This window comes from Rhamphochromis sp. 'chilingali' (assembly GCF_963969265.1).
Source record: "Rhamphochromis sp. 'chilingali' genome assembly, chromosome: 7".
Lineage (NCBI taxonomy): Eukaryota > Metazoa > Chordata > Actinopteri > Cichliformes > Cichlidae > Rhamphochromis > Rhamphochromis sp. 'chilingali'.
The window spans coordinates 28,239,736-28,352,129 of NC_137934.1; the positions used below are offsets into that span (position 1 = coordinate 28,239,736).

The window sequence follows — 112,394 nt, forward strand, 5'->3', positions numbered from 1 at the left end:
TTTTAAAGTTAGCTGCAGCACTCCCTTACGGTAAGATGATTGAGTGGCTCCAAGTTTTTCCTGTGTCTCTTGCCTGTAGCTCCCCTCTAAAAGCAATCTTGCATCTACATATATTTGCTTATCTGAGTGTAGAACCTAAGAGCATGTTCTGATTTTCCTTCACTCCAAACTTGAGAAAAGAGCTGTCCTCCCAGTTAAGGACACTATGAAGAGATACCAGTATCACTTTATGCACACTTATATTACAATGAGCATAAAGAATGTAGTTACATAACACCTGTCATAATGCACCAGGAACCAACACTGCTCTTGTTTTCCAATTAGTGAATTTCCTGGAAAGTTTCTTAAAGGTCATCTGGATCCGGTCTTTTATCAGTTCCCAGAGTCAGAACCAGACACGGAGAAGCTGCATTCAGCTTTTATGCTCCTTATATCTGGAACAAACTCCCAGAAAGCCTCAGATCAGCTGAAACACTCAGTTTATTTAAATCCAGGTTGAAGACTCACCTGTTCTCAGCTGCATTTGAATAAAGCACCAAATCCACACTTTTAAGCTTAAATTTCAAAACTTACACTAACTACTGATCTTATCTATTTCTGATTTTATCTGCTTTGATTTTATATACTGTTTTGTTTGTTTGTTAAGCTTAAATTTCAAAACTTACATTAACTACTGATTTTATCTACTGTTCTGATTTTATCTGTTTTGATTTGATATACTGTTTTGTTTGTTTGTTTGTTTGTTAAGTGGGTTTAGAGCTCTGGGTAGCTCCCCAGCTGGGTCTAGACTGGGTCTAGAGAGTATTTTAAATTCAGGGAATTTAAAATAGAAAGTAGCTCGTCCACAGAAGGACTGGTAGCTCCCCTTACGATGAGGGTTCAGATCGCGCGAACAGGTGTGGGATTAGAGCTCTGGGTAGCTCCCCAACTGGGTCTAGACTGGGTCTAGAGAGTATTTTAAATTCAGGGAATTTAAAATAGAAAGTAGCTCGTCCACAGAAGGACTGGTAGCTCCCCTTACGATAAGGGTTCAGATCGCGCGAACAGGTGTGAAATGTGTGTGTTTAGTTAGTTTGTTTGTTTGCTTGTTTTATTCAATTTTAAATCATGCTTTTTATTTGTTTTTGTTTCTAATGTCTCTGTAAAGCACTTTGAATCACCTTGTTGTTGAATTGTGCTATACAAATAAATTTGCCTTGCCTTGCCTTGCCTTAAATGTTTTCCCTTTGTGAATAATATTTCTTAATGCAGAATTCCTTGTATTCTGGGGCCTCTGGATGTCTGTGGCCTGGATCTCCTCCATACCTGCTTCATGCCCTGGGGGACGGGGCTATGGCTCCCCTCACTCCCTAGCAGATCGTTACATGGAGAAACCTTTGGAATACAAGCATGCTGATCCACACAGACGCGAACTACACCTTTCTTGGCTGCTGCCTTAAAGCACATTGTGCGCTGTCTATCTTGCATGCTGCACAATAGCGTTTAATATTTAGTATCTACTGTTATCTACTGCTAGCTAGTTTATTGTGATGGTGCTGTATTTATTATGTTGCTCTTCTTTTTTTTTTTGCGTTCTCTTCTGTTTTTTTTTTCTCCATACAGGTGATCCAGGTGTTTTGTTTGTTTTTCTTTCTTTCTTTCCCCCTTTCTCACCGTCTCTTCTCCCCTCTGTTTTTCTTTCTCTCCCTCTCTTTCTTTCATTCTTTCTCCCTGTCCTATCCCCCAGTCATGTCTGTCCCATTTGTAACAACCGAAAATAAAATAAATATATAATTATAATAAAGGTCAATCAAATGGACCAATATGGCAAGGCCATGATGATCCACTTGGTAAAATAAATCCGCTTGGAATCTTTCTTGGTCTTAAGACAACAATTCTGATGGCTAAAGATCCAAACGGGACACAAAAAAAAGAAAAAAAATGTGTTAATTGATTAATTTTGGATAATGTTTATGAGCTTTGATGGGACCCATGAGAATGTTTTTGTATAATAGTATTTTGAATGAAATTCATTATAAGATGATTATAATATGTTATGATTTGTTTGGTTATTGGTTTATTGATTGTTGTATAAAATATGGCATTATTTGACTTTGTTATTTATGGATTTATTGATTTTGTTTTATCATGGCAGTCGAACGCTGTTTAAATTTAATATTGAATGATAATTTATGTTTTTGACCTTGTTTAGGTCAGGTTTTCTTTTTCTTCCGCGATCACAGCCCTGATCAGCGCGGAATGGCGAGCCACCCGGCCACCGTTGCATTGCGGTAGGAATCGTGAACCTATGGACTGAGTTTGACTGTTGACACATGACCTATCACAGGTCCATGGAACTAAACTAAATCTCATACTGGACTAAACCTCATCCCACCTCCGTTTTGGAACCTAATAAGCTGTTTTGTATTGTCAACATTATTTTTGTTTATATATATATAATATATATATATAATATATATATATAATATATATATATAATATATATATATATATATATATATATATATATATATATATATATATATATATATATATATATATATATATATATAATATATATATATATATATATATATATATATATATATAATATATATATATATATATATATATATATATTATATATATATATATAATATATATAATATATATATATATATATATATATATATATATAATATATATATATATATATATATAATATATATATATATATATATATATATATATATATATATATATATATATATATATATATATAATATATATATATATATATATATATATATATATATATATATATATATATATATATAAGGGGTGCAACGATACACAAAATTCACGGTTCGGTTCGGTTCGATACTTTGGTGTCACGGTTCAATATTTTTTCGATAAAAAAAAAATGTTCCTGACTTTTTTATTTGTCATTTATTAAAATTATAAATATATATTTTAACTCAAAAGTACAGTTTTTAAATTTAACCCTAACCCTTGTGCGTGTTTTTTATTTTGACAGCGAATGCGCACCTGCGGACCACTTATGTGCAGCCCTGGTTATTTAGCTCGTCATATTGCAGCCACAGAAATTCTTTTGTCCATGAAACCATAAAGCTGCACTTTCTTTTTGCCTTATAGTCTGATTTGTCATAACTTTTCCGTTTTGTGGTAAGCTTTTCTTTGGCTGTCACTTCTTCACCCTGACCTGTCTTATTTGGCTCAGCAGAACTAAAATATATATCCTGCTGCTTTTACACACGCACTCACATAACGCTCAGCGATTCTCTGCGCGATCAACCTCTCACATGTTTAAGCTTGCTGCGGGGGATTTCACTTGTCATGTTTGCGTAGTAAGCTAACGATTGATAAGACGATGTCAGAGGAATTGGTGCACAAATTATCATCACTCACAGATCAGTGCTGCAAAAGAATGCAAAAGCACTGACATATATTTTTCCTTCCTACAATAGCCCGACGGGCAGGGTAGAGATAGATTTTGGTAGCCCGACTGGAAATATCGCTAGCCCCGGGACGTTGGGGTAGCGATATTGCGAGCCCTGTATCTGATTGAGGAATCACTCATCTTTGGAAAAGAGAGTTTATTACAGAGAAATGGCTCTTTCCAAAGTAAAAGCTATACTATACGCTTCTTCTGGGCTATATTCTCAGCAGCATATTAAACATATCAGGTCCCCATAAGGAGAATCATGTGCTAACGGCTGTCTAAATGACTCGGGTAAAGTTTGTAGCATGCCTGCTTGTTGTTTTTGTCTGCTTCCACTTGTCTTTGCACTAGGATGATGTCGGCGTAAATGTGCAGTCATATTCGTTGTGTTCCCACTAGTGCTTTCAGGTTAATCTCGTTGAAATGACCTTAACGCCACAACACGGCAAATCTCCGTTAACGAGCTACCCCTGATCGCCAGGTGCTCTTGGGCGTGCATGGGGCTGGACAGCCAACACGTTAACGAGCTAACTGCGCTAACACACTAGCTCCCACCCATGTAATTGAGCATTGCATGGCACATCCAACATACTGTTTTACTTTAGTCCATGACGCGCTTACCTTCAGGGTCATATGTCACATGAAAACCAAAATAATTCCAAACGCCAGATCTGAATGAGGGTGGGGGAGGTTCAATTTGCCATGTTGCAAGGAGAGCTTAACTTCTGTCTCGCTAGCTTGCCCTGCGTTCTTCCTTCTGACAATGCTGTCTGTGTTAAGCGCTCAGTGGATCTGCGCTCGACAGTGCAGCCTAGGCGGAGTAGTCGAACGCAGATTCACTGAGTGCTCAACACAGACAGCATCGTCAGAAGGAAAGTTGATAAAATAAATTACAAATTTTGTATTGTTCGATACATATGCGTACCGAACCGAAAGCACTGTATCGAATGGTTAAATATATATACGAATATCGTTGCACCCCTAATATATATATATATATATATATATATATGTATATATATATATGTATATGAAGAAAAATCCGCTTCCCATTTTGTAATAGGAAGTGATATTGATTCATCTGTTTTAGAAAACATTCTGTATAGTTTTGACAGTAATTTGGGGGTTATAAGAGCAAGAAATTGTACCACACTTGGTGGTGTTTGTAAATCAACTTAACCAGGTTTATATTTCTTTTTTTTTACTATGGATTTAATTTGTTGATATTCTAATAATCTTTTTCTGTTGATCCCATATTGTGTCATCTAAGAAGGTATGTTTTAGCCATCCTGAGATAAACTGAAGCTGTTGGCTAGGAAGTAGTGTTGAAACTATATCCTGGGTAGGGTGAACGGTCCCCTCAATGGTCTTCTCATAGGGGATTTCTGAATCGCTCTTTGTCTGGTCCCTTACCCAGGGCCAATTTGCCATGGGAGACCCTACCAAGGGGGCAAAAGCCCCCTGCCAACATAGCCCCTGTGATCCCTGGGACACACAAACCCCTTCACCATGATAAGCTTTATTTAAAAAATGTGATTTATTTACAAAACTACTGGTTTAAAATAACATAAAACAAAAATTGCAGTTAAAAATAACAGTTAATAACATGACAGCAAATGAGAGGGGCTATGATTGTGCTTGCCTTTCAAACACAAAGACAGGATTGTATTTTTTTCCTGTGTTTTAGGTCCTTCACACCTTTCAAGAGCAACTAATATTAAATTGTATGTTCTATGAATGTTTTAGGGAGTCTGCCCCTAAGTCACCAGACACTTTGTCAGAGCTTGCATCACTGAATTTTCCTTCTCCAGATTCAGAAGAGTTCCACCTCCTTTGTGGCCTATTGCTAATGACCTTTTCTTTGTTGAAGCCATCCATCCATCAGCTGCTGACCTCTCTCCAGCGGAGTCTCCTTTTTGGTTTCCATAATGTTTAAATTATCAAATGATTACTATTAAATCACGTTCTTTTGAATTCTTTTGGCGAAAGAGAAAGACTGAACTCAGAGTGGTAAAGCTCAAAAAAATCTTTATTTTTTACATTTCTGGAAATGGAGACAGAACACACATGCTCAGGTCTGAATTTTCTGCAGCTTGTGTCTGGTTTCCTGTGCAGCTCTGCACTAAACTTCCCCTTTCTTTACTTCCCCTTTCTAAAGTCTGTTGCCAGATCGACCTGTCACCCTCTGACCTAGTTGTTTCTTATGCCTCTATTACAAAGTACAAAAGGCAATATAATCAGAAAATAAGCATTAAAAATATATATTTATATCGTAACATTACATAAAGTTTTATGTACTTAATTTTAAAAAGGGGGAAGTCATTCAAATTCTGAAGTAAAAAAAGCTAAATGAACATTCTCCAAGTGTGGTGATTTCATATTTATTTATCTGGGATGTTGAAAGACTTTTCTGTTTGGTTGCAAACCTGCCTAAATTCATATTAGTTATTACTTCCATTACAACAATTAATTTTGGTTCTTGTGACATGATATGTACTACTATGTGATCGATAAGCATTTAGGAAGCTTATTTCCAATCTTATCAACCACTCCAAGCCCTTTATAAAAAGAAACAAATAGTTAGTGCCTGTTAGAACCACTAAAGATCCGAGGACAACATAACTGAAACCTGATAACTAGAAACAGAGATTATATTCGTTTAAAAAGAATATATAATTCAACACATCCCCCTTCCTTTTCAATTATCAAAGTATGTATATCTATGAGGGAAATGTACTGGTAGTTAGAAAAGCCAGCAAAAAACATTAACTTTCTTAATAATGAAATATTGTTGAATAGTGTGAAATATATCACTTCATTAAAGAAACTTTGAAATATCTTATAGGTACGGTAATTCATGTAGAAAAACAATTGGTTGCATTAATAGTTTTATTAGGGTGAAGAGAGTAAAAGTCTACATTTAGGGGAAACCAGAGTATCTCATCTTAAATAACATATGGTTAATATATTCTGCAATTTTATAAATGTTAAAAGTGGGGCCATGTGTTACCATCAATATGATTGAGAAAATTCAAGAAAATAGTGACAGTCGGGACAATCATAACATTATACAAAACAAATATACTGCCATAGCTTTCTTTATTCCCCTTGCCATCAATGGGATATTTCCAAAGCAAAAAAACTAATCCCATCATACTGTCTGTTGAAAACTTTATCATGGTCATAGTTGTAATCCTTTGGCTTTTTTTTGGTGTAATTACAGTTACTAGTTTAAGAAATACTGTCATTGAATCACATATAACAAAAATCCCAAGTAACTAGTTTGGTTGTCTATTTCTGTATGTATATTTCTGTTCCTATTATTGCACACTATTACATTTTTTCAAGACATTTGCATAATGAGTTTAATAAATAGATAAATATATTTGTGGGTAAATATTAAATAGATATTACACTTTATAAGTCACAAGGGTAATTGTTTGTTAAATAGTTATCCATGCTAAGGTTTACCCAGACCCTTTTTCTTACATCTGAAGTGAATGGAACTTAAATCCCAACTAAACAGGAAAAGAAGAAGTAAACAGTAACATAAAAAAATCATCCTTTCACAGTTGTAGTGTTTTTATGGTTTCCATCCATGATTCACCATTTAATAGATGGTAAAGACAAAGAGTGCCACTAATAGAGGGATTACATTAATTCTGACAGAGGATGCGTGACTTGTTGTCGTCGTGGATGTTATAGCTGTTGAAGGCATTTTAGTGGTTGTTGTTGCGGCTGTTGTCATGGTTGGAGCAGCTGTTGGTGGTGGTGGAGCAGCAGTTATTGTTGTTGTAGCAGCAGTTGTTGTGGTTGGAGCAACTGTTGTTGTTGTTGTAGCAGCAGTTGTAGTTGTTCGAGCAGTTGTTGTTGTTGTTGTAGCAGCTGTTGTTGTGGTTGATGCCACGGTAGTTGTGATTGGAGCAGTTGTTGTTTTGGTTGAAGTAGCTGTTGTTGTTGTTGTTGTTGTTGTTGGAGATGCAGCTGATGTTGTTGTTGTTGCCACTGTAGTTGTAATTGGAGCAGCTGTTGTCGTGGTTGTTGCCACGGTAGTTGTAATTGGAGCAGTTGTTGTTTTGGTTGAAGTAGCTGTTGTTGTTGTTGTTGTTGTTGGAGCAGCAGTTGTAGTGATTGGAGCAGCTGTTGTTGTGGTTGTAGCAGCTGTTGTTGTTGTTGTTGTTGTTGCCACTGTAGTTGTGATTGGAGCAGCTGTTGTCGTGGTTGGTGCCACAGTTGTTGTGGTTGGAGCAGCTGTTGTTGTGGTTGGAACGGTTGTTGTTTGAGCAGCAGTTATAGTTGTTGGAACAAGTGTTGTTGTGATTGGAGTAGCAGTTGTAGTGGTTTGTGCAGAAGTTGTAGTTGTTGGTGCCACAGTTGTTGTTGTTGGTGCCACAGTTGTTGTGGTTGGTGCCACAGTTGTTGTGGTTGGAGTAGCTGTTGTTGTGGTTGTAGCAGCTGTTGTTGTGGTTGGAGCAGCTGTTGTTGTGGTTTGAGCAGCTGTTGTTGTTGTTGAAGCAACAGTTGTTGGAGCAGCAGTTGTTGTTGTTCGAGCAGCTGTTGTTGTGGTTGGTGCCACAGATGTTGTGGTTGTTGCCACAGTTGTTGTGGTTGGAGCAGCAGTTGTTGTGGTTGGAGCTGCAGTTGTAGTGGTTGGAGCAGCAGTTGTAGTGGTTGGAGCAGCTGTTGTTGTTGTTTGAGCAGCTGTGGTTGTTGTTGGAGCAGCAGTTGTACTGGTTGGAGCAGCTGTTGTTGTTGTTGGAGCAGCTGTTGTTGTGGTTGGTGCCACACTTGTTGTGGTTGTAGCAGCTGTTGTTGTGGTTGGTGCCACAGTTGTTGTGGTTAGAGCAGCTGTTGTGGTTAGAGCAGCTGTTGTTGTTGTTGTTGGAGCAGCTGTGGTGGTTGTTGGCGCAGCAGTTGTAGTGGTTGGAGCAACTGTTGTTGTTGTTGGAGCAGCTGTTGTTGTGGTTGGAGGAGCAGTTGTTGTTGGAGCAGCAGTTGTGGTTGTAGCAGCTGTTGTTGTGGTTGGTGCCACAGTTGTTGTGGTTGGAGCAGCTGTTGTTGTGGTTGGAGTAGCTCTTGTTGTGGTTGGAGCAGCAGTTGTTGTGGTTGGAGCAGCTGTGGTTGTTGTGGTTGTTGCCACTGTAGTTGTGGTCTGAGCAGCTGTTGTTGTGGTTGGAGCGGCTGTGGTTGTTGTTGGAGCAGCAGTTGTAGTGGTTGGAGCAGCTGTTGTTGTGGTTCGAGCAGCAGTTGTTGTGGTTGGAGCGGCTGTGGTTGTGGTTGGAGCAGCAGTTGTTGTGGTTTGAGCAGCAGGTGTTGTTGTTGAAGCAACTGTTGTTGGAGCAGCAGTTGTTGTTGTTGGAGCAGCAGTTGTTGTGGTTGGAGCAGCTGTTGTTGTGGTTAGAGCGGCAGTTGTTGTGGTTGTTGCCGCAGTTGTAGTGGTTGGAGCAGCTGTTGTTGTGCTTGGAGCAGCTGTTGTTGTGGTTGGAGCAGCTGTGGTTGTTGTTGGAGCGACAGTTGCTGTGGTTGGAGCGCCTGTTGTTGTGGTTGGAGCAGCTGTTGTTGTGGTTGGAGCGGCTGTTGTTGTGGTTGGAGCAGTTGTTGTTGTTGGAGCAGCAGTTGTTGTGGTTGGAGCAACTGTTGTAGTGGTTGGAGCAACTGTTGTTGTGGTCGGAGCTGCAGTTGTTGTGGTTGGAGCGCCAGTTGTTGTGGTTGGAGCAGCTGTTGTTGTGGTTGGAGCAGCAGTTGTTGTTGTTGGAGCAGCAGTTGCAGTGGTTGGAGCAGCTGTGGTTGTGGTTGGAGCAGCTGTGGTTGTTATTGGAGCTGCAGTTGTAGTGGTTGGAGCAGCAGTTTTTGTGGTTGGAGCAGCAGTTGTTGTGGTTGGAGCAACTGTTGTTGTGGTTGGAGCAGCTGTTGTTGTTGTGGTTGTTGCCACTGTAGTTGTGGTTGGAGCAGCGGTGGTTGTGGTTGGTGCTGGAGTGGTCGAGGGTGAATTACAGGTTTGTCCTGTTGTTATCGTACCAATGCTCTTCATGAAAGGTAGAGATTTCAAGCTTGAGGCAGCTGCACACAGGTTTGTAGATGCACATCCGTAAGCTGGGAAAGTGCTGGTGCTGTCGGTCACTGCAGATGAAAAATGTTTGTCATGATGTCATTACATATCATATTTAAAGCATTAGTTAAGACATCTTAAAAATAATTTTTCTGATATCTAGTGTTAAATCCTCCCAATTCTTTTATTCTTTGGGCTGAAGGAAGGACAATACTCGGTGTATAAATGTTCAATCAACAATGTTTTATTCCATACAATTCAACATGAGCACAAACCATCCGGATGGGGAGACATGCATGCAGAGGGGCACAGCAAATCTCAAAATGGTGGAGCGTTACCCAAAGCTTTTATAGCCTCTGTTGACCCCCACCTAGTCTCAAAAAGCCTAAACTTACATACCCTCTAACTCTCAGTGAGCCTGTATTATGACCTTGGCTCCCTGTCTTTCTGACATAGAGAAAGGTGGGGGTAGAACTTCTGTGGAATGTGGTCTGTCTCCTCCACTATCAGAAAACAAGGCCTTCTGCACACAATATTCTCTTCTTAACTCAGCAGTATGACATGCAATGAAACAGTGTAAATCATTCACAGTAAATCAACAGTATAGGATAATATAGACATATCTAATAAATCTAATGATTTTCACAATTTCTTAATCCAGAGGTATAATGCAAATTAAAACTACATACTAATTATACTCTCTATAATATGGAGTAGGGTGTGGCTTACAGTAGTATAATGATTCACACAGTTCGATTATAGGGATAGGATAACATATGATAAAATAAGAATCTTACACCAGTAATATTCATTATTATGTTGGTTTAGTGCCTTTTGGTAAGTCATAAGTCATGGTAAATGGTAAAACAACTGATACATTTATTGTTGTCTTCTACTTTAATAAAGCCCCCAATTTAATTTTTCCAACAAGTCATATTTACCAGTTCAGACACACATTTACTTTTCCCTGCTCCAGTCTGTTGTCCCAAAATGTTTTAAGAGGGCCACCAGCATCCCTGTCCCAAGAAAAACTAATGTGAACTATCACCCAGTAGCCCTCACATCCATTGTGTGAGTGTTTTGAGCGCATAGTTAAAGCTCACATCACACCTTTACTCCCTGCTTCACTCGACCCCCTCCGTTTGCCTACAGGCCAAACAGATCTACAGACAACGCAATTGCATTCCACACTGCCCTCTCGCATTTGGACCAGAAAAACACATATGTGCGGATGCTGTTCATAGACTATAGCTCTGCCTTCAACACCATCATACCATCCAGACTCATCATGAAACTCCGTGACCTGAACATCAGCTCCTCCCTGTGCAGCTGGATCCTGGACTTCCTGACAGACAGACCTCAGGTGGTTCGGATCAGCAGCATCACCTAATCCACACTCACACTCAGCACAGATGCCTCCCAGGGATGCGTGCTTAGCCCCCTGCTTACACCCTGTTCACCCACGACTGTACACCAACACACAGCTCCAACACCATCATCAAATTTGCAGACGACACCACCATCATTGGCTGCATTTCTGATGGAGATGAGACAGCATACAGGGCAGGGGTGAGAGCCCTGACATCATGGTGCCATGACAACAACCTCCTGCTTAATGTCAGCAAAAACAAGGAGCTCATTGTGGATTACAGGAGACTACAGAGAAGAAGGCACACGCCCATTCACATCGAAGGAGCAGAGGTGGAAAGAGTCAGCTTCTTCAGATTCCTAGGCATCTACATTTGCAAGGATCTGAGTTGGTCACACCATGTTGGTGTGATCACAAAAGCAGCAAGACAGCAGCGCTTCTTCCTCCGGCGCCTGAGAAGATTTGGCATGAACTCCAGAATACTTACAAACCTCTACTGATGCACCATTGAAAGTATTCTGACCAGCTGCATCACCACCTGGTATGGCAGATGTAACGCTCCCGACCGCAAAGCTCTGCTGAGGGTGGGGAGATCAGCACAGCGCATCACCAGGACTGAGCTGCATGCTTTGCAGGATCTAAATAGATAGCCCTGCATGAAGAAGACGCAGCGGATACTCTCTGATCCCAAGCACCCCAGCCTTTTCACACTCCTGCTGTCCGGCAGATGGTTCAGAAGCATTCAGAACCGCACTAGCAGACACAGGGATAGTATTTACCCACAAGCCATCAGGCTTTTGAACTGCTGACATTCTTACACCAGCTGTCGTCATGGTGTAAGGCCAATAACCTCCTCCTCAACACTTCAAAAACCAAAGAACTCATAATAGACTTCAGAAGGAAAAAGGCAGAGACCCAACCACTATTCATTAATAGGGACTGTGTAGAAAGGGTGGCAAGCTTCCGCTTCCTGGGAGTCAACATAGAGGAGAACCTTTCCTGGAGTGCGAACACCTCCGAGCTGCTGAGAAAGGCCCAACAGAGACTGTACTTCCAGAGAATTCTCAGGAGGAATAACATCATACAGAGATTGCTGGTGTCCTTCTACAGAGCCACCATTGAGAGTGTTCTAACCTATTGCATATGCATCTGGTACACTAGCTGCACAGTGGCTCAGAGGAAAGCACTCCAAGGGATCATTAACACTGCCCAAAAGATCACTGGCTGCCCTCTCCCCACACTGGAAGATTTACACCCGCTGTCTTAAAAAAGCCCAAAACATCATAAAAGTTACCTCACATCCTGGCCACTCCCTGTTTGAACTGTTGCCCTCAGGCAGACGGTACAGAGCAATCAGTGTAAGGACTAATAGGCTCAAACAGCTTTTATCCAACTGCAATAACACGTCTGAATACTGCTACAAAAAACTGTCCATCACGCCACTCTTGTATTAATCTGTGCGCTGACTGAAGCATGTATGTGGGAATGTATGTGAATGTTTGTTGATACTTCTTATTAGTACTTTAAGCATTCTATTTATTTTATTATTGAATTTTATTGTTTTATTTATATTTTGATATTGTTAGGGTTGATGCATTGATTGGGAACCATTTTTAATTTTATTGTACCTGTGACAATGACAATAAAGATTCTGATATCTGACCATTACACACTCCCTACAATTACTAGACTTTACACACTGCCACTTTATATCCTCACTGCATACTTTTTGCACAACTCTAAATACGAAACTGTAAATTCTGAACAACTGTCTCAAATTCTGTTAATATTAATACTTTAGTTTTTTGTTATTTGTTATCTTTATTATTATCATTATTATTATTATTGCTGTTGTTGTGGTTATTTTCTTTTAAAATATAACTGCAGACTTATATATGTTCATATAAAGCTGAGGAGCACGAGCCAAAGAATTTCACTACAGGTAAATGTGGCTACACTGTTTATATGTACATGACAATAAAACTTGAAACTCAGACAGCAGTTTTACAGTTAGCCTTTTTTGTGCTCTCTAACTGTTGTGCGCAACACTTATAATGCATGAGGTTAATTTGATGTTCAGAATCTTTCATGTTGACATGTGAATTCTAACCAAAAAATGTATAAGAAGACAAACATGCCTGTGTAGTAGCCTGTGACAATCCAAACATGTACTCAGAGTATTATAATTAAAATGGTTTCCTTTTTTATGCACTAACACTCCTGTCACAGCAATTATTATTAAATATATTCTGTTACATTTTATTTAGAGCTTCTTATTATTTTTTAGTCAAAAGAAAATCATGAAGCTACACTGTAGATCAACTGTAGAGTTGTGGGCATTGACCATCATTATTGGTTTGCAAATGGTTAGGGAAATGCTTTGTACCTATCTTCAATATCTTTCACATAAAGAGTAATCTAAAATCTGTTTGTGTTCTGTTTGCTGAAACTCAAAATCTCACTGCAGTGACCCGAGAACACCACTAAAGGGTGTAGTTGTTTGTTTAACATTTCTAATGCCACTGGTAAACATTTTTTAATCAGAGAGAAGAACAGAGCCTGATTTTCAGTCAATTTTTATAGTGACTTTCACGTTTATGAAAACATGTAGTTACAATTTCAGAAGCCACTGTGATTCCCTTTTAGTGAATAGTGTACCTACACTGGGTGTTCTATTTTCGTGCGGGGAATACTTGTTAACTAATACATATATATAATTTCATGAACTAATTATCAAATCCTGACCTTCATCTTCAAAGATTTAAGGTACAAAATAAAATGTCTTACACATACTGATGAAATGCTTCATAATGTTGCCACTGACTAATTTTTTTTTAAAAAGAATATGTTTTGAATTTATTTTAGGTATAAAAGCCAATTTAAAGATGATCTTTGTTAAAGTATATATGATGAAGACTCACTCATTGATTGAAAGCATTGGTCCTCCACTCCCTGACACTGTATTGGAGTGTCGCACAGAGGGGTGGAACAAATGTTACATAGTCGGCCATTACTTGACTGAGGAGCAGGAGCTGTAAAAGAAAAGAGCATCATTTCATTTCAGAACTGAGAACATTTCAGCAAATATCAGAATATTGTTTCTTATTGCGTCTTTAATAAAACACTTATAGATTTGTACTTACCATCCAGAGTTTGTGAGTTGCAGTTATCTGTGTTGCAGCACGTGGCAGATGCAAGAGCACTTTGAACACCCATGTTAATTGAAAATATCTGAGAGCTCGTAACTGGACACAGGGAGGAAGATGCACATGCCTTGTAGATTTGTGTTGCCGTATTTCCAGATGAAGTAGCTGCAAATTCAAAGTGTATTTTATTAATGTTGATGGAAAGTACACATAATTTCAAAGTCATTGAAATTTACTGAAGTTTATTACATAATATTTGATTTGATATACCTTTAGTCCCACAAGGGGAAATTTCATAATATGAAGAGAAGATTACCTAAAATAGTAGCTGTAACACACATGGTCTCTGAAGAACATGGAAGTAGTGCTGTGCTTGAACACGTCTGATCTGTGCAGGTTTGACACTCAAGGGCTCCAGCTGCAATCAGGAGAGAAACAATAAAAGGATTGAAGTTATAATGAAAAATGAAAGGTTTTAAAATACCCCAGTATACTGGCATAATTAAAGAATCGTTATCTCTTTGATTTCTTTACACTGTTACACAGATTGATAAAATGCAGTTAATCTCTTTAACATGTGTGTGTGTATAAATATTTTTAATAAAGTCGACGTGAAACACTACATTAAAGTTAATTTAAGGTTAATCTATTAAGGGTAATTTACACCATGGAGGCCTGCTCTAAAAACCTTCCAACATTTAACAGTTTGTGAAACTATATTTAAAATGTTATAATTTTTATGGCATGTGTAGCACCACCTAGTGTGAGAAAAGAATCTGACCACTAGATGCGATCAGCAATATGAAATCTTAAGGTGGACTTTAACTGCCAGTTATCTCTGGGTTAAACCTGTTTTCCCAATCACAAACAGTTCACGTGATAACAGGTTGTGACATCCACATCACAAACTGAACAAAGTGTTAAGCCATCCATCAAGATGTCCACACTGAAAGAAATGTCCACTTCCCAGTTTTGCTCAGCATGAAGTAGAACTTATCCACTCAGTGAAATGATTTGGCGTAAGTAAAAGATTTCCACATCAGTTTGCCAAACAGATTCAGAAACAGAATTTATAAACTAAAACAAAATGTATGGCATATCTTTCTCAGAGCCTCTTGGGTTTTTTTGGTTTGGTTTTTTTTTTGTTTGCTTGTTTGCTTTTTAATTGGGTGTATCACACTCATTGATCGGTTTTCTCTACATATATGCTGACAGATATTTGGTTTCCTGATAATGCTTTGAGAGAAAACTTAGTTATGTTTGTGGTGTGATGCTCATGTAGTTACCTAATCTTGTAAACTGTTTGAATGTTCTTGGAAAAGGACATTTAATATCTATATAAAATAAACTTTAAGGTTTTATTTTTCTTTTATTGTAAAATTTAGACTTTAAATGTTTAAATTAAATCCTGAATGATAAGGAAAAGAGCAGTTACCTGTGCTGGAGAGTGCCCAAAGGACAATTAGAGCAGTCAGCTTCATTGTGATGAACAGGTCAGTTCTGCAGATTAGTTTCCTTGGACTGTGATACTAAATCTCAGGAGCACTCCCACAATTTATATACTGAACAGGTGAGCTCAGGATTGGGTGTGTTTACATTTTTACAGCATGAACATTCAGACATTCATCTCCTCTTTTGTCAAATCATTCTGCTAACGCACTTTACCACACCCTGTGTTCAATTGTGCATTTAAACAAAAAGGGTACGCAACAGCTTTTTAATTTCTAAATATAAATGAATGAGTACGATTTCCTATGATGCGTCACTGAGCCTTCATTTTCTCTTTTGCAATGTAAATTTTATTTTTATTTTCCGTGTTTTGCATTTCTTTATTCACTAAATTAATATGAGTCCATGATTACTTTTCATAGTTGTAAAAACCTGTAGAGTAAGGAATGAATAGTCATGGTGAGATCTTTTCTACATCACACTACATGAAATATTGCACAGCATTATTTTAGAAATCCCTCAACACCTTTTGAAGATTTAATGTACATTTATGTACAGTTTAACATACAGATGTATTTATTCCTCACTACTGTTTTCTAAAGGCTTAGTACAGCAAACAAAGTTTTGGCTATAATGGCACTAGCCATGGATGCTTGTCTGTCCCGCTGTAGTTAGTGTAAACCCATAATCAATGCAAGTTTTTCACTGGAGCTACAAACAGTCAAAGCTTATATGCAAACACACATCCTATGTCTATAACTTACAGAGACAGTGTGAAATCAAGTTTCAATTATGCTCTTAATTTATCATGATGCTTTTCCCCCCTCATGATTAAATGCACTGCTATTCTTGTTGTTGTGATGCGACACCATTGTTTCAAGCATTTTGACTTTATAGAGCCACTGTGATCTGCAAATTATAATGCAGATGTAATATCACTGGACTCATGGCTCACTTGTACTTTTGTTGTTCCTGCTACACGTTATGTGTCTGTGAGCGCGAGGAGGGAGAAAAAGGTACGAGCTGTCGTCGAGGAAAAACGGGAGCTGGAAGCATGTAAATATAATAATAACCACTGCAGCCAAGAAGAGTGCCTGACGAGCCCAGTTGTAAGTAAGCTGTTAAGACTCGACTGTACACCGTGTTCGTGTTTTCCTCTGAAACAATAAGCTCCGTTGCAGCAGTCTTTCAACGCCTCTCTCTGTCTCTCGCAAGAAAAGTTGACCCAGACAACAAAGTAAAGCTATTTTTCGGCTACGAGCCGACAGGGACCCCGCCGTATTAGTCAGAGGTCCCTTTACTACAGTTCGGAGTCGCGGACCTTCAGTAATACTAATAAATCACACAGCAATAGGACATTCATGTTGTTGTAAAAAGCATGATAATATATTAAGAAATCCAAAGTATTCAGAATACGTTACTGTCATTGAGTAACGTAACTGAATACGTTACAGAATACATTTTGGGGCATGTATTCTGTATTCTGTAATGGAATACATTTTAAAAGTAACCTTCCCAACACTGTATATTAGGAAAAACTCTGAAACTGCTCCACCAGCATCAACTCACGCACTGCTGCAAAATTGGTATTCTTGATACGGACATGTGGACACTGTTCAATCATATGAAGTGCAGATGTTTTGAAACTGTGATTCAAAACAGCCATCTTACCATGACTAATTGAGGCTTTGTTCATATGGGAACCTGGATGACCTTCAGGCCTATGAAAAATGACCTGGTGCTGTCAGCATGTAGCTGGCCACTGAACCCTTTCATGCTGAAAATGAAAATGCAGGACAGAAAACATGATAAAACCAAACAATTAGACAAAAACTAAACAAACCACAAATAGAAAATGGTGCATAAAGAAGATGTGTGTCTGAGTGTGTGCGTGTATGTGATACTCAATCATGTGTGATAAAAAGCATCCTATTATTAAGATATGAAAAGAGGTTGTCAATGCTTTCAATTCAATTACAGCAGGTGAGGCAAATTCAGAGACAACACTGTGTTAAAAACAGTCCTCTGGCCACTAACTAAATTCTTTGAATTCTTTCACACTTGCTCAGCTGGAAATGCAACTGAGTTAGAGCTTCATTGGTGCTTCATGATCATTCTTGAAACCTTGTACTAAGGTTATACCCGTGTCAAAGCCTGAAACAATAAATGCTAAAGTTTGAATTATTATTTTAGGTGTAAAATGAAGATATTAGGAGAAAAATCAAGAAATCAGAACGCACACACCACATTTTAGGGCCACAATATGACACTTTCTGATTTTCTATTTATTTTTAAATGTTTTATTACTAAAAGATGATGAAAACAATGGTGTGTGAGAACACAGTGATATTTTTAAATGGTAAGCAAAGTTAAATTGCCCACATAGTCTACGCTTAATTCAAACTGTGTAAATAACTGTTGCAAAAGTGCCTTTATTTCTTTTTTGTGCATTATAATGTATAGTCTGATATCTTGTGCAGTGTAAAAACAGATCGTTTAGTGCCCCCTTCTGGCAGATCTACGTACGTACACGTAGATGGAGACGACAGCTTTTGGCCAATGGTGTGCCGCTCGACGTCACCGCTGCAGCGTGCTGGTAATGAAAGGCCAACAACACCCCCTCAAACAGTGAGTAAACAGAGGCTTCTGTGGCGTGAGAGACGGGACTGACGGCGCACGAAGCTCGTAGTAGCTTTGACCTCATACCAGAAACTCTTCTGTTCACCTGTTAGTTCCTCTTCCGCCTCGTAGGGTGGAGTTGTTGCTACCTGGATTCTGACAGCAGACAGAATAACTATATTTGGATTCAGTAATGCTGTTTCAGTCTGAAGTGTTTTTTATCGACATTACAGTAAGTTTGTCTTTGATAACGCTAATTGAATCAGACATTTTGGCTACTTTGCTGACGTATCGCACAAGCTTGGCTTTGGTTTGGAAGTAGTACCTGCTCTTCGGGTGCTTGACGGGAAATTTAAGCTTTCATGTAAAATTACACGCTTTCTCAGCCTAGTTTTCATTTGTTAGTAGTTTTCATAATTTTCACTTTGGGGGGACTCTACGTCAGTTGTAGGCTATATTTCCATGCCAACAGGAGCTAAAACATTAAAGCGTTTTCTTTTTGTTCTTTTCTTTTTCCTGTTAAAGAAGATAAATAAAAACCTCTAGAGTCATACGTTTCATCCTGTAGTATGCGGGACAGTTTTCGTGCTTTTCAAACGTCGTTTTTGTGTTTAAGTGTGCCACTTTCCGTCAGCAGGAATGAGCCAGCAGCCGCGATCAAACCGGGGGCACCGGGAGAGGAACGGAGACCACCGGCAGCACAATGGCGACCGGTCAACACCATCCAACAGGTGCGCACTGCGTTCACCGTTGTTTTAAACCCAGACTGTGAAGTGAGGGCGACTGGGGCAGTTGTCTCACCATGTAATTCCTCAGATCAGAAACTAAATACACTTATTCCGCACACCCTCATTAGGATTCTCTCTGACCGTGGAAGAAGCGCAGGTACTTCATTTCTGCAGAAATTCCCAAGGACAAAACAAGTTTTCAGATAAGGGAGATGCTTTTTGAATGCACAGTGTTTTTTTCCTCCCTAAATCTGGATTTAAATCTCCATCAGTAGTACTTTAGAGAACAACCATGTTGACATAGGTGTTGCTGGGTAAAAGATTGTAAACATGGACGGCATATCAGGGACACCTTGTTTGTCTGTATTGACATTTAAAAATTAAAATACTTGTTTGTATCAAACATCACGTTTTACATGTGTTAAAACAGTATCAGCCTACATACTGACATACACAAAATAAATGTCACTCTCGCTCCATATTTATCAAGCAATATAACATACAGATGAGGATAACATTATTAACCCCCCTCTATCAGTGTTTTTTTTTTTTTTTTAATGGAGTGAATTTTCAACACAGCATTTTTAAACATACTAGATTTCTTGAGAAAGCATAGATTATACCTATTTGTGACACACGGTCACATAATTATCTCAAGAAACAAAACAACAATAACCAGGGTCAATATTGTTTGCCCCCTGAAACACTGACCTTTGAACTGCAGCACAAACCTCTGCTGTGCAATGATGTGCTTTAACTGTATAATTCTCAAAACATATAAAATCATTAAAACTGAGACTTACTGTCCACTTTAAACTTCAGCCAGAGTGTGAGTTGTAAGCATAGTGCAAAAAACAAAAGAAATCAGTTTAAACTTGAGGGGAAAAAAGTGAATGTTCAGTAAGGAGCAGATGGATTTACAAAGTTATCACAGTGTTTCCAAGTGTCAAGAATGCAGTGAAAAATATGAAATTCAGAGAGAGCCACACAGTACAGAACAAGCCTGGCAGAGGTATGAAGTGAGCGACTTCAAAGACTCTGGAAGAAAAAATAGTGAGAGATCTGTGTGAAGGGCTCGGAACAACTGCCAACACTAGTAAAAGACTAGTAAAGACCAAGCTGGGAATTTTAAGCTCAAAGAAGACGATCAGTAGAACCCTGCAGCGGAATGGACTGGCAGGTTGCAGATCAAGAAAAACTAAACTTCTGCAGAAGATACACCTTTAAGCCAGACTGAAGTATGCTGGGGAAACCTGATGAAAGAAAGATAAAGATGGCATAAAACCCAAAGAATCACAGTGGTGCAAGTGTTAAGCTGTGGGGATGCTTCGGTGCATCTGGAACTGGGAGTCTAGTCAAGGTGGAAGGAATCATGAGGAAAGAAGGATATAATGAAAATTTCCAAAGAAATCCTCAAACATCAACAAAACTGGATCTGGGTCGTGGCTTTGTTCTCTAACACAACATCGACCCACTACTGTGAAGATCTACCTCCGGAAGACTCAAGTGAATGTTACTGACTGGCCTGCATAAAGCCCTGAGTTGAATCTAATTGAAAATCTGTGTGGTGAACTGAAGACCAACAAATCTGGAAGAGCTTGAGAGATTCACCAATAAAGAATGAGCTGGGATGGCTCAGCAGACTGAAGAAGCTTCTCGGATGAGAGGTGAAACGTCTTCAAGCAACTTAAAGAAGTCCAGATGCTTTTCTTTCCAAGCTCCTTAGACTACTACAAACAACTGCATGCTGTTATCTAGCAAAAAGGAAATGACTGAAATGACTGATATGACTGATAGTACCAAGGGGAGCTAATAATTTTGATCCTGGTACGTTTTGTATTTTTGTGAAATAAATCTTTCTGTATTTCTATTTAAAATATTGCAAGTGTTCCAAATAAAACCAGGATGTTTGGAAAAACTCTTTCAAAATTCCTTTCTCTTTTTAACAGCACTTGGGAAATTCTTAAACAAAAAAAAAGACATTTTCATAATAATTCTTGTATTTGTACAGACAGAAAATATCCCTTTGACTCTTTTGCTTTTGAATAGACATGTAAAGATGTCCATTTAAATTAAATTATGAGATGTTATTGTAATAATTTGATTATTCACTTGTTTAATGTTTGTTTTTTTGGGGGGGGTTAAGCGTTACAATTGTGACCCTCAGACTTCTTGCGTCAAAATGAATGTTGTAGTCTTGTCCTTATTAGTGAAAAAATGTAAGCTGTACTGTTAGCACAATTATTTACATGTCTTTTCATCAAAAGATAACATGTAGCCTGTGAGTAATGAAGGACACTGTAGAAAAAGTTGCAGCTGCCCTCAGTCTTTTCTACTTCTACCACTATGAATGTGGCAAGGGGAGCCCCAGAAGCAACAGAGGATTGATATTTTGTTGTACGTCTGCACAAATATTTAACAACAACAAAAAAATCATAAAAACGTTTTTGTTTTTTTTTGTTGTTTTTTTTTATAACCAGCTCAGAAACATTCAAACTGACCTTAATAGGAAACTGGACAAGCTTAGACGTGTTCATTCTGAAGTTTGGAAACGTTTTGTTTAAAATGACTTTAACCCACTTTTCCAAACTTTGTTGAGCCCAGTCCAAGAACTTGAAAGAATTTTTCTTTTGGTCATGGACCAGACTTTATTAATCCCTATGGGCTCTACTGTGAGTTAGAGTTTGCAGTCTTGTTATAATTGATGAATCTTTTGCTTCTGGTTACATCAGAGTACAACCCAATGCTGCTCTCAATTCTCACTTGCTGGTTTCATTACAGTATATTATTGTATTAGTAAAGCAATCCCCAATTTACTCATGGTTCAAGCCTCAGAGATGTAAGGTTTTCAGAGGAACACTGACTTGTAATTCATTATTGTTATATTGCTTTGTTCCTTTTTTTTTCTGAGTACTTTGTCCACTGGTGCCATAAAAATCTGAATTCCAGTACTGAATCCAGAGTTCATATTTGGCAGTGTATCAGGACTTGTTTTCAGAATCTTTATTGTCATTGTCACAGGTACAACGAAATTAAAAATGGTCCCCGATCATTGCATCATCCCTAACGATATCAACATATAAATAAAACAAAATTCAATAATAAAATAAATGGAATACTTAAAGTGCTAATAAGAAGTATCAACAAACATTCACATACATTCCCACATACATGCTTCAGTCAGCACACAGATTAATACAAGAGTGGCGTGATTGGCATTTTTTTTGTAGCAGTATTTTTTTTTTTTTTGTTGCAGTTGGATAAAAGCTGTTTGAGCCTATTAGTCCTTACACTGATTGCTCTGTACCGTCTGCCTGAGGGCAACAGTTCAAACAGGGAGTGGCCAGGATGTGAGGTATCTTTTATGATGTTTTGGGCTTTTTTAAGACAGCGGGTGTAAATCTTCCAGTGTGGGGAGAGGGCAGCCAGTGATCTTTTGGGCAGTGTTAATGATCCCTTGGAGTGCTTTCCTCTGAGCCACTGTGCAGCTAGTGTACCAGATGCATATGCAATAGGTTAGAACACTCTCAATGGTGGCTCTGTAGAAGGACACCAGCAATCTCTGTATGATGTTATTCCTCCTGAGAATTCTCTGGAAGTACAGTCTCTGTTGGGCCTTTCTCAGCAGCTCGGAGGTGTTCGCACTCCAGGAAAGGTTCTCCTCTATGTTGACTCCCAGGAAGCGGAAGCTTGCCACCCTTTCTACACAGTCCCTATTAATGAATAGTGGTTGGGTCTCTGCCTTTTTCCTTCTGAAGTCTATTATGAGTTCTTTGGTTTTTGAAGTGTTGAGGAGGAGGTTATTGGCCTTACACGATAATGACAGCTGCTCCACCTTGTCTCTGTATGCAGACTCGTCATCCCTGGAAATGAGCCCCACCACGGTGGTGTCGTCTGCAAATTTCACAAAGAGGTTGCTCTGGTGGAGAGGAGTGCAGTCGTGTGTGTAGAGAGAGTAGAGCAGTGGACTAAGCACACAGCCCTGGGGTGAGCCAGTGCTGAGATTTAGGGCTGAGGATGTGTGATGCCAACTCTGACTCTCTGTCTACGGCCCGAGAGGAAGCTGTTGATCCACATGCAGGTGTTGTAAAGAAGCCCCAGGTCTTATAGCTTGGCCACCAGTTTGTGTGGAAGGATGATGTTAAAAGCTGAGCAGTAATCCACGAAAAGCATTCGCACATAGCTCCCATGCTCTTCCAGTTGTGTTACGGCAGCATGGAGTGCTGTGGCTACAGCGTCTTCTGTGGACCGGTTTGCTCTGTAGGCAAACTGGTGAGGATCCAGGCTGCAGGGCAGGGCTGCTGTGATGTGTTTTACCATTGTTTCTCACTTATCTTTCTAATTACTGCCTTTTCACAGTAGTTGTCAAATTGTGATTCACTCTATTTTAGTATAGAAAAGATTTATATTATTGTTATACTTGGAGACTATTAAAAAATAACAATAATTATTAACAATTAGTCTTGTTCTCAGAAGCAGCTCGGAAGGAAATTTGGTACCTGGCTGACATCCCTGAGTCTAGTTCTGCTCAAAGTTTCTTCCTATTAAAAGGGAGTTTTCCTTCCCACTGTCGCCAAAGTACTTTCTCATAGGGGGGTCATATGGTTGTTGCGTTTTTCTCTGCATGTATTATTGTAGGGTCTACCTAACAATATAAAGCACTTTGGAGCAACTGTTGTTGTGAATTGGGGGTGTATAAATAAAACTGAATTGAAATTAAATTAAATGAGGAAACTACATGCTGTAGAAAGGTCTGTTGAAAGCTCCAAAATAGCATTAAAAGCACCTTGTTTTAAATTCATTTTGTCAGTAGGGAAAATATTCTATTTCTGCAGTTAACCATGTTTATAATTTTGTTATGACATTTAAAATGTCTGAAAAATGGACTCAGGCGGAAAAAGGCTAAAAACACATGTTCCTGTCTCATTGGCCTTTCTGTCAGTGTTTCAGATTAGTTGGTTGATGATTTCCTTCATTGTTATCTTTTTCAGGTCCTCCTCATCACCCCCATATTACCCCCGAGAAGCTGACTCACATCCAAGTCATGCACGGGAACGAGTGAATCACAGTGACTCCAAATGGAACTACATTTGCTCCAGAAGAGGTAGGTCAGGATGTCCAGTACTGTGCAAAAGCCTCAACTCTTTATAGTTTGCTTGGAAAAAACAACAGTGATTTATTGAAACATGTCCAGAAGTGTATATGGAAATACAGTATATAAGACGAAACCAGTTTGTACAAATCTAATGAGCTTGAAAGTCAATATTTTGTTGAGCACAAATATTGACCATTATATACTATTATATGTCTGTAAAATTGTAACCAAATTTGTAATAGATTGAACTAAAGAAATGGTTTCTTTCTATAAAAAGCATTCCTGTGGTATGTTAATGTCCAACTTAACCCCCCCACCCCCAAAACCAACAACTTTGAAATACCTTCCAAAAGCCCCTGGAAACTATTGCCCAAGAGCACTTTAACCTCCTAAGACCTGAACAAAGAATGACGTGATTTTTTTTTTTTTTTTTTCTGAGAAAAATGAGATCCACATATCAGGACATTCGTAGTATAACGTCCCCGTATGTGGATATCAGGCCCTTGTAGAGCAAAATTTAGTATTTTGGTCGAGACAACCCAAAGTGTGATGTCCACGTATGTGGATGCCAGGTTAAACATTTAGAGAAAGTCTGGCTTCTTGGAAGCAAAGTATGACGAAATGAGGAGTTGCTCAAGAGCTCTGCACAGTACTGTATGTGTGAAATAAAACTGTAGCGTCTAATGGCGGCCTTGAGTTTCAGTGTACTTCATTCTTTCTATGAAAACTGCACTGACCGGTTTTCATGTGTTTACTCAACTTTGTTTTCAGAGGTTAGGCAGAGGAACACTATTCTGGGAAGCTGGGAACTTGAAATCAGAGCCTCACAGATTAGTTTTCTCCTGTGAGAACACTAATAAAGACCTCAAATGTACAGCTGAAGTTAAGTCTCAAGTCAAATAAAGTCTAAGTGCCACCATTATAGTTCTCTGAAGCCCATTTGATGCATAACAGCTTATTGATTTTAGATCAAAAATTTCAGTACTCGGGAGAAAAAATCAGGAAGCTAAAAAGTTCAAATGTCAATAACTAGAAGTACAAGTAAGAAGAAGAATAAAAGCAAGTATGAAAGATTGATTTTTCTGTAAAATGAACTCAAATGCCTGTTCTGTGTGCTGACAAAGGTATCATCCTGATCTGCGCTGTGCTGACCAACGCCCTGGTCCTCATCTGTGTGGTCGCAGCTCAGATGGTTACGTCGGGAATGTCCTCGGCAGCCAGCATGGGCGGCTTCAACCTCAACTCCAACATCAACTTTGAGGGTACTGAGCTGCAGAAGCTACGAGAACTAGACATGCAGTATAACCAAATGAGGGCACCAAGCATCTATGGCGGCATCCCCTTCAGCCTCACCTTTGGAATAGTCTCACTGCTGTTTGTGGTGTCTGGGAACAAACCCCCCCACCGGATGTCGCGAAAGCTCCTGTTTGGAGCGCTGGTCTTTCAGGCGGTGGGCGCAGTGGTGTATGTGGTGGCTGTCGGCCTCTACCTGCACTTCATGATCAAAGTCAACTCCACAGATGTGTGCAAGCAGCGGGAGATTCTGTATTCGCGGAACGGCTACACCTGGATGAACTGTAACGTGAGTGGGGCCGATGCAGCTGTGGCTCTGTTCGGACTCATCACCGCCATTCTGTACATTGCTGGCACAGTGCTCACTTTCCAGACCATTCAGCACGTGAAGCGTTACCTACAGGAACAAAAGCGGCGGGAAGAGGAGAAAAAGCAGGATCGGAACAACCCACAGAGGGCTCCGCTGTGGGCCGAGACCACATCTGTGTGAGGGAGACTTGTGTACTGTGGTTAAGGGGACACTTTAGTTTCTGCTACAATGACATCTGAACTGATTCAAAGAGGATTGGCTCCAAATGTGTAAGACTGACAGACGGATCACAGGAAACATTTAAACTTACAACTCTTCATCGTCTCCACATGGACACAGCTACTTTGTAGTATAAACTACTTCTGTGTTACTGCCCAAAAGTGACTGTGGATCAGGGGACATAAACAGTACAGTGAGGTAGCACTAATGTGCTGCTGTGGCTTAGTTGGATAAAAAAAAAAAGAAAAATCTTGCATAGCTAGAATACATTTGGGATTAAAACAGTACAGTTGAACACTAAAACTAATGTATGACAACTAAACCTGCCTAGTACTTAGTGAATTTAATGTCGTTCCCTCAGGCACTGTAATACATGGATGAATATTAAAGCTTTTCCACTTATGGAGAGAACTAGAAAATAAAGTGAAGACTCAGCCATCATTCATCAGCCCCACATATTGTTAGTTAGCTCAGAAAATGAAATGTATTATGTTGGCTTTTTATGCACATTCCCTCTCATTTTTGTCAATTTTTATGTAGAAGTTTTTGTATGTGTCTTTTTTACAAAAAAAAAAAAAAAAAAAAATCTTCTATCCAAATGTAACTTTGTTCTCAAATGTGTCAGTTATCTCAGGTAATGCTGAACATGACCGGCTTGTGTAAGTTAAATCGCTGAGTAAATCTTCAAATGGCCTGTTTTACTGTTGGAGATAGTTTTCTAATAGTAACATGTACACTGCTTAATGTTTTTTTTTTCTACCAGTTTGCAGCATTTTATCTACTGTAATTAAACAGACTATGATTCCATTTAAAAGCTGGATCGACTGTCATTAGGGGGCAACAGAAGTCTGAGCGCCTGTTCTGCTGTTTGTGTTCCCCTGTTCTGTGCCAGCCATGACATCACTGCTGTCACACAGTGGAGCGCACACATACAAAAGGACAGCAGTGATGTAACTGCACTGACAACACAAACTTGTCAAAATTCCCCAGAGTGATAAAATGACCTGACTTCTAAATTTACCATTTTAGACAGCCTGATCATCACAGCAGCACTAACAAATTTCTTCTTTTGGTTATGCTCTTTTAAGTTTGGATATTCTGGTTGCTCAGCTCTGCCAACATACCTGTTTTAAGATAATAATAATGATGATGATAATAATAATAATAATAAGGCTGCAGATAACTTATTTTAAATATCAGACTGAAATAATTAGCTGACAGGAAACTGATGGACAAGCAAATGTTCTCCTGCTCCAATTTCCTGTGTTGTCAGCAAAGGGACGTGATGAAAAAAAATATATATAAAGCTATTAACAATTAAATATCTAAATTATATATCTAATAAAAAAATCGTGAGGAGCATTTTCCATCTTTAAAAATGAAGGAAAAAATGTGGTAGACAACAGTAAAAGTCATTTCACCTCTAGACAATTATTGACTTAATCTTCAAATACACGGTGACCATGTATCCTTGGGCAAGATACTGAATCCTGAGTGACCCCAATGCATCGGTGTGTAAATGTAAGAAAATGAATATAAAAGCATTGCAAGTAGGGCTGGGCCATATAATACCGTTCACGGTAATACCGGTATAATGTTAGGCAATGATAAAATGAAAGATCGCGATAGAATATGGGTAAAACGCGCATGCGCAGTGCCTTTGTTTTCATACGCACATGGCGGAAAAAGCATGGTGGCGACGGAGAATGAGAAGGGCGGAAGCAGATCGTTGAATGAAACGGATGAACCAGAATTTGTTTGTAAAAATGCTGAAACTTCAGTGGTGTGGAACTGGTTTGGCTTTCGTCCGTCAGATACTCACCAAAGCACAATTTTCAGTAGAACATGCAAGCGGGCCGTCGTTATCGGAAAAGAAGGGTTAGGGATCGGAAAGGAAATCAGTGGTATCGCACATCACTACATTACAGCTACCGTAGACAGGAGCCTCGGCGGAGTAATATGTACTGTGCTTCAACATAATATTACCGTATTGTGACTTTAAGTTTTGTGGATATTATACATTGTTATGCTCAGGATGTGTCAGCCAATTTCCACTGGAAATGCCTTTAGTCAGCAAGGAATTTGCATTTGCACTGATACATTTTTATATAGCTTTAAATGCACATAAAAAAAAAAACAGCTGCTTGATTAAGTGAAAATACATTGATGGGGTTTTTTTTGCACTAATAAAGTTGTGGAGTTGTAAAGTATTTTGCCTCGCGTCAATGTAGTCAGTTATATCGTTATCGCAAATTTTCAAATATATATCATGATAAATATTTTTGGCCATATTGGCCTGCCCTAACTGTAAGTGTGTGTGTGTGTGTGTATGTTTGTGTGAGAGAGAGAAATTAGGTGAATAAGGCTTGTAGAAGAAATGCACTACAAGTTGAATTCTGGAAATACAATCATTTCACCTTCTCAGTGCAGCTATACACATACACACGTTAAATTAATTAAAAGAAATGAGTGAGCATGTGTGGACTGTATGCAGGTGACAACCGGAAGTTCGAGAAGCAGATGTGTTTTAATCTTATTACATAAAAACATAAAAGTGATACTGTGTGGATGGTTCTGAATGAGCAAGATTTTAACAGATAAACCCAAGTCCGACATGTTTTGGTTATCTGAAAACTTTATTATATAGCAAAAGTAGCTCTCTTGTGCGGTTTGCTGAAAACTGTAACACTGTTTTGAGAACATTCATTAAGCTGTCAACCACTGATCAGCATGTAGCCACTGCAGCACCACTAGACTCTGCACACCCCGAAAAACAAACATCTGGAATATCAGCCTTCACAAATAATCATCTTTTCTCTCAGAGAACATTAGCACGCTTCAGTGACGAGGTCACTTAAAAGTATTCAACTCCTAAGGGAGTTAGTCCAACCGTTTTGCTAACCCCAGTAACTGTAAGGCCATCAGCCATGGCGAGTAAGGAGAGAAACAGTCTGCTCTAAGACAAAAACAGACAGGTCCGACTCTAAGTACCAGTGAACATAAAATCAATGAGGCTAACACAAAGCAAAGTGCTTCAAATCAAAGATGTGGAACAAATGAATTTACAGGTGAACATTTCATCAACATGAGTGTTAGAAAAGTTTCATTGGTTTCAAGGTGAAGTAAACAAAACAAAAGCTGTAAGGAAACAGTGTCAAAGCCGGGTCAGAGTATTCTGAGGTCTTGAGTGAACTTAATGCTGAGCTCGTTCACAGACTCTGTGGTCTTGTGTGAAACAGACTGACTCCAATTGTGGAGAGCAGCTGTCAGAGGGGTGTGAGGAAGTAGTCTGCAGGATTCTGGTAGTTGTGTGCTTGCTGGCTGTGTGTCTGTAGCTGCTGTTGCTGTTGCTGGATGATCTGCCGGACTTCTTCTTCCAGCTCCGGGGGAATGATGAGCTGATCATCGGGGTCTGGCTGGGCAGGGGCGTTGAAGTAGCCCCCCTGCTTCTTGACAGGAGCATCGGCAGCCTCCTCAATGAGGTCCTGGTTCCTGCCTTGACAGGCCACAGAGCCATTACCTCGAGCCTTCCGGCCCAGAGTTCCTGACCGAGCCTCCCCACCGAGGTAGGGAGAGGAGGGCGGGACGGGGGAGGCAGATGGGGAAGGGAAGGCCAGAGGCAAAGACTCACTCTGCAGCGTGACAGGGGGAGGGCTGTCTGTGCTTTGCTGAGACTGAGCACAGTTGTGTCGTAAGAGACAGTGGACGTCAGCTTCCACCTCCACACGGCTACCGTTGGAGAAGACACCAGCGATGGGCTCCTCGTCCTCGCTGTCAAGCCCGTTATCAGACAGTGCTCCAGAGAACTGCCTGTGGAAGCTGCTCCCCCTACAGGCGGGCCTGTGCGTGCCAGCTCGCCCCGGGAGGTTCGGGTGAGAGGTTGGGGGTTCAGCCTGCGGCAGCGGTTCCTCCGAGGACGCCGTTGATCCCACCTCGCTGCTCATCTCAGATGTGCTGAACTCGCTGCTCAACTCACTCACTGTTGCTGAGGAGGTGGGCGGCGGCTGTGGCAGCGGAATGCTGCCATCACTGCTTCCCGAATAAGGATGTAAACCGGGCTGAGTTGCCGGGCCAGGGCTGGGTGGTGGCGGTGGCGGCTCGCAGAAGCAGCAGCATTCTTCAGTGATGCTGAGCTTCACAATGACGGCACTGAGGCTATCAGAGCAGCCGTAGCTCTGAGCCAGAGTCACCAGCTTCTTTGCAGCAGCCAGAGCATCTGGTAAGTTCCTTACCGCCTCCACCGCCTCACTGGGCGACAACATGTCCCACAGTCTCCGGCTGCCCAGGAGAAAAAACTCGTCCTGCGGGGTAAGCGCCACCGTGGAAACATGGGGGTGAGGTGTCACTGATGGGCAGAGGAAGGAGTAACCCATAATCCTGGTGGAGTCTGTTACGCCGCTCACTTTGTTATCCTGCAGGGAGGAAAAGGACAAACAGAAGCATTTGTATTTCCCCCCCGGAAAAAACTTGACAATAATGACATTTATTTATGGTTTTGTAGGGTTGAAAACGGACTGCTGACTGTTTCAGTAACAAGCTGTAAAACAAAACCAATATTCTCTTGTTCCAAAGTTAATTTTTCTTTTTGTCTGTTTAGATTCAGTATTTGTGTGCTCTATATTGTTGGTCTCACCAAACTAAATGAATTGAATACAGTTTACTGTCAGTTATTTTAAAAAACATTACAAAACAGTCTGTGAATAGATTCGCCCCATCAGTAGTCCAAAAACTGGTGTGGTTTAAGACAGAGAACAGCTTAAGCCAGACAATATTTAGCTCCATTAAATGGCCAAAATCTGCCTTTTTTCTTATTTTCTATTATCCATTTATATACTATAAGCATGCAAATTCTGGCTGCTCATATTAACCATGGCTAAAGTTTCAAATATGCAAAACAACTCTATTAGAGTCCAAAAATACAAATATGGAGCTGGAAGTGAGAATCACAGGTGTCGATAAATGGACTTGTTTCAGCACTTTGTGCAGCATATGAAACGTGTCGTTACCTCAGTGATAATAGCGTTATGCTGCCGAACCCTCTGGTACTCGGCCTCGTCTTTGACAGTGTGGATGTGTGAAAGTTGCATAGCTTTGCCATCTCGGCACAAAACAGCCTGGCACCTGCCAACGTTGGCAGTTTTCAGAGTGAAGCAGCCACCATGCTCACTGGACGCTACCGGGTCATGTCTGATGTGACACAGAGCTGCTGACCCGCCCATCCTCTGGCCTGCTGTGCCCAGTTTCCTGCAGGAGATGGGCACACAACATCCTGAGTGAGGTGAGGCTGTTTTCCTTCCAAATCACACATCGTTTGGAGGTCAGTGTTTACCTTTGCATGGTGAGGAAAGTGTTGATGATGTAGTCCTCTTGCCTCTGGCCCCTCTGAAGTTCCTCTGCGAGCACATCTCCCATGGTGCACTGCAGCAGATAAGGCACCTCGACATTCCTGTCTCCATCAAAAACTCCATACAGAGCTTCATGAATGCCGCAGAAGCTGTCCAGAGCCAGAGCAGCCACACACAACCTGAGAACAGCAAGAAGGAGGCAGTTTAGAACAAGAACAATGACACAAAGCCAGAGATGGGGCATAAAAAACAAAACAAAAAAGGCTGAAGCATCAAAGAAAGACTGACTTGTTTTTCACTCCAGAGGCCTCCGTGTAGCCATGACTCCAGACTGCAGGGACTCCTTGGCTCTCACTCACACAAGGAGCTGAAGGTGAAGGATCCACCCTCAGACATCGGATATTACTACAGAGAGAGGGAGAACAGGACAGGTCAGGCAGTTGCTCTTTTATTCCCAAGCTCAGGTGGTGGTGTGTTTATGCGAGTGAGTCATACTTCAGGTGTTCCAGGCTCTTGTGGTCGAGGCTGAGTCGAGGATTTCCTGTGAGGTCGAGCTCCTGGAGTTTTGAAGGAAGGATCTCTGGCAGAGTCACCTCAGTCAACTCATTGCAGCTCAGATCAACACACTGAAGAGAAACACAGTGTCAGTCCTGACATGTGCACACGAGTCAGATTAAATTAAGTGTTTTTGTCTAATTTATCATCTTTTTCCAATTTGTTTTATAAACTGCATAAATTCAATTTTCTTTTTGCATTTCTTTTATTTTCTCTTTGTTTCTGTTCTGTAACGCTGGATAATCTATCCAGCGTTAGCATTACCACAGCTACCTCCTCCTCTCAAATAATACTTCTGGCAGGTAAGCATTAATTCAGTGAGTGGCATTAGTACACTACAGCTACCTCCCTATTACTAGGTGAAAAAGAGTTAAGTTAAGATTTACCTTAATCTCAGGCAGCTGGAGGACTTCAGGGAAGGCGCTGATACAGTTGGAGTGGGCAGAGAGCGTGTGCAGGCGCTGACAGTTGAGAATGGTCGTGGGCACCGCTCTCAGCCTGTTGCCACTCAAATCCAGCTCCTCCAGCTGCTCCAGTCGAGCTAGTTTACTGCAGGACGTGGAGGTAAAAAGGAGTAATCATGACCTGCACCAAGGCTCAGATTTTATACAGGATGATGAAGGATGTGTACCATTTACTTAGGAATAGAACACCTTGTAAAAGCAAAGGAATGTGGGAATTGGTGGTTAGAGGTGGAGTGAGTGAGGATAGTGGAGCGGAAATGATAAAGGAACCCTACAGTTAAATCTAACATGTCCAGATGTAAAGAAGCCTTTATGGTCACATTTTAAAGCTCAGTTTATATCAGGTGCAGTATTTCACCTGGCAGTGAAGGTTTGCAGCTGGTTGTAGGCGAGGTGAAGCACTCTGAGGTGGCCGTGTCCAGTCAGAAGAGAGATGCACTTGTCAGTCAAGCTGTTATTGGTCACGTAGAGCTCTTGTAGGCTGCTGAAGGCATCCTCTGATAGGCTGGCTGCAGGGAGGTTCTCCAGCTTATTGGCCGACACATTTAGGTATCGCAGGCTGGGAGGAATTTCCAACAGAGGGTACAAATTTAGTACAAGATAAATAACGGATACATGCTGATGGGAAGAAACACACAAGAAAAGAACAAAAGGAGGGAAGAAAAAGATGTGTCCACCTCTGCGCTTTGATGAACAAGTTGTGTGGGAGCTCAGTTAGATTGTTGTGTTGGAGGTCCAGGACTTCTAGCTGTGATCGCTCCAGCCTCTCATCCAGCTGACACACATCGTTCCAGCCTGCCAGCAGCTTTCTCAGGCTCCCACTGGACAGCAGCCTAAACACAAACAGCACAGCCAACTCAGTGTGTGTGCTGTACATCTGTTAGTGGGACCACCATGCTGAGCACCATCTGATTTCCCATGGAGGTTCAATGAGTTCACTTTGTATTCAATTAATCTATGCTTGAGATTCATGTAGCTGGAAACTATCATCAAGCATGAATGAACCCAAATAACTGTGATTGTGAATGCAGGATTACATCATACGAATGAAAGAAAATCTGTCTGTTCATCCGTTTTTCACCCATCTGCTTAACACTTGGCAGGTGTGTTGCTCTAGGTCTGAATAAATGAAGTGGTGATTTTAGGCCAGACTTGATGAGCAGTTCTCATATTATGGCTGAAAGCACAGTGTTCACACTGTGACTGCTGCCTACTCCACTCTGTATGTGGAGAGGCGCGCGCACACACACACACACACACACACACACACACACACACACACACACACACACACACACACACACACACACACACACACACACACACACACACGTTTGTTTTGCTACCTGTGTGAAGACATTCACTGATAATAATGCCATATTTACCCATAATTGCAATCATCACAAATAAGTGCAAAATAACTAATCTAATATAATTCTAATTAGAAACTTTAAAAACATGTTTTAACCCTAACACAGGCCCCTGAAGAGGTGTAAAATTGGAGCTGACAATTTTTTTTAAAAGTTAAAACTTCCAAATTTTGAGAATTCCAATCGGCAAAAATGTAAACTGGTTCTCACAGAAAAGCTCAAGGCGCTTTATTTAAATGCATCATTTTGATATCTTTGGTTTCCTGTGATAAAGGCTCTAGCCACTCATGTGGTTTGGATGAAAAGAAAACTGCAACCCACAATCTCCTCATTCTGCACAGCCACGTTTTAAACAAAGTAACGTGCACAGACACACAGACACATGTAGTCAGTGGATCCTTTTAGCTGTCCTCCTTTCTAAACAGTAACTTTATGATTATTGTATGTGATACATTTAAGGGGCACGTTTAAATTGTAGCTAAAAATGTTAGGTGATATCCCTCATACAATTAATCAATCAATATCATACAGTTTCACGATTTGAAAAAAAGAACTGCCTGAAAGAGATGTAGTTTTGTATTTTTTCATTAGTTTTTATTTTCAGTAATAACTTTCTTCAGTTTAGTTTAATTTTTGCAAGCTTGGTTCTTAAGTCTTTTTAAATGTAATTTAATATATTTTAAGAACCTTACCACAGGCACATTGAAGATCAAGTAAGTTCCAATGATGCATTATTATCAGCTGTTACGTCCAAGCTGCTTTCCCTCACTTTGATTTTTGTCATTTCCCCACCTGTTCTTTCATGAAAAGCATAAGAATCATGTGTCTGTGCGATGCTCACCGTACAGGCAGCTCAGTGACACAGTTATGGCTGATGTCCAGCACTTCCAGTCTGCTGCTCTCCCACACCCAGTCGGGGACACATCCCAGCTTGTTCCTTTAGGAAAACAAACAGAGTCAGCACCCAGCTTACAACAAGCACATGTTCTGTTCTTCTAGATTGTAAATAGGACAGTGAAGTATTCTTAGTTTTTATACCAGGATAAATCCAGCACAGTCAGATTCTCTGGAACAGGATGCACCTCCAGCTGCTTCAGCTCTAAAAACATAACACAACTCTTTATGGCACGAACGTCTTTCTGGATTTAATATCTCTCTAGAAAAAATTAAGTGGTCGTACTGTTGTGTGCAGCATGCAGGCTCTTGAGGGCGTGGCCACAGACTCTGAGGAGGGCAAGAGTGTTTCTGTCACAGCGGAGGAGCTCCAGCTTGCAGAGAGAGCTGACATCCAGCTCGTCTAGACCTGTATCCCTCAGGTCCAGATGAACAATGTGGGCCAGCTGCTCCACATCTGCCACTGTCGCCTTCTGAAGCTGGTTCAGCCTGTTCGAGGCATACAGCACAGAGAGGAACAGAGAAGGGGGAAGTAAAGGAAGAGGGAAGAAAGGACCAGAAGAAGCAAACACTTTAACCTCTGACCCGTTTCACATTTCAGAACCTGAGAAGAAGTTGTTAGGCATTCGTAGTACGACTGACCAAAATAATTAACCGACAGGTTCCCTTCCTTCACCGTCTCCGTCTTTATTTTGTACTTCAAAAGGCTAAATTAAACCTTTGTTGCCATTTCAAAGACCACCAAACATGAAAGGGGAGTCATGCAGAACTGCAGTATTTGTCATTGGCAATTCTAAAAGTGTAAGCTACTGCGCGGACATTTTTACCTGAGATCTATGTAGCGAGCAGACAGCCACTGCAGGCCAGCCAAGTCCAGGACAGAGAGCTTGTTCCCTGCCAGACAGAGTCTCTCCATCCCTCCAAGTTTCTCTAGGACAGGGGGCACACAGCTGAAACAATTGAAGGATAAGCCGAGGTAGGTCAAGCCCTCCAGAGAGCCCAGCTCCACAGGCAGTGAACTCAGAAGGTTACCGTCCAGGAGAAGAGTCTGCAGGCTGGCCAGAGCCAAACAGAGGGAAGGGCATTTAGTCGTAATTACAGTTTTTCTCAAATGCTAAAACACATGTCACAAACGTTACCACCAGGTCCCCCAATGTCCAAACACAACACCCTTCTCTAAAGCTACATAAACACAACCACACCTTCCCACTGCAAAACTCAAACTCCCACACCAATAGAGCAGCTCGAAGCTGTCAAAACTGTAAACACTATACACAGCATTACACACTACAGCAAAACAATTGAAAACACAATGCTCAATTTGTGAGAAGGTTCTTTGTTTCATAACTGCCAATGCATATTTTAGAAACTATACAGTAACAGATCGTCGTAGATCTCTGCAGAGGATTAGGCATTTAGATTTGTGAGTTTCATATGAGTAGTATAAATCTATAGAAAATCCTGCATGTACGTACACTACTGTAACACAACTCAATGCAAAAACAGAATCTATTGCACACAACAGTAATCTTGAAAACATAAACAGGGTGTGAAGTTTTTTTATTTACGTTATTCACACCACACACACACCACAATCACTGTGCGGCATCATGTCGCTGAGCTGTTGCTCGCATCTCGTCCGTAATGATGGTGCGAGGTGGTCTTGCTCTCCCTCCTGGACCTTCTCCTCTCCCATGTTGGCCTTCTCCTCTTCCTCGTTGGTCGCTCCTCTTCCTCCTCTCATTTGAAATCCTCTTCCTCATTGGCCTGCTCCTCTTCTTCCAGGGCCAGCTCTTCTCCCTCCTCTGCATCAAATTCCTCTTCCCCTGACTCTGCCTTCATCCATTGTGTTTGTTTGGAATCTTCAGCATACTGTGCACTCTGAACTTGCTTTTACATGTGGGTACAGCATTAGCAACAAGTGTCTTCAATTTTGAGTCATTGTGTGTAGTGAATGACGCCAGGTGTGTTCCCTGTGTTCAAAGATTGGTGACTGTGGCAAGCATTTTGCATCACATGGGCTTTCATTTGAGAATATGAGCAGAGTTGTTTTGCAACATGTGTTTTAGCAAGGAAAAATGTGTTTAGATTTATGAGTACAGAGGGTTGTGTTTTGTGAATTGTGTCTTCATGTGACATGTGTTTATGGTACTGGAATATGGTGGCTACATTTAGTAAATGTGTTTAGACTACTGGTCATTTGGGTTACAGGATTGGCTTTTGTGTTTTAACATTTGAGAAAAACTGTAATACAGATACTGTGTGTAAAAAACATGTTATGCAAATATAGTGTTAAGAAAAGACTTCAGACACTAAACAGGACTCTGACATTTTTGTACTGACTTGTCTGTAAGTATAAACAAGCTTAATTTGGAACTTTTAAATATTACTTTATATTCAGTTATGGAACATAGCTGAGTATTTTACATTAAAAGTAAAATACTGTTTCCAAATAAACGCCCCGATTCCAAGTTAGACATAAAAATTGTGTTTTGCCTTTTGAAATTCCTAGAAAATTTCAAAAGGAAAAAAAAAAAAGCCAGCATATGCGCAGAAACTCCAAGCTCCCACATCACACAGAGACACTGTTAGTGTCACTGTGTACTATGGGCACTTGGACAACACCTCTAGATTTCTACGACAGAAGTCTGGTGCACAGCCAGCTGTTCGCTCAATAGAGAGATGGATTAATCAACGCTGATGTACCGTAATGGTACTAACAACAACAACTCCAAACTGATGTCTCTGTCAGCAAAATGCAGGTCAGTGAGGACACATCCCATTTTAGGCTTCATTCTTATGAAACTGCAAACCTTGGATCGTCATTTACTTACTTGTGCATTGTTCCTACTTCTGCAGGCACGGAGGAGAGACGATTTCCAGACAGGTTTAGCTCCGTGAGGGAGGTGATGTCACACAGGGCCAGAGGAAACTCAGACAGAGCGTTATTTGACAGACTAAGGCTTCTCAGTTTACAAAACCTAAAGAAAAGGGGAGAGAAAGAGAGAAGTATTCAGCAAGAGTGTGTGAGAGAGGAGGGAAGGGCAAGAGGAACAGGGCCAGACAAAGAGAGACAAAGATATTCATCTCTGTGCTATAATAAGACTCTGGCCTTCTTTAAAACACAAAAAACACACACAGTGAACAACTATTACTTACATAACACCTGCCAGATTAAAAAAGTAAAATCAGCACAGAAGAAGCTAATACAAAGGTTCAAGGACACAAAGTATCAAGTTTTCAACAGAACAATGCAGCCTGTGCTTCAGGTAAGAAGCTTGTGTATATTGTTTATATTCATTGCGCTCTTCTCCTCCTAATCCAGTTCACAGAGCAATCAGAGTGAAAGGCTGATCCAGGCCCACATTCTTCTTAGTTAGACTCACCCGCCCACCACAGCAAGGATACAGTCCTTAAAACACTGCATGATATGCATATGCTTGTGCCAAAACAATGACGTGTAGAGATTGCCATCAGGCAAATTTCAGGTTTTGATGTCATGTTGCCTTGACAGGCATGGATGCAAGAAGCCAAAATAAAGGCAGACAGAAAGGAAAACGAGGCTGTTCAGATGAATGCTGCTAATCTCTGACTGTACATAATAGGTTTGTCAGTGCTGGTCACTTTACTTACCCACTTTACCATAAAACGTAACGCTGGTCACTTTACAAGACAATCTGCAGACAGTTTATGCTAGAAGTGTAAGCTATATTTGAGGATCAGGGCATTTTTACTTATCTATGCAAATTTTGTACCAAAACTTAAGAAAATAGAGATTGTACTGTCTCATACTGATGTCCTCATTAGCACAAAACTATTACTAAACACTTTTTTAGACTACACCTGCACTACTGTCAATTCTGAAAAGACGCACATGTCAAAAACAATGTGCAACCCCTGTCGTTGTCATTTTTATCCAAAGTGAAAAGTTTTCGTGCTCTACGTCGCAAATCAAAGCTTACAGAATGGTCAAATATCTTTAAAATTGCTGCCAAGATAACAAAATGACACAAGGACCAAGTCTCAGTTGCTGAGAACACGTCTCTTTGATGCTCAGCGTAAAGTGAGAACATCTCTAAAAACTAGGAATGCTTTTATCTGCACAATAAGGTCTAAGTGATTTTCTAGAAATAATGAAAGGGCATTTCCAGATAATCAGTCAGTTTGTGGTGTTATATGGATCAATCCATTATTTAAACAGAGCAAGCTCAGGAGCAGCACACTACCATGGCAAAGTACAGTTGGGGAAAACAACTTTTTGATTCCCTGCTGAGAGTAAAGCATTATACAATTACCTTATTCTGAGTTTTAGTCAGTGAGTTTCTTTTTTAATTGACGTTATAAAAACAAAACCTGCTTTTCGTTTTTTATTTTTAAAAATTCAAAATAAAAACAGCCTCCAAAAAAACTATAACGGAATAAAGCAAGGGACTAAAGAGCGAGGCAAATTTTATTAGTGTTTTCCTGATGAGTTTACAGTGCGAGTTAATAGTGTTTTATCTGTTCAGCTGATATGTTAGATCTTGCATCTCACTGTGTAAACAAACTTTAAAGTTTGGTGCTTTCTCTGTGATTCATGAAAGCACCAAACCTCACTTTCCCACTTCTGCTGTACATGATAGCAGAAGCGAGAAATAAATAAGAGAAACTGATGAAAACTTCCATGATGAACCAATTGAAAAGTAATTAAGAAGTAAATGTAATTCATATTCAAGACCTGGAAAGTTTTTCCTCCGTGATACTAAACGGGTTTCAAGACCTCATAATCAAGCTTTTGTAAAAGCTTGTTTGTACACCAGGAAAACTGTGCAAGACAATTTTGCAAGACATTATACTTAATATTTTGTTATGAAGGTAGTGTGGAAAAAAGAAGCCAGAGATAAAAGAAAGTCAGAGAAAGACTGCTAAACCTCATAAAACCGTGACATCAGCAGCTGACGTCGCCTAATCTGACCTGGAAAACACAGAGAAGCCCTCTACCCGAGAGGCCAGACAGCTGACGTCAAATCTCTCATCACTGCTGCAGCTCTCTTTTAATCACTCACACACACCCAAAAACCATCATGCTTCCACCACCCATGGATAACCATGCACGAAACCACACACACACACACACACACACACACACACACACACACACACACACACACACACACACACACACACACACACACACACACACACACAAAAAAAGAGGTAACTACACAAAATGTTTACTACCAGATCCTCCCCGTGCCATATCATTAAACGCACGGGGAGACATACGCTGAGAATCGGTGTGTGCAGGAGAGCTGATGTGAGAAACTGACCTGGTGAGTGCTGGAACACCTTTGTGAGGGGACATGAAGTTGTTTTTGAGGTTGAGGTGGGTAAGGTCCTGGCTGTAAAACAGCTGAGCAGGCAGCTCCTCCAGGCTGCAGCATGACAGGTCCACCGAGTTCACCCTCTGAGAGGCGATCTGAGAGAGACAGAGAGAGAGAGAGAGAGAGAGAGAGAGAGAGAGACAGAGACAGAGAGAGAGAGAGACAACAGCCTTGCAGTTACTTCCATCAAACTAGCCATAATCGGGATCCATTAAGTTCATTTCAGACTAATTTTTATTCTTTGACTCTATTAAACTAGTTTTACATAACATACATACACTCAAAGTCTTCAATGATCCTTATTTTCATTATAATAGGTCTTGGTGCTGCCCTTAATCCTCTGTTTTCAACACACGCTTTTAGCTCCTCTGCTTTTCAGCTAAGTTTCTTCCCATTGGCTACCCCTCATAAACAGAAAGTTTGAATAGTGAGTGGGGCTGCTGTGCTTACAACCATCTTTGTGCCTGAGATGACCATATTAGGAATATTTACTGAATATTTAATGAATATTTACTAAAGAAAAAAACAACAACAAAACAAAATGGTATGAAACTGTGTGAGTATTTAGGTTTACAGATGGTGCAAAATGCAGCTGCTCGCATTTTAACTAAAAATGGAAAATTTGAGCACCCTGTAATGAAATCCTTTCATTGGCTACCTTGTCAGGTTCGAGCAGATTATAAGGTCCTGCTGCTCACCTACAAGGCTTTAAATGGTTTGGCACCTTCATACCTCTCTGATCTTTTGCACCTTTATGTTCCATCCCGTGCTTTCCCATCCCAGGATTCTGGCCTTTTAAAAGTTCCTAGAGCCAGAAAAAAAAAGGACTACTGGGGAGCGTGCTTTTTCTTTTCGTGCCCCATTTTTGTGGAACAACCTCCCTCAAGATATTAGGCAGGCATGCTCTGTGGAGGTTTTTAAAGCTAAGTTGAAGACCCACTTGTTTACCGTATCCTGCATGTCTTGATTCTATGCCATTTTTTTTTAAATTTTTATTGCTTTTAACTTTTATTATGTTTTGAACTTGTTATTGTGTTTTTAACTTGTACGTATCACTTTTATTTATTTATGTCTTCATTTCCAAATAGCTGTACAGCACTTTGTTTGAAAGCGCTTTATAAACAAAATTATTATTATTATTATTATTAGATCACATGGATTACTCGTACACACACTAAACTCATTAAATAAATTCTGATATTGTAACAGTAACAATGGTGTGACAGGAAATAATGAAAAGCAGAATCGGTCCCATTTAAAGGAAACATTCAAAAGCCTTTCAAAAACGAAAGCAAGGTGCTCGTACAACACCAAAACCGGTTTTGTGTTACTGGAATTATTTTTCCTGTTTACACAACACTCAACAAGTATGTCAACTATGAGGCTAATGCTCATATTTGTCAAATGAGTTCATAGATTCATCTTTGACTCCTCTCATTCACGTGCTTAACTGTCCTTTGAGCATGTAACTGAGACACGTGTTGCTCAAGATGGTGATCACTGTTTGGTGGTATGTAAGTGTAAATAGGTCCGTATGACCCACAGAAACACTCTAACCCTAACCCTGTAACATCTCTAAACCAGATTCTGCCACTATATATTAATGAAATTGGAATTATAGAATATTTCTGGAACCAACAAGCATGAGCTGCAATGCTTAAACATAGTCTACTAGTCACATAAATCCATAGTTTCATACCGTTTTAATCCTAAATTCAAACTTTAAATTCACACAGATAATGATGTATTTTCTTTAGAAATGTGGACAGAGTACACATCCATAAGTTTGAAACTCAATATCCAGTATTATTCTTTAGCAGAAGAGATACTAACACAAAAAGGCAATTCTGCACTTGAGAAGCTTTAGATTTACACTTGCATACAAAGCACATAGCAAGTTACTGCTAGTAACCAGTACAGACAGAAGCAATGATGACAGCAAATTGTTTAAATGTTCAGATGTGCCTCTGACTACAATTGCACTTTGTACCTTTGAGGCTGTCCTCTGCCAGCGGAGGTACTCTGTGTAGGAGTCATAGCTGATGTAGTAGGTCTGACTCTGGGGACCAGCTGAGCTGAAAGCCAGACAGTGGCTGTGTCTTCTCACTTCCTCCACCTGCATTAAAAATTACATTTATTGAGTATCTATCTTTCCAATGACATTCTCATCATTCAAATGAAATGCAGCCCTAAACCATTACAGAGCCTCCACCATGTTTTACATATGGCTGTAACTGTACCTCTCTCCTGAACTCCAATTTAAACCAAAAATCTCAAATATGGATGCGTCACTCCATACCTTGTTGCCACCGATTTCCCGTCTATATTTTTTAAGATATTTTCTCCCTGTTTCCATCATTAAAATACCTTCTTAACAGCCACTCTTCCACTGAGACTAAGGAATCACCTTACTGATGAAAAAAATACCCTTTTACACTTGTCACACCTATGGGATTTATTTTTTTGTAGATTCAATTGAAGACATGGGAACCAATGATGTGTTTTTGCAACAAGTACTAATGCCTAAAGATGCAATATAAACTTGTTTCTTTGGCAAGTTGTCTATTATGTGTAGAAAACACTTTTTAAGCTTGAATGATTCATTAGGTCAATATTATCCAAATCTCAACAAAGGCTTGCAGTTAAGCTAGAACGAAGACCTAGGAAAGAAGATCCTGATGCAGCAGGAACAAAAAGACCTCGGGTCTAAACCGCAGAGTATTTTTGTCCCTGATAAACAGATACCCAGCCACAGTACTTGCTTGTTGTGTGTCAAAGACATGAAACGTCTCACAAAGTACCTTTCCTCCGATGAGAGGGAGGATGTGCATCTTGCCAGTGTGGGCATGCTTCACAGACGAGACAATGAGGCAGGTTCCACTCAGAGTGACCTGACGTTTTGACCAGCGGTTCACAGGCAGTGCCAGCTTCCCTTTCCGCACGTTAAACACCCCGGACAGCTGCACGCGCTCAGAACCTCCCACACTACGAGGTTTACCTGCGGAGGGAAAGAATACAGTATGACAGAAACAGACTTTTCATAACAGCATTATAGAGGTTACTGTATTTTTTGTTGTTGTTTGCTCTATGGGATTTTGTGAATCAACTCTCTCTCAATGGTCTTCTCTTTCACAAAGTGAGAGCTGCGTGGTTATGTAAGAGAACTGTAGCTCAATAGCCTGTGGGCTGGCAGAGAGCAGTCACTCAGTCATCATTTGTTACATTAACCCTTTGCTGACACAAATTAGCTTCAGTAATGAATTGGAGCTGACTTTTGCCAGTATAAGCCAGAATACATTCTAGGTCTTTTAAAGCACTGACTACATTGTCCAGGGTTTTTAAATTCTTGGAAACTCAAAGTTACTTTATATGCTCTTACCAGTGAATAAGAAAAAGGGAGACACATGAAGAGTCTGAGCCACTGAGAGGCCTGAAATCAGATTACCTTGTTATGTAACGTCCTACAATGCCAGCACCTACATCCTCCCTACTGCCTCCTCCAGTGACTTACACACAACATCACCTAGGTTTCACCGGCCCTAGCTGACTCATCAGTAATGCTTCAGTGAACCTCAGTGCTTTAATGGTACTGAATGAAATCTGTAAAGTGCAAAGGATTTAAATCTGTCAGATATAGAGTCTTAAACTGAATCTTTTATTTTTTTGTTAAACCTATTTTAGACTCTTAATTCAAGCATGCAAACTAAACATTTGGGCTACTTTTTCAAATTCAGCTTCACGCACATCATGATTTATTGTGTTCTAACATATCATAGAATCACTGTATCATCATGTAAAATATATCTTATGAATTACTCACTGACTCCTGCCCTTGCTGGAGATTATATTCTTTATCAAATCATTTGAAAATCATTTACATCTTTAGACCTCAATATTCATATTGGATTTTTAAATCACCAAACACTGGCATCAATTTTAAAAATCCTATATCAGTGCAATATCTTCCAATTGTATGCTTTCCATGATCAGCACTAACACTGAGGTTTGTATCTATTACAGCAGGGTTAGGCAACCTTTCTGATGGCAAGTGCCATTTAAAATTTCCTCAGAAGTCAGTGTGCCATATGATTGCATTAGCAATAAATTTAATAACGCGCTATATGAACAGTTACACACTATATAGAACCACTTTATAGAATTATATTTGTTCGCAGATGTTGGCAGCTATCAGTGAATAGTTATCAGCTATTTTGAAACAAAAAAGACACCTTTTACCCATAACAAGAACTCCATAACAGCAAATGAACTGTACAACAGAAAATACAAATGCTATTTATGGTCTCCTCATAACAATGATAAGAAAAATAAACTAAGCCAATATGACATGTCTGTTAATACAGAGACACACATGTTATGTGATCTCTGGTCTCCCACTCAGAGACACAGGTCTCCAAGTGTCCAGCATCCAGACGGCTACCTGAGGACACTCATGTGAGAGAAAATCTGCTCACAGATATGTAGAGCCAAATACCGTCAATAACGCCTCTGCAATGTTCTGAAGAAGGTCAAACTTGTCAGGTAGTGATGTTCAGCAGGTGAAAATGCAAGCTCCATGAACACGCACAGCTGTGGATTCCAGCTGCTTCGATGTCGCATTAACTGGCATTAACTCAGCCAGTTAATGCGAGACAAATCCAGCTGCTCATTAAAGATTTCTGGTTTGTTCAGAAAATCAAACATTGGTCCACACACCTGAAAGTCCCAAAAATGCATTGTGTCTCGAGTTTACAGATGTATCCGTGTCTTTCCGCGGTGCTGATGCTGTGCTGAGCAGAAAGCTCCTGAAGCTTTTGAAGTGTTGGAATGTGGAAAGCTAACAACGTCCCTCTCACCAGTAGGCTAAGTTATTTTTAGCCAATTACAAGTTGAATCTGGTAGTTTGGGTTGTTAGCTAATACCGTCATTAAGAAGAGGCACAACTAATGTGTCTATGCGAGCTAATTTGCGATGTGCACCGCTGGCGCGGCCATTTATTTTTTGATGCACCTTCTCAGATTAATTCACTGCGTGTTGTGCCCAGGGCTGGACTGGGACAAAAAAACCCCAAAAAAAACAGCCCGGCTTGACTAAAGACCGGCCCACCAGGTATTAAAGCCATAAAGCCTTTGAATGAAAACAAATGCTGTTGTGACAGTGATGTACAATCTTGTAAAATGTATAGAAATCATACATATACCAACGTCAGATAAAAACTTTGGTTGTAAGCTTCAGATAATTATTTATCAGACATTTTAAATGAGAATAAGAAAGTATTTCTTTGTGCCCCCCTTTCCCTGTTAATGCCCAACCTTGTCCCCTGGCAAAACTTTGCTAGACCCGCCCCTGCACAGTTACCAGCTGTCAGCTACTTAGAAAAGGATCCTGGTGTTATTTGTCTCTCAGAAACAGTTCATAGCTTCCGTTCAACTCATTTATGTCACCTAAAAGGTAAACCTGTTTCTCCATCACCTGTTCTGCTCTGATGATTCAGTAAGGACATCTCCTGGTTTCATCTTCATGTTTCCCTCTCACCACATAACCAAACCGATATCATGACCAGCAGCTTTACAGCTGTGGCTCCAGCAAAAATCAGCTGATACTAGAAATTAATATTAAATAAATTCTAACAACAGCTGATCAAGCTTAAACGTGCTGCTGTTTAGCGCGACATCCGGCAGTTTCTTCTTTCTGGCGCAAAGTGGGCGATAAACAAACAGGAGAGAAAAGCCGATCAGCTGATCATTGATCAGTTTCATGATTAAAGTAGCAACAGCAGAGAGAGGGGGAGAGAATGAGAGAAGAAGAGGCAGCTGTGCAGCGTAACGACAGAATAAATCCACCTTTGTGTCTTTTTCCATCCTAGACAAACCCTTCTCAGATCATCACGAAACACGTAATAATTTCTCTGAATGCGGGACGATTCCGTCTTTTTACGGGACGGTTGGCAACTCTACTAACTAACCTTCTGAATAAAATAAAGTTCACTATCAGTAACATCATAGCACCGACCCAGCTGTATAGAAACTCTGTCGTGCTAGCTAGTACGCAGTATGAGTTATTGTAACTGACTGTAAAAAGTCAGCACAACAAAAATAAACTCCACCTAAACTTAGTTTATATCTGACCCAGATAGACTGCAGGTCATAACTTCTTACCTGAAGTTCAGTTCACCTGACACTCGGACCGGCGGCTGCCTCGGGTCTCTCCTCCTCCTGCCTCCCCTCTCCTTCATCCACCTGCTGGCCTCCACCACTTACTAATGTTACTGAATCTGTGGAAGCTCCGCGATAGCCACCACCAAACAACTGAGTTATTTTTACACACCAATCCACCACGTTTCATTGTTTATACCGTTACCAAAAAAATAAAAAATAAAATCATCGGCCCACCGAGCAAATGCCCGGTATGCCCGATGGCCAGTCCAGCTATGGTCGTGCCATCAGTTAACCCTTCGTGTGCCAACTGTGGCACGCGTGCCTAGGGTTGCCGACCCCCTACAGTATACCAAAAAAAGGGGAGGAAAATCAGCACACCTGGAAAGCTAAAACCAGAATCTCACAAAAAGAGAAATAACAACAACAACAACCCTGAAAAAGTTGTCCAGAACTTCACCGTCACTGTATCATCTGCAATTTAAACTGATGGAGCAATCAGTTTTTTCAAATCAAATTTTATCATCCATCATCAGTTGGTTACCAAACTCTATACTTTTTAACGGTACCAACTGAATTACGTCTCTACCCCAATTAGCAGCAAAATTTTAGTACCAGTACCATCTGATGGAGAATGACACCATGATGTCACTTCTGAAGTGTGGCGAAATCAAACAAAAACACAGTGCAATAATGGCAAGCTGAACGCCACCTCAGGTGTTATTACACTTTTCAAAACCTGACGCAGACATTTGTAGTGCAAAATGCAAAGCTGGCCATGGCAACACACCTAATCTGAGGAAACTCAATTCATTTGCCATCTGCAAAACATTATATATTAATATTATAACATATGTTCTTATTATATATTGTAAAATACGTTATGCTTTCAATGGAAAAAGATTATATACTTAATTTGCTGCTTTACACACCAAACATTTCAGTTTTCTGCTAAATATCAGATGAAACAGGAGCAAATCCCAGAGAAGGTGGAGGCAGCATGTCTTGAATATTTAAAAAAAATTTAAAAAAAAAAAAATTTTTTTAAAATAGCTAATATTTTAACATATCATTCAACATTACTTGTGTTTGAAATCATTTAGGAGACTGACATATAATTAAGATCTACTAACATGTCCTTTTCCCCTTTTCTAAATTCTGCGCATTTCCTCATTACAAACAGAAACAGTGAGGTCTGACTCTGCAGACACCAATGGTGCACTGAAATGTAGATAAGCTAGAACCTAATAAAGGAGAAGAGTTTCTCTGAAAGTGAAACAGAATGTTGAAAAGAAGACAGCCAAGAGTTACTATAGTTCATTTCATTAGCCTGCAGCTTTAGAAGAAAAAGATCTGTGTGAACTGTTGGGTTTAAACTAACAAACCTTATGATTGGTTGGTAAAATTGTTGTCATTATTGGTAGATTGATCAGTATCTAGTCCAAAAAATAATATATAATTAACATAAACATGAACACAATGAACAGAGCCCAGTTTACACTAAACAACATTGAGGAATGTGCATTGTGTGTGTCCACCCTTTCCTAGGCGGAGGAGGTAAGATGTTGGTTGTTAATACACACACACATACATGCCCTTTCCGTCCGTCTAGTTCTCTGAATGGGGAACATCCTGTCTCTCATGAAGCAGGCAACAGCCACACCCTACTGATGCTAGACCTCAACTTTTTCTTGCTTGTGTCCAAAAAAAAAAAAAAGCATCTGACATCCTGAGCCACCTCTCGTGTCAAGTTGCTGAATTTTAGCCAAATCTGGATAAGAGTTGTAGTTTCAAGTTGGAAATGCCACTCAGACATTCAGACTCAAAAAAAAGGCTGTAAAGTCTGGGAGAGTAAAGCTGCGACCTCTGGATGCTGCAGTTTGAGGCTGAAGAGGAGCCTGCAGCTGCAACTGTCTCAGAGGTAGCCGAAACACTGAGGAGGTGAAATTTGAGTTCCACTAAGGTCACTTTTCTCTTAGCGTAAGCACAACGTGTCAATGTGCATTTGGCTGCTGGGATTTCAGATGAGTCAAACTTCTTTGGCTCAGCTCGGGACATCAGAATTAACCAACTCGTGCTGTGCAAACACATACGGGACAACAAAACAAAACAAAAAACAAAAAACGTAGAGCAAAAATGTCCTCTCCTGAATTAATAGAAGGGCCCTCACTGTCAGCTGCACAACTCTATTTAGTGTTATGTTACTACTGTGAGACATAAAAGGAGAATGACGGGCAGGGGAATCTGTCCAGCTGCATTTTCAGAGTGCAGAGAAACCAGTTTTGTAGCATGTCACGAGTGTGTCTATGAGGGTTGCAATGGTATGTGTAATGGTCTATTTAATTATTTATTCTTTTTTGGGAGGGGGGGGGGGGCTAAAATATAAGGAATTTTAGCACATATCAAAGTCCAATCATTTCCTCCCGACTCTTATTTTGCAGCCTTTGCTGATGAGGTCAAAAATGAGGTCAAAAAACAATATCCAGCAATGCTAATCCCATAAGAGTCCCTGTTTTTCCATCCTCTTACCATGACAGTGGACAAAACAGGATCTTTTATCAATAACAACAACAACAACAACAACAAGAGGAAGAGGGAAGAAGACAAACTGATTCTATAATGCATCAGGATTTGGTCTTTGCTGACAGAGTACACCTGTTACCTCCAGATGTGTCTCCCTGCCTTACCCAGTTTACACGCACAACACAGCTTATTGTGCTGCTGGGACAATTGAATCCACTTGTTTAACGGTCTGAATGACCAAACATAATGACAGCACTCATGGTATGGTGAGAACAGAAGAACAATGACTGTGTAGAGACAAGCCAAGCACAACTAAAGTGGCTTGCATTAGTTTGTGGTGCTCTTACATCTAACACTGCAGGATGTTTTAATAAGAATTGGGACAACTGTTGTCTTTACTGAGAGAAGATGCCTTTCCTTCTCACTAAAAATAAAGTGCTCACCAAAGTAGAAGCGGATCAGGCAGCCAATTTCAGGATTCATGCCCTCCTCCTGCACTCGCCATGGATCTTCAAACCCCAGATTAGTGAGGTACTCATTTAAGATCTGCAGAGGTCTTTCATCATCCCCAAGCCGCCTCACAGCTCCACCGTGCAGCTGGATGTAGAGGGCCGGCATTGGGCTTATATTGATGGGCTCAAGCCATCCTCTGCTCCCCCCAGGGACCTCTTGTTCAGGCTGGACAGAAGCTTGGCTGGTCAGAGGGCGAGCCTGTGAGCTGCTGGAGCATTTAGGAGGTTTGATTAATATGTGTGTATCTGTGTGGTCACCAGCCCCAGCTTCAGTGTCAACACTTGGTCTTGCGGATTGGTTTGAAGTCTTGGGGATGTCTGAGAGAGAGATAGCTGAATGTGAGGGAGAAGAGATGAGGTCTGTTTCATCAGAGGAGCTCTCAAATGGGTCAGGTCCCTCTGGAGCGCTGTCACAGTTTGGGCTCAGCACAGAAGAGTCGGTGCCCAAACCCAACCCATTGCTGAGTGAGTCCCCGTGCTCCATGCTTCTTGGTCCCCCTGCACTGAAGTCCTCACAGGTGCTGCTCTCTATGTCAGAGCCTGAGTAGACTCCATAACAGTCTCCAGTACTCAAATCCACGCCAATGTCATTCAGGTAGACCTCAGATGAAGAATTACTAGCAGTTTTGTCATCAAGTAGCAAGTTAGAAGGCAGTTCCACATTTTTTGTGAGTTCATTCTCCTCACTTTGGAGATTTTTAATATCCACACTGTCACTGAGACTTTTCATGTCATCAGCATGGCCATTAGTATCTTTACAAAGATCGTTGAGGTCACTTAAAGCAGTAGGTTTGCAGTTAATTCTCAACACAGCCCCAGCTTTACTTCCTTCGAGCTTACAGGCTACCTCTTTAGAAGTAGTGTCCACTGTACACAGCACTGGTCGCGGGTAGGAGGGCGTGAGCCAGTCGTGGACGTGAATGCAACCCCGCCGGAGGTCCGATCTCACCCATGTTTTATCAGAGGCCTGAAGCTGCTTCGACTGCTTCTGTCGGAGGAAGGTTTTTCGATCAAGACTGAGGGTACTCAGCGGCGAGGATGAGGGAGCTGGGCTGGCCGCCTCCGCAGAGGACGCTCCGGTCGAACCGGTGGTCGGCGGAGCCCCCAGAGACAGATTCCTCTTGTGCCTGTGCCGCCTCCTGCTCAGCATAGAGTTTACCGAGGTGGAACTGTTCACCGATGTCAGACTGTAAATGTTGGCCGTTTTCACAACGGACATGGTTGCGTTTTTGGCCGCTCCACCGATAGCGTTGGCAACTTGGCTTTGATAAATCCCGTTCCTTATCGCAATCTGGAGAAGGGAGGTGGCCGCAAGCCCCTTCCCGAAGAGTTTCGCTTCTGCGCCTCCTCCGTCATCCTCCCCGATAGATGGTCTCTTTCCAGAGTGCTGCGGCGATAATCCGCTTGGCTTCACGGAGTTACTGTCACTGCTAGAATCAAGTGTTCCCTGCAGTGTCGAAGAAGACGAAATCGCTCCACACTCGTTTCCCTTCACACTTTCCATTCTGTTAGCTTGCAACAGCAGCGTAGAGTAGTTAGCAGCAGCCCGCAGGTAAACGCTAGCAGTTAGCTTAGAGCCGCTAGCTCGCCCTAGTCACTGCTGGCTGGTAAACGTAAACGGCTCAACATTAGCTTAGCATACTAATGTACAGCGCAATTGCTCTAAAGAATTAGTACGCTACATCTTCCCATGACATCGGACGCCCGTTAGCTCTCTAACGGGAGCTTACCGGCTGGTGGAGATGAGAAAACGCATTTCTAGCTGGTCGCCATGGAAGCTGGCGCGACCACCACTGTACAGACTGCTCACGAATGGTCAGAGGCACACCGTGGACAGGGCGGGGTCTCATCGGATATGAATTATGACACATTCGCTTGCTACCAGAATGCTCGGAATTTTCCCAGTGAACGTACGAAAAGCTTCACGATCAGTCAACGTAGTTAAAATAACGGGGAAAATCCTATTTTCTCCAACGCTGGCTTTTAAGGAACAAAAAAGCCTGACAGTTAAAGCTCTACACCACACCCTAAACCTTTAATCCCGAAATTACGAAATATTTACTTGGCTTTATGTAGTTGTTTTTTTTTTAGTCTAATACAATATGGAAATGAAATTATTTTTAGAAGTAAATATTTGTAAATCTATTATATGTTTGAGGCTTTGTACAAAACAAGCTAGGGATTAAAGGATCTGACAATATTTTGAAGACTATCCAAAAGAATACAATCAGCAGACGGACAAAGAGGGGAATTGATTGCCAGTTGCAGTTCTTATATGATTTGCAGAAATGTTTTCATCTAATTCACTTTACGATCCGCTTCGTAGGAGCCAGTGAAGGAAACATAAACTGTAGCTACATTAGTTGATTTTGTGTTAACACACCCGGCGTGTTAATTTTCAACAGTAAAAGTATTTTTTTTACTGGTATTAATGATCTTTAATTCTTCAACACACATTTATAATTGTTCTGTCGATGATATTTGTGTTAAATGCCGTACGGGTCTTATTAATCAATAACCCGTCATCTGGCGCCATCTAGTGGAAAATGGACGTTATTATTGAGATATTGCCGACACTATGTTATAGTCGTTGTACTGTTTTTTTCATTATACATATTGTCCTCCTAACCCCGATTTACCATAACGATCAGTGATCAGTCTCTGGTAAAGCACTATGAAATGCATTTAATCTGTATGAAACTGCCTATAGAAATAAATTTGTTAGTGTCCAATAGCACCAAAAATATGTGTTTAAAATGCTATTGCAGTAAAATGTAAGCATCCACTGAAGTAGCCACATCAGTGCTAAAACATTGTGCTATTTATCTAGTGGTGGGTCTTGCATACATTAGATTTAACATTGCAACTGTTCAACTGCATGCAAAACAGTCATTTTTCACCAACTATTGAGTTTTACAAGTCAAATCAACCTAACTCAGTTTATTTGTATAACCCATTATCACACATGAAGGTTCAAAGGGCTTGGCAGACATAAACCATACAAGCAACAATTTAAGAAGTGACGTTACAAGGTAAATCATATCTTAGAGGACTCTGTTTCTCCACTCTCTAGTTTAAAAAAATGTGAATAGTTAACATTGAAATGTTGGGAGATTATGCAGTAGATTTGAATAGAGTTACCCTGGAGTGGAGATAACTTAGAACAAACATTTTTGTCAGCTCCCATGTGTGTTGCTGGCTGTTTTTTTAAGAGTACTGTGATTGGATTGTTCCAGCTGTCTTTTTCACAAACAGGGGTGGACACACAGTGAAGTCACACTGCAGTCCAACAGAGGGCAAAGTGCAAGCAGTGCTGTAACAGTGCAGTTTATCACGCTCTCTCTTGCTCTCCGTTCCTCCCACCTCCTGTGAAGTCTCTCTCTCACACGCACACACACACACATGTACACAGACTTTCACTCATCAGGCTGTACATTTGACTTCTTGTTTGCAGCACCAGAGGCCGAGGTAAGCCTGTTCCTGTTCTCTCTTAACACGTTACAGTAAGTGTGCGGCAGTGTTAGCCAACATCCTGCTTTCCCGCTTGAAAGCTTTCCTTGAAATCCAGTAGCCTCTGATGCTGGTCCAAATCTCTTTAGTGGTAGCATGTGATGGATGGTAAATTCAAAACGGGGGGCTAGGATTACCACTCCCACGCAGATGCAAAGATTAACCCACTGACACATTAAGACACTGAATCCCAGGAGACGTGTTTCCACTGGGCTTTAGTCCGTCTTAAGTCATTTAATCTTATATTAAGTCTTAAAATCTTGCCTACATTGCCAGTGGGGCTGTGATAATTCCACTCATTTCCGTTGCTAACAACTTGCTTTGAGAATTCCTTCGAGTGAAGTGACATGATTTTGATACAAATGTTGCTGCAGGATTCAATTCAGTGTATCTCTGGGTTGGGGTGGGAGAATGTGTAAGAAAATAAAAAAATCTTTGTGGGGATCAGTTGGACTAAATGGAGATTAGCTTAAAGCTCAGGACAAAGGAGACTTTAACGGAGAGCACAGAATTGGACAATAGATCCTGACCACCACAACCATGGTGGGACATCGCTGTCAATTTCACTTGTGTTATTTTGTGAAAACACTTTCAATTTCAAACAGCCCGTTTGGCTGAGTTAACAAATCAAACCCTGGCTCTGCTCCTTCTGCATTTAAGAGGGAAGTCTTTCGCTTGTGAGGAGAAAAATAGAGAAATAAAGATGGCTAATCCATTTTGAAATGCCTTCCTTTAAAAGGGGAAAGAGAGGCTGTAATTGGATGTGACCAGTTTGGGCTCCCTATGGCAACATGTGTATATGCATGTGTGCGGTTAAGTCGCACACTTCCGTTTGTTTTGCTTCCACAGGCGGAGCGCGGACAAATTTAGATTGCAGCAGTCTTAAAACGTTGGAAAAACAGCCCAGAAATACATCATTGGAGAGCAGTCAGTCATTAAGAGTGTTTACCCAACCCTGTCAGAAAGGGCTCACTCGAAAACAGCAGTGCAACAAGTCCAGTTCACAGACAGTTAAGATTTAAACCACCATGCTGTATATGTATGCGTGCATTCTGAGGCCAACGGGTCCCTGAGCACAGATGTGTAAAAGCCCCCCCTCCACCCCTGCCCCGCAGTCTTTTTGGTGTGTGTAGTAGTTTGCAGTAGTTTAATGATTCTTGGTTACCTTTATGGCTGAGTAGGTTTTTTATTTTTTTTTAATCTATTTATAGTAATTTTGTAACTCTATCTGATTTGTATCTCATTTTAAGCATTAGCTATCTCTTTTTAGTCCTTTTTTTGTCTTTGTGTTGTTCTTAGTCTGTCTTTATGTTTTTGCGTCCTCTCCCCTTAGTTTTTGGTACTCCGGCTTCCACCCGCAGTAGAAACACATGGAGTTAGTGTGGTTACATTAATTGGTGACTCTAAATTTCCCACAGGTGTGAATGAAAGAAGAAAAAAAAGTCGTCTGTCTCTAGGTGTTGGCCCAGTAACAGGCTAGTGGTCTGTCCAGGGTGTACCCCACCTGTTGGCCTGTGGTACCTGAGATAGGCTGTAGCAGCCTATTGCTTCTCTTAAGTGGTTTTGTGTCTCTTTGGAGTCATTTCGCATCAATGTCAGCTCATTTTGCATCTCTTTGCAATTTGTTCATGTCTGTTTGCACTTATTTTGCATCTCTCTGCTGCCATTTAGTCTTTAGAGGCTACAGTAAAGCTGTCAGCTATCCTAGCATATTCATTTCTTTCATTGTTGAAGAACTCTAGATTCTCAGGTTCAGTCTTGAGCAGCTTGAGGTTTACAAATCCTGGTCCTTTGCCAGTCTTTTTTGCTTACTACACTCAAAATTGGAGACAACATAATAACAAAAAAACCCAAAAACTGTATCATTCTCCAAAACGTCCTGAAGACTTTTTTTTACGCAGTTCTTGGACACACAACATAACTTAGAGCTTAATTTTTGGCAGCTAAATTAAAAAAATGTAGTTCCTTTAATGACGCAGGCTGCTGCTGCAGTAGATTATTCCTGTATGTTGTTTCAATGAAAATGCCTGTCTCTGTTTACTTTGCTGTGGTCACATGGTCAAGATAAAAGCAGGTCAACCACTGCTCTTGTCACACTAATTTCTCTTCTACTGTGTGTGGGTATCACTCCTCTAGATATCAGAGATGGGCAGTAACGCGTTACTGTAATCTGATTACTTTTTTCAAGTAACGAGTAAAGTAAGGGATTACTATTGCAAAAACGGTAATTAGATTACCGTTACTTTCCCGTAGGAACACTGCGTTACTAAAACCGTGATTTTTTGCGAGAATGTCTCACGACAGTGACGTAAGCGAGTGCGCAGTTAGTGACAACAGCTGTGTGCAGATCAACAATGGATCACATATCGAGTGCGGGAGAGAGTATGAGCGTGCAGCGTTTAAAGCGTGGAAGTACTGACCTTACTTTGAGTTTGATTCCATAAAAAGGGACAAAAACATTAGTGTCCGTTGTGCGTGGGAAGAAAACTTCTTTTTACAGCGAAAAAAACCCCTAAACTTCCGAGCAAGCACTGAGTGCCCTATCACGTAATGGGAAATTCACAGAGAAACTCGCGGATTCTTCCATTGACCGCGGCACACCTGCACCAGGGTAAACCTCCGCCTACCACAGTCCTGCTTTACAGGTGAAAATAGAGCAACAGGACCGCTGAGTCTTTGACTTTATTTATTTTCTGCTGTGTTTTACTTGCATCTATTTGAAAGACTGAGTGTAAACACATTTTTTTTTTTTTTTTTATGTGCTGGAATGTGTAGAAAATAGGTTTAAATGTTAAACTAATTTATTCAAGTCAGAGAATGTTGCTTATAGTTTAATTTTTGTTTGATGCATAAAGTTAAAAGAATAAAACGAATAAAACAAGTTAAAAAAGAGACTTTTCCATTTGATTACATTTTGTATGATGGATTATGCAGAAAAAGTAGAATTGGGCTGAAAGATCTATCGCTTTATCACCTATTCAGGTTGTAAATCGTGTTTTTAAAAAGTAACTAAGTAACTAAGTAATTAATTACTTTTGAAAATAAGTAATCAGTAGAGTAATGGGATTACTTTTTGGGGAAGTAATCAGTAATTAGTTACTGTAATTACAATATTTGCATTAATGTGACAAGTTTGATTTGTGACTTGCTGAGTTGTTAACATTATATATGGTCTAAAAATGGCGTCAAAAGTAAATGTCTAAAGCATGTTATTAAGGACAGAAAGCTACTTCGACATTTTATACTAATGTTACATGTGTAATATAGTATGAATATTAGTTGCTGTCCACATAGTGAAGTGTTAGTTAGCAAAAAGCATTTTTAGTAGTAAATCTCATCAGGTTCAAAACATTTATTTATACACTTGAAATGGATATCAACATGTTTAAAAACTCTAAGAGGTGCTACTGTCTTTCTAGAATTATCATTTTTAGTACCCACTTGTTCCTATTTTAAAGAGAAACTGAGTGAAATGACTGACTTTGTCAGCTAAATAACGGAACAGAAAACAAAGTAGCATAGCTAGTCAAAAGGTTCCTGCTGATATGACTTTTCTTTTTTCGAAATATAGGGCCAGTAATGCTTAAAACTTAAAAAAAAGACCTTTGTCAAGCTGTTCCAGTCATGAGACTGAAAACAGCTCAGCCACATTTTCCATGTCTTGTCAGAATCAGTGTTTTCAGGTTTAGTGCTGATGAGTAATGAGGTTAAGATTTGGTGTTTGTGGCTCATTGTTAACTCTTCTGTGGTTGCAAGCTCAGTAAGGCTTCCGGTGACTAAGCTTTTGGTTGTCCATGACCTTGCTTTGTTTTAGCAACACATCATGTAAAAGGCTTTGTAAGACTGATCGCATTTGAACTCAGTCCCATGCTGTGTAAGCTGAAATGCAGAAGTGCAGCCGATGTGACACAAGCAAGTCTCACTTCTCTAAATTTTCTTCAGCTATTCTTTTTTTCACCTTCTGTATCACTACTTGGGTCTTTGCAGGCAACTGTGTGACTGAAACCAACTATGGAGGAAGCACATAGAATGGATCTGACCTACATCACTGAACGTATCATTACCATATACTCCCCTCCCGGGTGTCCAGAGGAGATCTATCTGCAGAACCTATGGGAGATTATTCCCATGCTGCAGTCCAAGCATGGACAAAACTACATGGTGAGACAAGTAGATGAGATAAAGGTAGCTAGAGAAATTTTATTTTTAAAGGTAATTGAAAAGCAAACCAAACTGATTCAGAGATTTGAGAGACAGTGGCCTGCTTTTATAAAAAATTAAATATAATTTAAACAATTATGACGCTTCCCGTTCGTACATTCAGTTGTTTTACTAATTTCTTTATTCCAAAACAATATGGAAAGCATCAAAACAACCACATAACACAAATCAAATGCATACTATGAGAAACTTAAAACATTTTATTTAGTTTATCATTTTTCTCATTACACTCTTCCTTTCGTTGTAGTATAATTTGTCTTATGTTTGGAAGTCTTTGTTTTCTGTCCTTGAATGACTGGATATGTTTTATAAGTTACATATAGCTCTATATTAGGATAAATATTATAAAAGTTCCTTACTTGACCTTGCTTCCCTAATCATCATGTTCCTCATACCTAGATGCAAACATTCAGGTAACTGTAAGGTTAAATGTTAGTTAATAAATGTTAAACCACAGAAAAATCTTGTATGCAACCAGCAGAAGTGATTGATTTATTTTATCTCATGCAAACAACCCTTTTTTCAGCTCATCAACCTCTCCCGGAAGCATGACACTGTGAGCAGACTCAACCACAAGGTAATTCTAATGCACTCAGTTTAAATGTCACAATGTAAAACTGTAAGCAGGTACTATAGCGCAACTGGGGCTTTTTCCGTCAGGTTTTGGACACAGGATGGGTGGATCTCTTGGCTCCCAGCCTGGATCAGATCATCGGTGTGTGCACAGCAATAGAGAACTGGCTGAACGCCCATCTAAAGCATGTCCTCGTGTTACACTGCAGGGTAAACATCACTGTAGTCACTGACACTGGCATGTTCTCTAAAGGCATTTGTGCGATGTACGTAAGCACCTAAATTTTATTTATCCTGATCCTTTGACTGTTCCTAACAGGGAGGAAAAGGTCGACTTGGAGTTTTGGTGGCATCCTACATTCACTTCACCTCCATCTCAGCCAGGTAACACTGAATTTTTAAACAGCAGGGAAAGTTTCTGCTGTGCTGGATATTGGTTGTGCATTGGGACTAAATAACTGCACTGCCATTATGTAAAACAAAGCAATATCACATGGCTTAGGTCTCATCTTACACTAGTGTCCTTGGGGTGGAGTTAATATAAAGGGATCTAGATCACCCTAGTCATCATACTGGGTTCAGGCCATATTTGTTTATAAAATGTAGCCTGCTGTCAGTTTGAGGTTTTTCAAAGGAGTTCATCCTACAGCAAGATAATAGGCCAGGGGTGGGCAACTCCAGGCCTCGAGGGCCGGTGTCCTGCAGGTTTTAGATGTGTCCTTGATCCAACACAGCTGATTCAAATGGCTAAACAACCTCCTCAACATGTCCTGAAGTTCTCCAGAGGCTTGGTTGCCCAACACCGGTCTAGGCTTTATATGAGAGAAGTGTTACACATCTCCAGGGTCAAACCTTAAGTTGGTTTTTGGATGAACTAGAGAGAAGGGAGAAACTAAGCAGGACTAAAACATTTTTGAGACCTTCTGCAACAGTGTTAGTATAAACTTTTTTGTTTCATTTTGGTGTTTGGCTTCTGAAATAAATCAAGAAACTATGCACGGATAGCTGGATCAATAAACCGTCTTTTAAAATTTGGGATCAGGCCTAAACACAGGCCTCTTCTCTTCTTGGGAGTATAACCTTACATTTTGATACAGATATTGAAGTTTTGCAAAGGATTCATCCTAAATTCTCATAAAATGGACTTCTCGGAGTGATGCAAAAAGAATATTTTCATATGTTGTTGTGTCCAAAAAACCTTTCAGGCTCTGGACTTCACATGTTGGTAATGTTATCTCTGATTACATCAAAGTGCAGGAAATGGAGCTGTGAAGTATTGCGCCAGTAGTGACATTTAGTGCTGGACATGTTTGCAGATCAAAGAGTGCTGATTGAACAATAGACAGAGGGAATAGTGGCTGATCTGCTGCGTGTCTCCACCAGGCAAAGGGCAGCACGGCTGACAGTAGAGACTTTGAACTGTGATTATGTTTGATTTTTGGGCAGGGATCCTGTTTCTGTTGGACACCAGTGAATACATTTACACCGACTCTGAGCAAACACAAGAGCCTTCATAGCATCATCATATAGCTTATGTGTGATTTTATGGTCCACAGCTGAACTATTAAAATGATGTCCTTGTTTTGCCACATCTTATTATGGCATGTTGGGAAAGTTCAATTTGAGGCAAATCACTAAAAAAAATGCAGAAAAAGAGGAAACTTCAGACACGTTGACAGTGCATGTGTTCCATACTTGAACACCTCACTCTTATACATATATATATATATACACATCAACATGAAACACTAGAACATTATCTAAAAATGTGTCTGTCTCTCAGTGCAGACCTTTCCCTCGACCATTTCGCCATGAGGAGGTTCTACAATGACACGCTCTCTGCTCTTATGACCCCTTCACAGAAACGGTAAAGATTTACATGACTGATTCCTGGAGGTCAAAGTTCAACTGTGGTTCAACTCTAAACCTCTGCTCTGTGACCAAAACATCTGCCATTGACCTCAGATCGCATGCTCATTGATCACCTGATTGACCGTTTTGTGAAACAGTTAACATAATAAAGCTACTGAGAACCAATGGAACCAGGGAATTCAGTGAAAATCTAACTATACTGTCTTCCATTTCTAATAATGTTATAGATACAGACTTTCTTTCTGCTTTTTCAGGTATGTATGGATGCTGGGCAGCATATTAAAAGGCAGACTAAAGATGTCTCCTTCTCCATCTTTCCTGCTCTGTGTTGTTCTTTATAGTCTCCCCAAACTAAGACCAGATGGAGGTAAGCAGCACAAACAGGTTTGGCATTTTAGCTCATGCAATCCTGATTTTTTTCTCTTTTTTTTTTTTTTTTTCAATTAGTTGTGACCATATATTTAACCTGGGATAGCTGGGATAGCAAAGCTCATTTGTAGTTCACTATAAGATTATGGGACGCAGATATGAGCTGATTAAAAACAGACTTAAGACACACCCCAAAAAACTGAATGTACAACTCAACAAGGTAAACTTGTGCATAACTTTATGGCTTATTAAAATTAAAACAGGTGAGCTAAATAAACATTGAAAGTGAAAAAGTAGTCATAGGAATCAAAACCTTTTTTTTATACCAGTCTGTTTATTTCAGCCATTTTGACATGAAAATCTATGGATTTTTTGTTTTGGAGCGAGCCTCAAGTGGTTATTTCACCAACTGCACTTTGTGACATTCCCTTGCAATGTAGAGGAAGGAGAGATGTGATTTGAGCCTTTATGAGCCTAGCAAGATACCCATTGTTTTAATCTAGAGATCCTCAACACCTCGATCAGATCTTTACACATAACATGACACAATTTCAAAATTCAGCAAGGTAGTGAAAACCAAGGTGAGCCTTGCATGTTATTGTAACAGAAAATGAAAAAAAAAAAATCTGTAAATGGATTCTTAGGGTTCTCTGAGTGTTCCTAGTGTAAGGCTGTGTGCCCAGCCTGTACACCAAAGACTGCTGCTGTCCACTGTGAAGTGCTTGAAAAGTGACGGTCTAAGTCTTTACCTTGCTATATAAAGTGCCTTGGAGTCACTGTTGTTGTGAACTTGCTTTATCTGTCTATCTTTAGTCAAAGTTTTCTTAAACTACCCTGTTTAACTTGAATTATAATATCTCTGTTGATGTTGTCTCAGGATGTTTCCTGTTCTTGAGGGTCTACCAAAGTCTACAAGCTGTTTGCACGTCTCCAATTTAGTAAGAAATACATAATCTACACAGTAAACACAGTAACCGTGGAGCTTACATAAAGCATAAGGTACTAATATGTGCATCTCATGTTCATCTCAGCCATGTTAATGCAGCTGAGACAGATCGCCTCTACATTGTGCTTCAGCCCGCTCAGCTGCTCAAAGGGGACATCATGGTGAGTTGTGATACTCTGTATATTTTGATTTTTATCAGCTAACTGATGAGCAGATGTTTACACAAGAGTAAGGAGCTATTGTTTAATTTTGTAAACAATTTTTTGAACATGTGTTGATTTTGAATTTTTCATTCTTCAAGAAATATGAACTTTCATGAATGAAAAGTTTATTAAAACTTTTCACCTGAATCGAATGCTCCCCTGTGGACTGATTTTTGAATATCTAGCCCCATGTCTAACCCCTCCGGCACTATTACTACTACTACTACTAATAATAATAAACATTTCTGTAATTGGAGGACACATCTGTGTTGCATTATTTGAATATTGCACTTGCAGTTATATGTATATATATATGGTTTTAATGGTTTATTTGTGCATCTGCATGTATGCATGAGTGTACATTTTTTTGCTTGAGCACCAACAGGACAAGTTAAACAGAACTGACCATTCTGTCTAATGCCAGACCCAAATCTATCTTTGTTTTAATCTGCCTAAATTTTAAATGTAACTTTTTAAAAGTCTTTACAAAAAAAACGAACAGTCATGTTTTATTTTTTATTTGTTTTTATTACCGTCTCACTGTCTGTTTGTAGGTGGTTTGTTATGACAAAAACAGCCGGTCAGCTAGTCGTCAGGTCGTCTTCCGGCTCCAGTTTCACACGGGCCTCATATGTGGACACGCCCTCACTTTCTCAAAGGCGGACCTTGACTGTGCCAGAGAAGGTATTTATGACCTGCTACCTCAGCCTACACACTGCCAGGTGCAGTCTTAGTGCAGCACCACTATCAAGCTTAATCAGTAACTGATAAATCTATCAGCCAGTCTGCTCTCCATCTACCTGAACTAACCCTGGAACCATATCAGCTCTGCAGGTGTGAAGGGCACATGGAAATATGCACAGAATGCCAAGTTAACTGTCCAGCTCTCTGATCTCTCCCTTAACATTCCAGATGCCCGGTTCCCAGAAGATGGAAAAGTAGAGCTGCTATTCTCTGAAAGTCCTGAAAAAATTGCAGGTAGGCTGTCTCTCACAAAAAACTTTCCTTTGATGTGTTCTTCAGTAAAGCTTGTATATGCATAATCATAATTTTGGTTAAAATATGATGCAGGTGTTGCAGTTTCTGGTGGATATTAAGAATTCTCATTGAGCCAGCTAAAGTCTTTTGATCCTGTTTAGAAACATAAAACATTTTTATATACTCCACCACTCATTAAAAGCAGATCGTTTGGCAGCTGCCATTTGTAGAATAACTACAGTACTGTTCAAAACTCCTGACCCACTCCTCATTTCTTTATATTTTTTTACGAAATAGAAAAAAGATGCAGCGCTTTATTGAAATATTTGCACAAGTATGGAAATACAGGATATAAGGTAAAAAACTGAGTTTGTGCAATTCTAATAAGCTTGGAAATCAATATTTGCTATGACAGCTTATTTTTCAACGCAGCCTGAGCTCTCTTAGGCAAGCTTGGGTGTAATTTCTTAAGTAGTCTCCAGGAATAGTTATCCTCTTCAAGGACATTCAAAGCTCTTCTTTGAACGTTGGCTGACTTCTGTTCTCTGTCGAGATGAGCCCACACTGCTTCGATAATGTGGAAGTACATTATCGAAGCAGTGTGGGGAGGCCAGCCTGGGGAGGCCAGTTCATGACTGAGAATATTCAGTTTTTCTATCCAGGTATGCTTTTACTCCACTGGCAGTGTGTTTGGGGTCATTGTTGTGCTGAAAAACTAAGCTGTTGCCAATCAGATGCTTTTCAGATGATACTGGATGGTTGATCAAAAACAGCTGGTGCTTTTCTGTTTTCATATTTCCATCGGTGTTGTCAGAATCTTCAACACCACTGGCTGAAATGCAGCTCCAAACCATGACAGAGCCTCCACCAATGAGTCAGACTTTCTCCTAAAAACGTTCTAAGGCTTTCAGATGCCTGGAAAACTATTGCTCTAAAGCACTTTGGCTCCTTGGAAGGAAAATATAAAGCAATACTATATACCAAGATACATTGTACTGTATCTTAAAAGAAATGTATTTGCAGGTCTCAAGCGAAAGATTTCTTCTTCATATAAAACTTGATCTGACTCACGAATGTACTAGTGCCAAGTTAACGCTGCATGACAGTTGCCCTAGAAGAGCATAGACATAGTGGGTCAGTACCGCACATGGGTATTAGTGTCAGGGTAGAAAGAAATTACTCATATGAAAGCATTACTCATACACAGATTCCTAGAAGTCAAGCATACTGTTAGATCAAGTCTAGTCTAGCTCACCTGCACTGATTTAATTGCCAAACCACATTTGCCTTTTTTTTTTAATATATATATACTTTTGGCTCAGCTTGTACCCTTGCAACGGATTTCACAAATAAATAAATGCTATATCACTTTAGCTTGCCCACAGTTTCTGTGTGCCTTTAAGCAACTTTGCAACTCAGCCCCACTCCAAATTTGGAGTTGAATAATTCTGGAACAGCACCAATAACATTAGCATCACCAGCTCCTTGTTCACTGTTTGCTGCAGTCTTTTAAATTTCACTGGCCTAGTGATGGAGAAAGTGAGATGAAATATTTGGTGTCTTACAGAAACAGAGGAAGTTTTTTTTTTTTAAATAGTATTTGATTGCAGCCTTTATTACAGGCATTTATAATTCAGGTCACAGAACACACTGCATATCACCACACTAGCTATGAGAAAATATGTCTTGCTACTCTTTAAATCAGTAATAAGATACAGAAAAGATTAGATTAGATTGTTAATGCCAGATCCAGAGTCAGTCTCGGAGTCATTACTCCAAATAAGTGCACATTACACATTAGTTATTATTGTAGTAATAATTCTTTACTAATTATTACGAACTAATGTGTTAAATTATTCAGTTACTTCCTGGAGAAAGTCATTTCTTACACTACTTTAGTGTTACTCTGTAACAGGACATGAAATGCGCCGTTGTATAATTATTAGTTAACAGTACAAAAATTATGCTAGAGTCCCACACACTGACACAAATCTCTATCCTGAGGATGAGGGCGCACAAGGTCTTTCTTTTAGTGTTTCTATATCAACACAAACCCCAACAGCAAAGTTGAAAAGCAGCACAAAGAGCACTTCACAGCCATCCTCACAGCGACTGTACTGGAAATGGTAGCAACAAAGTCCTACTGCTACCTGTTACCTGTTTGAGTTTAGGTGATAGCTGCTTGTCTGGGGTCAGCATACAGCTTAACTCTTGAATTAAATTGATAATCCAAAAAACATGAAAGATATACTCTACTGTGATATTCTTTTTTCATATATTACCAATAAAAGTAATAAAATAGTGGAATTTTACAAAGAACATATCGATGAGAGTTTCCATGTTAAGTTAGATAGTAACTCTGTATTATTACATTTTTAATGTTTAAATTACTAAAAATGAGTAATCTTTGTGTTGATTGTGCATTTTGTTGTGTAACAGCTCTTTGCTTTTGTATATGTGTTTGTGAGCTGTCATGAAGTGTGGAATCAGAAGAATGCAAATGCGGTAATGCGGTAACCAGCAGATTAAACCAAAAACTAACCTTTAATTAAATCTGTAATGCAGTAAAGCAAATGTCCACAGAGGGAAAAGTCAAAATCCAAAATTCTGCAGAGAACAGGGAGCAGATGAGGAGAGCTTAACAGATGATCTGAAAAAGAACAACAGAAATTGGCTATAAATACACAATTAAAGGAACCAGGCAGGGTTGAAATTAATCAAGACAGTGATGCAAAAGAAGCAAAAAATGCAAGACAGAAGACTACCTAAATAAAAGAGGAAGTGAAATAGATATAGACAGAGACAAGAACTTTATAGAATGAATAACTTGAAGGCCCACACAGAAAAAGCACTGAGGGAACAACTTAAACAACTTAAACTCTAGCATAAGGACTACATTAAATGTATACTTCCAAGCGTTCCTGCAAAGTCTCACAATTTGACAAGATGAAATCCAATGGTGATGATAAAACAAGACACTTAGACAAGTATTGCAACCAGCTATACAACATGCCTACTTGTAATTTGTTTGATTGTTGTGTAGCCCTTGATGACATATAGATAACCTTTTAGAGTTTTCATTTTCAGTTTTTCAAGCATCAGCGCTGCCATCCAAACAAACTATGTTTAGTCATTTGCTCCAGAGCTGCAGTTAGCTAGTCAAATCACATTATAAATATGTTCCAAGAGGAAATGAAAAAGAAAATGAGCTCTGTGCTGTGCTGTACAGTTAGTAAAGGATTGCTAGCTTTGCTCATGCTAATGGCTAATAAAAACTATGCTAGATCTTTTTTGGGGGTGTTTCTATGGCAATCATACCAGCAATGATATGCCCCAAAATGTCACTTATCACACCCATCTTTAAGCACTGAAATATATCTATCATAACTTAACTTCAGTCAGCTTGGCTTACAGACTGGTCAGTCAGCAACCTAATGGCAACATTTGGACTTTGTTCTAAGTTTTAAAATGGTTTTCAGTAATAGCTCTCCAACTTTGCTTTGGATTTTGGCCAATTTTCTATTAATTTTAAGTGAAAAATAAGTGGCAACAGGTCCTTTTGGAATTCAGGTTCATGACAGTGACCCCAAACACATTGCCAGTGCAGTAAAAGCATACCTGGATAGAAAATCACCCAATGCAACACTGTCAGTCATAGATTGGCCTCCCCAGAGCCTGGACCTCAACATTATCACTTGAAAGTGAACCCAAGATCCAAAGAAGAGCTTAGTAATGCCCTTCAAGATGCCTGGAGAACTACTGTTTTTGTCTCTCTGCGATACCCCTCAGATATTCTGACTTTTATTTTCTTGTTTGGTGAAAAACCTTGAAAAATCCAAACATGTAGCCTCTCTAATTGATGCAGCAAGACTATATTCATATTATTTGGATTAAAAGGCTGCACCAGGCTTCAATGTGTCTTTAATTCAAGCAGACAAGACAGGAGTCAAACTGAGGAATAACACACTCTGACACATTGCCTGTGAATGAAATGATCGGTCAGCCAGGTGGGGGCAGTGTTGGACACCACACCGGCCAAACTGGCCATCATCAACTGTAGTCACACTCCTTTCCTCTCAACAGGAAGCAATACACAGAGATATCTCTCTCTCTCACACACACACACACGACAGGAATTTGGATTGTAGATACTGTGCACACAGGAAAATATATACAGCCGGACTCACAAACACACACATCCAGACACACAGATCTTAATGAGCTGATAGAAATCAGAGTCTAACCCAAAACAAGGCTCACAGCAATATTTGAAGCAGATTTGCTGCAGGATCGGCTGTTGGGGATTTGCCCTAACACCAGTGTTTGAGTTTGTGTGTCTTGTTGTTGTTTCACTGACTCCTGACCAGCACTGTTTGTCATGTGCAGGCAGAGAGCTATGGCACAATGGACGCTCTGTGACAGTGGACTATGACACCTTGGACCCTTTGGTTAGACGAGACTCTTATCAGGACACATCTTGTCTAGAAACAGGTGAGGTGTATTTTAATATTTCTTAATCAGAAATTCCCCACATTCTTCTCCTTCTTTCAGTTTCTTTTCCTGTTTTTTGAATTTCTGTACTTCCTCTGAATTTATTATTACCCAGGGTTGAACAGGATAACATTTTATCTGAATACCCCTTTTGGGAGATAGATTAGCTTGTCTTCACTGCTTTAACATAGTATATATAAATACAACAAGAAAAAAACAATAAAGCTATGTCTGTGATAGAGAAATAGTCGCAAAATAAAAGTAAAAATAAATACATTTAAAAAAAAAAACGTTACACACATCTAAGCAGGTAGTGAACCAGTAAAGATGCAATTTCCATATGGGCAGATAGCTTTAGTACCTGCTTTACAGCCACCCTGTCCAATGTTACAAAATCTAGGATTACATAATCCCTCTATATCGTGCTCATGTTCACACAAAGGCTTTTAGTGAAATAAAGCAGACCAGTATAAAGCATAAAAATATCTGGGTTAACTTTGTCCAAAGTGAGAATTTGTGATTTATATTATTCACCCATTCACACACCTTTGTACAAGCCCTTGTTTCTACACCCAAGTAGAGCGTTCACACTCCAATGGACACAGCAGAGAGCTCTTTGGGATTCAGTATTTTGCTTTGGGACACTTCGGCAGGTAGACTGGAGCAGCCAATGATCAAACCACCAACCTTCTGATTAGTAGATAACCCGCTCTACCTCCTAAATACAGCCACACCAATAGCAATAGCAAAGACTGTAAAGAATATTTTTGCGTTGAAAAACAAATGCAAAATAAAAGCTTACAATTGGTGAAATAACCCTTTACTAGAGCAAGCATTATAGTAATGCTCAAGTAGCCTACTAGGGAAGGACAGAGGTTTAAAAAGTGATTGCAGTAGCTCTGTATGCAGCCAGAGTTAAGCCAGCTTCCCTCGACAGCAGCCAACTGCAGCCACAATTACAGCTACTAACAGTAATTTAAAGCAGTATGCAAGTATCTCAGGAGCTTTATAAAAATATCCTGTTTGAGGTTAAACAAAAGTGATCACTTTCATTTAATCTGTTTTTAAGTAATGTCCAATGTTAGATTTCACTGGGCAAGGACTGGTGGCCTTGCTTATCCAAATGGAATGGTGTAACTTTGTCTTGTTACTTTTTTAAAAGAAAACTTCTCTGACTTCGATGACCTCCCCTTCAATATTATATCCTTTTCCGTCTCCAGCTTTTAACACAGCCCATACTATTAAATTGTGTACTTGTAATCCTTTTATGGCTATCTGCGCCTCTACCATGTGAGTTGAATCTTCTGCAAAATAGAGACCCCCTGTATGCCATATTCCTGCCAAGAGCCTTTTCCCCAAGGGACCAATGTATGGTGCCCTGATTTGTTGATATCAAAAATGGACTAGAAAAGTATTTTGTTGACATTTGCTGAAAACTACTGGAATATATCAGAGATACCCTTTAAATAATATTTATCTCAATTTGAAAGAGAAGGTGATGTTTGCTGTCTGAAGGTTGTGCTGAAAATGCAATTAAGAAAGTGGTCCAAGGAACATAGTTCTTCCAAGCAATCTGGAGATGGAAGAGACCACGCCTGGCAAATTTGCATCAAGCATATCTTTCGAATTTAAGGTCCAATCCCAGAATTTTTTACAAGGTGATGATATGTCAAATATTTATATATCTGTGTGTGTTTTGTAGCTTTTTTGGTAACCTTTCCATTACAGTACCTTTGGCTGTTATGTAGTAGTTAATACCCTTAGATCCCTGAGATTGCTGTGGCCAGTCTTGTGGGTAATTGCCTGGTCATCAGTGTGACAGCTTACAACTGTTGTGGTCACAAAGGCCTCTTTGACATTCCTGGGAACGGGTGTAACGCCAATCTTTGAGAGCGCAGCCAGACCAGAGCTGTGTGTTTTGGAGGCGGGTGTGGGTTTTTAAAAATTTTTTTATACATTGGGTGGAATAAATGTTCACACACAGGAAATAAACAATACAAAACAAGACCTCAAAATCGAGACAGCTGAAACAATCACTTGTAAGTGGAAGGTTAAGGCTTCGGTTCCAGCTGTTTTGCTAAACCTGCCCATGGTCAGCCATGTAATTTAGATAGAGCTTTTACAAGCGGCATGTAAACACACATAGACACACGCTCACATGAATGCAAACAAATAGGCATTACACGTTACACATAAGCGTAATGAAGGTGCAATGCCAGTTAGCCGCACAGACACTTGCAAGAACATTGTTTTCAATCACAGACGGTTCTGCTTTGCCCTCCCACACACTCCTCCTCACTTTATCTCCTCATCTTCTTGTACTTTCTCCCTTCCTCTTGTCTCCTTTATCTAATCTCCTATCTCACTCTTTCTACCTTCAAGTTCAAGTTACAGGTTGCAATTTGTCCAATGTGTCCCCATCCCCCTTTTCCAGACAATCTCTCCAAAGCCCGCCTCCATGTTTACATTCCCCTCTCCATATTTGGAGAGCTCAAGGTCCTTATGCTTTGTTTGCTTTTTGTTTTTGTTTTTTTGGTGTGTGTGTTTTTTTCCCTTGAAAGTGCAATATGTGTGTTGTACACACTTTTCCACCTGTGTGTTCGTGTGTGTGTGTGTGTGTGTGTGTGTGTGCGCGCGCGTGCGTGTGTGCGTGCGTGTGGTGTGTGTGTGATTGCAAGTCTAGTGAATGATCCACCCTTCAGTTTCCTTTCTCTCCAGTTTCCCCTTTGGACATAAAAATGCATGAGTGCACTCTCTCTCTGCCTACCTGTCGCAGCCTGGACAGGATGCAGGGGGGAGGGCAAAAAAAAGGAGGCAAAGCAGAGCGAATTACGTGTTGACGGCAAAGGCGGGGATTCATAGTGCAGGGACTGAGTGCAAGAATGACATGAGAGAGGGGAAAGAGAGAGTAGGAGGGGGGACACTGGAGAGCTCTTAGCACCTTAAGAGAAAGAATGTTCTTTGCTTGTCTTCCTGTGGCAGCCTGAGAGACAGTGAGGACTACAAACACTGTAAGAAGAAGAGAAGCTAGCCTAAATCTTTTTTCACTTTGCTTTCACTTCCATCCTTTTCATTCTACCCTCGTCCCTGTGTCTCTTTCCATTCTGCTTGTCATCTGTTCCTGTTTTCCTCTTTCTGTGACTCGGGTGGTTAGGCTTCAGCAAAGCATTTCCATCCTGTTTCTAGTCTGCAGTGGGGCCAGTGAAAGTTTACTCCTAGCAGTCGAAAAAGTAAGCTCGACTTCATTTATTTATTTATTTACTTCTATTAAAGTGATGAAGTTCTGTAAATTGTGGCGTTATGCAGCATGTTTGGAAACTGTGTGCATCTCTCTGTGAGAGAGCTATTAGACCAGCTGTGAGGGTTTACCATGCATGTCTGGTATTTGAGTTTTATTGCCTCTCTGGACTTAAGAGGCTATCTTCATACAGCTCTGGTATGCACTGTACGTATTGTTGTATTTACTATACAGGGCAGTCCTGTCGAAGTGCAGCACCCTGTTTTGGAAGATAACTTGCTCTTTTAGTTATACAGCACTGTTTAGTTTTCTGTGTTTCACGGATACAATGTGCAGATATTTTCATTTGGTCTATAACAATGTCAAAGACCTAGCTTACTGTCATATGATATACAGTGTTTAACAAATTTATTAGACTGCTTTTATGTTCTAACCATAAATACTTTATACATAAAAGTATGTTTAAAGTATTGAAAATCTAATATGATGCTATATTAAATACTTTAGTGGTTAATCCACCAGCATGGATAAGCTCTTAAATCAAAATAATATTTTTAATGCTAAAATAAAACTACCAGTAATGATTGTTACACTGAATTACACTCATTCTGTATTGCAAAGCACTCTTTTGTTGTGAAAAGCGCTACCTGAATGAACCTTACTTACCTAATTTGTGACTTCTCAGCAAAGTATAAAACATGAATTCAGTCATTATTAGTTTTACACAGGATTTCTAACATATTAGTTTTTTGTTGTTTTTATGACAGGTGGTCTAATGAATTTGTTAAGCACCGTATATGACAAAAAATAGCAATTTGTCCCATTTCTGAAGCTATATCATTGCAGGAATTGCAGGAAGACAAATATATTCTCTTGTTGCTACACCCAGTTAAAGGATAGAAAAGCTGTGTGCGTGACCATGCTATCGGTTGTATCTGACCCAAGGTAGACGTCTATGAAAGACACGTCCTTTGTGTGACACATGCATCTACCAGCAAACACAATGGGGCTCTGTGTTATCTCCATGGAGTGTGTCTGCCGTAATGAGTCATGTACAGTAGTTGTGCAGGCACAGAATCACCGGTAGCAGGAATATGTTCAATTCCAAGGTGCTGTTTTCAGCTTTAAATACAGTTGTCCGAGTGCAGCTTTGACCATTTTATGCTGAAATATCACATCTGTGTCCTCTGATTGTGCTGCTGACGTAATACAGTTTAGCAATTTGAAAAAAAAATCTGCTTCAAAAGAGGTAATTAGCCAGTTGTCTGTTGTACTCTTTTGTAATGGCAGTTAAACATTAAGAACTCCATTGGCATAAAACAGTCAGAAATATGAATGCCATATTATCTCTGACTAAATTACTTTCTATTTTATTTTGCTTTAAAAAATTGATGGTATAATTCTGTTTCATCTACCCACAGCTCCCCCCCATGCCCTGGACCCTGGAAACATTGTTTTGAGTGGCAGAGAGAGGAAGACGAGTAGTGAGGAAGGAGCTTCATTCCCTTTAACTACCTGCAGTGGTAGTTGCAGTGACCGAGCTCCATCTGCCAGCAGTGATTCTGGCTTGTCTGTTGCCTCACAGGGGCTGACTGGAGCCAGACTGAAGAGAGAAGCCAACCAGGACAAGTGCACCCAAGCAGGGAAGCTGGTCTCTGAGGTGGACTTTGAGCTTCCTCAGCGTCTTCAGGAAGTCATGACTGAGCTGGCTTCAACTAGTGGAAGAAAGGAGGAGATAGCTAGAGATGAGTCTGGATTGGGACACACAATCAATGAAGAGGCTTCGTCCAGCGAGAGGGAGACTGACATATTGGATGATGAGGATGAAGCAGATAGTGGTGCAGTTCCTGCTCTAGACATTCCGAACTCAAGTAGTATTTGCTCCCTCTCGTCCGAAAATCTGCCCAAAACTCAGAATCTAGCCCAAAGTGAGTACTTGACGCACTCCTGGGTACAGCAGCAACAAAAGGCTGCTGTCAGTGATAACTTCATTACAGTTGATGGGGATGGGAAGTCGAGCAGGATAAAGAAAGGGAGGCCACCACCTCTGGCTGCATCTGTGGCTGCTCCAGACACTCCACCTCGAGGACTCAGCAGCAGGGAAGCAGTGCAGAGAGGGCTGGTGCATGAGAATGATGCACATATCATAGATAAAACACAGAACATACACTCTGCTAATACCACACAAACGTCAGCTTGTCAAGAAGACGAACTAGCGTCTTTATCCACAGACATTGATGAGTCCATAGAGCAGCTCAATCAGCTGATTCTGGATTTGGATCCCACCTTTGTTCCTGTTCCTACCTGCTATTCCCCCTTAACTCGCTCTGCTTCCCTACACAGCAATGGCCTCAGCAACAAGGGAAGAACTCATCAGTCAGGTAAAAGCAAACACAATGCATGGCACATCAGCTATTACAAGTAATATATTCATCAATGAATGGGAAGCCTCAAATTTTAGCGATTCCTCTCTTATATCCGAGATATCTCCAACACCAGAGGGACATTTTAGAGGTCGACATTTGTGTGTTGGAGTGAAAGACCACCACACAGTTGTAACTATGTTCCCCTAAGGATTAATAATAATAATAATAATAATGATGATGATAAACTTTATTTATAAAGCACACTTAAAAACCAAGGGTATGCCAAGGTGCTTAACAAGTAACATAGATTAAGTTTAATATATTCTGTGAACAAATAAATGGAAATTCCACTTATTATACACATAGAAGTGTGGCGAATACTACTATAAAAGTGAAAAATATTGATTAGCATCAGTGTTGACTTTAACATCTAACCTGATCAGAATAGGTCATTTTATAAAATTGTTCTCAAGATTCTTGGCAATCAGAGGACAAATGATGGACGTCAGAATGATGGATAAAAACAATTTTTAAAAAGCCAGATGTAGCAAATACAATACACATTTGTTCGTGTTGTATGAAAAGAGAGAAGGGTGAATGGGTGTGATTGGGTGAATGTGGCATGTTGTATAGAGTGCTTTGAGTAGAAAAGCGCTATATAAGATTCAGTTCATTTACCATTACCACACCTGTGAAAATTGCTTGTGGACAGATGAAACTTGTATTTTATATATCGTTAAGCTCAGTTCAGTCTGAACACATGGAAGCTTTTATAACCCTGCCTGCAGTGCCGATGCACTCTTTGGTTGTGAGCTACATCTGCATTTCTTACAGAAGGTGTGTTTGTAAGTGTATTTCCTGAGAAGGAGGAAGCATTTGATTAAACAGCCTTACATATTCTTGCTATGTAAGCAGTGTAAAATCAGGCTCTCACTGCTTGCTATGCAATGATGTGTTTGCCCTCCAGTCTGTCTTATTTTGAATGGAAATATACAGAGGCAGAAATAAAAGGTTACATAAATAAGGTATGTGTGGTTACAGACATACTCGACTTCTTGCCAGTGAAAGAAATCAAAACAATCCTTTTTCATAATTTAATTTTATCAAAATTCAGTCGGGAATGTCAGATGCTCTTGGATAAAGTTAAGATATTATACATTTGTCAGGAGACAGTTTAGTCTTATTGCAGATTTAGGACTAAGGTTTACTGATTTACTTGTCGTTAAATAGTTACAGACTTTGATGTGGCCCTATCCCCACAGGTTAACTCAGCAGACTACTTGATGGGTGCGTAAGTTTTGATTGGCTTGTTTATATCTGGCATGCTTAACTCTGAAATCTTTGTGTAATGCAATTGAAAGTGGTTGCACAGAGGTTGAACGTGCAACACCCTCAACCGCTATATGAGCAGATGGTTGCCGCAATTACTTGCAATCTGAATGGGAAAGAATTCAATGCATTTACCAGCCAACCACTGAGTTGGTAGTCATCTGTGGTCAGTGGGTTTTAAGTGTACAAGTGATGTTATCATCCACCAGTGGTTCATGTAAGACCACCCCAACACTTGAGCGCTTGCAAGGTTGACAGCTCCTAAATCGTTCATATCAGTTCTTAAAATGTATGTTTGTAGCTGATGAAGTGTATCAGTAGGCTGGAGGTTGATCTGTAACTAACACTTCACTTGCTTAATTACTGTGGAAATGTTTCGAGGTAGGAACGTGTGAGCAATCAGGAATGCTTTTGAAGTTGCGACACAACACTTTGCTGTCCTTCTCCCTCTCATCATCTTCAGAAGAGAATAGCCCTCTCACAAACACGGTGGGCACGAAGTGATACTCGACACTGCTCCCTCGGCAGCCCCGCCGGTGTGTGACAGACAGTAACTGGATTAGTTTCAGTTGGTCCACTTTAGCTTTGCTTTCATGTGATTCTGAGATGATGAATACTCACAGTGAAAGCTGAGCTCACAGTGTTCCTTGTCACTGTTTATACATGAATCCACAACTGAGGGTGATCTCATGTACAGTATATCTGTATTGTGACTCACATCAGTCTGTGGTTGCTGTGTTATGGTGTGGTTTTGGTGATTGCTGTTGAGTAAGACTGTTTTATAACTTACAATAATCCCAAAATATTTGCCCAAGTATAGTTTTAAAAAAAATCCGCCTTTACTTTGTGGTCACAATTGCATGTAAAAATATTTTTCTTCTTTGGTTGAAACATATAGAACTGTGTGTAATCTACTGATGTAATCTCCACAGCATAAAACCCTGATTTCTGGACTCAGTGTCAGTGTTCTGACTGCTGTAATTCATACCTAGAAGGGATCATGCTGTGGTGAGAGGAAGGAGTGTACTCAGTGTGTACTAGTGTTACTAAGCAATGTTAGCAAGCTGCAGACAGTGCTGTAAACATAAACATATAAATATAAAGATACAAATTATAGAATTTAACTTTAACAGTGCCTGTTTCAGTGAAAACAACCATGATCCTTCTGTCCCCCCTTTCTTTAGCTGTAGATATGCTTTTTAATGCTTCGAAGTGATACATTTTAATATGGGAACCTATGGGAATTGACTCACTAGGACAAAGACCCCAAATGAGTGTCTGAGCCCACAAACTCATCAGGAAAAGTGCTTGCAGAGGTCAAGACAGAAGCTATCACCATTGGCTTTGTTTTTGCAACTCGGGAATTGTTTCTTACTTTTTTTTTTTTTTACTTTTTGTGTTCTTTAATGTAGACATTCCATGAATGTCAGTTTGTGGCACTACCACTTTGACTTTAAATATCTGTCAACAAATTTGGGTAACTGATTTATAGTTATAATATTTTATTTAAAAACCCCAAAACAGGGATACAATCCTCTATTACAACACATGAGAGAAGAACCTAGTGAATGGTTGGTTGGTGGCGTGGGTTGCTGATGAGTTTTGCACATGGGGAGGCAAGCGCTACCATTGTGAACAAAGCTGTGGAGTTAGATCAGGTTTTGCAAGACTAATACTTTGTAAGACTTTAAAGCTGTTCATTGAAAGAACCAAGCAGTGCTGCCTTTTTGCTCCATCCAGATGTGCGTAGGTTGGATGTTGTTGTTTCTTAAAGTGATGTGATTTCTGGAACTGCAAGGTTAACCATAAGGAAAGGGGAATGCGCTAAGCAATAAGCCGATGGTGAGAGGCTTCATACAGTCTACATTTGGTTAGTCAGCTCAGGACGTATCTAGTTGTTTTTCTAAGCTGTGTGCACTCAGCGAGGCCAATACTAAGCTAACTGTTGCAGGCTCTTAGGATGATTTAAGTTACAGTAATATTGTAGTTATCTCATACTTCCTTATCAATTGGTTGACTTTTGGTTCTTTTTGAATCTTTAGCTATCAACTATACTCTCTTCATAGTTCCATACAACAAATGTTGTACTTATTGAGAAAGATCATTTAAGTATTTCTGATGTTAGATAAGATCCAGCTCAGGGGGCTATCCACTCATATTTGAAAAGAGAACAACTGATTGTTTCAGCAGATGGTTTCCAGAGAAGCCGCCCCGATGTTCCACCATCTGGTCACAGTGAAGTCTTGCTTAGTCATATAAGCTCTGCCCTTGTGATAGTCTCCCTGCTTTGTTGATACATGTATACTAATAGAAGCTTTTTGTCAGAGGCAACACGTCAAAGAGGAATCACCGTCATCAGCTTTTCTTTCTTAATTTGCAACCGGTCAGAATAAAGTCCAACTACTGTTCAGTGTTGTTTGTATTAGATTAGACAAAACTTTAAGCATATGCAATGGAGAAGAAAAAGGAATGACTGAATTTGAATCTGTGGTTGACTGCATTTCAGATCATAATCTGACTGACTGTCTGTTCTCTCCCTTTCTTCCTCACACACCACTGCCCTCCCCAACCTCAACCCTCGTTATCACTTTGCTTTCCAATCAGGTTGGATACAACAGAAGCAGGTCACTGATGTTACAGATTACGCTGGTCATCATAGTCCAGTATGGAGAGAGGGTGGACATCAGAGCCTAAGGAGTTCCCCAGGCTACAGTCCTTCCTTGCCCTCTCAGGTAAACACACTTTTTAGGTTTCATTTTAGTAAAATATATACTACATACTGGGATATATCTGTAAAAACAATTTTATTTAAACCTTAATACATAAAATAACACATAAAATAACAACACAGCAAACCTGCCAACGATCTAGCCTCAGTTAAGAAGCTTAATCTGAAATGAGATGTAAGCTATGGTAAGTGGGTTATTAGAAATGTAGCATTAAATGAAACAGATAAACTATCAAGAATAGAGCTAAAATATTTGAGCTATAGCATTAGCTAGTGTGACACAAAGGTAACATCACGTTAGCTTTGCACATTACTATAAATGGAATATGCAAAGCTAAAATATCACCAATGGAACTAAGCAAAAAGCAGCAAATCATCATCAGCTAATTTGAAACAATGCAAAGAAAATATTAGCAGTGCTAGAGAATCAGCAAATCTAATACAGTAGGTCACAAAATCAAGCAGGGGTAAGCTAAAAGCATGAGCAAATTGGCTATAAAGCTAACATTGCATTGGATCATGCATAATCATCTGCTTTCAAAAAGCTACATTCTTTGAAGTAATCACCCTAGAAACATGCTATAAATTTTAAAATGCATGCCTGAGTAAAAGTAGTCAATGTGTCTCCTTCTGAATGCAAGGCATATGCCCAATCAGTAGTCAAACTCGACCCATTCTTTTACAAGCACGTCTGGGGTTATTCCAGTGGCTGTGGTTGTTATGCTACATGCTGGCAACCGCATAAAATGCATGAATGCCCTCTTTCCAAAAGTACGTGTTTCATTCGTCACTAGTGAACGGCCAAATTACCCATGTTTGTGTGGACAGGGCTTTACTAGATGTAGCACTTTCAATTTTGTTACAGAGAAGGAGATAAAGAGATCCTGATTGTGAAACAATGTCTACATCTTAATGTTGATGTTTCTTTGTCTTTGCTCTTATTTTTATTATTATTATCAGTCTTTTAGTTTTGCACTCAGTCTTACAGCTGGGTGGAATGAATGGCCCAAGTGTTTACACCAAAACACAGGCTGCAGCCACACACAGATCACAAGACTGATGTCTGCTTGTGTGTGTGTCTTGTCATCTTTTAAGACTTTGTGGGGAAAAATGGGCTTTTTACTTGTCTCCCCTTTTTCATACCTCTTTCTTACTTCTTTCTTTTTAAATAGCACGGACATCTCTATAAATACAACAGTGTGGACTATCAAGGACGGACAGTTAGCTCTGACATCGTCCCTCCCACTCCTGCCTTCCCAGTGTCTCCTCCAACGCCTTATGGTAAGAGATCATGTCAGAATGAACACTTGTGCTCGTGGGTGTGTTCGCATTAGCAAGTCTTATCAGTGTTCTCCTTCTCTTTCCAGTGAAACATTTCTCAGAGTTTTCCCAGCTCAGGACAGGCAGGCAGTTTGACCAACACAGCTTGACACAAGGTACATTTTGCCAGGAGTGTGTGAGAGACCAAAAACATAGATGAGTGTGTTACTGACAAAAGCACTCAATCCAAACACTTGAGCTCCTGATTGCTGTTGGACAGGGTTCAAGAGTTGGCTGGAATGTCCTTCTGGCATAGGATACCAAAAACACACACTCATACACATACCTAACCTATGCTTTGTTGCTATTAGCTGCATATGCTGGCATGGCTTTTGTTTTTGGTCATTTGTGTGTGGTCAGGGTAGATATATGCCTGATTTCTAGACCTTTGTCTTCATTATTTTCATCTATGTCTTTATATTATTTACGGTAAACCAAAAGGATTTCGATATCTTGTCATGCAGGACAGCTGATGCTGGATATCCGCTAATAATAGTTTCTCGGTAACAGAGGAAGAGACCACTGCTGGCAGGATGTCCACTCATGTCCTGTTCTGGGAGGGGACAGGGGGAGAGGGGAGGGTCTTTTGTTGTTGGGACATCCTGCTTAAGAAGGTGCGTACCACATAGCTGCTGGAGGAGTTTATTGTGCTGTCAGAAATGAGTAAAAATGAGCATTTAATCATACTAAGGCAACATGGTGATGTTGTCTCAAGGCCAATCGCACATTATATGTACAGGTAGGGATGGGTACCGGTGTCCGGTGCCATGATGGCACCGGTTCTGACATAAACGGTAGTAACCAGACCGAAAAGCAGCGCACATTTCGGTGCTTTATTTCGGTGCTTTTTTTTCCTGAGCTGTGATACACTTCTAGCCAATCATTTTACGTTTCCCAGGATAGTAGGCGGGGCCAGGTACGTACGTTCAGTTAGAGCAGAGCTACAGATTAAAAATGTCCAAGGCGAAGCGGTCAAAAGTCTGGTTGTACTTCACAGCAAAATATGCAAACTCAGCAGCCTGCAACAAGTGCTTTAAGCTGATACTGTGATACTGTCAAAGGAGGTAACACCTCGAAACTGATGAAACACCTGGCGACGCATAGCGTTTTTTTTAAAAGCCGAGAAATGCGCCGTATTTGATAGCTTGCTGCGAGACCTCACACTGTGCACGTTGGGTGGGTTGCCAGTTATCGGACCCGGAGCAACATCCCCCAAAAACCCGAAGAATAGAGTCCTGGCCCCTAGCCCTGCCAGTGTAGCAGAAATGATGAGGATGATGATGGCAGCAGCCGTTCTTCTCTGCGTGAGTAGCTAAATGTTGTTCGTGTGTAATTTACGTTGAGTAGGCTAACCACGTTATTACATTAATGCATGTAAGGTGAACTAGCAAACATCATCATAGCTACATGCGGCTGTCCTCTTGTTTGATGGCAGATACTCCTTTCACCCTGGACAAAAAGGCTAAAATGACCAAAGAAAAAGTGGGAAACAGCTGAACATGAGAGGTTTTTGGACAAAGTTTGTGTTTTTTTTTTTCCATTGTTTAAGCACTGCTTCCAGCCAAGAGTGATACCATATATGCCCCATAGCTGCAGAAAAGGCTAACATTGTTATCTTTTTACAAAAAAAAAAAAACAACAAAACAGCTGAACATGGGAGGTTTTTGGACAAAGTTTGCGTTCTCCATTCTTTAAGCACCGGTTCGAGCACCGTTTAAGCACCGGCACCGTTTCAAAAGTACCGATTTGGCACCAGTATCGGATAAAACCTAAACGATACCCATCCCTATGTACAGGAGTTGCTCTGCTATTCAAAACTATGCTGTGAAGCTCCTGGTGCACAGTTCTTGTGCTGATGGCAATGGCAGAGGCGGTTTGGAACACTGGTTGCAATGGTGATATCCTATTATAGAGATAGTAATTAAAGTGATATTTATGGTGGCATTTTGCATTGTATTGCAGGCAGATTAGTTTGAGCTTTGAAACAGCGGGTCTGCCTGTTTATTGTAAACACGTTTTTCAAAGCAGAGCGGCAGCAGGATGGAGTAATAGCTGCTGAAAGAGTAATCATCAGTTATGTAAAAAAAGGCTTTTTTTTCTTTACTGCATGGATGAATTAACAAACAACACCAAATATCTTTCGCTCGGGGATCAGACAACAGTTTCCTGTTCCCCAACTTAAAATTAAACTGCAGTCTGGGAAACAGTTTGCCTTGTCTGGACAAAACAGTGACGTACCACATTTGAAATATTTTTTTAATGTTTACAGTCATTATTGTAATCACAGTCTGACCTTAGGCTACTGCTGTGGACAGCATCAGGCAGCTAAAAAACAACGGCGCACCCAGTCAGACACACTAACGCTCCAGTAACGACTACCGAGGTATTCACAATAGGGCTGCCACAAACGATTATTTTGATAGTCGACTAGTCACCGATTATTTTTGCGATTAGTCGACTAATCAGATCATCATCCATTGAACATAAAAGTACAGCTTATTGCACCAGCAGCATCTGCTCTTATATAACTATCATTAGCTTACAGCTTTAAGTGTTTAAGGTCTGTGCTAACTAAAAATAAAGACAAGATGATAGTTAATTGAATTCTAATTAAATGTGCAGATTGTTTCGGTGGAGTTTAATAAACTCAGCCGATTTACTCAGGAACAAATAAAATACTGAAAAAAGCCAAACAATAACATTTTTAAGTTATCTAAGTGACTTGTATATGTTTAACCTGAGTAGGGCGGTGGGTTTGAAAACGATCTGCCGGGAGTCCGGTGCTCTCATGGCCCCCGGCTAGCTATCGAGCTAGTGGGTAACAGACGCCTCCGAAAACGTCGGAGCGCTTTTGAAAATATGTGGTGTCTTGATAAACTGAGCAGATATTTGAGGTTTACACAGCTACATTCTCGCCTGAAAATATGTTAAACGTTTATTTTGTGACCCAGAAAGAATAATAAGAGTAATATTAAAACTAACTAGCTGCCGCCATTGTTGACAACTGCGCTGGGCCGCGCTATGAATTCTGGGACACAGTTTCTTCTTCTTCGGGGTTTAACGGCAGCTGGCATCCTTGTACATGCAGTGCTGCCATCTTCTGTTTCAGTCCGTTATTACACTCTTAAATCCTGCTACTTATTCCTGCTTTTGGGATCTTACAAAGCTTCAAATGACGCGTCGACTATTAAATCAGTCGTCGACGATTTTGATAGTCGACGTAATCGTGACTAGTCGACTAATCGTGGCAGCCCTAATTCACAACAGATCCTGGTGTGTCATATGTGCTGGTATTTTTATGAAGCTCGTAGAATTATAGTGTACATTTTAGTATTCCAGTGAATTTGATAGACTTTTTTAAAGTCTACTCTAATTTGAGTCTAAAAGGAAAACTGAGTTTATTAAACTAACATGTGAAAGTTCTTTTTATTTAAATAAATATAAATTAGGGGGAATTGTCTTTTGCTTCTTTGCCAAGAGTTTAGTGAGATGCTATTACTCATTCTATATCTCTGGAGTTAGAGGGCAGTTAGCACTTGAGCAAAAGTATGCAAAGATAAAAAGCAGCTACACATAGGCAATATAGAGTTAGACAGATAATAAACCAGAATATGAACTTGAAAGTCTTATCTAACCATAAAAATGATCTAACTATAGTGTTTCTCATTTCCTAATAAAGAAAAGACAAAAAATGTAAAATAAAAAAAACATGTGAAACAGGTAAAGCAGTCACAGAATTTGCCAGTTACACTTAATGCATTTACTAGCACCCTAGTAGCACAAAAGCCAAATCTAAAAGTATAATATAAAGCAGAAAACAACATATTGTTTATTTCTTAAAGGTAAATAGCCAAAAGAGAAGAGCTGCTGCATCATAAAGCTGAACCAAAACTATAAAGTTGGGGACCATACCCAGAAATGATAGTAGGGTAAAACACATGATAGAACTAGGGTTGATTTCAGAGTTAGGTGGTAATTATTCAAACATTGCATATAACATATGGGATGTTGTTATAAAAAGTGTTTTAACCAGTCAATGCATTGCGTATATGCTACTATATGAGTGCCTACAGAGATTTCTTACCAAAACAGAGATACCCCACACATGCTATATGCTTTAAGGCTGTTTAGTAACAACACTAAGATTTTTAAAATGGATAGCAGACTCACATCTAAGCCTTTGGGAAACCAACATTACAGTACCAGGCAATCATCAACCTAAAGATGAACTCTGCTGCGGTTTCTGCACTTGTGTACTTTCATATCCTCGTGATGGCAAGCTCAAATTCAAGTGTTATGTAATGATAATTTCTGTGTGTACTTTTGTATGAATCAAAATAAACACTGATATATATACAGAAGGTCTCAGCCAGCGGAAGCAGGCTTTAGCCAAGGAATGTAGATGTAGTTACGAGCTGAGGTTTAACAGAGTCAGATGGTTTGCTCAGATAGACACTTGACTTTCTGAACCTCAGGGGTGAAAGGTCGGGAGCAAGTCAGAGGGTATAGCACAGAGGGGAGCACGACCTCTTCAAACGGTTGCTTTTTGTTGTGCTTAGTGAATAGGAGTGAGCTAAAGGGTCTTTAGCTAAATATTTCAACGGTCATTGTGTAGACATGCAGTATAATGATCCAGATGTCAACAAAAGACTGAAAGTTGCCTGTAGTATGCACAGTGTCATGCAAAATAGCTTGCATAATGAATAATGTGATAATTTCACTCACTACACATGTGTCTCATAGAAGTTACGATTATATACAAGATGGATATACAAAGCAACTAAAGTACTTTGCTTAGTTTGTCACACTTGGGGTGTCCCAGTGCATCTCAGCTTGGAGTCTGATAGTCAAAAGAAGACTGTTTTCTCATTTGAAGTAATTTATATTTGGCCATAAAACTCCACATTCTTCCACATGGAGAGCAACAGCAAGATCCCATTACAAAACAGAGCAGTCATCACTGATAAGAGATATGACAAAGATTAAATCATTAACACCAAAAAGCAGCTGGAGGTGGGTTTCAAAGTGGCTTGCAAGCTGAGCTTGAGTGACTATGCAGCATGCCTGAGCTAATGCAACACTCGATAACTCTTTTTGATGCTGTTTAAGGCGTGTGTAGATGAATAACTGAAGTCAGCAATTCAAGTCAACTTCATCTCTGTAAATGTTACAGCAGTGTATAGCAAATTGAGCAGTAAAACTAGCATGCATTTTACAAATAAAAAAGGAAAAAGAAAAAACAAACAATGAAGATAAAACTAAAATCCATTCCATCTCATTTCCTGTCAAAACCAGGCATGCAGCGCATGCTTCATTTCAAGCAAAAGTAAACACAATTCAATTCATCAGGAGCTTTATGGTGTAATTTACGAGGTGCTAAGATTAGACACATGGCAGGAGACGCTGTCAGTGTGTCTGCATGCCTTTTCCTTTGCATTTGTAGTAGGCAGATGGTGGGAGTGGACACACATGCCCTGACAGAGAGCTCATAGAAAGTCTTCAAACCCCACCACCTCCTCCTCTCTCTCTATGGTCCATAAAAGGCCACAAGTGACCTCTGACCCCTCTGGTATCCACTCTGATTGGGGGAAAGTGCTCACAGTAGCTGAGCAGGAACAATGCTCAGTGGTCAGTAAGAGGGAGGGAGTGGGGGGTTGGGAGGGCGGGGGGGGGATTCCCTACCTCTTCTTTCTTCCTCCCTCTCTTTTCTGTCCCTCCCTTCATACAAACCCAGAAGTTGTGCGGAGTCACAACACACCAGGAACAAACAGGGGAGCTCATTTTTCCATCTGGGATACGAAAGGAATTGGGCATGGCAGCGAAACTATCCAGCCCCTGAACACACACACACACACAAGAAACCTCCAGTGAGTTGAGTTCACATTGCTTTGTTGCATACAGAAGTGAAAAAAGGAGAGAGAGAGAGAGAGAGAGAGAGAGAGAGAGAGAGAGAGAGAGAGAGAGAGAGAGAGAGAGAGAGAGAGAGAGAGAGAGAGAGAGAGAGAGAGAGGAGGAGATTCTTGGTCACAGGGAGGCTTTCATTCACACAGTGAGGCAGAGCGTAGTAGAAAGAGATAGAGGTTTTTGGAACAGGAAGGGGAGATCCTGGAAGTTTGGGGGTAAACAGGAAACCTACAAACAGGAGGACAACTTCTGAGAGTGTCACCGTCATGACTGCATCTCTTGGTATGTACGTGCACACACACATATGCCAGAAAGCCTGAATGATTGTGTATGATTGAATAGTTTTGTTCACAAGTGTGCGTACACACCGGCTGCAACCACCTACAGTCATGATACACCGGTGAGCTTTTAACAGGTTTCCTTGTGTTCTTTATTTTTATTTTCTCAGTTTTCCTTATATTCTGTCTCTTGTTTATGAAATGTTACCTCTCCCTCAGTCCCTCGCGGAATTTTTAAGGAGGCGCACATGCAGAGAAACACTTCCCCTCTCTTCTCTCTAATCCAGGTCTCTGGTATTAGCCAACACTTCCTGGAATTTTTCCTTTTTCATCCACCCCCATCCCTCCTTAAAAACCCCACATTCTGTCTCTTTTTGTGCATGAAAAAACGATTTAGCGTGCAGCCCGTCTGACATCTCACACTCGGTGGGATGGTGAGGTGGTTTGTTCCATTGCAGTGTTCATGATGTCATCCCTTTAAAGGCTATTATGGCCTGTGTTGTGCAGTCATGGAGGCTGATGTATTGGTGGTTAACCGAAGGAGGTCCCGTTTCCCCCTTTTTTTCTGCCCTACTGACCTGGGTTGAACTGAAAAGTCTTTGAAGATTTTCATTTTTGTTGGGGTGCTTATTGCTCCCAGCATTCCCCCGGGATGTCACACTCAACAAAATAAGCCACAAGTAAACTTCAACTTTATTTTTCCTCCAGGAACAATCTTTGTCTTGGTTTTAATTTCTAAGTGTTGAAGTCCGGTTTTGAACTTGGAGTAAGTACAGCTGGTCTTTTTGATATTTTTATAATACTGGATAAATGAAATTGCAAAATGGTGCATCCTTTGAATTTGATGCATTTTACCGCTATTTCTGGACATTTGATAAGCAAAAATATATGAAAAGCTTAAGGAAATGAGATACAAATTTGCAAAACTGGTCACCAGGACTTCTTCAGTGCGGTGGAAATAATAATAATAATAATAAACTAGAAAGCGAAAATTTCTGAAGAAATTTTAAGTGTGCCTATGCCGCCGCTAATCAGTATAGTTTGCCATTCAAACGGCTACAGAGAGCAAAACTCAGCAGAGCAGCCATTCTCCACCATGAACTATGGTAAAACCAAACACCGCTCGCGCCTCACAGATGACAGCTTACAGTTTTGTGTAAAGATGAGGTGACTTCGTACAGCCCCAATTTGTAGACGCTGTGCGCAGAGGTTCATAAGCAGACCCGACAATGTTTGCATGAACACACTTTGAAGCATTACGTTATGGACCACTTTTCACACATAGTTGCTGTACCCACACAGCCGGCTGTAGCTTTTCATCTCATAGCCCGACACATACACACAAAAAAAAAAAAAAAAAAAGCAGAGAGAGCACAGACTTTACACCTGAGAGGCGTGATTGCAGATGCCGCTGAGGTGGGTCCACCTCCCCTGCAGCGGCACTGCAGACCACGCCCTGCCACACACATCAAACACGTAAAATAAATATTTATGCACTTTTCATTCACTTTTTGTTTTTTGTTATTTTTACACAGTGTTCTGAATGATTAACAATGGTCTACAGCCAATCTTGTGTATTATTATACAAACTTTGGTTGTAAGATTCAGATAACTATTTAATAAAAGCTAAATATTTTATATGAGAGTAAGAAAGAAAAGTATATCTTTGTCTCATACTCTCATCAGACAATACATGAACCTCTCAATAAACAAAATATATGCTCGGCTTAAATGACAAACCGCTATTTTACACAGTGGAACACTTATTTTTAAACAAAACCAATGCAGTTCGCCACTGACAGTGCTTACCTTTGCACATCACAGTAAACACTGAACCAAGATGGCGCCCACGCGAACGAGAAATCTGAACTACGGTGTCCTGCAGAGGACAAATGGTCAAAATTGCTAAAATTTACAACATATATGCAGCTCAACAGCGACACCTTGTGACTTATTCCAGTCACTACCTTACATATACATAACTAACGTCTTACCTGACATTCAGTTCACCGGACACTCATACTGAATCACCAGCCCATATAAATAAAAAAATAAGTCCAGCAGCCAACCAAGAGTCATCACGAAAGACTAGGGGTGACACGACAGCGTGAGCGGGCCTGGGTGTCAGCCAGCCCAGCCTGGGTGCCAGCCAGCCCGACCTGGGTGGCAGCCAAGCCGCGCTAGCCAGCTAGCCGGCTAGCTGCCATGCGGCGGTGAAACGAGAGCGTGAGCCGGCCTGGGTATCAGTCAGCCCGGCCTAGGTGTCAGCCAAGCCGCCCTAGCCAGCTAGCTGCCATGCGGCGCTAGCAGTAACATCGTGAGAGATATGGGACTTCTTGATAAAATATGGGACTTCTTGATAAAACGAGCAGATATTTGAAGTTTACACCCCTACATTCTCGCCTGAAAATAGGGGAGGCTGTCATAAAGTTCAAAATCAGTAACTTAGCGCGCACAGCTGTATAGAAACTCCGTCGTGCTAGCTAGCACGCAGTACAGTTATTGTAACTGTCAGCACAACGAAAATAAACTACACCTAAACTCGGTTTATATCTGACCCAAATAGAGTGCAGTTAATAACGTCTTACCTGAAATTCAGTTCACCAGCCGCCTGCTTCTCCTGCATTGGGTTTCCCTTATCCACGATTGAGCTCCGCGTTAGCCACCACCGGTCGATCGGTGTTTCTTTCCCCGCATACGAGGGGAAGAGACATATACCGGTGGCTAACGCGGAGCTAGCTAGCCACCGGTATATGAACAACTCAGTTATTTTTTCCACATCGACCAGCATCATCGGCCCATATAAACGAAAAATAAGTCCAGCTAAGACAAAGACTGTTTGCGGAGCGATCGGGGGTGAAAGGAGTTAGAGACGCCTCACTGAAAGCCAAGCCTGGGTGCTTTTGAGCGAAGCGGCGCCGGCTAGCCGGCCGGCCGAACTAGCTAGCCGGCCGGCCGAACTAGCTAGCCGGCCGGCCGAACTAGCTAGCCGGCCGGCCGAACTAGCTAAACCGGCCGGCCGAACTAGCTAAACCGGCCGGCCGAACTAGCTAAACCGGCCGGCCGAACTAGCTAAACCGGCCGGCCGAACTAGCTAAACCGGCCGGCCGAACTAGCTAAACCGGCCGGCCGAACTAGCTAAACCGGCCGGCCGAACTAGCTAAACCGGCCGGCCGAACTAGCTAAACCGGCCGGCCGAACTAGCTAAACCGGCCGGCCGAACTAGCTAGCCGGCCGGCCGAACTAGCTAGCCGGCCGGCCGAACTAGCTAGCCGGCCGGCCGAACTAGCTAGCCGGCTAGCAGCAACATCGTGAGAAATCTGTTGCTAATATGGGATGTTTTGACAAAACGAGCAGATATTTGACGTTTACACACCTACATTCTCACCTGAAAACCGGTCGATCGGCGGCCGCCTCACATGTTTCTTTCCCCACATATGAGGGGAAAGAGACACATACCGGTGGCTAGCTAGCTCCGCGTTAGCCACCACCAAACAACTCAGTTTTTCCTCATCGACCAGCATCATCGGCCCATATAAACGAAAAATAAGTCCAGCTAAGACAAAGACTGTTTGCGGAGCTATCGGGGATGAAAGGAGTTAGAGACGCCTCACTGAAAGCCAAGCCTGGGTGCTTTTGAGTGAAGCGGCGCTAGCTAGCCAACATCGTGAAAAATCTGTTGCCAATATGGGATGTTTTGACAAAACGAGCAGATATTTGACGTTTACACACCTACATTCTCACCTGAAAATATCTTAAAAGTTTACTTTGTGACCTAGAAACACAAATAAGAGGAATATATTAAACCAAGTGGCAGCCGCCATTGTTTGACTGGTAGAGGCGTGCTTTGAATTGTGGGATATGCAGTTTTCCACCAAGCATACACCCTTGCCGTTACCGTAACTATTCAATGCTTCGTGCAACCTTAAGAATTCCAATGGTTCCTGAAAGCACCGACGCTGTGCGCGCCGTTCATATTGTTGTCATTATGGTAATCCAAATACGGGGACATACCACTAGAGTGAGCCAACACACCACAAATTAAGTGAGTGAGCAAACACACCACAAAGTAAGTAAAGTTTCACTTTCGTTCGTTCCCATTCATTTGAATGGGCAAAAACTTGCATTAAAATATTCATAATTTAAAAAACTATAGAAGTAATAAACACCAAAAGTCATAGCACACCATTCCTGATCCAGCCGCACAAAATGATATAACATATATGAAGCTTGTGTCAGGCTGAAAAAGGAAAATAATAATAATAATAATAATAAATCCGAGCAATAGTAATAAGTGTGCCTTTTGGCATAGGCACACTTAATAATCCCTGCTTTGCAACAGAGAAGGAAAGTTAGGCACAGACATAACTAGAGAAGAGTGGCACATTAAAAGAAAATCACCTGCTTCATTATCAAAATCACTCCTTGAGTAACCCTTTTATGAAATGGGTGGTTTCTTTGCCATATTTCAGGCCAGCTTGTAGAACAAAATGGCTGAGTTTACATCAGAAGTTAGTGAGGGGGATCTCTGCCTATGCAGCTATCCTAGAAAAAATATTCTAATTATCATCAAACAAAATCTTTATTTATATATACAGAGGTGTCAAAACTGATCATTGAGGGTACTTCTTTATGGTGGAAAGAGTTCAGGTCTTGAGTGTACCATATGCCTCCAGAACAGCTTCAGTGTGTCTTGACTTGGATTTTCCACATCTCCATAGAGAAGTGATCCATCATTTTACTGCTATAGAGTTTTTCCAAACACAGTGGTTCACAGTCTCCCATAGGCAATCAACTATGTTGAGATCCAGTTTTATGATTCACATGATTTGGATTTTCAGTGAGTCTTTGTTCCTATATGAACAGGAGGCATTGTATATCGTAAAAGAGAGCACTACCTTGGGCACAGAATAAAGGTGATCCCTCAGAACAACACTGGGTTGATTTGTAGTGCAGTTTTGGTTCACTTGTCCCTTCAGGATAGACAGGAAACTGCCCCCAACAGCATGATGACCAGATCCCTAAATAATAGGGGTCAAAAGGGTCACTGTTTCCCTTTATTTTGTTACCCACCTGTGGTTAATGAAAACAGTCCAACATTTATGGGTAAAGAGAGATAGTCTGTCAGGCGTAGGCAAAGAACAGGTGTAATTCCATTACAAAATGTTAAACTGCTTTAAACTGCAGACAAGAGTAAAATACCAAAAGCACAAAATGTCTTGATAGAAACATGAAAACTCAACACCACAGAGAAAGAACAGCTACAAACTAACAAATAAACAGAGTCATCTCTCTATGACGATTGTTATGATGCTGTTATGGTTGATGCATTGGTAATTGTTGGCATGATGTCAACACTGCCCTGTAGTCAGGATAAAAGTGAAAGAAGTACAAAAGTCTCTTGCATGACATGCGGAAATAAAAGCCACAGCCACAGAAATGGTTGAGTGTTATGGTGAAGTGGATGTGTCATGATGTTTCCTCGATGTTGCATTCAGAATATGTTTTTGCTGCCCTCAAATGTTCAAGTATTCTGACTTTAGCCCTTTTACTGTGTAGAAGCTTTTTCAAATACTAATAACTATAACAAGTAGCTATTTTCAGTTAATTAATTCTAAATAATCACCAAAAAAGTGTATTCAATGAGAATTTGACACTATTAAGTAGTAAGAATTAAGTACTATGGTTAAAGTAGAGCAATTCAAGAATTTTTTTTCGTTTATTACCATACTGCACACTAAAATTAAGCACTATCACTAATCACTAAGTTTTTTGTTTGTTTTTTAAATTTTCAGTTCAGTTGTATTTACATAGTGCCAAATCACAAAAACAGTTACATAAAGCATTTTATATGGTAAGGTAAAGACTGGACAACAATACAGAGAAAACAGAAAACCCCAACAACTAGATGAGTCCTGTGAGCTAACACCAAACCGACCACTTGCTGCAACCAGTTGGGGCTGAAGGAAGGAAGACAGAACAGGACTAGACAAAAATATCAAGGAATCTGAAGATAGTTGTTGTTAGCATAAGTAGCTGCACAGTGTCAATAACAGGTTCAGAATTTAGAGAAGTTTAAAAAAAAAGCTCCATTTCCCTATGGGACAAATTTATTGACAAAGGCTGCTCAGAGACACTGTGCAGATGTTTGACTTTTGCTGTGGCGCAGGAAAGCAAGGGCAAAGATTGAGAAAATCAAACCACAAGATGGAAACTTTTGACAACAGAGCAGACAGAGGGCCTGTTCAGGACACAGGCACCAAGATGGAAAAACCGAAACAAGGATTTTGTTCCTCCAACCATTAATCAACAACTGGTCCGTGTTAAAGCTCTGGCTATGTGAGACTAACCAGAGCATACATTGTCTAGCATGCAAATGCTGATGTTGCAATCATTTTTAGTACATCTGCACTTTGGAACCATATGACAAAGCAGGAAGTATGGAATCTATAGGCAGTCCATATGACATGATCTTTGCACAAGGGTGGAGTTTATGGCCAGATTTGAACAGGGTAAGGTTTATCTCTCAGAAGAACTAAACAACGATATAGACTTATGGAGCAGCAGAAATGCTCACAGAAGAGGACTTACATCCAGTTATTTTGTATTCATTATTTTGCTGTAACTATTATTTCCACACAGACAGATTAAAAAAAGTGCAGCATTTTAATTACTTGTTGTGTTAAATTTGAATTTAATTTGAATTAAACTGAATGAATGGCTGTATTAGACTTATCAACATGTCTATTTGACCTACAGTGATTTGAGACAGAAAAAATAAATTGACAAGTTGTTTTTTAGTTAGCATGTCTCCACTGTGTTAGAAAGGCTCCAACATGTGATTACTTCTCCAGACGGGTCAAGTTTGAGGAATTTCACTTGAACTGATCAAATATCTGGGTTGTTTACATGCTTTACTGATACATGAAGAATACTGATATTCATCTTCATCTTGAGGGAGCTAAAACTGAATAACATGAGCATGTGATGATTGATTTGCATAGTTATGTCATTATATTATGAGTGAAACCATAGCACTGAATCTGACTGTGGTCCATAAAATCATTGTCATCATGACAATGCCCTAATAAAAGCCCGAGCGATGGTCTAGTCCCTTCAAACACAGTCTTGATTACTGGACTTTATTTAAGAGATAAGATAAGATAAGACTTTATTGATCCCACAGCGGGGAAATTTTTGCGTCGCCTCAGCTCAGGTACAGATATATGAAGGAAATACAAAAATACAAATAAGTACAATCAATGAAAAAAGTAAGATAATACACTATATACAATGGTAGCATACACAGTATGTGATTATGGATATAGTTGGAAATATGGAAGACATAAACTATATAGCTTGGAAGGTCATGGAAGGTCCATTATGCATGAAGTGGTGACCGTGGATGTTCACAGTGTCCAGTGACTTATGACATCGTGATAGAGGAGTTATAGAGTCTAACTGCTGTTGGGATGAATGATCTGCGAAAGCGCTCCTTCCTGCAGCGAGGGTGTTTCAGTCTCTGACTAAAGGAGCTGCTCAGCCCACTCACATACTCATGCAGTGGGTGATGTGGGTTGTTCATGATGGATGTCAGCTTTACTAACATCCTCTCCTCACCAACCACCTCCACAGACTCCAGGGGACATCCCAGCACGGAGCTAGACCTCCGCACCAGTTTGTCAATCCTGCTCCTGTCCCTGTCCGTGCATCCACTCCCCCAGCAGGCCACTGCATAGAAAAGGGCAGATGCTACCACAGTGTCATAGAATGTCCTTAACAGAGTTCTGCAGACTCCGAAGGACCTCAGTCTCCTCAGCAGGTGGAGTCGACTCTGGCCCTTCTTATACAGGACGTCTGTATTTGTAGTCCAGTCCAGTTTATTGTTGAGGTGAACACCCAGGTATTTATAAGAGTCCACTATCTCAATGTCTTTCCCTTGGATGTTCACCGGTGTTGTAGGGGGTGACTTCCTCCTGAAGTCTATGATCATCTCCTTTGTCTTGCCGGCGTTGATTCGGAGTACGTTGGTCTCACACCAGCCAACAAAGTCACTGATGACCCCCCTGTATTCCTGATCATTCCCGTCTGATACGCATCCAATGATGGCTGTATCATCTGAGAACTTCTGTATATGGCAATCGTCCGAATTATAACAGAAGTCTGAAGTGTAAAGGCTGAACAGGAAAGGTGAGAGAACCGTGCCCTGTGGTGGCCCCGTGCTGCAGATTACCACCTCGGACACAGTCATGGAGCCTCACATACTGTGGTCTGTTGGTAAGGTAGTCGATGGCCCATGCAGTCAGCTGTTTGCCTACTCCGGCTCCCTCCAGCTTCCCTCTCAGTAGTGCGCGTTGGATGGTGTTGAAAGTACTGGAGAAGTCAAAACACATGATCCTCACAGTGCTCCCCGCCTGCTCTAAGTGAGAGAGGGATCGGTGCACCAGGTAGATGACAGCGTCATCCACCCCAATTCCAGAATGGTAGGCGAACTGCAGGGGGTCCATCTCTGAGCCCAGCAGTGGCTGAAGGTGGTGCAGGATGAGCCTTTTCATGGTCTTCATCAGATGAGAAGTCAAGGCAACAGGCCTGAAGTGGTTGGGCTCCCTGGGGTGTGCGATTTTTGGCACCGGAACCACACAGGAAGTCTTCCACAGTTCAGGAACCCTCTCCAGGCTCAGGCTCAGGTTGAAGATGTACAGGGCCACCTGACAGAGCTGCTCTGCACAGTCCCTGAGCAGTCTGGAGCAGATTCCATCCGGACCTGCTGCCTTCCTTGCCTTCATCCTTTTGAGCTGATTTCTCACCAGTGTTGTTATGAGAAATCTGTTGTTACAGTGTTGTTATTCGTCACTCCCTCTCCTTTGCCAATTTACTGAGTTGATAAAACTGTCAGTCTGAACACTAACAGAGAGCAAAGGAATCTGTTTCACATACAACCTCCTACTAGTTTGCCCTCCCCACAACTTGGACACTAAGTTTCTGAATAGCTGAATGGGAGGATGAGGAGGAGGAGGAGGAAGGAGGACACCGCAGAAACTCAAATTGATTGAGTTTTTTTTTTCCAAGTAAGGCCTTACCAGACAGCTGATTGCATTCTGATTTAGGGCCAGGTGATACCAAAGAGAAAGCTGCATGCCCTTCTCTCCCCAGACTCAGACAAACAGTTGATCCGACTGCAGAAAAATGGGCTAAATTTGTTTAAAGTTGCTTTTGGAGATACTTTTGGCAGCTTATCATCTTCATTGATGGTTAGGTCCTGGCTAAATTGCCCATACAGTAAGGAGACTTAATCATAATTGTATTGTTCAGTTTAGAAAATCAAGAAAGAAAAACAGAAGCAAATGTTTTACATGTGCCAGATGAGTTGGATGTGGATCACGTTGGTTGCTGGCACATTGCTGTGGTTGTCATTTGAAGAGAAGAAACTGACTTGTCTACAAACACTGATCTATAGTGAAAACTGCAAAATGAACAGCAGATTGACACTGTTTGGCTTCAAAGCCCATTAGCTAACTTTTAACTTGAAGGCTTTTAACTTGAAGGCAAATCTTCTACATTTCCCAAGTGCTACTACTGCTCGTCTAGTAGTGAGTGAGTGTTTGGCGACAAACATGAAAAATTATAGGCAACCATTAAAATCTGTTAGCACCAGAAGCAAACATTAGCAGGTTTTTAGCACAGCAACCAATTTCTCCCAATGAGAGTATATGAAACTATATACTGAAATTTGGCTTTTAGATAAAAAGCAAAACATAACAAGAGCCAACTTAGCAAAAACTGACTTAAAATACATCTAATGTGTGTGGAGATTCTTCACAGAAATATATTAAACAAGCTGAAAAGATATTTTCATCATGCCTTCTGCCTTTCTTTTAGAGGACAGACGTCTTGTTAGAGATGTAGTAATTGTTGTTCCTTCTTCTGTAATGGACGAATACTCCTCAATTGGAGAATTAGCACCAGCAGTTTTTATTCCCCCAACCTAAACATCATCAGTTTGCAGATGGAAATGGTGATTCATGTGCTTTGTTCAATATGCTTTAAAAATTTGCTGTAGTTTTTGCACATATATACCATCCATTGTATGTAGTCTGTAAATATTTTTGATAAATTACAAGAGGTTTGGTACTTACATATGCAAATGTTACTTTGAACTTATTTAATAGATTTGCTGTTGATTTCTAAACAAATGCAGATTTCATTTTGTCTTTTAAGTGATTGTAAGTATTTTGCTATTTATCATCAAAATTCGACTGCATGCTGTCAGGTATCGATCAAATAGGCAAAAAGTATGAGAAATGCTGTGTACGCACAGAAAAAGTCCATCTCTAAGACCTCAGCATATTTTCAGCCTTCCTGTTGCACACTCGGAATTGGAGTTGTTTATAAACAGGAAACCAGTACTTAAATCATCCAAAAACTCACGTTGGCAGATTTATATAGAAATTAAGCTTCAACTCGGGGTTTGACTTGTTCTCATTAAAATTAAGGTTTCTGCTGTCAGGGCTTAACTTTTAAATTCACCGGAATGAACAAGAACCTTACTTAAGCTAAACTATTTTTGACATTATTATTTCTTCATAATACATAGTCTCACTGGGTATATGGGTAGCAGCAGGTGTCTTCCTCCCCCATTGTTTCTCTGAGAAGCTGCAGTCTGTGATCCCAGTGAACAGCTGTACTGTAACATACTGTGAAACTCCAGACGTGCCAGCCTAAGTCTGTGTGTGTGTGTGTGTGTATGTGTGTGTACTGAATACTTGCACTCTGCATTCCTGTGGTCAGCATGCCGTTTCTCCAGCAGAGCTGCATGCATCCTTGTGTTTATGTATGTGCGTAGGCTCAGCCTTCTCTGCTAATAATGCACCACACAAAGTTCTTCTTTGTCAGATAAAACATTAGCCCGCTGTATCTTACCTAATTTATTCAGCAGGCTCTGCAGTCTGAGGAAAATATAATCTCCAGATCAGGTTTTATTTTATTGAATAGAATTCATATTTGTTCTAAGCAAGAAGGTATACAGTACACGCATTCACAGTCTGATCCACCTAACCATCACTCACTGTGATCAGAAAAGTGTGTGTGTGTGTGTGTGTGTGTGTGTGTGTGTGTGTGTGTGTGTGTGTGTGTGTGTGTGTGTGTGTGTGCATGCGTTTGGAGTTGGAGGGGTGGAGGTGCTTGGCAGTTGTGCCCACATGGGCTTGTGCCATTTGGAAAATGTTTTGCATGGTTTAATGGTAAACTGAAGAGGCTTTGTTCAAGTGAGAGCAAAACAGTGCACAGGAAAACGCTAAAGGAAAAAAAGTCATCCTAAAGTTTCAATGCATAGTTTGTTCAGCAACTGAATTGGTTACTAACCAAGTTTAGCATATCACGCTAAGAGCTGAAAGTGACGAAATGAACAAATTTACAGTGCAACAGGGAAGGAACTGAAACACAAAATGTCATGTGAAAACTTGAGCTCTTTTGGTCTGGACCAAAGTGATGGACCCACCAATATAACTCTGGTATCTTGAGCTACTGTTTTAGGAACAGAAACATATTTTTCTGTAAATAAACTTTAAGCAGCTAGAAGTTACATGTTTCCTGACTTCTTTTTAATAAAGCACAACATTCAAAGACTAAAACTATTTTTTCTGTTCAGCAGTTCAGGGTAAATAACTGTATTTTACCATCTTAATCAAAAACAATAATAATAATAATTATTGAATGGTGATTTTAGTCAGAAGTATACTTGATTATTGATTGATTAATGTATTTAGCAAATTAGCAAAAGACCATTTTTCACCTGAACATGAGTAAGGATGACACAAGGAATCTGATTAAATCATTAGTTCCAGCAAATAACTGAGACTTCTAGCTGCCATTGATAGTAATGACTCTTGTTTACTGTGAGCGGAAACATGAACCAGTGTGAACCACAGGTTGCTGAGAGTGGAGGTTGGCTCAGCAGTTTGGATTTGACAAAGATTTTGTTGCTTTTTCTGTTTCAAATGAAGAAATGACTATCCTTCCCAAAACATCATCTTCTTCTTTTAACCCACACTATTAACATAAGTTGATGTCTTACATGCCAACACTTTTTTTTCTTTCTTTTTTTTTTTTGAGCATCAAATTTTCATCATTTTACTTAAACCACCAGAGTGTATAGTATCTGGCAAACCTGGATGGTTACACTGTCCATTTAGTTTGTTGTGGAGTATATTTGACTCTAGACTTCATTGGCAACATTCAGTCCATTAATTTATACATTTTTTTCTATTGTATGTCTATGTCTGCCTTTATTTGGATGATAGCTGTGATCTTCCTGGACTTGGATGAAAGCTGTCTATCAAAATTCAGTGGACAGATGTTTCACACATAATTCCTTTCAGCTCCTCTTTCCTGGAGTTATGTTTCTTTCTGCTTTACCTTCTTCCAAGCTTCTTTAGACTGGCAAGATTCATTGTATTGTACATTTATAAATATCATCTTCCTGCATCTTTTGCACTCAAGCAGCCTCCTGCCTACACACTCTGTTACAGTTAGCACTAAGCTTGCTCTTGTTATACCTTCTGCACCTGTGATTTAGCTTATGTTTATTTATTCAGTAGATGCTTCAAGTGAATCCATGTTGAATGAGACACAATCCAAATAAAAATGTGTTCATGCACTTCAGTCTATCCGGAAAGATAAATGCAGATTAACTCACCTTTGTTGCTTGGAAATTGTGCTCTGGGTTCTGTAGTTTCGGTGTATCCAGTCTGTTTGTATGTAATTATACATAAGGTTATATCCTATGATTTGACTAATAGAATAATACAGTTGGTCTAAGGTGTTATATTTTTGTATCTTTAAAACAACTGAGGAGATTCACCAAAGCCCAGTACTACATGAACAAGCTTTATTTTGAACTGAGAATCATTCAAACATGAACAAAGCAAAGAATCAGTAAGTGGAGAATTTTATTCTTAAGAGCATATATATATATATATATATATATATATATATATATATATATATATATATATATATATATATATATGTATGTATATATATATATATGCTCTTAAAGATACATGTCCTGTCCTGCAATGCAGTCTTATAAGAAACTTGTAAAGAAATATATTGCATGAAAAATCAGTTTTCTATTTTCATGCGTAGCACAGGTTGGGTTTTTTTCATCTTTAATTTGTACCTTCCTGAAAGTGTGTAGCTATGGATACTGTATAGCATAGCTGCTGCCAGTGAAAGGTGTAAAGCAGGCTGTGGATTCAGTCACAGAGCAGAATCTAAGGTCAGAGGTCAGGTTGGGGTCAGCTGGTGTTGCCACACGTATGGCTGTTCTGTAATTAAGCAAACATGCTGGGATGAGGGGAGATGAGCCACAGATGTGAAAAATCACGGTGAAGATAATCGACCGTGGGAACGGTGGGGAGATGAGAATTGGCTGCATTCCTGGAATCATCCCCAGAGAGGAATATAGACAGTGACTGTGGGAATGGCTGCTGCTCTCCCTTCAGTGTGTTCCCCGTAAGAGACAACGACACCAACACAGCCCGGGATTATCTTTGCTTTCTGAACTGCACATTATCGCTTATGTGTGTACATGTGCGTGTGTGTTTGTGTGCGCCTGGTTTTATTTATGTAACTTTTTGTGCACTGAGCTCTTGACCTTTAACCTTCGAGAGTTCAATTTGAGTGTCAACTGTTACTGTTTGGTGTATCGGATACTGTGTGGGAATGTGGTGTTTGTCAATAAGTACATTTCTTTACATATTTATCCATCTCATATTTCTGATACTGCACCACATTTCAGTGATTGGTGTCGCACTTATTCCTCTACAAAAACTGATTCACAGAAGATTGTTTCTTAATTTTCAGGCAACATACCAACTATTTCATGGTGTTAGGTTTTCAGGAAGAAGGGTTCACTGTTTTTCCTTCATTCTTTTAATTTTTCAAAAATAATTTAGATATTTAAATTCTTAGTTGTGCTGAACAATTAATTTGAAGAGGTCCCTTTTGACTCTAAGTATCTGATGTGGGTGCTTTTGCAATAAGTAATGATATTATAACACTAATCTATTATTTTTTTTGCATGAACTACTTTTATCTTTAACTTTTATTAGTATATTTTCTGGACTGTGATGCACTTTTCCTTGTAACATAAAATAGCATCTTTGCATATGCAAGAACCCATTTGTTTTCTCTAAGACCTGCAGACAAATAGCTGTGATGAATAAGCATTCAGATATGACTCTGTAAAAGTCACTCTGCAACACAAACAAAAGCCCTTCAAAACTCTGTAAGAAAAGGAAGCCGTTTTAGCCGAAGCACAGGTAGCTGTACCTAGCTTCTATTCAAATTTTGTTATTTGTCAGACGCGTTTAGAAATTCAGTCACCAACTGACCAGAGAAGTGCCAGTTCAAGTGGCACCAGTTTCTAGTTTAAAGCATACAAAATAAACTTTTTGATATGTTTGAAAGGAGCCATTACCACAGCAGCTGCCATTATATTGACACTTTACATTTAAACTTTAGGACATCTGTTATGCCATACAGAGTGTTGGCACTGTAAAAATGTATGTGAACATTAAGCTGTGGGAAATTCATAGCATCATGGCAAGAAGCCATAGCATTTCACTAGTGGCTGATGAAAAATACGCTCATTATTTGCTATATTACTCCTGGATTTAATTTAGAAATGTTCCTTTATACCACTGTGTTTTTTGTTTGTTTTTGTTTTTTTTGTTGATATGCACCAGAATCCAGACACGGTTAGTTAATAATAACAGGACTTGTCACCCAGAGAGTTGATATTGTCTTTTAGGTAACCTTAGGAATTTAAGGACAGAGAACATGTAAGCTAGTTAACTTTAAGTTTTACTCTTTAAACTGTTGCACAGTTTATTCTGTCACACACACACGGTGTACTTTACACACTGGGCCTTATTTGTAACAAATTCTTTGAATTCATTAACTCACTGTCAGCATGTAGGATTATATAATCCACTTGAGATGATGCCGCTTGTCCAGTATGATCACAAACAAAGCTCAGTCAAAATGCCTCCATCTACCAGTACTTGAATGGAGAGAACGAGCGGAAGAGAGGAAGGGGGAGGTGGGGGGGGGCAGCCAGCCAAACAAGGAGCTCTTTATAGTGACTGACTATTTTCTCGGTGACTCATCGTAGTTCACAGTCCTGTCTGCAGTCTGAGGAAGCCTGCCCTCATGTTTGCTGAATGACACACTGCATGATCAGAATGCCCAGTGTGGATGTTTGGAGTGACCCCCATCTCTCCTGGAACACACACACACACAGACACACACACACTGTCAATTCACAGAAATGTACTTTCTTGGCAGACTGGCTCCGATAACCTCTCCCTAACTCTCTTCTGTATGTGCGATTTGAGTTTTAACTGAATGTTAGTCCCGATGGTTACACAGAATTTTTTCTTAAACAGAGCTTAAAAAATGGTCAGTTTGGTAAAGTCAGCACTACCGAAACATCAGCCATGTATCCTTTACTTTTAGCTCTTTTACGTAGCAACTTAATTAAAAACAGAAGCCATGTGGGCCTGTTATGTTTTCCTCATTTTCTGTGATAGTCTGGCCATTTAGCAATCCAAGGTGATAGTCCATCCCAGCAGTACTGAGCAATTGCTAATTCACATTATCGATAGTCAACCAAGAAAAACCACAAGTTTGACCTTACCTACATCTTTAGCACAACAACTATAGACTGGAACATTTACAAATACAGTATGTATCTTGGCCAAACTGTTGTGAACTACAACCTCAGCTGTGTGCATGTGTCTGTGCAACAACGTGATTGGCTCATATATTTTTGTAGTTCAGCTGTTAATTGGTTGTCTTGGGCGAAGAAAAGGAGAGTCAGCTTTCTCTTTATCAATGCAGAATTCTCCCAGAGATTTCTAACTGGGATTTGTTGAGTGTCCAACAAAATAACCAAGTGCTGTTCATACCTTCTGTTTGCAAAAGGCAGCCAATCAGAATAAAGTTGGCTTAAAGGTTGTGTGATCTTAATATACGGTACTGTGTGACGTGAGGTGCGCAAGATTCAGTTTAGGACAAACAAAAATTATTTTGGATCATGAATCATGCAAAGCTAGTCTACTAGAGTCCAAGAATAAAATATAACAACGGAAATCTACACAATCTAAACAAGTCTCCATAAAAGGTGAGAACAAATAAATAAATAAATAAATAAATAATAAATACTTTAATATACTTTAAAGAATTATTCCTTATATGAACAGTTTCTGTCAAACCTCAACAGGTGTGTTTCAACTCTCAGTCTATAATCCAAACAAAGGTAGGGTCCCAAACAAAAGCTTAAACAAGCACCAGTTAGCAGTGATTTTGTGGGCTAGTTTCTGGAACTACGTCGAACCCTCGTATGTTTTGTTTTTTTTTTTTTTTTGGACACTAAACACAGTAGAATAGCAGTTGCTTCATTTTGTATTCCTTTTTTTTTTTTCCAGATTCCCGGAGTTTCCTGGACAGCATGAACCACGGCAGCAGCTCCACAGAGGGAGAGATATTCAGATCAGACGTTCCTGCTTCCTGTCAGAGGATCTTTGGCTCCATGTGCTCAGTGTCATCGGGCAGCCACCTCCCACACGCAGACAGGTACACAGACACTTCCATACCCATACTCACCGGGTATGTTTCCAACGAGCAGTTTTGAATGACCATATGAATGCTGGGTAGAATCATTTCTGAAGTTTTACAGCTGCAAATGCTGTAAGTCTCCATTCCTACCACACCCCAAAAGCACAAAGGTGTTCTTTTGAGTTCAGATCTGGTCCAGCCACAGAAGCACATTTTCATGCTCAAGGAACCAGTTTAGGATGAATGAAAATAGCCAATATAACATGATGCACATAGTCAATAACGATACATGCTAAATGTAAACAAACTGATTGTGGCTTTTGAGACATGATTGATTGGTTGATAAGAAGCCTAAATTCGCATATCTGCAAAGGGTGGGTTGACAGCATTTTAAAGGCTGTGGCTTAAGAACAGGATGTCACTCCAGATCATAGGCCTGTGAAGGCAGAAGCCAATACTTTTGGCAATATAGTGTATGTTGGCTGTAACACTTCACACTGATGCACTGCCTGACCTTGTGTTTTTCTTTTGTCTTTTTTACGTGTATGCTTTAAATTCCACATCATAACCTTCTCTCCCACAGCTCCACTCCTCCTCCAGTGTGGCACGACCATACTTCAAACTCCCTGAACTCCCCGTATCCTTCCCAGCCATCACCTCCTCTATCTCTCAACTCTCCCAATGCCCACAGTTCTCCTCATGGGCCCGCAGGGGCCCACAGGGGGAGGGACAGCACAGACTTGTCCTCATTATTGTTGGGGAATGGTGGCCTGGAGGAGAGCCTGCTGGAGGCAATGGAGGGCCTTGGTAGTTTTAACCTGTTTGGAGAGGAGGGCCTTGCTCCACTGTTGCCTGAGAAAAGAAGGGGAGGTGAAGGGGGAGAGCTTAGCTCCCGCTCCCCTTCACTGAGTGGATATTCTAGCCCTCGTAGTGGAAGCAGTCTCAGCATCCCTTTCTCATCTTCCATGACCCCTGACCCCTTAAGAGGAATCAGTGGGGCCTCGTCACCTGGAGCAGGTAAACAGTCCCACATAGATTCTCTGAATGTGTCACTGATAATTTATTTTCTCTGATCCTGACATGAACATTTCAAACTATAAAGATAGCTTTGTAAAACTCACCACCCCAAACCCAGTCTTACTATTAACAACTTTTTGAACCAGAACCACACAAATGCAGCAAGCATCCTAAACTGAAGATGACTTTCATTTCCTTGACCAGATACATCAGACTGTGCACTACACCAATTGGCTTTCTTGAACTGTCCTTGTCAAATCAAACATCCAAAGCTATCCTTTTGGTTTATTGAGCTGGGGTTGTTACAGGATATGGTAAAAACAGGAGAGATTTATATTACAAAGTTGATCCAGTGGGACATTTTATGCTTCCACCTCAGGATTGAAGGTGGATTCTAATATCAAAAGAATCTTTGTTTACATTAAAGTAAAACAGAAAATGCTTCACTGAGTTGACAACAATTAAAGGAGAAAAAAGGCTAAATGCACACATCAGGGAAAGCACCAAATAACAACAGTCACTTCAAGGTGCTTTATATTGTAAGGCAAAGACCCTACAAATAATAGAGAGAAAATCCAACAATAAGATGACTCGCTTTGTGCAAGCACTTGGTGACGATGGGAAGGAAAAACTCCCTTTTAACAGGAAGAAACCTCCAGCAGAACCAGGGCTCAAGGAGGAGTGGCTATCTGCTATGACCACTTGGAGGTGAGAGAAGAGAGACAGAACAAAACCGATGCTTTGGAAGAGAACCAGAGGTTAATAATAACTAATAAATGAATGCAGAGAGGATTGTAAACACATAGTGGGTGAGAAAGGTAGTGAAGAAGAAACACTTCTGCATTAAGGAAAAGCCCCTGGTAGCCTACAGCTATTGCAGTGTAACTAAGAGAGGATTCAGGGTCATCTGATCCAGCTCTGACTATATGTTTTATCAAAAAGGAAGCTGGTTCCACAGCAGAGCGGCCTAAAAGCTGAAGGCTCCGCCTCCCATTCTTCTTTTAAATGTCATAGGAATAGAGGGAGCAACAGTAATAGTGATCCAGACGTCTGAGAGCAGTCTGTGCTCTGTTGGGGTGATGTTGTGGTACTATGAGGTCTTTAAGATAAGATGGGCACTTCTCCTCATTTACAATGAGAAGTGTTTTTTGAAAGCTCAAATATGTCAAAACAGGCATCACTAAATTGAACAGCTAGCTAATTAAGGTGTAAGAGTGTTTGAAATGTAATAACAAAGAGCCCAAAATATATATGTATAATACATGTATAATGTAAAGCTGTTTTCAGAGTCAAATCTGGAAGACAGAATTTGTTTCATAATGATATCCCATTACTATCTGTCCAGCATAGTCACTCAGTTCAGGGAGAAAAAGCTGAGTCACTCACAGGTCTTTTGCCTTTTCAATCCAATTAGCTAATTTCATGTTCTATATTATAATATGTTAAAATGATCAAGGCTCTTTAGGAACATGATTCAAACGTGACCACATGTTGGCTGTTAACTTACCGTTGGTCACTAGTTAGGTTTTGTTATAGAAAGAGTAAGAGCAATCTTAATCTAAGTTGCAAAGTGGTGGCACCAAAAATCACGAATCAGGCTAACTGAAGATATTTTTGTCTGTGTGGCTACACGATGTGCTCACCCTTTAACTGTGAGTCTGGTCATATTTGGCTCAAAGTTGGTGTGAAACCTAACAGAGAGCTTTAACCTGTGTCTTGCAGACTCTGGCAGTAAGCAGGACACTGTGAAGTTTGTTCAGGACACTTCCAAGTTCTGGTACAAGCCCGACATTTCCAGAGACCAAGGTAAATATTGGTCTTGGACCACAGTGGTTAATGGCCACTTGTGAGAAGATAATACACCCTCGTGCAAAGGTTTCCTCTATGTACAATGCAGACTGAGTCTAACTTTAGCTTATCTCTGCTTCCTCCTTCTGTTGACCTACTGAACAGCCATCGCGGTGCTGAAGGACAAAGAGCCGGGTTTGTTCATTGTCAGAGACAGCCATTCATTTCGTGGCGCATACGGTTTGGCCATGAAGGTGGCTACACCTCCTCCAACAGTGATACAGAGCAAAAAAGGTGGGTTGAATGCCATGTTCTGCATACACAAACTTTCTGTGAGCTGCCAAGAGAGCACTGCAAAAATGATATTTAAAGGTGCAAACCTCAGCACTGTGAGTCAGCTAAATGGGAGTGTGCTTCCTAGTATTTTGGACTTTTATCACTATTTTAATTTACAGTTCATGTTAATTAAATATTAACCTTTGATGTAATTTATAGATATGAATAAACTAAGCCATGAGGCCATGTTTTGCAGGAGGAGATCTGTCTAATGAGCTGGTGAGACACTTCCTGATAGAGTGCACACAGAAAGGTGTTCGGCTTAAAGGATGCCCCAATGAGCCTTACTTTGGTGAGAAACATTTCACACGCTATGATCCAGATTAAATACCCAAGTAAAACATAACAGCCTTGACCTGATCAAAGTCTAACGACAGCTAGGAGAGCAGCATGCTTCCTCATAGCTGTTTATAGTCCATCCCAGGTCATAACAGACAAGCACCATGCTGCCCCCTACTGGTCATAACACTGGAGTGCAGCTGACTCATCTCAATAGTCATACGCATGATGATTTTTGTTGACAGGAAGTCTCACAGCGCTGGTGTGTCAACACTCCATCACGCCACTGGCTCTGCCCTGCAAACTCATTCTGCCTGACAAAGGTAACGAAATATAAATTTATATCACAGAATGGGAACACAAGTGGAGCAGGGAATCGATTACCTCAGTCAGTTAAGCACAGGATATTACAAAAGGGGCACTGCAATGAAGATGCTTTAAATACAGTACTGTGCAAAACTCCCTGACCGTTTTCAGAGCAAGTTTTTTCTATCATAAAAAGTCACTGCTTTTCCTAAATGTTTTCATTCTTTGTTTGACATCTGTATATGAAAAAGGACTTCACAAAACAGTGCAGTAAATACCTAAATACATTTCCAAATGGAGTGTAGCACAAAGAAAAATGCTTTGATACATTTTGCTGAAGAACTCATGGGCCATATCTCACACCATTACATTTCTCTCCACACTTTGCTTGGATGGAGCTGAATCTGCTTACATTTATTTCCATCTATATTTTCTTATATATTCATTTTGTTTACTTTTTCCAAAATATGCAAGACAAATATTTTCAAATTAGTTCCTGGTCTTTGAAAGTCACTCGGATTTCCAAATCATTTTATCTGGAACACGCTTGTCATAGTTATTAGGAACTGAATTTTATGAGTAGGTTTTATGTCGTTTGCAAACAGCAAGACTTTCCAAAAGGAAAACAACAACCAATTGTTGTTTTCCTTTTTGTATATTTTTGTACAGTTATGGTTACAGATTCTCCCAGCGTGTCAGTACGCTTGTATTTTTAGGGATTCATTTACACCAAACCTACCCTGAATCAACTCCATCAGTCAAGGCTGACTGTGGCCCAAAGAAAACTGGATGGGCCACAATTGGGCTAAAGAATGTTGCCATGTACAGTCTTTGTATGCTCTTTCCAACGTCTCGACATGTGACTACGATATATTCAAAAAGCCCAAACTGAGAAAAATACTTCAGTTAGATGGTTTATCCCCACGCTTCTGAATATTCACAAACTTTTACACTACCATGTACTAGAGATGAAGCAGGAGTTACGTACCTCGTGTCTGCTTGGTTACAAATGCAGTTTGTTTTGTTAACGCACTGGTGTAATTTGTGAGTTTTTTCAAGAGAGCTCATCACTATCTTGTGTTTGCAGATCCACTAGAGGAGCTGAATGACTCCTCTACACAGACAGCAACGAACTCAGCAGCTGAGCTTCTCAAACAAGGAGCAGGTATGACATTTTAAATTAATCTGTGCACACAGAATATTCATTTATTATCAGCAGAAGCTTGTCAGACTTGTTCTTTCTTTGTGCCGTTGTAGCGTGCAATGTGTGGTACCTGGGCTCTGTAGAGCTGGAATCTCTCACGGGCCACCAGGCGGTCCAGAAGGCGACCACAGTCACGCTCTCCATGGATCCGCCACCTCCCTCCACTGTCGTACATTTCAAAGTCTCAGCGCAGGGAATCACACTCACTGACAACCAGCGGAAGTGAGCATTTTTTGCACCTGCAGGCCAAACATACACAAACACACACCGATAAGAAATCTGATGTGTTCACACAGACTCTTTGTTTGACTCTGCAGGTTGTTCTTCAGGAGACACTACGCTGTCAACACTGTCATATTCTGCTCTCTGGACCCGCAGGGCAGGAAGTGAGTACTGGACACGGATAACAAAAATACAGCTTTGCACACACTTCAAGGCATCTGTGTAACAAAACAAAGAGAGGTTTCTCCAGGTTCAGTCTGTACTCATGAAGTAGGCGTCTGATACTTACAGGACTATGGCTGAAACATGGCTTTCAAACTGTGAAACAAAAGCTTCTTGGGTCACTGTTAACATCCCTTCATGACCCACTTTAAAGGCATTGTGTGAGAAACATAGGATGCTAACTGCTACTAAAGACAACATGAACAGAAAGTGTGCTTTGGAATAACACAACTAGTATAATTCCGCCATGGTAGCAGCATGGATATCAGTGCATATCCACATATGCATTTCCATAAACTGCATATATAAGATGGATATAACTTCCAAGTCGAAAATGTCTCTCAAAATGATTGAAGAAAAATACGATTTGTTATTTAATTCAGTAAGCCTAATAGTCTAACGTTACTGCGGATGGATGCATGGGAAGAATGTGTATTTTCCAAAACAGGAAACAAATTTTTAAGAATTCACAGAGTTTAAAGAATCGAAACAGACTCTGGCCAATGTTTACAGGAAAATGAGTACAAAAAAGTGAACAGGTTATATTACTGAAGAATGGGAGACGTTTCATGGAAAAGTGGTGAAAAACACATCCTCAGTTTGTACCTAAAATGTCCTTTTTCGCATCAATGAGACTTTCATTTCATTCATCAGGGTTACCTTATCTAAACTCAACTCACTGAACATATTGTGTCAAAAACTGACACAAGTGTCATGATTTTAATTTCTTCTGTCCCAAACAGGTGGACACGAGACAGCGGCTCCACTGCAAAGTAAGTCAGCTTTAGAAAGGGTCTTCTCGTGCATGTTGTCAGTTAATCAGAGTGTGCATTAGAAAAATCATATGAATTTCTTTTGTAAATGTACTAAAGCTGATTAAACTGTAGAGCTGGTTCTATATCAATATTAATATCGATCAATATCAGTGGTACTCATTTTTGAAAATCCAGTTGTTTTGTTTAATCTTTGAACTATTGCTAAAAATGTCAAACAAATGGAGTCTTACTGTACTTTGGTGAGGACCACAGCTCGTTTCCATCTAATCCATGTTTGGCGTTAAGTCTCTGTTCTGAGAGGTGAAAAGTTTCCCTGCTGTTGTGTAAATTTCTCTTGTGTGTCTCTCTCGTTTTCTTCCAGGATCTTTGGATTTGTTGCCAGAAAATCTCAGAGTGAGACTGAAAACGTGTGCCATCTGTTTGCTGAGCACGACCCTGAGCAGCCTGCGAGCGCCATTGTCAACTTTGTCTCGAAGGTCATGATCGGGTCGCACAAGAAGTAGCGAGAAAGAGACTTGAGCAGTGGAGTAAAGAACTTGGACTTATAGGAATCCTGCCCAAAAGGCATATAAATATGAAAAACTTTGAACCCTTACACTCCAGCGCTTTCAGCTCCTATTCCTACCTGCGGAGTACATTTGTCTTTTGCACTGCAGGATGCTAGCACCAGAGGGAGCCAAAAGTATGAAAGTCAGTTCACGTTTTGGCTATTTTCTTGAAATTTTATTTTGAAACTTATTCTAAACACACTTATGACATTGATCTTGCTTGTGGCAGACAGTGAAAACTGCCCATTGTAACACACTTATTTCAAATCAAGGAATATTAGATAGTCCACACACAAACACATATTCTAAACACAATTTCAATTCTGATTTTTCTGTGTTTTACTTGTAAAAAGAGTCAAAACAGGTTTCATCATCAGCTTTTGTAAACTAATTGTTATGTTCAGTGAAACCAACAATATTTTAGCATGACAGGCAATATTTTGGTTTCCCTGTACTTAAGATGAATCATTTATGTCATGTTTATGTATTGGTTGAGATATTTATCCATTTTAAAGATGTGTCATTGTCTTTATTTTCCCAAAATATATTTGTCATATATTTTTTGTATATTAACACATATTGTACATTAGCATTAAAGGAAGTGAACTTAAGAATTTATGGAGTTTTCTTGCAAATTGTGGAAAAATACTTTGTAATGTTTTACACAGTGAGCTATTACATATACAGTTGTTCATGTGTCTTTTATTGATCCGGTTTGTGTGCAGTTATTATGCCCTAAATTTTCTCTTTGGATCTTTTGATGAATGTCGATGAATCTCTGATGTATTGTTACTGTTTCCATGTTACAAAATGGTTTTTTCCATTCAATTACTGGAGCATGTCAAAGATTAACTTTTGTTTGTTTCTGTCGCTCTGATGTAAAGCCAGAAATCGAGTGTACCGTTTCAGTCCACCGCAGCTTAACAGTTTGATCCTGAGAGCAGACACGTGTCCCTTGACAGTTTTATCTGCCCATTCAAACTCTGCCCAATCAGACATGCAGAGCTACCCGGTGTAGTGACCCCTTATGATTAAGCAAGCTGAAAGTAACTTCAGATCAACTGATCTCAGTGTCATCACATTGGCTCACTCATTTAGGTCACAGTATTTAAGCTCCTGTAGCCTGTCTACATTTATGTATCTGCAAGCCGTTTTGCAACCCACCTTCCCCTCAGATCCTTCTTTCTAGCTCCATCTGAGTTAATCACTGTCATCCCTGTGCTGGTTTCCTCATGAGAGAAGTCTTAGATCAGAGCCATACTGCAAAATTAAAATCACTGTAGGTGGAAGTGATTTAAATGGGGACTGGAAACTGGAGAAGGTGGAGTGGTAAATTGACTGATTCTTACACACTGCTTTTGTACTCATGAGCACTCAAAGCGCTTTATTTATAGAACTTGCCTCATTCACACCAGCACTTGTTTCTGTGCTTTTTCTATCTAACATTCACACTGTGATGGATGCATCAGGGAGCAGCTTGGGGTTAGTATCGTGCCCAAGGATATTTGACATGCAGACCGGAGCAGGAAGGATTTGAACCAACCTTCAAATTAGCAGATGACCTTTTCTACCTTCTGAGCTACAGCTGCCCGAGTCTGGATGAGTGTCAGAAATGTATAAAAGAATGGAAATGCCATTCTTCTTTAACTATATTGTTATTGACTAAAATTTCTTTTCTTTTTTTTTTTCTTTTTTAGCAAAAACTAGTTAACTGTGATTATTATTTTGAAGTTCCTTTCAAAATTAATTCCATGTCCTTCCTTTTCTGAATTTTACAATATGATAAAATCCCACAAGAGCTTCCTCTTCCTCTCATTCTTAGGAGCAATAATAATGTTCCCTCTGCTTGGTTTAATCAAGTTTTAATTTGGTTTTTAACACTTTGAGAATGATTGAGTGACTGATCAGAAACAGTTGCGCAGTAAAAAACTATTAAATAAGGTGATTTAAATGCCATTCACTATTTATTAATATTTCTACTAAGCCTCCTTATGGATGAGTTGAGCGCATAGATGAATATATTTGACCGTTGTTATAAAAAAAGGAAGAGCAATTTTTCATTGATGTATGTAACCCGAATTAGTTTAATTTACTTATTTAACTAGAAAGAGTGTGTTTGGTGTATATAATGTGAAAAACGATGTTCAGTAATTTTGGGTGAGGATTTTAAAAACCATTGTGTAGTTTGCAGCATTGTCAACAGATGGTAGCAGTCAGTCGCCATATCTTATACTGAATCCAGAACTCTCAAGTATTGCTTAATTTTCTGATGTTTCTTGGTTTCGTTTTCCTGACTGCACTCGTTTTCATATTAGAATACTGCAGACCAAACTGAGCAGGTCCACAAATGCGCGAGGAACCACCCTCTTGAAAACCAGCCGATGCCAGTGTGTGTCCAAGCTTGTGTCTCAAGAGGATGAGGAGTATCTTTGGGACACTTGTCATAAAAGGGTGCTTTACATGCCTGTTAGGTCTCAGGGGGCCTCATAGATTGACTGATGTCTGTCTGTGTCTGTGTGTCGCGCCTTGCTTTAGGAGGCCAGATCATCAGATACCAGCTCTGAATCGGGCTCTATTCAAGTTCTTGCTCAGTGGGGAGTGCTGAGGAACTGGAAGTGGGACACGCTGCCGTCCTGCAGTCCTGCCTGGCTTGGAGGGACAGCATGGAGGGTGGGGGTGGGGGGTTGGGGTAGTTATGGTGTGTGTGTGTGTGTGTTGGGGTGGGGGTAGTTGCTGGTGGTGGATGACCTCACCATTACGGGAAACTTTCCCACAGCCTGAACACAAAGAAGGCCGTCAAAAGGTAAAAAGGATGAGAAAGAATAGAAATTTAACACAGTGTGTAAAAAAGGAGGCTGTGTCGAAGGGGGACTCGTGTTCCCTTTTCAGCAATTCAGAGATTTGGAGGCTTGATAGAGGCTCTGCTTTCACTCTGACAGGCCTGACATAGACTCTGCTCACAGCAGCGACCCTCAACCCGGCTCTCATTCCCTCTTTGCTGAGTCACCTGCCGCCATTTTGTTTCCCAGCTGGACATCTTCTTGCACTTCCTGTTGCACTTCCTGTCAGACAGCCCGCCGGCACCTGGTCGCACGGTGGTTTTCACAGTAGCCACCACCGCCGCCGCCGCCGCTACTGGACGACACCACATTCCTGGCATTGCTCGCCCCGAATGGTGTTTGGAAATCCAAAGACCAGCTTCCGTTGGGGAATGCCACCCTCACAGAGTCCCTCTCAGCCTCTGATCCCCAGCCTCGTCTCACTTTATTTGAGTTAGCTATTTAAAGCCCATGCTAAGTGTGCTGCTGGCTGCACAGGGAAGCAAACACACGCTCCATCTCGCACGGTAAAACCACACCACAAATAATCCCTCTCCTATTTTTATTTTGAGCAGGGCTGAAGGGATATAGCCTGCAGGGATGACTGGAAAGATGGGCTGATTTTGTTTATGTGTCATTTCATGATCATCCCTGGCTGATTAGACGGTATATAATAACAGCTAAACAGGGGGAAAAAGTCAAGTAACCAACATGACTAAATATTTAAATATTGACTTTTTTTATTTTTGTTTTTTATCTGACAGCTATGGTAACATGTTGAATAGAGATATTGTATAAGGAACACATTCAACTTAGAAATGTACAACATTGGCTTACTAAATTTTCTGATAATTCAAATGTAGAATTATATTTAGAAACTTGTCTTTAATCAGTTTGAGGAATCAAGCATTAGGCATTTTTAGTGTCCAGGTTTTACTAACAGTTCCTGCAACTGAGGACAAACAACCCGGCTGTAAATGTAAAACATTGCTAGCACTGACTCTCAACTGTCTGAGGCATCCCCACACTGTGTAGATGTAGAGAGTAAATGATGAAGCAGAAATTAAAACTAGTATCTTTTATAGGATGTTAGGATCCTTATACTGGTAACATGAGCACAAAGCATTCCTTATTCAGGTTTTTGGCAGCGTAAGTGGTACAGTGAGCTGAAGACCACCAGAAGAAGCTTGCTGTAAGGTTACTGGCGTCTTGCATGCATATAAGGAAGACAGTCTTGTTGTAATGTTTTAGTGTGTATCTTAAAACAACATCCACAGTCAGTGTGAAACCCAGTAACCTTGACCTATGATTTGCCACTTAAGCACTTTTTAAACATGACCTTCAGTATTTCACTATTTTTTTGCAGTATTTTCCACTGTTGTCTTTTCTCACTCCACAGCTGATGACTTCTTACTATGGGAAATACTCCATAAGGATTCAACAGTTCAGCTGCCTGGAGCTGCATGAGGCTGCACATTCGGTAGCAGTAAATTCAGGAGGCAACCTGGCATCGCTCTGACTTTTTACATGTAAGTTAGCAGGTTAAAGGAAGGCTGAAACAATTGTGTCTCACATTTTTTTACACCTCTAAACTACTAGAGACGTTACGGTCTGAAGCACATACTGGAAATGTCAAACCAGGTCATTGGAACTGCATATTGTTTATTCAGTGGCTTACTGGCAATGCACCCTTTGCATTCCCATTTGATGAACACAGAACATGAATGCATCATAGATTTATGACTCTGAGACATCCAGGCGGCAGTATTTTGTGTGTGTGTGGCACACTTTCACAGATTTCACACAACCATGTCTCATGAGCTACACACACACACACACACACACACACACACACACACACACACACACACACACACACACACACACACACACACACACACAAAGTGATACATCCACTTGCACAACAATCAAGGTTTGTGGCCTACGTGAGCTCCGGCACATGCTGAGAAAACAGGGCCTTTATGGCTGTCCTCCTCATTGCATTGTCTCCAGTATAACTGATTGAAACACTGTTTCACACACATACACAGGCACGCAAGCACACACAAAAGGTTTGGTACTTGGGTATCAGCGTCAGTCTTAATGAACCTGTCTCCAGGGGGCGGGGCTAGGGTAATGTCCCACACAAAGAGCTCCCGCTGGGCTGCTGAGCCAACCAGAGGCCAACAGATTAACTTGCATTACATCAGCATCTCCACAATACGCCTAATGAGGGAGGGATTATGTCCATATGCCTGACTGTGTAAATGTGTGTGTCGGCTCTCCTGGCACTATTGCATCACTAATTAAATGCGATGACTCACTTTTGCTGATTCAGTGTCCATTCAGCTGTGCAAATTTAAGAAGCACACACAGATGTATATTTTAACATATAGACTGTGTGCCCCTGAAGCTCTGCTGTGCTGGAGTCTGCATACGATAATATACAAAATATACGAAAATCACTTTGGGCTCTTGGCGAGCGTAGCGTTAGCATGCTGTCTTTGCTTGGCGCTTGCAAAGAACTGAAGTTGTGTTAGCAGCATCATGCAGTTGTTTCTGTCCTTGATGCAGTTTTCACTTTACCGTCAGGCCCTTGTACTTTTGTGTATTAAAATTAAAATATTTTTCATATCTGCACTGAAGATTCTGCCACTAATTTCCTCCTCCAGCAGAAGAACTGAAATCAGCTGATTGTAGCACACAGGATCGATAGCCAAGCAGATTAACAATTCTAAGGAATGTGACTACGATTGCCATGCCTATTTGTTACTGTACTTAAAAAGAGGTATATGTTCTATACTTTAGGCATTTATTTTTCTGGCAACTTTTAACTTGTATTCCTTAAATTTTAACACAATCATCTGTGCTTGCTATTGCTTACACTTTCATAACAAACTTGTTATTTTAGGTTTGCATATAAGGGAAGTTTTTGTTTCATGTCACTGCATGCCTTCCAGCCCTCAAACTGAATTCAGCTAAAAGAAGGGACAATAACAAAGACAATCCTGTTGATGTAGCCATCATTGGT

General features: G+C 40.3%; 3 protein-coding genes across 8 annotated transcripts; 2 read left to right on the forward strand and 1 right to left on the reverse strand.

Moving 5' to 3' along the window:
• The first annotated feature begins 18,082 nt into the window (after positions 1-18,082).
• On the forward strand, positions 18,083-26,521 carry LOC308399366 (MARVEL domain-containing protein 3). Of its 2 annotated transcripts, none has more exons than XM_080886599.1 (4): positions 18,083-18,306; positions 18,709-18,805; positions 23,794-23,906; positions 25,022-26,521. In XM_080886599.1, exons 2-4 carry the CDS (start codon positions 18,714-18,716, stop codon positions 25,678-25,680), a joined length of 864 nt encoding a protein of 287 aa, XP_080742725.1. In that variant the 5' UTR covers positions 18,083-18,306; positions 18,709-18,713; the 3' UTR covers positions 25,681-26,521. The 2 variants fall into 2 exon arrangements, with proteins under 2 accessions (XP_080742725.1, XP_080742724.1); XM_080886598.1 differs by having other exon boundaries at positions 18,084-18,306; positions 18,712-18,805.
• Positions 26,522-28,336: 1,815 nt separating this feature from the next.
• On the reverse strand, positions 28,337-50,731 carry LOC308399351 (PH domain leucine-rich repeat protein phosphatase 1-like). Of its 2 annotated transcripts, XM_080886573.1 has the most exons (17): positions 48,829-50,730; positions 42,512-42,708; positions 41,701-41,826; positions 39,657-39,805; positions 37,182-37,328; positions 35,175-35,402; positions 34,634-34,836; positions 34,492-34,552; positions 34,295-34,390; positions 32,761-32,916; positions 32,442-32,642; positions 32,006-32,168; positions 31,560-31,690; positions 31,353-31,469; positions 31,049-31,243; positions 30,726-30,963; positions 28,337-30,131 (listed from the first exon to the last, which is right to left on the reverse strand). In XM_080886573.1, the coding sequence occupies exons 1-17, from the start codon at positions 50,399-50,401 to the stop codon at positions 28,986-28,988; spliced, it is 5,127 nt and encodes a 1,708-aa protein (XP_080742699.1). In that variant the 5' UTR covers positions 50,402-50,730; the 3' UTR covers positions 28,337-28,985. The 2 variants fall into 2 exon arrangements, with proteins under 2 accessions (XP_080742699.1, XP_080742700.1); XM_080886574.1 differs by lacking the exon at positions 41,701-41,826 and having other exon boundaries at positions 48,829-50,731.
• Positions 50,732-52,255: 1,524 nt separating this feature from the next.
• LOC308399354 (tensin-3-like) lies at positions 52,256-108,391 on the forward strand. Of its 4 annotated transcripts, XM_080886576.1 has the most exons (27): positions 52,256-52,365; positions 56,395-56,568; positions 57,155-57,205; positions 57,289-57,411; positions 57,521-57,585; positions 58,985-59,068; positions 59,328-59,440; positions 60,320-60,380; positions 60,474-60,549; positions 61,146-61,275; positions 61,504-61,569; positions 65,956-66,060; positions 70,720-71,679; positions 75,598-75,725; positions 76,894-77,002; positions 77,089-77,157; positions 99,717-99,864; positions 100,430-100,863; positions 102,586-102,669; positions 102,817-102,945; positions 103,184-103,279; positions 103,512-103,589; positions 104,660-104,737; positions 104,830-104,998; positions 105,094-105,162; positions 105,964-105,993; positions 106,358-108,391. In XM_080886576.1, exons 2-27 carry the CDS (start codon positions 56,419-56,421, stop codon positions 106,497-106,499), a joined length of 3,747 nt encoding a protein of 1,248 aa, XP_080742702.1. In that variant the 5' UTR covers positions 52,256-52,365; positions 56,395-56,418; the 3' UTR covers positions 106,500-108,391. The 4 variants fall into 4 exon arrangements, with proteins under 4 accessions (XP_080742702.1, XP_080742703.1, XP_080742704.1 ...); XM_080886577.1 differs by lacking the exon at positions 77,089-77,157; XM_080886578.1 differs by lacking the exon at positions 57,289-57,411 and having other exon boundaries at positions 106,358-108,390.
• The last annotated feature ends 4,003 nt before the right edge of the window (positions 108,392-112,394 follow it).

Coding starts and splice junctions, on each gene's coding strand:
- LOC308399366 (XM_080886599.1), top strand. CDS start 18,714: ATGAGCCAGCAGCCGCGATCAAACCGGGGGCACCGGGAGAGGAACGGA. Junction 18,806..23,793: donor CGGTCAACACCATCCAACAG/GTGCGCACTGCG, acceptor TATCTTTTTCAG/GTCCTCCTCATCACCCCCAT. Junction 23,907..25,021: donor CTACATTTGCTCCAGAAGAG/GTAGGTCAGGAT, acceptor GTGCTGACAAAG/GTATCATCCTGATCTGCGCT.
- LOC308399351 (XM_080886573.1), bottom strand. CDS start 50,401: ATGGAAAGTGTGAAGGGAAACGAGTGTGGAGCGATTTCGTCTTCTTCG. Junction 32,917..34,294: donor GTCACTGAGCTGCCTGTACG/GTGAGCATCGCA, acceptor GTTTGTGTTTAG/GCTGCTGTCCAGTGGGAGCC. Junction 31,244..31,352: donor GCCTCTGGAGTGAAAAACAA/GTCAGTCTTTCT, acceptor TGCTGTTCTCAG/GTTGTGTGTGGCTGCTCTGG.
- LOC308399354 (XM_080886576.1), top strand. CDS start 56,419: ATGGAGGAAGCACATAGAATGGATCTGACCTACATCACTGAACGTATC. Junction 59,069..59,327: donor ATGACCCCTTCACAGAAACG/GTAAAGATTTAC, acceptor CTGCTTTTTCAG/GTATGTATGGATGCTGGGCA. Junction 77,003..77,088: donor GTCTCCTCCAACGCCTTATG/GTAAGAGATCAT, acceptor TTCTCTTTCCAG/TGAAACATTTCTCAGAGTTT.